The sequence below is a fragment of the Hyposmocoma kahamanoa genome, unplaced genomic scaffold (genome assembly GCF_003589595.1).
Source record: "Hyposmocoma kahamanoa isolate Upper Pololo Valley unplaced genomic scaffold, ASM358959v1 78, whole genome shotgun sequence".
NCBI classification, from domain to species: domain Eukaryota; kingdom Metazoa; phylum Arthropoda; class Insecta; order Lepidoptera; family Cosmopterigidae; genus Hyposmocoma; species Hyposmocoma kahamanoa.
Window position 1 is genome coordinate 17,905,606 of NW_020653945.1, and position 144,179 is coordinate 18,049,784.

The following is a 144,179-nucleotide window of genomic DNA, read 5'->3' on the forward strand; positions in this document are numbered from 1 at the left end:
GGCTGTCTAACACCTTAGCCATCACTGTAGCCAGCGATATCGGCCGGTACTTTGACGCGTCTGAAATGTCACCCGTATTGTCCTTTAGTATGGGCAAACAACTGTTGTCTTCATGAGTTCATCGAGAAGGTGAGTATGACTCATACACAGATTAAAAAATAATAAAAATTTATTGGGAGGATGAAACTATTCAGATCTAAATCGCGTATATTCGTTTATATATGTATATTTTTACAGCCACGAGTGACTGTTAGTCACACGTGACCATGGTACCTGTAAAGGGCCCGAAACGATGGTTTGTTTGAAAAAAAAAAACAAATATACGTGATTTAAATTTGGAAAATAGTTTCATTTCCTATGCGTAACAATCGCGAAAACCTAAGAACCCGAGAACTAATTAATTTGTTTGAAAAAAGTGTACAAAATAACAATAGTTTCGTTGTGCCCGATCAAACATTAGTCACACAAATATTGAAAGTATATCATACATTCACACACATGCACTTCGACAGACTAAACTAGGTGTAACGTGTTTCTTTTTAATAATATTGCATGGCTTGCACATATGCTAATGCGTTGGGCAAGGTAGCTGCTGCCCTTGGGTTTCCCAGACAGCCAATTAATTTTTTCGATATTTTTTTTAATAATTATCGAAAACATAAAAAAATCAAAATAAATATATAAATGTCAAAAATTATCATTTAAAAATTCTAACAATAAGTAGTACATTTTATTAGTCAATAACTTGTTTAATTTTTTTATTTTAAATAGTATAAAGTTTCTTAGACTTTAGTACTCTATGTATGTGAAATTTCATATTTATCCTATTCCAGCAGAAAAATGTGGCCTTATTACACCAATGGTGCGATTTATTATTTGTCTATGACCTTGGAAAATTAGTACAAGATGTCTTCGATCATGGAAATAGTTCTGGTTTATCTAAAGTTCATTGGGTTCAGTGTACCGAGTGTATCTAAAAATTAATGCCCATATAGGGTAACTGTGCCGGTTTACCGGCCACCACCAGTTTTCGGCCACTGCGCAGTTTAAGCCGAATAATAAGAAAACGTGATCCTACTCAATTAAAAAATTAACGTGTACCTAATGCTACGAGTGGTCTCAATCACTCTGTAAATTAGCAGCGTTATAAAGTCATCAGTGTATTCTCAGTCGGCCGGCGCATGTTTAGCAAGCATCACCTGTGTCAAACGGTACAAAAAAAATAGTGGGTGTCGCGTGATTTCAAGGTGAGTAACAAAGGATTTTATGGCAAAATATAACTTTTGTTTTCTATAATATAACAATAATGAGTTGATTTTGTGTTGTAATGATGCCAATTCGTGATAGACTTATTTTATAGCGTAAAATTCGATGGCCGGGTAACTAGGTAAGATTTAATTGGGTTTTCTAGTTCTCGGCCAGGGGGCCGAAAATTGGCATAAAACGTATTATAGATAATTGGCTGTATTTTTTTAATGTAATAATTCTAATCATCAGAATCAAATAAGATAAAATATATAATTATATCTTCATTAGTGCTACCAGATTCCGGCCGGGTGTTATTTAACAAATAAACGACAAAACAATTTTTTTATTTCTTTGGTTTTTGACGGCCGAGAACAGGCTTTGCTTAATCTAATTGTCGGCCATTAATAAAATTGTGTGGCCGAAAACAAGCTTTTCATTCTCTCTTTGTCGGCCATTAGTAAATCGCATGGCCGAAAACCGGCTTTGCCTTACCTACTTGTCGGCCATTAGTCAATTTGTGTGGCCGAAAACAGGCTTTGCCTAATCTACTTGTCGGCCATTAATAAAATTGTGTGACCGAAAAAAAAATAGCCATATATTTTTCGGTCACTTCCTTATGGTAAATTTGGTTTACGTTATTTTAGATGCCACCAAGAAAAGAAGCCGTGAAGAAAAAGCAAATTACAAATAACAAAATCACAAAAAAAAGAACGCATTTTAGATACACTGAAGAGGCGTTATCACAAGCATTGCAGGCAATAAGAATTCACAAAAAAGGTATAAGGGAGGCATCTCGTCAATTCGATGTTCCTCGCACAACAGTCCAAGATCGACTCCATGGCAGAATAACCGAAAAATCTCGAAAAGTTGGTCCAGACCCCATATTAGGAATTGAAGGTGAAAATAAAATTGTAGATTGGATAATAAAATTAGCCAAATGTGGAATACCAGTAAAAAAAGAGGACCTGCCAGAAACCGTAACTAAATTATTAAAAGACATCGGAAAAGAAAATAGGTTTCCGGGGGGGCGACCTGGACAAAAGTGGTACAAAAATTTTCTTAGAAGACATCCCGACATCAGTGTTCGTGAACCTGAAGCCATTAACAAAGCTAGGGAAGCGGTTAAAGAAAACTCAATAAGACAATGGTTCAAAGATCTGGAATTATTTTTGAACGAAAGAGGACTTTCAAATATTATGGAAGATCCAGAGCGGATATTGAACGCTGATGAGACTGGAGTCTCATTGTGCCCAAAAACTGGTAAAGTTTTGGCCCCTAAAGGTTATAAAAATGTTTACACAGTAAAAAGAGGTAATGAAAAAGACACAGTAACTGTATTGATAATGATGACTTCTTCGGGGAAAATATGTCCACCACTGGTTGTTTTTCCTTATATTAGACCACCAAAAGCTGTTGTTGAAAATATGCCAGAAGGTTGGGTTATTGGTAAAACAGAAACAGGTTGGATGCGTTCAAATGTTTTTTATGAATACATTGCAAATGACTTCAATAATTGGTTGACTGAAAACAATATTAAAAAACCAATTATTCTTTTTGTGGATGGGCATAAATCACACATGTCTATGCCTTTAAGTGAATTTTGCGATGAAAATGATATTATCTTATACGCTCTACCGGCAAATACTACACACATTATGCAACCAGCAGATGTAAGTGTGTTCGGGCCTCTGAAGCAAGAATGGAAAAACACCCTTAGAAAATGGCAAAGTCGCCCAGAAAACCTTAACAAAACCGTTACGAAGACCAATTTTTGTAAAGTATTTGAGGAATGTCTTAATAAAGAAATGACACAAATTATCAGAAACGGTTTCAGAAAGTGTGGGTTATTTCCTTTCAATGTCGAAGCAGTGGATTATACAAAATGCGTTAAAAATTTTCAAGAAGGCAGAAAAAAGAGATCAATGTTATCTGATGATGTAACTGATCGAGATTATTTGGATGCACAAAAAGTTGTTGCTTTAATTAAAAATAATTTAATTACTAAAGGGATCGACCCTGACATTCTTTCTAATGAAATAGAGTTAGCCAAACGTTTCTGGAAAAAAAATCGAAGGTCCACATCAAAAACCCCACGAACTTCAACATCGAAAACACCACGAACTTCAACAGAAGTACCTAAATCTCATTCCTCAAAATCTCCTAAACAATTAAAAGCCCATACGGAAATAAATACTGAAACTGATGGTAATAATATAGTAAGTTCTTTGTGTGATATTTCAATTCCCGATGTCGGGTCGTACGTTTCTCTAAGTGACATATCTGTTTTACCAATATCAGACCTACAATTCGACGTATCAAATTCTTCACAGATTATTACACTGGCAGAGGTTCATAATGAAGAGAACCAGCATGATATGGCACTACTACCTCTTCAAAAAAACGACATATTAAATATCTCAACAGGAGAAAAACTTCGTAATGCAAACAATGCCGATGAAATACATAACCAACCCTTACCCTCGCAAAATATAACAAACGTCAAGAACACTCAAAATCTAAATACTAACAAAGAAAACTCAATGTACATCTCATTAAATATAGATCCATTTGAAAAGCACTTAAAATTTCCAGTAGATACAAACTTAGTCGAAACCAAAAAGAGAAGCGTGAGTAAATTCCCTAGTGCCATATCTTCGAAATCATGGTGAGACTATTATGAATTGAAAGGAAAAGAAAAACAGAAAAAGAAAGAAGAAATGGATAGAAAGAAGTTTGAAAGAGAATTAAGGAAAGTTGAACAAGCTGCAAAGAAAAGGACAATTGTTTCAAAAAAGAAAAGTAATGTTAACATAAAGCTAAACCAAACCAATGAGAAAGAAAAGACTGACACAGGAGATGAAGCTAATAGTGGAATTATAAAAGACGTATATAGAGAAGAGAAAGAAGAAACTAAAGAGGCTAACAACACAAAGACTAGAGTAGTAACAAAAGGAAGTATTATAAGGGAAAATAGAAGACAAAATCCCCTGGCACAGGTACATTCATTACCTAGGCTTAGAATATTTAAGTAGCAAACTATTTTACGGAAACCATATTTAATTCATTTTTACCTTTTCAGATTAGGCGAGGCGGACAAAAGGAATGTGAAAAAGAGACAAGTAGTGCATCTACACGAGCAATGAAAAGTAAGATTGAAGTAGAAAACGGGACGGAGAATCAAGTAGAGGTGACACAGAAAAATGACATATCTGGAAAGAAGACAGATGAAATGATTGGAGAAGAAATCCGCGAAGATAATAGGGAAGATATTGAATGTGAAGAAGATAGGAAAGAGACCGAAATGAGTAAAGAAAACAAAATATATAGTGCGTTAATGGACGATGAAGACGATCTTTCCATATTTTAGATTTTATATACTTATTATTGAATATATATTTTAAACTCGTGTTTTTCATAATTGTGTTACAAAATTAAGTTCTTTATTACTTATTAGGATTTTAATTACACGAATTATATTAAAAATGTTGATTACGTTAATAAACTATATTTTATTTGAACTTATTGATTTTTTTAATTGTACAATTTGTGTTTCATCGATTATAGACTCTATTGGACACCTATTATAGGTCATATTTAATTATGTAGGTTGGTGGCCGAAAACTAGCTGCAATAACGGCCGATAACTGGGCGGCGTGGCCGAAAACTGGTAAAATCGCCATTTCAGACATTTTAATTTTTTTTTAATTTTACCGTGATATTAACGATTATAAAGCCTACATGTATCAAAACTACACGAACAGTCAAGTTTAAGTTTACTTGATTCAATAACAACAGATAAATAGTTCTTTCAAAAATTTATTCTGAAATTGAAACTGCGCTTAAATGGCCGAAAACCGGCGAAGTTACCCTACTATTCGCCCTTGACCAAACCTGAAGGTCCCGAAATTAGCTTTGTTTGTTTAGAGAGCATTGGTTGTGCGATTATGAGGCGATTCAAATTATGATTCATGCATTATAAGGAAATTTTTCGGAAGTTAATGCAAATGAGATAAATTCTTTATGATCGTCGAAGTTGTGATTTATTTGGCGCAGATTTGTCGATGGGTCAGTCTGTTTGAATGTAGGCGGGCAGTAACGGTGCGAACTTTTTGCTGTTTGACGATGCCTGATAAAAAATATGATTCACTCTCTTTGATTATTTAAGACGGTTCCGGTTTCGTCGAAATAGACACGTGAATATATATAATACTCGTGTGTGTGTCGTCTTATAATTATTTATTACATATTATAAAGTGGATAAAATCGAATTTTAAGTAAAGTTAGCAGTCTATTTTTTAACCGACTACAAAAAAGGTGGAGGTTTTCAATTCTGCTGTATTTTTTTGTATGTATATTACGCGATAATTTGTGAACCTAACAAACTAGCGGATGATTGACTTTTGATGTCAATTATGTTTTAAAGTAAATCAACTTGCTCCTGACCAGTACCTACTAATAGCCCTGGAACAAAGACAGGGTCTGCGATGGTACAAGCTCACCCAGAAGTCTATTCAGACGCACCTTAAAGATTCTCGGGTTGTATGTGCTCGGAAATACAGTGGCAGGCAAGGAAATTCCATTGCTAGGCTGTGTGATAAAAAATGTCGAAATAAAAATAAATAATTAAATATTGTGGTATGCTTCAAGGGAGGGATGATATCCTACCTTAGGTATGTCTGAATGTCCGATGGTAAATGGCGGGCGGAATGAGCTGATGGCGCTCATGGACGTATTCACCGAAGTGTATTTATTAATTTGTGCTGTTGAAGATCATCATCATCATTATCAACTCGTCATACATCCCACTACTAGACAGGGATCTTCTATAAGGCGATGGCTTAAAAAATACATTAGGAAATGAAACTATTTTTCCGGATTTAAATCGCGTATGTTTGTTTTTTCAAACAAACCAACGTTTCGGGCTCTTTACAGGTCCCATGGTCTGACCGTTGAAAAAACAAATATACGCGATTTAAATCCGGAAAATTAGTTTCATTTCGTATGTGTAACAATAGCGAAAACCTAATAACTCGATAAAAATACATTAATTTACATTAATTTAAAGTGCAATTAATGGGTAGAGGTCGAACATGAAATCCCATCAATATTTGCACATCTGCTTGCAGATTAAATATACCTAATTTTACTTAAGACCTTTATCATTACTATGTTCTGGCAAATAAACGTATTCTTCTTTTTTTTAGGACTTAGTCCGTCATGATGGCCCGGGTTGTGAATCTTCTTTGTTATACGGGTTTCATCACGTTTTCCTTTACCTTTACTTTAGCTAGGGGTATTTTTACTAAACATTACAGTAGCAGTAGAGCTTCTTGTAGCCTAGAGCTTTAAATTACAAAGACCTGAGGGGCACTGCCACTGCACCCGACACCCTGACGTAATATTGACAAGTCCCTTGTGCCTGTAATTTCATGTAGTAGTGCTCATACTTGCTTGATGGCAGAAATAGGTAAGGTGGCAGTACTTCCCTGGACGAACTCTTTCATAAGGAGCTCTACTGCTATTAAAATTAGTCATAGCCTACCGCCGCCTACACACATTTACGATATTCAGGAAGTATTCTAATACAGCAAATAGATAGTTGGCCGACATAACTTGCCCTTGATATAATGAAGCCACGTGTGATCACACGTCGAAAGTGTTTTGTTTCATGAAAGTTATAAAAATAATACGAGTTATATGAAACAAATTATATATGCGTAAAATTTATAACTCCTATTTAAGTATAAAAAACTTATAGACTAATTTCGTTTCTAGATTCTTCAAATCTCTTCTGACAAGTTGTCATTTTGCAGATGTGGCCTTATCTCCTCTTATCCCCCAGGGAGTGATAAGTGTCAAGGTTTCCGTTGACTCTGATTACATTGGCTCTCGCACTTCTATCCGAAAAACAGAAGTGTCTTATTGTGATAAAACTGAAGGTGGTGGTATCTACCCAAGCAGGTTCTACAAAGAACACTACCACCAGTAAAGGTGCTTACAAATTTGATCGAATTTTTGACGATCAACAAGAATAACGATGGGGATCGTCTGTTGCTTACAAATTTACTCGTTTTGTTTTACCACATGCGTCGATCGTCAAAACATCGAAAAAATTTTAGACACCTTTAAACAATTATGGTGTTTATGTGAATAATAGTGTCACCAAAATAGGTGAATCAAACGAATTCTGAATCACAAAACAATATTTGATATTTTATTTCTTTTTTATTGACTCACACATACACAGTGTATTGTCGAGTACCTTTAGTAGAACAGTCATTATTACGTGATTTCCTTTTGTTTTAATTCGTTCTTTATTCTATATTAATATTTATTTCCTTCAATTATTTAATAAAGAGTTTCCTGGTTTGTCACCTCGTTTATTCATTAATGTATTACTTAATAATATATTGTTATTGTTCCAAGCGTAAAACACATAGTATCACAGATTAGATTCATTTTTCATAGATTAGATTCATATTAGATCAGTCATCATCTTTTTTGACTAAAAGACAGACTTGGTTGTTTTTATAGGAAGCGACAAAAGGGATATTCTATGATTGCACTGGGGTCCCAAATAGCAACGTATTCGTCATATAACGACCTGTCTGTATCTGGATAATTGGGAGCAAGTCTTCTTGGAAGTGGTTATAGCGAGACATTACTGGCATGAGTCACACTCTCCTGGATGATGGATTGTTAAGAGATAGACGAAAAGTTTGTTAGTGTATTCTCTGCGTATTTTGAATTCGGGTCATATGCATTGTTTGTAAAGAATCCGAAGGAAAATAAGCGAAGAATCAATAAATAATTTACAACGTATCGCCTGTATAAAAGTTAAAAGGGGTTAATGAGTTATACTTAGGTAGTGAAATTTGTGTATAATGTTATTTATTTATTTGATTATAGACGATTATAGCCGAACAGCTTTTTTTGGTATGTTTACATTACACATTGTTGAAATTGGTAATGTTCATTTTAAGTTTAGTTCATATTTTTTAGCTCTGACTCACTCTTTTGTAGCCAGTTGTTGAGCTTGTTTTTGAGAGCACTAACAGAGATCGTAGAAACAATAGCTTCCGGTAGTTTCTTCCAGTTAATGAACCACATGTAATAGAACTAATTAATAATGATTATTTTTTTCAGACAGTTGTTATTTCCAATAAACCAAAAATTAAAAAGAAATACTTATGTGCCAAGTAACAATCGCAGAGAGCTATGAATTAACCTTTTTTTATGGAATTAACTAATATTAAAAGGTTCATCATTTAGTATAGATTTTAGACAATTTGTTTTATCAAATTATCTTGTTGGATATTTATCGACAAATTTCACTGCCAGCTATTAATCGTTTTTCAACGTGGAATTACATTAATTTAAGAATCCTGCCTCCATTATGTCTGTAGCTGTTTTTTTGGAGTTAATAATTTATTGAAACGCGCTTTTTTGAGGATGACGTAATTAAGTTTTAACGTCGATTAGTGCATTATTAAATTTTCTATAACGTATCATATGCAGTGATTTATAATCTGAGTAAATTCTAATTTTATTAAGCGATCCGAATACATTGCACGTAAGTGTACATACGTATACTGCTCTAACAACATTCAATGTTGGTCATTTAAATTAAAAGGAAAATAAGTATGTACGAAATATATAAATTAATGTACATAGGTGTAAATCAATTAATAAACATTTAAATAATTTATTAAACTTGTTTTTCGAGAAGGCATGTCCTGCAGTAAACTAGATATTACGTATAAACAAACACTATTTTTAGCATCGTTATGCTAAAAATAGTAAATACAATCTTAATAGAATTTACTATTTTTATTGCTCAACAGTTTATTGGTTTTATTTAAGACTAGTCAGAGAGGTGATCCCTAATGCATATTTAGTTGCCTAGTATGGTCTTCAGTCTCTCAATCATAAGGGACACAACTTTCTAATATTGTTAAGTTGTCTAAGATCTGTTTTCAATGTGTTAAAAAAATAAACCATATTTTGTTTTTATTTTTTAAATGGTTTCAGAGGTGTACTTATTTTCAGTACTTCAGTTTCGGTATTGCACCTTGCGATTAAACAGTATATACGCGAAATTAAATTGGATTTAATAATAATCACTGTTGGCAAATGTTTATTTGGTAAAATGTGGGTAAAATTTTGTAACAAATGAACAAATTGGTACAGAAATGATTTGATTATAATTTCGCTTAAAGTCGTGGAAGCCCAATGGTTTGACTTACTGTCTCTCAAACAGAGGGCCGTGGTTTCGAATCTGGGCTCGCACCTCTGACTTTTCGGAATTTACGTGCGAAATTTAATATGAAATTTACCAATAACTTTTCGGTGACGGAAAACATCGTGATGAGACGAGAGATCAGTGCCCAGCAGTGGGATGTATAAATGAATGAATGAATGAATTTCACGTGTATATAACTTTTTTTGATAATATCAAGTGATGAACCGAACAAGTTGTGCGCCTGATGGTAAGCTACACACCTGTCCATAACAGTTGCAGTGCCACTCAGAGCTTTAAATCGCAAAGATCCGAGGGACCACTGCGCCTATCATCCTGAAACATAGATTGAAGTCCCATGTGCCTGTAATTTGACTAGCACCCTTACCCTTCAAAACCGGAACACAGTAATGCTAAAATTACTGCTTGGCGACAGAAATAGGTAAGGTACTTCCCTCGACGAACTCTTTTACAATGAGCTCTACTATCACGTGTACCTATATATTTTCAATTCATAATGAGTCCACAAATTGAATTGAACCTCTAAACTTTTCATGTGTTTGACAATGATTCATTATTTATCAAAGATTTCAATTCTGCCTTGAATTTTGCAATTTTCTACTCTTCGTAATTAATATTAATGAAATAACAATTTTGTAATTAGGTTATTTGGGACAATGCGGTCGATGACTAACGTTTTATAGGAACAAAACGCACATACGGCGTTCGTCGAACTGTTTCCTGTTTATTTATAAGAAAAAGCAATTTTATTCTATTTAGTCATTGTAACGTGGATTATTTTTCTTCAGAAAGGAAATAAATACGATAAATAGTGATTTTAAGTGGATAACTTAACAGGCCCGTCTTACGTAATTTCGTCGTGTGTAATTCTGAAAGTAAATATTAATCATATTTTACTATTCCAGTTAATTACCGGGAAAAGTTGTTTGTTTATCAATGACGATTACATTACAATCATTGAAATCTTACTCATAAGGGTCAAAGGGATATTGACACGAAAATGATTTCCTTTACTGAATACTGTGATTCGTGAACGACGTGGTTTGAAAAAAGGATGTAGTGATAAAAACAGAAAAAGGTATCGTTTGGGCACATGCAGCAGATGAATGAATGTAGATTAACTACAAAAAATATTATAGAGCCAATATGGAAGGAACCACTGGAAGAGGATTTCCACGAAGAACATTCTTAAAAAGGCTGGAGTGCTTTGACTAATGTAAGCGAGGCAAGAGAGGTTAGTAAGGATCGTAAGGCGCTAAGCGGCGATCGATCGAGATCAAAACCTTATATTTGGACTTGACTAATAGATATTTCAGAATCTTTCGATCTACCGAGAATGACAATTTTTTGAACAATACAGATTTCAGAGACTGAGAAAACATCGCAGCGTACGAAAATCGGTCGATTTGAGTATTAGAAAATGGATTTCTTACATGAATATAGCCGGGACAATTCGCAACAATATTAAAATTATGTTTTACATAGAGTCAGTGACATCTACATATATCACTGAGATCGTGGTGATGTTAAATTATTACAAATACTCATAACCATAATACTTTCCACTAAACATATTTTATATTTTTTAGATTCGCGGTCACCATCACCAGTATTTAAATAATTTAACGGGATTTTTACCGCATACTTACATACCCGCTGCTCTCTACTCAACAAAACGGCACTGATTAACGACTTCTTAAATTATATTAACGGTTGTCTATAGATTTTCATATTGTGTCTAGTCATTCTAAAGTGGATTATTTTTCTTCACAAGGAAAAAAATACGATAAACAGTGAAGTCAAGTGGATAACTTAACAGGTTAAGTATTAAGTTCCGTCTTACGTAACTTCGTCGTGTGTAGTTGTGAAAGTAAATATAAAACATAATGTGTCATCACTGCTACTCAGAGTTGTCATTTCCGAGACCATACGTATAGCTGCAGGCCTCCGCCTTAGTGTCCCAGTTTGCTCCCCTCATCGGTGTCCTTGCGGCAAAGACGTAAGTGCCCTGGGTCAGCACGGTCTTTCCTGCCAGCGAAGCGCCGGCCGTATCTCTCGGCATGCAGCCCTCAAAATCATCACTCGATTTTATCGATCGTTATACTCAAGGCAAGCGGCATGTCGCGAACAGATGGCTCACTTTTTTTGCGAAAATACTTTTATGCGTGAAGGAGTTTTATTAGCTTTCAGATGTACTTAGTACGTCATAACGTTTTGGCTTTAGAGTTCGCGTGCACAAGTGTGGGTGCATTCGTAATTTAATTCCTAGTTTATTATTAACCGACTTAAAAAAAGAGGAGGTTCTCAATTCGACTGTATTTTTTTGTATGTATTTTAAGCGTTAACTCCGTCGTTTATGAACAGATTTGGATGATATTTTTTGTTTCCTGTTCTAAACTAGGGGATGATTCCGGTTTCGCACACTTTCCGGTAACTGATTTTAATAAAACTTGGCAAATAGATGTAATTCCACGAATTTTAGAGGTCGGTTTTTTTAGTACTCTGTACTAAGATTATTCAAATTATGTTTACATTTAGTAGATACAATTAAAATTATAATGTGACAACCCTAAGCTGCAATTGACGTGTAAACATTGACGCGCCAAATAGCGGAACTTGCATTACTTGTCTAAATTTATTATAGAGCCAATAATTACGATAGTAAGTTCTATAAAATCTACATAGAAGCATAACATATCAATATCGAATAAAAACCTCAAGAATTTTCCTTCATTAAGTAATTCAAAAGAAACCAATAATATTTCATAAGAAAAATTATGACTAAACACCACAGCTTTTCCAATATACGGAACAATTTCCATTGAATTTATAAAAATCCTTTAGCTGTGATTATGGTAACGTCACGCAACCGGTATATTTTTAAGAAAGCGATTTCACAGGCATAGGCGCATGATAACATCTGACAGGTTCACCTAAATCATGATTTTAATCCGTCCACAGACGACAAATAACTCATATCATTGTTGAAATAACAATACGTCTGCAAATGACAACTTTTCAGGAGAGAAGTTGGAAGATTCGACGAACGAAATGGGGAATAACTTCTTTATGCTAAAGTGAGGGTGTTATAAAATTTCACATATACGTAACATATACGAAACAAATTTCATGTAATTCGTATTATTTTTTATGATTTTAATGTAATAAAAGCATACGAACAGCTATTATAGGTGAAGCCTGAAAATCAGCAATGAGATTCAAACCATTGCTAATACTAAACAACGTACGAAAATTAGTAGTGGCGCGGCTGCAGCGTTACCATGGTGCCACTACAGAGCTTCTATACGAGTCTAATTTGAATGCGCCCTAAAAAGTGGGTTACGATAAAACAATGTTTAGAATCGATGCAATCGCCTATAAATCGCAAGTGTAGCTACGCAACGCGCGTTTGCATCGCTGCTATAAGTCGTCGTATGTAATCGCTCTTATAGTCAGTTACGAATTCAAAAAAATAAAATAAAAAAACATAAACAAAAGAAACGAATAAGCGTAATTCAATCTCAAATCACGTCGTTCAAAAAGAATGTCAGCTTTATTTAAACCAAGAGACATAACTCGGCACGAGGTTGTAGAAAGAGAATTTGCGGATCGTAAACGCGCAAGCTTTTGAATTCAAATCGGCGATCATCGTGAATACTTGACAACAAACATTACTGCAAATATTTAAAACGATGCCCATAAATTACACGTGCCATCGAAATAAATTGCAATATAAATGGAATAAGTGCGTACAGTTTGTTGATAAGTATTCTTTCACGTCAAGTGCATCGTGTGATGGTCAATATTAAATCTAACCAACTTCAAAATTAAATTTTATTCACTCTGATCCCTTTACAATGGCGGTAAAAACTTATAATACATATAGTTTTTTGTAATAGTAAGTGCAGAATGCACAGCGTCTATATCATGTTGTATGTAAAGATCGTTACCTGGAGCGTTTGATGGTGACAGCTTGAAGGTGAAAGGAAAACGGCAGGAATTCCAAACGACATTCAGATCAGATCTCAGAAGAACTGGTCAAAGTCAAAAAATAATTTATTCCACAGGTAAAATAAATTTACACTTGAAAACCGTAATTTTTTAAAGTACTGCTCATTCACTGTGCTGACTTCCCTGGAAAGAACGAACAAAAAACTCTAGGGATTGCTCTTTTCAAATAAACGTAAATGCTAATACACTTTGAATCAAATTTATGTGGAATATAGAGCCATGTCGTCTTTCCATACATCTTTATGTAATACGTAGTCTTCAATTTTGTAATATGAATTTTCAATTAAAATAATAATAATAATAATAATAATAAATAACACATATACCGTAAAATATAACACATATACCTGAACTAGGAGAATCCTGTATTTCAGGTAAAAAGTATTAATTATATAGGTGGATATATGATTAAATTATAAACAAAAAAAAACTAAACAACAAAATGCAAATCATATACCTATACACTTAAATTAGACAACATTTATTTATCTTACATGACTTATACAGAAGGCCAGTGGGGTAAAGGAAAGGGCGGAAGGTAGAAACCTTTAGAACTGCTCGTTGGGCTCTCTCAATGATTAGTTTAAGTTTAAGAAGATAAAGTTTTAGCAATACCACCCCGAGATGAAATGCAATATGTAATAATTGATTGACATATGGCATAATAAACTTGCCTGATTATTCTAAAATAAGCAAAAGCGCGTAGTTTTTCAAACACATACATTAGCTTACGGATTCGACCGCTTAGTACTTCGATATGGTGCTTAAAAGAGAGGTTATCATCTATTGTAACACCTAAATACTTTACCCTGTTAGGAAGAGCAATGTCTGGACACTTACACACAGGTTGTTAGTAGTCTCCTTACAATGGTGAGCATATAATCTTATGCTAGTTATAGCAGACTTTGGTTTTCGCATATAGAACTGCATGAAATTAGTTTTATCCGTGTTTAGTATTAGTAAATGTTGCTGGAGCCAGTTATTTACGACATTGAATCCTCGCTGAGTATACTCATAGACTACCTTATCAGAGTTAGCAGAAAAATGCAGAGCAGTATCATCAGCATAGGATATGATCTTCCCACCTTCTAATTGTAGATTACAAAGGTCATTAATGTAGATCAGAAACAGAGTGGGGCCTAAAATACTTCCTTGGGGAATTCCAAATACAGTACTCTTGAGATCAGAACTGAAAACGTCACCTAGTTTGACACATTGGAAGTGGTTCTCCAAATAATCTGCAAGTAATTTTAGCTGTACACCTCTTATACTTAGGGATTCAAGCTTCTGCAATAAGATGGGTATATAAACTGTATCAAAAGCTTACGCGAGGTCCAGAAATACTTTTGGTGTAAGTTTTAAACTTAGGAAATGATAATCTTAATATATATATGCTCCGGAATATTACATGTATGGGGTGTATCAAGGACTTCTTAAGTGCTGAGGGAAACATCTGTGCATAAATTGAAGATAAATGTAAGTGGTGGAACAAATATATTAATATTATCTTTTAGTATGTTAGAGGAGATATTATCCCAACCCAATGCACAATCCAGCTTCAAGGAGAGAATAAGTGACTCAATTTCCTCCATGTCTGTGGGGAGAAATACCATAGATGAATTAGTATGGTTTTTCTGCTGAAACTGCTGTGTATTATGACCGCTTGAAATTTTTTCTGCCAAAGACTTTCCGACATTTGCAAAATAAAAATTAATATCATTAACAGAATTATTTAGAGTGATCAATTCTCTAGCTGAAGTCTTGGGTTTAATCCTATTTGTAACCTTATTAACTTTCCATAATTTTCTTTTGTTTGACTCTGCGTTTTTAATTTTGGTTCTTTCGCAGTCTTCTTTAACTTTCCGTAAAATGAAATTGCTGAAATTTCGGTATCGAATAAAAGTAGTAGTACTTAGCATATCATTATTAGGCGACAATTTACATTTTTTATGTAGTTTGTCTCTATTTCTTATACACCGCAAAAGGCCCGGTGTTACCTAGAGGTTGATGATACGTTTACGTTTAGATGTACAAATAGTGTGTGTGTTTGACTCCACTGCCTATCGAATTAAACTAATGAAAATTGTCATAGCTACATTTGGATCTGTTTGTGTATCTTCGAATATTTTTATTAAGAATTTTTAGGCTTTTATTAGTATATATAAACAATGAAGAACAATCATCCATACAATACACAGCAGAGTCAGAGATAGACATAGAGTCTATATATTCCATTATGTCATCGAATTTGATATTTTATTTAATAGTTTATAAACAAGGAGGTGAGTAGCAACGAGTTTAACATGTATTGAATAGGACTATATGGTTGAATATTAATTGTAGTAAGTGTCAGTCAGTTATGTTTAAAGTGGGTAAATGTATAGTGTGTGTGTGATGTGTGTGTTTGTGTGTGAATTTGCATGTGTATATTTGAGTTTGATAGTAACTTATTATGTAAATTATTTACGTAACAATAATGAGATAATTTTGTGATAAACTCTAAAAGTAGACGAGTAACCTGTGAAGTAGAGAGAACTTTAGTTCCATAATTATGGCGTCTAGTCATGTTGAATGCCGCAAAGTTAGGAGATCATCTTTATTTTTAATACATGTTGGAGTGACACCTTCCTTCCTTCGTAGACAGACTTGTCCTTTGGTAATCCAGCAATACCCAAAACCTTGGCCCTTAGATAGTTGACGAGCAAGATGGTAAAGACGATTTGTTTTGTATGTATGGCGCCGGCGATGTATATAGGTCTAGGCGATCCTTCAATCTTCAATTGTGAAGTGTAAACACTTGTTTGTAGAATGTTTCTTATTGTACTCTCTAGCTGATCTTATCATTATATCCTTTGTAAGTGAAGTTGTAAATTCTACCACAATCGGAGGAGCTGGCGCTGGATTTTTAGTAATAAAAATGTTGCAAATAGCCGAGAAGTCCACCTTACAGTCAATCAATTCACTAATGTGTTTCACAATATTATATAATGTGTCATTATTTTCGTTAAGTAATTTAGGAACATTACGAATTTCGATGGAAGTAGGACACTCCTTTTTTTCGAGGAATTCAATTTTGTTTTCCAGAAGTTTAATGAGGGCCTGGGTTTTAACATAATCGTTTTGAAGTATGTCTACTTTCTGTATAACCTCATCATATATATTCGAAAGGAAATCTAAGTAAGTAAGAATCTGCACAGAGTTATTTGCAGATAAAGAAGGAGTTTTATAGGTTATAAAACTATTTCGCAATAAATTCCTTTATGTTATCGTTTCCAAGTATTGCCTAAGGTTAAACACTTAGTAGATAGGTACACTTATTGATTTCTTTGCTTAAATAACTCTAATCATGCACAAATTATGTTAATGATCAATTTATAACACATAACCTTAGAGGATAGAAAAAAATCAAATAGTCTAAGCACAAAACAGACAAAAATACGTGCTGTCACAATGACAGCCGCAGGGGAGAATGAAAATGAGTTCATTCTTAGAATAATACAATATGTTTAGGTATCACGTGTACGCGTGTAACACATTGTAATAATCATTATTTAAGACTAGTGCATGTCCGCTACTTCGTCTGCATAGAACAAATACTTCGAGTTGCCTACTATTTTACCTTAAGGGGTAATTGGTAAAAAACGCTGAAACATTGTTTATTTCTTTTTTTTATAATATCAAGTGACGGGACGAACAAGTCTTGCGCCTGGTGGTCAGCTAGACAGGCGTGTCCATAACAGTTGCAGTGCCAATCAAAGCTTTAAATCGCAAAGATTTGAAGGGCACCTCGACTGCGCCCTTCACCCTGTGACATAAGTTAGCAAGTCCCATGTGCCTGGAATTTCAGCAGCACCCTTACCTTTCAAAATCGGAACGCAGTAATGTAAGCATTACTGCTTAGCGGCAGAAATAGGTAAGGTAGCAATACTTCCCTGGACGAACTCTTTTACAAGCTTTTCTACTGCTATTCTACTGTATTATAGTACTTGTAGTATTTCTTAGAAACGCATATAGATATATTTATTTCCAGATCTGAGAAATTATTGGTTCTCCATCCCCATCATTGAAGCGATTCAACACAGTTTTATTCTAAATTTTGGCAGTCTAATTATAGAAGTTTATCGGCGAATTTACCGCACGTGGTATGAAGATGCGACCACGCGGCGCCCGAGTTGAAAAACCTCTATTCGTGCAGGCATTCGGTATTGCTTTGGTATTTTTTCTTCCGTCTGTCGACTCACAGAGCGGAATTTTTGATGCTAATGTCTTGAACACTGTTTATAGACAGTTTTAGAACAAAGACAATACGAGTGCATGTGAAGGTAGTGATGTATTTGTGTTAATCTTTGCGAAGGCCAATATGTATTTTACTTAAACGAAAATGTTTTCTAAATGAGTTCGTAAATCGAATTGTAAAAGAAAGCGTTAAAAATTATAACATTTTTGTCAATTCAAAAGTCTATGGAATTACATCCAATCTAATAAACCAGATTCATCCCCTATTTTTCCACCCTTAGAGGTGGAATATTTTCTTCAAATTTGAATGGGTTTTTAGTAGCAGTAGAGCTTCTTGTGAGAGAGTTCGTCCAGGAAAGTACTGGCACCTTACCTATTTCTGTCAACAAGCCGTAACGTGAGCGTTACTGCTTTCCGGTTTTGAAGGGTTAAAGGTGCTGGTGAAGTTACAGGCACTTGGGACTAGCCAACTTATGTCTCATGGTGACGCGCCCAGTAGCAGTATCCCTAAGATCTTTGTAATACAAAGCTCTGACCGGCACTGCGACTGTTAGGGACAGGCGTTTCTCTCTTACCACCAGGCCCACTTGTCCGTCCCAGCACTTAGTATCATAAAACATACCTTTTCCAAATCGAAATCGGTTCATAAGTATCAGAGTCATCGCGAAACATATACAAAAAATACAAACGAATTGAAAACTTCCTCCTTTTATAGAGTCAGTTAAAAAGAAGAAGTTAATTAGGTACTATATGTATAGTATAAAGTTGTGCTATGGTATATTTTAAAGTGATAGATATGTATAAGTATTAGATATTAATTATTTTGTTAGACGCCTGATAGCATGTGATGGCAGCGATACATAAATCTGTTAATGGTGTTTATTCGCAGTTTTGTGTTTCTTTTTGTAAACTTCTTAATTGTTAATAATACAAAAAAAAGACTAATAACAAGTACCCATTTCCGATTGCTTAATCGAGTCATGGAAAACAACGTCTAAGTGTTCTGTCTTGCAATTATAGATAATACTTATTTGCTGTATATTTTGCTTACACAATATTTACAGAAACGGTTAGAAAAGCAATTCGATAAGATAGTAACAAGTATTCTCGCCATGCCCTGTTCCGGAAAGGTCGTTGAGCATTGCAAACGTCGATTGTACACAGATTGGTGAATCGCATCAGTTCCGGTCGGAATGCTAAGTCGGCAATGGGTTTCAACACTCTTTGGACATCGTCAACCTGTTGCTGGACCTTAACCTATAGCAGTTCAACTTGCTACCGAAGTTGAAGGTTTTGGTTGGGTTTAGTGGACTGATTTTGGAGCCGTCTTTGATCTTTTAGCGTTTTATTTACCGATTTCAAAAAAAGAGGGGGTTCTCGATTCGACTGTATTTTTTTGTGTGTATGTAACAGCTTTTGCGCACTACGTCCGCTTCGTAACAGTTCCGAATCCGAGAAATGACGGTCCGAAATGTCACATGTGTCCGAAATGTTTTTCTGCACAAAAGCGATATTCGTATTTCCTCGGATTCGAAGCGGACTTAGTGCATAAGCGACATCCGAAGTGCAATGGGATCGAGTTTTCTAGATTTACGTAGTCTAGGATTCTGAACGAATACGGATCGGATGTAGTGCGCAAGTGCACCATTTGTCTACGGATTTCGAAAATTCTTTTTTTATTGGAAAGGAGGTACCTCATCAGTGCTTCCATATAAATTTGAAGAAAATGTTCTACCTCTAAGAGTTGCAAATTAGGGGATGAATCCGATTTATCGAATTTCACACACTTTCCGTTAACCGATTTCAATAAAACTTGGCACGTAGATATGATTCCAATGAAAAATAAAATGTTATGGTGACCTAGATTTATCTGATGATGGAAATGGTAAACAGATGAGTGAAACTCCTCAACTATGTACAGCTCATGTGATTCATTTTGACGAGGGCTTTTACATGCGTTTCAGTTACAGTTTAGGAGACCGTGATTACGAACTCAGCGAAAGCGAATAAGCAGACTTTTCAAACGGTAGCCACAGTGTCTTCAGAGTCTATAGAACCCCAAATGGCTTTGGTTGATTCCGCATAACAGCGAAAGTGTTTAATCAATCACTTTGAAAAAAACATTTACTAAAATTGGAGATATATTAATTACTATACGGTGTGAAACACGATAGAAAAAAAACACAAGCTTAATTATGTTCGGGCGACCGAAAAAAACCTTTTTAAAAATAAAATTTATTTAATGGAGAGAATACAAGTTTGTACCAATGCCACGACGAGTCTGATCTTCGAATTATAAAATAAATATTGCATTAATTCGCTAATTGCATCGGTTGCATTTTCGGCAGCGCTGAGTCGGGGGTTTTCCGGGAATATGATGACTTAACTCCTCCCTCATCTAGTCGGAACTGCATCCTGCAGCTTCCGGGAACGTCCTCGTTCCGTGGTTCCATCTTTGTAATGTCCTTCGCTCTCTTAACTTTTAGTTTGTAGAGTTTGTAAATTATGTATATTATCAAAATGGTGTAGAGTATTATCGTGCTCCAACTAGGAGTGATCATCAGCTGGGGCCAGTCGACGTCTCTGAAGACGTCGACTGGCCCCAGCTGATGAACCTGAGTTCTAGGATAGCTTCGGCTCTGTTTACGAGTTCATGGATGTCGTCTAATTGTACATCTTCTAATTCTATGTTGAGATGCACGGATACCGGAGTTTCATACACTTCTTTTGGTAGTGGAATAACTTCATTTATTTCAATCTTCTTGAGGTGTGTCTGCAGCGTTGTATTCATGAGATAAATCTGACAATCATCTGTAGTGGTGATGACGTAAGTACCTATTATTTTTCTGTATTCTGTCCTAACTCCACATCTTGTTTTCAGGATCTCTTCTTGAGTAGTTATTATGCGCGTGTGCAGTTAGGTTGCTGGTGCTGGATGAGCTGGATTAGGTAAGCTTCATTGTTTCTTATACTTCTTGTGTCTAGTTGTTTGCAGATTTGCAGATCGTCTGTGATCCGGCAGTGCTCCTCCACGTAGGCATACTCATCGATTCCCAGTGCAAGGTATTTGGATTTAGGTATTATAGTTAGGTTTTGTTTATCGGGAATGGAATAGGAACGTAATAAATCGTATATTTCAATGTAGACCGAAGGAATAACTAAAATAAAGGTAAGTGTTTGTTCTGTGCTATACGCTCTTACCTCTATAGTTCTTTCAATCTCGTGAATTTTATTTGGGTTTATTTCTACTGCGGAGTGAAATGAGAACTGATCATGCAAGGTACGTATTTCGTCTAGTAAAATATGTGGATTAATAATACCAGGGTGCATTATACCTAACTGAGAAAATGTAAGTGCATCTTCGAAAATCATAAGTTTCTCTAAAATTAATTGCAGACTGAAATGAATCTGAATGTAAATATCTAAAAATAAAATATTAGTATTAAGTACGCTGGTTGTTGTGGTAACATTCTGTAACATCGATAAAAGTTTATTTTGGTTATAGTGGATACTCTTAGTTGTGCGGTAAAATGATTAATTGTTTGTTCTGCCAAAACAATAGAATTTTTCTGAGAGTTAACTTAAACAATGGGTTACAAATCGATTATGAAATTCTCTAAACGGCGATATAAAGCGTATAGGGAGAACTCACACGTTTTAAATATGTAAAATTTATAAACAGACGGGAAATAGAGCAGGAACACTAGGGAAACGATAGTAGCTTACCAAAGGGTCCACTGCATCTCCAGCCTCTTGCGACTTGCCATGTACCAGACTCGACAGCTCCAAAGTCCAGCAGGTCTGCTCGGTCGTCTCGCCAGCACGCTCCCAGCTAGGTTATTGGAAACGCGCCTAGGTCCTTCTTGGATCGCGACTATAGATTAAAATCGTTATCTCGGTAGAACACTGATTCGAAGGATTCAAACCGAGATCTCGCGATCCTACCGACTGCGCCAATTATGTCCGACCAAAGAAAGCCTTTTTAAAAATAAAATTTATTTAATGGAGAGAATACAAGTTGGTACCAATGCCACGACAAGTCATCAAGATCTTCGAATTATAAAATAAATATTGCATTAATTCGCTAATTGCATCGGTTGCATTTTCGGCAGCGCTGAGTCGGGGGTTTTCCGGGAACATAATGACTTAACTGTTTCCCTCGAAATTTTGTGAGAAAACCGCTGTATTTAATAGTAGTAAGGTATTTCACATATACCAACTGAACTAAATAGAACACGTATATTATACGACATACATTTTTCAAATGGCATTAATTTCGTTTATGAAAAAATTAATTCTGAAATAAAGCTAGTGTCCCTTCTGCTCGACTGAAGCAAAATGAACCGTATTAGTACGAGAAAAATTTCAATTTCGAGCTACTATAGACTCTTAAAATGGACTTGTTTCCTAAACAAGTAAAATTTTGTGAAATTTAAATATATGACTTTTCTTATGACATTAGCGAATTTTAAGGTGGATTTATATTATCACTTACCTATGTACATATGTTATGATTATGTATCAACAGTTGTTATTTTCTTTGTTTGTTTTATTTTTATGTAAGCTTTGCTCGACTATAGTTATACGGTTTACTTACTATTAGTTAAGTAATAAATTACATGTTGAGTTTTCAGTTTTCCGCGGTTGTACATATATGTATACAGGAATTGAAATTTTTTTCGGATTTTAATCTCTTATTCATATTTGTTTTTCAAACAAAGCAACGTCTCAGGCCCTTTACAGGTCCCATCGTTATGGCTGTTTGAAAAAACAAATATAGGTACGCGTATCATTTCCAATTTGCAGTTGCAAAAACACTGTTTGCCGTTCATTACAAAAAAAAAAACAAAACAGTCAATTGCTCATGTCTACTTCTCAAAGGCAGATCTCCATTTGTTACGTACATTATATTATCTTCAAGTCTTCCAGTTGAATAATGAGTACGGTATATTATTTTTACCCCTTCCACCGTGCGTAGTATTTTAGTAGCAGTGGAGCTCCTTGTGCTTTCACAATTTCACATGGATGTTCTCTTTAGTTCGTCCATGGAAGTACCTACTGCCAACTTACCTATTTCCGCCGTTTAGCAGTAATGTCAGCATTACTGCGTTCCGGTTTCGAGTTTTCCGGCGCTGGTGAAATTACAGGCACTTGGGATTTATCATATTATGTCTTAGGGTAACTAAGCTAATAAACTAACTAGTGGCATTACCTTTTAGATCTTTGCGACTTAAAGCTCTGAGTGGTAGTTACTACAACAGTTTTGGACAGGCGTGTAGTTTACTATCAGACGCACGACTTGTTCGTCCCGTCACTTTTCTAGATTTGTATAGTCTCGGATTTGGAACGAATTTGAATTAAATAGTTAATTATATCGTAAAGTTTGCTGACTCTATCTGTTTCTCAGTTTTTAGAGCGATCGCTCTGGTGTGGCACAGTCGCAGTTTCGTGTCCTGTTAGATCGAAGGATTTTACTTTGTGTTCGATCTTTGTGTTAATAATTATAAGAAAGTAGTGGTTTGGTAGTTTTTTTATAATATCAAGTGACGTGAGTAATAACAAGTCGTATGCCTAGTGGTAACCTGTATGCTTATCCATAACAGTTGCTTGCCTACATCGCTTTAAGTGCTTCCACTTTCGAAACATGGGTGGTATTCTACAAGGTACATGACCTTACACAATAAAACTTTTCCTTCTCATTTCATTACCAATTCACGTCTTGTTCTCATACAAACACCTACCTAAGAAGTACTGAGCGACTTCCGTCATAAATCTTGGAAATGAGGTTTCATGTTTGTCCCTAGCTGCTAAATTTACTCGGTTGCAAATGTTTACCTCATTATACGTGTTCTGTGATTTCCTTTTCGAGCAACTATTTACTTCACACACATATTTAATTTTATGAACAGATGCAAAGCCCTTATTCTCAGGGACGAAGTGTCAATTACCCTTTTGAATACCTAGCTTCGAAATTGAAGCCGTGGTAGCCTAAGGCTCAATTTATATTGCGGCGGAAAGGAATGGAAGCGAATTTTTGTAACGATTGTACATAGCATAATGAACTTTATCGTCAATTGTGTAACGTACAAACTAGATACGAGCCAAAACCTTCCACAGAATTCTCGCCCATTCCGTTTCGCCGCAATATAAATTGAGCGTAATGGTTTGACCTAACGCCTCTCAAGCAGAGATTGTGGATTCAAATTTGGGTTTGCACTTTTGAGTTTCTCTGAATTTATGTGCGAAAGAAGTATGGCGAAAGCTGCCCCAATAACGTCGAAGAGCCGTTCATGGACTTTGTTAGTATAATTTTGCGTTTTAGTTTATGCCTAGTTATCAATATATTTTTTATATTTTTAGAAGTCGGGAAAATAAAAAAAGTAAAACATTATATTTTAGCATAGATGCAAGAACACAACGCAATTGATTCACTTCGACAATAGATTAGGTAACGTTCCTGCACGTACGTTTCATTTTAAGCATGATTGAATGTTTACCTACCTGAAGTATTGGTTACTTTATAATACACACATAAAACATTAAAGCTATAAACACCTAATTAAATAATCAATTAAACAGTAATGACATAAAACAAAAAAATAAAACACAATGTGACAAAAATATTTAGACAATATATCAATGAGAGATAATAAAGTTCTTTGAACGTTTTGACAAGAGACCTCTTACCAATGTCAATGTCACATTGATATTGAGAACAGTGTGACCATTTGTGGCAGATTTCTACCATTTGGGCAGATTTAATTTTTATCATTTTCATTTCTGCAGAACATGCTAAGTTATATTAAATGTAGCTGAGTTTGGCAGATTTGGGAATATTCCGGAAGTTCTTTATTATTTTTGGGAATTAAAGAAATACTTGTTGTTTTCTGCTACTGAAGCGAAATGCAGGACAATGTTATAAACATATCCTATATCAACTTTATAACTCCAGCTTCTACAGGCTATATTCAATATTAGCTTAGATAATGAATCACAAGTATTCATAGGGCTCTTAATGCACGTCGTCAAAAACACTGGTCACAAAATACCAGATCTTTAATTATTTTTTTAAATTTTGAAATTTTTTTTTTCATGTTCACAAAAAATTTTATCAGATAAATAGTTAGTAATAGACTGAAACCCTTGAGGGGTTTATAATACGTCGAGTCTGACAAGTGAAAATTAAGTAATCACAGTTTTCACGAAGTACAACTTAAGTTAACTTAAACGATCTTATATAAATAGATATTTTAAGCATACACTTTTAAATAATTAGGTACATATATATTAAAAAACTGAGGGTAGGCTGTAACTAAATACGGACCAGAGCGAGAGAGGAGGTAATTTATCAGTGAAGTAATAATAACGCGATGAAACCTACACGTCGATAAATGTTCATAACTCTTAGAATATGTGTGAAGTTCCAAACCCGCATCGGGCAAGCGTGCCCAACAGTGGGACGTATAAATGGGTTGATATTACTACTATAATACCTTCGAACTTACCCGGAGATTATTGTTACTAGAAGCTTGTAATTGATGTTGTTTGTGGACATCGGTGGCTTAACGGTTTACACTGTGGATGCTGGATGCGGAGGTCCCGGGGACCAACCATATTTTATACATGTGAAGTTTTATAACTCGTATTTAAGTACAAATAATTAGGTATAACTTTTTATAAAAAAAACGGCCTAAAAAGTCTGTGGCATATTCTATTTGCTAAGTTTTATTGAAATTGGTTAACGGAAAATGAGTGAAATCATATAAACCGGGTTCAACCCCTAAATTGTCAACCTTGAAGGTGAAATATTTTCTTCAAATTTGAATGAGACCACTAAGAAATAGAAAAAAATCGTATTTATTTGACATGCAAAATACATGATAAACTACAAACAATACGGTCAGAAATACAAAAAAACAATAAAAAAAAATAAAAAAATAACAATAATAATAGAAAAAAAAGTTAAAACAAATAAGAAAAAATAGCATGTCAAAAAGGTCCACGGCTCAGCATTTGAGGACTGTGCTAAGTACATCTATTATAGCCATGATATTCTGCCGTGCCCTATGGTACCACTACTGAGGTAACCCTTTGTCAACAAAAAGAATCTTCGAAATTGTTTCACAAATGTCTCAGTACCTAATCGTGTAACATACACAAAAATGAAAAATGCAGTCAAATCGAGAACTCCTTCTTTTTTGAAGGCGGTAAGAAAAATATCGACTAATTTCGTTCGTAGAATCTTTAAACATCTCTCCTGAAAAGTTTTTATTTTATAAATGTGGCCTTATTACACTGAGATGTGAAAGAACATATAACATGGTTTTGTAGACATTAATGAATTATCTTTGGCATGTAACTTCCTTATAACGACGGGTTTAATTAAAAGTCTAATTAATGGTGGTATGATAAGATGATTATTTATTAACTTATAATTATGCCTGCTTACATGCCAGCTAGGATAATAAAATGTAGTCAGCAGATAATCCTAATACATAATTATCATGGTGCTATTGTTTTAATCAATGTATAATCGATAGGCTGTTGCAATAGAATAGGAGCGGTTACACACGATGATTTTTAGTAGCGATACAAACGCGCGTTTGTGAAAAGCGCGATCGCATCTTATGTTGAATAAATAATTAACAACGTATATCGTGATTTTATCGCTGCTTAAGAGTCTATACAACCTCAAATGGCATAACAGTGAAAGTGTTGAATATATAGTAAACTTGAGGATATACACTGATATGGTGTGAAAACACGATTCCCAAAACTTTTTACAATAGAAAAAAAAAAACGCAAACGTACTTAGAAATTTTACAAAAAAACAGCTGTATTCAGTAAGTACTTTACATATACCAATTATTTTCTTAACATCATCTAAACTAAACAAAAGACGTATACTATACGGTATGCATTTTTCAAATGGCTTTGATTTGGTTTGTAAAAAATAAATTCTGAAATAAAGCCAGTTTCCCCGCCACTCAACTCAAACAAAACGAACTGAATCGCTGCAGACGCGCTGCTAAAAGGTACCGTGTGTAACCGCTCTAAAATTTGTATCTTGAAGAGGTGCTATCTACAAGTATGATCAGTCGAAGATCGATTTAAAGATGTTACACGCCAGTTGTGGCAATGTCGGATCTGTAATTAGCGCCCTTTTGTTGATTAGAAGGCGACTTCAGACTTATTGTGCCTCTGGAGTGACATTCAATCAACTGGTTGATTGATTATTTCAAGACATTGTTTACTGTGGGTAACTTAATTTCGGAATAAAAAAGAATCCACATTTTGTTAGTAAGACCTATCCACTATATTAGTACATAAGATGATCTATATAACCCTTTTAATCAAGAGCCACAACAAAGGGCTATCGGTCAGTTGGTAGCCCCATTAGCATCCTGAACGCGTTGTTACTTCTACACTCTACGTAAGCTCTATGTGCAAGCTCGTGTGGTGTACTGATACGATAGACTGCTCGAGTAAATGATGTACAATAATGAATTAGTCTACGTCCGATGTTAGGAGCGTTAGATCGAAAAGTGTTTTACACTAAAGAGATCTTAATTATAGGAATTTAGTCTACATCTGATGGTAGGAACCTCGGGCCGAAAAGTGTTTTATACTAAAGAGATCTTAACTAAAGGAATTTAGTCTACGTATGATGTTAGGAACCTTGGGTCGGTTTATAGCGTTATTTTTACACTTTCCGAATTTCACGCAAACTCCTCTGTGAACATGTGACTTAGGTACTTAAGCCTGTCAACCACTCACAATGCAGTAGGGTTGTACTTATTAGAATTAAAAATGAGCACTTCACTCTTTTATAGCTATACGGTTTACACAACAAAGACAGATCGTTAGATCAATATAGCTGTCGTTTACAGTTGGTATCAATTAATAAATAAGTACGTTTTAATTAATTTTTAAGTTAACTGACTTATGTAAGTCAATAAGTTTATTATGTATGTATAATAAGTATGTTTATTGTATGTTATTTATTTATACCATACAAATTATCGATTAGTTTTCTAGTATTTCTATTTCTTCTTGTTTAAGTGTAGCACCAACCTATTGTGTTTTTTTTTCTGTTTGGCCCAATGGTTGGCTGGTAGAGAATGCCTTATGGCATTAAGTCCGCCATTTGTACTACAGTGTATTGTACAATAAAGTTTAAATAAATAAATAAATAAAATAAACGAAATCGTACACCAATAGCTTAATGTTGCAGAAATTAAGTAAAAAAAATAAGTTTTTACCTTTACCAGTAATTCGTAATAGTTAATTAGGTTAGTCATAAGTAGTTATTCCTATTTTGAAGTCTTTAAACACGGATTCCTATGATTGAAACAACTTTCTTTTTTCTATTTACGATTTACAAAACTTGATTGACTTTCAAACTGACCTCAAAAACTCAGCTGTCCCGTTTGTTCCCTTAAAATAATAAAGAAAAAAACGTGAAGTTCTATAACTTATGAAGTTCTTAGTTATACGCGATTGCTTCATATTGGAAATGGAACTTTTCAGATCTAACATTGTGTACGAGTATATTTGTTTTTCTAATGGACTTATCAGCCGTGATTACGAGACTCTTGTAAAAGCCCCAAAACGTTTTTTTGTTTGAAATTCAGACGATTTTATTGCTGAAAAAATAGTTTCATTTCCGATTTCCATAATTTCTTTATGTTATGACGAGATTGCCCGTTAGACGTTTCCAGTTTACATAAAATATTTGTGTACTTATAGTTAGAAGGCTTTTAAATAAGAAAGTTTCTGTAATAAATCGGTAAAAAATAAGAACTACGGAAAGATATTCAGCTTAATAAAATTGAAATCAAAATAAAAAAACCGACTTCAAACATTTGTGGAAATACATCTATTTGTCAAGCCAGTTTTATAGAAATATGTTAACGGAAAGTGGGTGAACTCCAATAAGCTGGATTCATCTCCTAAATTACTAGCATTAGAATTGAAATATTTTCTTCAAATTTGAATGGGACCTGAGTTACCCCTTTTCCAACAAAAAAGAATCATCGAAATCGATTCGAATTTCGAACGAAATTCGAATGCCGAAGTAATCGCGTAGCATACACACAAAAAATACAATAGAATTACGAACCTTCCTTTTTTTGTGAAGAACCATGCATAATTCATTGTTCGTTTATCATCAAACGCATTTTCTTTCAAAACAGGACAATGACTTGAGTTAATCATAATAATGATTCAACATAACTCCCTAAAATTTTGATTTAAGAGGTAAAGATCAAGTTAATGAGTAAACAAAGGCTTGACAATGTTTGTTTGTAGTAACAAAGGTATTACTAAGCAGCGACGGCGTACCAGGGTTATGTGAATCACCGACCTTCACCCGATATCGGGGTTCGATCGCAGGGTGCATGTTTGCCACACACTTCGAGGAACCATCAATTCAATCCATTGTTAGTTTTCGGATACACATATCGTTGGCTAAATTCGAAAACCTCGAAACCTCCATTAATGAGAACTTTTGAGTAGGCACAAAAAACAGAATTACTCGAAACAATGATATGACGATCTGTATTATAACTTTAATTTATAACTAAAAAAGGGCTTATTTTTAAGCTTTAATTGCCCGAAATTGCGGTTAAAGAGTAAAAGGTTCCCGTTTAAAAACTGAGTTACGAGGTTTTCAAATCTAGTCGACGACATGAGGCTATCGGCGCACAATGGTGTAACCCACAATTAACTTCCTAATGTCTACACGAAATTAAAAAAAAATCAAAATTCAAAATCCTCTTGTTTTCGTAGGTAAGGAAATTACACTTGAATCGTTATTCGTAAGGCAGATAACTCTAAGAAGAATGAGACAGAAAGTCTATGTGTTGCTCTTTGTAAGTATGCATTTGAATACATTTATCATTTACGATATCTATTTCAAACATCTTAGATTGGGAATACCTGCAGGAGCTAAACGGGTCATTACCACGGATTACTATTATCGAAGTACGCAGAAACTGTATTATTACCTTTAGTGTAAGGTTTTAGTTTCACTATAGTTTTCCGTTCTTATTATAGAAGCGCATATATTGTGTCTTAAATGAATTAGTGACTTTGTGAAGACGACCGTCAAGAACGGCTGTTTATTTTTATTCCTCGTATTAATGTTATGTCATGAAAAATATTTGCATAAAAAAATGATCACCTTTATTCTTCTCATAAATTACATTTTCATAAATGTACTGCGACACTAGTGTAAGAATGTTAATCTCTTTACACTGAGGCTTTAAAATGTACATAATATGTTAAGTGACTCAGATCTCATGTAACATTCTTCCTATGATTACGTAAATGCCTAGCGTACATTATGATGGAAATATCGCATTCAAATTTATATAGTTTCTATAGAAAAATACGTTTTTCTGAGGCATTTTTGTTTGGGCGTTTAAAGCTTTTCTGTAGTTTGTTGTATAGGTCTTGTATGATTTCTATATAAACTCGTAAAATCAATTTGGTTAAAAAACACGCCATGGTGGCCCAATACGGGTTGGGAACTTCACACGTTTTCCGAGGGTTGTGAACCTACTTCGAAGTGCAGCTTTCATCACGATGTTTTCCTTCATGGTATTTTAAATTAAATTTCGCACATAAATACCGAGAAACCCAGAACCCTGTTTGAGACGCGGCAGGTCAAACGATTACAGCCCATGCACACGGCGTATTTTATAAGGACCAACGACGTGCGTTTATCCAAATGCGTATTTTGATAAGAGATAGTTTTAATTTTAGTTTTGTATGTTAATTTTAGTTAGTTTTTGAAATGAAGCAACTACATGAAGTTCGAAGCGTAAATTTCAGTGGAGTATATAAACTTCTTGCTTTCAAGGCGATGTTTGCACGCGAATCAATTAGCTACAGTGCGTCTGCGACTGGTGTGTAATGAAAAATATAACAACAAATAATCTATTTTCACTTTGTATAACAACATTTGATATAATTTCTAAGGATATAATCTCACTGTATATAATCAATAGAAGGTATAACAACAAAAGGCATAATTTCAATGTATATAATGAACCTTCAATTTAACACACATTAGGTATAATGATTAGATGACATAATTAACAAATGGTATAAGTACTACCAGTATAATGTACAAAATAATACTCGTATATCACAATATTTCGTTTTACGAATAGTATATTATATTGATAAGAATTTTTTTATTTCATTAAATGCAATCGCAAAATATAATCGTTTTTGTATAGCTTTAAATGCTTTTTGAGTTATATATAAAATATGTTTATTAAAACTTTAAACAGAATATTTAATTGCATATACTAAACCTAACCTAAACCCACAGGAGAAGGTCGAACCAACTACGAAATGCAAACAAATTCGGTTCATTCACCATTGTACCTAAACACCTCTGGAATTATATTAATAATACATTATACTCAATGAATGTTATATCTGAAGTGTTTATATAAAATGAACATTATGCCATCGGTATATTAGATTGAAAGTTGTTATATCAACTGTCTGTTATATCCAGTGATTTTTATATCATGCAAGAATATGTTAAATGTCTATATACCATAATTTAATTATATCTATTGAGCGTAATATCGACTAAAAATATGTCATTTGTTGTTATATATTACGAACTGCACCCATCTGCGACGCGTATACGCGCAGGTGACGCGCATTTACGGGGCCGTAAACGCGGGTCGTTGGTTCGTGTAAAATACACCGTGTGCATTGGGTATCTTCGGCTACCACGGCTTTACTAAATCCCGCATTATATTCTATATGCATTTCAAGGGGTTACACCACTTTTGCGTTGATAGCTTCACATAAAGTTTCAAGTACCAATAAAAGTATGTTACTAATCAATTTCACGGAAAGCCTTTTCGATTGGCTAGGATACGAAACAATTGACGTCGCTTTGTGGTCTGTAGGTGATTCTTATCGAGACAATGGTTTAGATATACATAATGTTTTGTATGTGGGTATATTTACTAACACTTCTGGTATGTTAATTGAGCCCTTATAGTAAAAGGTGCTTTTTGTTACATTTTTCTTTGTTAAATTTAACAGTTATATTAATTATAACGGGGATCAAAATTTATAAGAGACTTCCAATTGAAATAGAATGTTTAAATTGTGGTAAATTTAAAGGTTATTAAAAAAAGGTTAATTGACAAAGTGTTTTACAATCATAACAAATTTTATATAAAGAAATTAAATATTTGTCAATTGTGTAATAATAAACTTAATTATAATTTTAATTTGTTGGCATTTAAATTGTAACAAATTCTAATTGAATTGTCATTTTAAGACTTTGTACGCTTGACTTGGGTAAGAATTGTGAATCTAATATAGTAAAGTGCTTATAACACCCTTACTTTACTAATTTTTGCAATAAATGTTTCTGATTTCTATGTCAGCTGTAATATCAGTCGAGGAAAACGTATGTTAGAAGGGCCTGCGACAAGATGGACGGACGACCTGCAGGTCAATTCTGAACTTACGATAACTCTGTTGCCTACCGATTCGATTAGATATCGCACGATTTCTTTTCATTTTTACTCACAATAATCGAATCGAACGTCATACTGTCGTATTTGAAACCAAACCGAAATAACATCACACCCGTATGATTACTTGAACTTCTCGACCGTCAAAGGCACACATTTATCGAATGAAAGTTACCGAACGTCCTATTGTTTACAAAGCAAGAATGTAATATGGAAATCTTTTATTATTTTAAATTAAATTTGGATTTTGTTCAATTTTATTAATTTATTTTAATGCGAGACTAATGCATTCCCATATTTTAGGCCTATAAAGTCTTAAAAATGTATATAAAAGGGTCAATGATAAAAGGATTTAATTTTTCGCTAATCTAAATTCGCCGACTAACTCAGTAAACGTTGTTGCTGCATCATGCATCTTTGAATTTGATCGAGTATTACTTATTTCACAGTAATTGTTTCAGACTGGACGGATGTCGTACGGCGAAAGGGAGTTGGTTCCCAGGACCGGGAGAGATGGCGTGCTCAAGGGAAGGCTTATGTCCAGCAGTGGATGTGAATGATGATGTAATATCAGTAAACTTTTTTATTTATACTTTCATGTTTTTTTTATTACAAATCCGTATTCTTTGGAATTTACATACCACCATATATTGAAGGGCCGTTTGACTGTCTGTAGATTCGTACTTCAAAAGATCAAAATATTTTTAAGACCTAGTTGGTCCAACGGTTTGTATTGTGGTCTTTGGATGGAAATAAACTCCAAATTGTAGTATTGATTTTATTGAATATCATGATGTTTACTACGATATTAATTTATTTTCTGTGATTATACTTTTTTTATAAAATGTCAGTGCGTTTTCAAATCCATCTCACCTAATGCAAAGTGACGATGAGGTTGACGATGGAACATGCACACCTAAATAATGCCTATTCACTCTTGCCTCGAAAAGGCCCAAGTTATATAACGTTCAGGGAACAAGTCTGCAGGCAGCGAATTCCACTCCATAGTTATTCGCCACATAAATGTGGAAGCGTAACGCTTCTTGCGAATCTTTGGAATATCCACAACATAGGGGTGGAACCCAAGCCTACGCCTAGTCCCCCGGTGATGGAAAGGGGAAGGCGGATTTAAATCGTGTAATTCCGTCGCACACGCTCCGGGATATATCCTGTAAAGTACCGACAAGCAGGCAACTTTACGGCGGCGTTCAAGGCTCTGCAGCTTCGCCTCCACTAATTCTGAGTCACCCATACGCTTCTTGACACGGTTGTCAATTGAATCTAGGTGGCCAGTTGGTATGTAGCAGAGCCACACCATCCCAAAGGTGGCAGCAGTACTCCATGCACAACCAGGCTTGTGGTTGATACAGCTGAAGCAACTGTTCCGGTTTAAAGTTCACCCTGGAAAGGATGCCAAGTTTCCTTGCTGCATTTTAGCCATTCCAAGTAGTAGAAGACAGTCGGCTGTCGGTATGGATATACCACGAAAAGTCGCAGTCAGCTCAAAGGGACACCGTTTTGTGGAGAATAGACACACCTGCATTTTGGTAGCATTAAATTTGACAAGAGTTCACTAGTTTATTATAATTATGTATAACATAGATGGAACACAAAGAAAAATTCCTTCCATCTGACAGGACTGTAACCTGCATCTGCATACCAGACTAGTTAGGTATGAGAAATTTTATAGATCTCTCACGGGTGTCGCTGACGCCCATAAAAGCCGAAAAAACCCAATATAAAAGATCCGAAATTCTAAAGGTCTGCTAAGTCGATCTTCTGTACTTTGTCATACAAACGATTCGACACCCGTGAGATCGAATGATTTTTTTTAGTGTTCGCTTTTTGTTATTTATACAATTAATTATATAGTAATGTAATAAGTTATATAATAATTTATGTTGTTCCTTTTAATTGCGAAACATTTTAAGGGGCTTTTTGTCGTGATATAAAAAGAAACAAAAACATGCCGAAAAATATATCGATTTGGATCGCAATCAATTCGCAAAAGGTATTCTCAGAATGTCACGATAGACATTACCGATTGTTTTATCAATAATTAGTCTCTAAATCTTTTCTGATCTGGGTGCTCTCCGTAGTGTCTTAAAGGGAATGCCGTCGCTATACTATGCAAAGTACAGGAAGTTTCTGGTAATAGGTGTAATTGTCCGACACATTATTATTAACATTATCATGAAATAAATACAAATAAATATGATACAACATTTACATACGTTGTTCTGATCCCAAAGTGAGTGTTCTGAACTAAAGCACTTGTGTTATGGAAGTCGGAAATAACGACGGTACCACAAATACCCAGGCCTGAGACAATGTAGACCCGGCCTACACTGACCCGGCCGGGGAACGTACCCAGGACCTCAGAGACGGCAACACCATGAAAACCAGTGTGCAATCCACTCGACCACGGATGTCATCAATTATAATAAAGGAATAAATCACAAATACATTCTTTTGTTCAAAACAGATTTGGTCGCTTTTTCATAAGTTAGAGCCTTTGCGCACGGCTTATTTTATACGCACTGTAGTGAATCGATTCAAACGCGCGTTAACATTGCGTTGTAAACGAGAAGCTTGTGTACAATTTCGTGTAGTTGCTACATTTCAAACATGAACTGAAATTAACAAACAAAATTAAAATAAAAACTATCTCATATCAAAATTACGGTGCGTATACGCGCAGATAACGCGCGTCGTCGACGCACATAGAATCCGCCGTCTGCAAAGGCTCTACTAACGTTTATAGCAAAAGTACAACAACGTTTCCTTACAAACAAACAAATGATCAATTAATTAAACAAACAGCATTTTTCATTCACGATGGACTACGTAAGTAATTCGTGACCAAAGTTCATTAAGATACAAAAACAATTGACTGTTATAATACGTCACATTAAGAACACGGAAAAATAAGCAAATGACTCAAGTGTACATGTAAAATAGACATATATGGATGAATCAAATACATAAACAATGCATTTAAAAATTAACTAAGCGGACACCATGGAAAAATCCAACAACACTTTCGTGGTTTTTCACTAAATGATTACAAGTATGTAAAAATTCTTGAAATGCTGTTGTTGCTGTCATAGTGGTATTTACATAGCTACATAGTTGTACTTATTTCTAGGTTATTTGTCATCAATCTGTAGAATTTTGGTTGAAATATACTATTGATTTGAAATATAATGTTCCTTTAGGGTGCGTACAGATCAGGCGAATACAGCTCGCGAGCTGCACACGTGCATTACGTAGTGCGAGCGCCGCTCTCGCGCCACATATATTGTTAGCATGTATTTAAGTGCACGTATGCAGCGCGCGTACAGCACGCGCGCAGCGTACATGCAGAGCGTTCGCGGCGCACACACTCAAGAGAATCCCGATTTGTATGTTCCCTTAACGGTACACACAAGTTTTCGTTGCCCTGACCGCAAAAGCACAGTGTATGCAAATAAATATTTTTTTTCCATTTTTTCATGTTAGAAACAATTCGAAAATGATATTGGTAACTCTGAAACAAAAATCGTGTTTAGTGGTGTTATCACTAATTACAGGTTTCTTACCGCGGTGTGAGTTATTTTTATTTTCTCGATATTTTGGAATGATTACGGTCCATGGTCATGGGTTAACAGCTCAGCGGTAGATGACTGTAAGAACAGATATATCTGTCCACCTTCGATGCTGTTGACGACTATCTTATCTCGATTACTTGCGGCGTTACCATGGCGTTACCATTGTCACTCAATTTTCGATAAACCACAGTCACTGTAAACACACGCGAAACTGATGTCGAAGCATTTTTGTTTTTATTATTATTGTTGTAAGCACTAAGCATCAGATTCCATGCACTGGATGATTTAGACATAGACATTATGTATTGGTAAAATTAACATTTATTATTATAATTATAAATTATATTCGTATAATTTTCTTATATTACTATTCTAGTTACATTCAAGATTATAATGAATTATCTTATAGTACTATTCTTTAACCAATGTAATAAGTTATGTATTAATTGCTTGACAAGCCAGTGCTTTTTAAATCCACCTTCACGGTTCGACGCTCGGCATTTTGTGATCTCAATGGCTTCTCGTACCAAACGTGGTAGGTTTAAGTCGTGGTCGTAGTTAGGGACGTTCCGTCGATAGTTTGTGGGGGCTATGCAGCTTGATCCAGTGGTTATTGTCATTTTTTTAATATAATATTTATAATATTCGCGCCAAACACTTCGTGCTTCTTGTAGTAAGCGACACGTCTGTTCATGGCAGTGCCGCTCAGAGCATTAAATCGCAAAGATCTGAGGGGTACTGCCACTGCGCGCGTTATCCTGAGACATTAGTTGACAAATCTCATGTGCCTGTAATATCACTAGCACCCTTGCCCTTCAAAACTAGAACGCAGTAATGCTCACATTACTTCTTGGCGGCAGAAATAGATAAGTTGGCAGTACTTCAATGGACGAATTTTTTCACAAAGGAGCTCTACTGCTACTTACATTTTGCTGACTTCCGTGCATCATTGTTTTTCTCCTGCTCGGATGTATCCCTATCTTCCGACCCGAGAGATAGGGTTTTCCGGAGAGACTGCGGGCTCGACGGCAAAACCAGGGTACGGCGGGCGTCCGGCCAAGCCCTCCGCCAGTTATACGTCTTTACAGGCGTCTCTGATGGACCCGGACTTGAGTATGGACTCGCTAGGGTTTGTGGTTAGCTGAAGCGACGAACACGTTCATCTGCCCCGGTAGGGTGTGACCGGGGCGTTCGTCCCTTTTAGTCGGTGGCTATGTCCGGACACTGTTGCAGGACACTGCCACTTGGCATCTCCGGCACTAGCCCGGAGAGCTAGCAGAGGATGAGCTAGACATCTTTCGGTCCCTCCAACCGCGTCGGAATCTGGAAACTGGAGAGACGCCGTTCATCCGGCGTCGGGAAGTGAGCGTGTAGTCGGCTTAGAGTCGGCGGCCCAGCGGTGGCAACCATGTGGCAACCGTTAATCGTGCGGAGAGCGACGGGAAGTGAGCGTGCCTAAAGCTCCGGTACCTATCTGGAAAATAGGGAGGGCGCTGTACGTGTACAAGCGGCGACTCACCTAAGGCACTACATACCTTACAGAGAACCGGATGAAGTACGCGCAAACGTGCTGATCCGGGGTTAGGACCTGACTTACATGGTCCCTGTGCTCGCTCGCTCGCACAAGTTATAGTGCCCTTTCCACATAACCAAGAGGTTGATAGAGAGGGGCACTGGAAGCAAAACTTATGTAGAAAGATATAGGACTGCTCGGATGTGTCCCTTCATTCAACACATCTGATCCAAATGGTGTCACGCTGGTACCTCACTCTGCGCACTATAAAATACAGTTAGTAAATATAAACAATGCAAATGCATGTCATGAATCAATAGCCTTCGTAAAGGGCAGGTCAAAGCACGGAACAGCCTTGACCGTTAGGGTGACCACATTGGCAACCATTTCTAATGTTTTATTGAGTCATTGCAAACGTCGTGATGTCGGTGTTCTAGAAAATTATAGTTATTTAAGATTTTAATAAAAAACGGGGAAATAGCAAAATGCCCTGAAAATAATAAAATTGCCGTATATCTGCCGATAGGTTCTGTTGTAAGCAACTAGAAAGGATAAATTAAATGAAATTGTTGAGTATTGAGTCGATATTTTTTTTATTTACTTACTCTCATCGACTAATGGATTATTCGATGTAGGTATAACACCATTATGTTGATGGTTTGTAACCATCAACATATTTTGGTAAATTTGGGTATCTCTCACTCCATTTTTAGTAAAATTCTTTATTTTTTTTATACAAAGTAGGTACAGTATAAACAGAGACCTTTTCTTTTTTTTTAACTAACACCAATCGCCTTACTTAATAGGTACTAGAGCAATGGAATTCACTATGGAACACTATCTAATACACTCATACAAGAAAGTATTTTGGAAAAATTTATTTTCCAAATTAGTCCTACTGGGTATCGAAACTAACACGTCTTTGCATAGTGTTAACCGCTGGGCTACGTATTTCGTGAAAGTAATACTAATAAATATATAAATAATAATAAATATAGAAAATATATCGTCCAAAAATCTCAGCACCTTCCTGGGTTTTTCGAAGACTTCGGAGAGCGACCTCGGCACTCCAAGGTATATTGCTCTGCAGCTGGCCACGCCGCCGGAGCATTGCAGTTCCCCTCCATGCATGCTCTGCATAGAGGGCTGTTAGTGATACCTATATTGAAAAGATGTTTATTATATGGACGATGAACTATTTGAGTGGCAGTAGAAAGCGCAGTTCTTTCATTTTGAGTTTAAGAAATTTACGAGATAGACTCCGTTAAGCATGGAGATTGCTTCCCTAGCCTGTCTACAAACCGTATGGGTTGTCCAGGTGTCATTATGAATTTTTTTGTACCTTTGTGTATAGTTACCCTTGATCATTAAAATTATAATAATACATATAATAATAATATAGAATAATTGAAATTAATTTAGTCGCGATGGGTATACAAATATATTCAAACGCGGAAAACTTAAGAAAACACTTTATAAAGACTGACTACGATCTAATTAAGGCCAATCAAAGTCCTATATCAAGAAGTTACTAAATTGATCAGCTCAAGGATACCTTAAAAGAACATCTGGGTTTTTCTTACTAGATAATATATTAGAACAAACATAACTAATAAAGCCGCATTGGTAATTACCAACGCGGGACGCCTGACAACATTTAAAACGATTTTACTGTGAATTGATATCGCTATTTAGTTTTATTGTCGTAGAGATCAAGCATGTAGCTTCGTACATCGTGTAGCTGCATATATGTATACAGTCGTGGTAGTCTAATGGTTTGAGCTACAGCTTCTCAAGCAGAGGCCGTGGGTTCGAGTCCTGCTTCGCACCTCTGAGTTTCTCTGAATTTATGTGCGTAATTTAATTTGAAATTTACATTGAGCTTTTCGGTGCAGGTAAATATCCTGATGAAATCTGCACGTCTTGTGAAGTCCCCAAGCCATCAAGCCAGCAAGCGTGGCGGACAATGGCCTAAATTCTGGCCTGAGAGAATACCCCTGCCGCATCTCATGCATGACGACGATCATATAGCTGATACTTCTTTCCACTAATGAATATTTATAGATAATTTCACTTGTATGTGCTAGTGAACAGACAGCGTGAAGGGTGTATCGTAAAAGCAGTGCCCTTGGCTTTTTGGATGATTGTACCAGTGGACCGTCAACATGGGTTTACTTATGAAATAATTTTATATCGTCGTAAACGACTACACATGCGAGGTAAAGACGAGTTTATGGCGACGCACTTGATGAAATTTACTATCTTTAACTCTTCTACTGGGCATACTAAAAAGATTGCATCTTTCATTTAATGCTAAGGTTGAAAATGTGTAGGAAAGGTCTAGTTACGAAGAAATTGAGTTTTAAATAGAAAGGTAGGTTTGCGGTTAATGCGTGACATCGTAATCATCATCATGCTGCCGAGACCACGACTTCACACATTAACTCCAAACATGCAGTCAATATGTTAGCAGCTTTAGAAACAGACTATTCAAGCCTACATAAATATTTTAAGTTCTTAGTTTTTGCGATTATTACACTATTTTTTTCGAATCTGAATCGCGTACGTTTGTTTTTCAAACAGACCAACTTTTTGGATCTTTAACAGGTCAATAGAAAAGTTGAAAACAGTAAATTTCATCAAGGGGCTTCACCTATATCTCGCATAGGTAGCCACCTTTTTAATCTTACACATAGAATCAATAGCACATCAAACGTGACATTTAAAAAATGTAAATTACTAACGGTTGAAAGTTCTAAATGTTAAGCTCAATGAGGTCTTAACTGTACAAAGGACTCTAGGTAACCTTTTTTTTAATAATACCAAGTGACGGGACGAACAAGTCCTGCTCCTGGTGTTAAGCGACACGGCTATCTGTACTACAACAGTGCAGTGCAACTCAGAGCTTTATGAATCGTTAAGATCTTAGGGTTAGGGGCACTGCCACTGCGCCTACCATTGACCCTGAGACATAAGTTGACAAGTTCCATGTTCCTGTAATTTCGCCAGCACCCTTCCTTACCCTTCCAAACCGAAACGCAGTAATGTTCACATTACTATTTGGTCGCAGAAATAGTTACGGTGGCAATACTTCACTGGACGAACTCTTTTACAAGGAGCTCTACTGCTACTAAAATATAATGAATCAATCAATGAACCTGTCAACATATAACAGTAATACGCATTTAAAATCATATTTAAAATGATAACGCAGTGGAGTACTATAGTGGAACACCATACAACAAACCTTGACCCTGTCATGATGACCTCACCATTTCTACAACTGGTAGCCGACCTGTAACAACGCTTAACCGAAATGTTAAATCAATAACTATAAGCCTACTTCATACGGGATTGACATTTTCACTATTATAATTCATGATCGCTATCTCGTTAAATCCATAGTTGTTAGTGAAAGAGTTAGTAGTATTTTGATTTGCAATATTTTTATTCGGTACAACCTTTTTTTATGATTCCAAGTGACTAGACTAACAGTTACAATGCCACTCAGAACTTTAAAGCACAAAGATCTGACTGCCACTGCGTTGACAAGTCCCATGTGCCAGTAATTTCACTAGCATCCTTACTCTTCAAACCCGGAACGCAGTAATGCTGATATTACTGCTTGACGGCAGAAATAGGCTTTTTTATGAGACCAAGTGACAGACGATGAAGTCGCCCACCTGTGGGGCTAATATGAACTCTTATTTCGACGCAGTTTACGCCGTAACCTTAACCTGCTTAATCTGCCTTGTAATTTTGTATTATTAACTGGTAATACCAGCCAGTCAGCGGTCACGTGACACTAGGCTGTCTTCTGCCCGAAGTTTGGCAGGCAATATCGTATTACAACCGTTATTTTGACATTTTGTTCACGGTTGATCTGTCAAAAAGTAACAGCATTATGGTCTATCCACACATATTATACCATTCAGTGTACAGTGTCTTGGTGTAGCTTTTATTGAATAATTTTGTGCATAACTGTATAATAATTATACCGGCTCAGCAATTCATGGTGTTCAGTCTTTGCGATGAGCTTAAACCGCACAAATCGAGGCAGTCGAGGTATATTGATTTTATTATAATATAGTGTCTTGATTATGATTATTATATAGTGTCTTTATTTATTTTCGTACATGAATAATACGTATATATTATTTTTCTCTTAAACTAAGTGACAAATATAACACCGTAACTTACCGGTAAATATTCATCCATGGTTTTGAACGTTACACTAAAAAGCACGAGCTACTCAAGACAAAGATACCCAGTCATAGACAAAATAACCAGCGAGAAGTCTGCAAAAAATATGTATGTCGTAATACGAATTTTATCCAGTCAGTTTTTGGGCGTAAAAAGAATTGCCTGGAACTTGCATGGTTTTTTAAACCTGCTGGTGGTAAGTGCCACACCTGTCTATAACAGTTGCAGTGCCACTCCGTACTTTAAATCACAAATATCTGAGGGGCACAGTCATTAAAAGACATAAGTTGACGAGTCCCATGTCCCTGTAATTTCACCGGCACCCTTACTCTTCATAACTGGAAAGCAATAATGCTCACATTACTGCTTGGCGGCAGAAATACGTAAGGTGGCAGTACTTTCCTGGACGAACTCATTCATAAGGAGGAGCACTTGAGCTCCTTATTTTATCCCGGAAAACGATTAGTGAGGCGTCTATATGGTAGAAATGACACAATTCGCACCCTTACTATAATAAGGCCTTATCGGCAAAATAATAACTTTTCAGGATAGAGGTATATAGAGTCTAGGACCGAAATTATTTGATAACTTTTTAAAACTTAAATAGGAGAGTTATAAAATTTCACATCTACGTGAAACAACATGTAGTTTGTAATATTTTTATAGCTTTCATGTGATAAAAGTCATTTTTGACGTATGTGGCTTTATTATACCAACAAGGGTACGAAAAAATAACCCAATGTCAGCAAAGTACCTGGGTCTATAAGCAGTGCCTCGACCATGAGTTTACTGTGACAGTTGTCGCTAGCGACCGCGTAAATTACTTCACAATTTTGTATGGCAAATTTATGCAGCGCCCAGATGAAGTGACATTTTGTATACAAATATTTTACGTTGTCGCTAGCGAGAAATGTCACAGTATACTCATGGTAGAAACACAGCTGAAGAACAGTGAAAACTGATAATAATATTACTTTTAATGAAGTAATATTTATATGAAATCTCCATTTTGTTTTACACTTAACTAATAATAATAATAATTGTCGGGAACTCCTACCTGGTCTTTTTTATTATTTTTTGCTATGTTTTCGTTTTCATTTTCGTTTTGTATTACTTTAGATGTATTGATTGTGAGTGAATGTGTGTCGTGAATTACTTACATTTTTGCTATTGCGTTTCTCCTATATTTATGCCCATTTCTGTTGCATTGTTCACTTCATTCTCATACAATTTATCTACTACAATAATAATATAGTGCCGGACAACCACACCATTTACTTTGTTTAAAAGTAGGAAATGTCCTGCACTATGAACACCAGAAAAATTAAATGAACACCTAGATCAACAAAAAATTCGTTTTCGAAACTGATCCTAGATTCGTGTCCGGCACCTCCGCATCTAGCGCCTATAGGGCTAACCGCTGGGTCTTAAGCGCTTAGTTATTCGAAAATACAGTCTTTCCAATCCTTATTTAAAAGTAAGTTTAAAAAATTTACACAATTTCATTAAGAAAGAGGATATTCATAATATTAAAATGAAGCATAAAATTGAAAACTACGTGTTGAATAAAGATGTATGGAAAGACGACATAAGTCTAGATTCCACAAAAATATGATTCAAATTATATTCCATAGCATTTAAGTTTATTTGAAAAGAGCAATCCCTAGAATTTCATTTAGACATTTTCAAGTGTATGATTTTACCTACGGAATAAATGATTATTTGACATTGACTTTTAATTGCAGTACCACAAATTTCAAATTTCATAGAACCCATAAGTTATCCTAACATATTATGTATGTAGGGGTGAATTCACCCGCGGCCTTAACCTGGTGAGGTCACCCTTAGTCACAACGGAACGCTGACAATGGCCCGCCAGCGCCAAGTCGGAAGGCGGCTGGAAGGTTAACACTGTCATCGAATGCTTTGTCAGACAACACAGGCAGTCGATTATGTGAAGTATTTTGTTTATCTAAATGTATGTATATCGTAATCGACGTCTGGTATTCGATTCCGAATATTACCATGTATTTTACAGTGAATGTCGAAAGAAGCAAGCATTCATGATAACGCTCATCAGCGATTCCTAACCTACCTTTCAAAAAGTCATAATGTCACAAATTCATTTAAGGGGCAATGTGTTTGCTTCTATAACAAGATACTGGTTGATATTGAAAATTTGGCATTTACGGGTAAAGGTTAATATACAGTTTCTGTATATTTGGATGACAAAAATCCGTAGCGGTGACTTGGTTAGCTTTTGCAGGTATTCTCGATCTAAAATGTTTGAAATAATGTATATTTACACAGAGCAACCCCTAGAGTTTCTTGTTAATTCTTCTCAGATTAATCTGCCTTACGAATGAGCAGTAGAATTAATCAATATGAAGATTTCAAGTGCAATTTGCTTAACTATGAAATAAAGATGATTGGAATCTTTTTAGTTTTTTTTTCAAACATGGCGATCACGCCACAGTCAGGAGCAAAATGATCGATGCGTTCAAAGTGTTGAAAAACATCAAAGAACCTATGATGCAACGCTGCTTTGATTAAAACTTAAATTCGTCAAAAACAATAGAAAGTGTAGATTGGCAATGAGTCGAACGAAAGTGTAGAAAAATATAATCATTATCAAAAGGCACACATACAAATGCGTCAAGGAAATCGTGAGAAATAGAAATATTTATAGGAAATGGAACTATTTTTCCGGATTTAAATCGCATATATTTGTTTTTTCAAACAAACCAAACAAAACAAAAAAGTTTGTTTTGATAAACAAATATACGCGATTTAAATCCGGAAAAATAGTTTCATTTCCTATGTGTGACAATCGCGAAAACCTAAGAGTTCGATAGAAAGATATATGTTATGTAGAAAATCTAGCCAAAGGCCATAATAGATAATGTGCACCTGTTCAACATTTGATAAAGGTCGATGTTTATCAAATGTTGAACAGGTGCGCACTGTTCGTTTTGAGGTTGACAGTACATCTTTCTTTTTTTAATTACTCATTTTTTACACAAACATTTTCACACACAAACTTATAACCATAAATAAAATCACGATGTTGTTGGTATGAAAATAAAAGATAAGAGGCCAAATGTTTTTGCACATGGCATTTAAGTAAGTATTAATTTGTTTTAAATCTCGTAGGTATGGAATATAGTTATTACAAAAGAATATTTTGCTTCATAGAACGTATTAGGAAAATAATATGCAGAGGCAATTCTAAGAAAAACGTCACATGTTATAGTAAATTGGATTCTTCGACGTGCTTTAGTTGTGATCTATCAGGTATCTTTCGGCTGATTTCGTTATGAGGGCTTTTTAATAATATTTGGTTTTAACTTTAGAAAATTTTTACTGTTACAGAACGTGGTTTCAAATTTGTTTGTGAAAATTCGAGCCTACCGTTGTTTTTAATTTTTTTTTTACATTTTGCTCTTTCATACTAGCGACAATTTGATTCTATAAAAACTTTACAACTTAAATTCGTATTCAAATTTGTTTTCCTGTGTATGTGAAGGAATTTTGTGTATTGTAGGCAAAGGATGCATAATGTATTTCACAATTTACAAGGAAACTATATGAGTGTACATATAATCTTCCGCAGCAATTTGTGCAAACTTTGAGAAATCATTAGCTACAGAGCACCCTATGATTTATGGTACAATTACACTGTTATACGTTTGAGACAATTGATATGAATGCGCTTATGTTATAAGTGTCTGCAGTGTATAAGCCAAGTTCTGTTATAATCAAGTATAGAATTTTTTTGTAGTATTTCGTTAAAATTTCTCTCAAAAGAGTATTGCAATCACTTTAAAGGGACTTTTCAGTGTTATGATATAATACAAGTTGTGGATTTTTTAAAATTTCTTCAGTGTTATTGGATATTATATTATACAGAACTTGGCTTTACTATGAAAATACTGGATTGGTGGTGCTTCTTGAAAAATTGCTCTAGGACTTAAGTGGTGCCATTTAATAATAGGGCAGAATAGTGTAAAACGGAAACATTACTGGTTGTTTTCTTAGGAATAAGAATTTTCTAAGGTAAAGTGGTTCTAAGTAATCCACAATGTTGAACACGGGTCAATCCAGAAATTTTTAATACTTATGAATAAATATTGCACAAATTGTAGAAATTTTAAGTATGTATGCGAATCTGTAATCAAATTATAAAAATGTTTATAATTTTCTCACTTTGGGGTTCATTCATTCACATTTATGTTATGTTTTTTAATTTTAATATTTATTTTGTATTTTTGTCAAATTCCCTAAATTATGGAAGTTTTAGTGTATGTGCGAATCTGTAATTAAATATAAAGTTTTATCATTTTTTGACTTAGGAGTGTATTCATTCATATTTGTTATTTAATTTTAATATATTTTTTAAATTATGTCAAATTCTCTGAATTGTGGAAATTTTACTATGTTTGCGAATTTGTAATCAAATTAGAAAAAGTTTTACAATTTTTTACTCATTCACATTTCTGTTATGTTATTAAATTAAACAATGTTTTCCTTTTGTATTTCTATCAAATCCCCTCGACAGTAGCCAACTTTTTGTAAAAGGTCTTGTTTATTTTTATCTAGGTCAGAGCTGTGAGTAAAATTACGAAATAAATTGTTACTTTGCACCAAAACATTCCGACTATACAATGCCAGCAGCATTCAAATATATTCTGAGAATATTTTGAACAATGCGCGAGTAAAGTTTCAGGATTCGGCGAAAGAGAGCTTAACTGAACAAAGTTGCGGTGTTAGGCTTTACGGGTGTTAGAGACGGCAGCGGCGTGCGGAGGTAAACGGCGCAGGACGTGTGGATATAAGTGAGGGCCGGCGGCGCGGCGCACACTCACCCAAAGTCGCGGGCTGCGGTAGGTAGTGCCACTCGGGGGCACCACGATCGCAGATACTCGTTCCCGGCACGCGATACATTTTCTTTGAAATTTCGTGCAACTGCAAAGAAAAAAGTGAATACGCCGGACCTTTGGTGACCTCAACGTGTGCGTTGTGAGTGCTTTTCTACGGACTCTATTTTTTATCGATATTCCGGTATTAGAATAGAGGTACGGACGTGGTCGCGCTAGTGAAACGGGAAGATTTCGACATTTCAAATTGTGAGGATTGCCTGCACCACTTTTGGGACCACAATTGAAGTGAGTATTTAAAACATTCATAATTTCCATTAAGTAACTTGCGTATTTTAAAATAACGAATTGAATTTTTCGCTACCAGCTGATATGTGCTAAATACTTGAGATAGCGAGCGATAAGCCGAATTACGGTATCGTCACCTGTCCACGTGTAATTATTTGCCTACAGGCAATACAAGAAATTATATTGAATTCCAAATAATAAGCAGTGTGATAAAAAAGTTTACTATTTTATTTATTACTCTGAATAAATACTTTATTTACACTGCAATGTCCTAAACTAAATTAGAAAGTTTTCAAACTTTATAGAAGGTAATGTTGAAATTATAATTCTCCACTTAAAATGCTTACTTGACAGAAACAAAAATTTTCCGAGCCAATAGACAGTTAAAAGTAACGCAATTTTTGGTCGCAGCGTCTCTATTTACTAAGCCCAGTGTTGATGTGCTAATCTCTGAGTAATAAAGAAGATTTTAAACAAATACCAACTACGTGACTAGATCCTATAGTAAACTCATATACCTGAAATACGTGTATAAGAATAATCAACATCAAAATTCGTTGAACTATAATAGGCTTTCAACCATAACAGGAAACGGAAAACACCGTAAAAATATTAAAAATATTTGTCATGATAAAAAGTTATGGAAGTTTCTGGTGACTTCTAGATGTCGCTTAAAACAAATCAATAAACGACATTTGAATTTCCAAAATTGAAAACATAACTTCAAATCAGACTTTAAAAACAAATGAAAGTCTACATTTCGTATTACACTTATGAAAACGCAAAGTACATTTACAGGTAGTATAGACAAAGCGCATTAATAAGTTAATCCACTAAGATTTTCCTGTCCATTGTGCAGATGAGTAAAGATTATCTATTCTTTGTAAATTGGTTCCTATAAAAAAATATAGACAATCAATCAGGTGCAATTTGCGGTACCTCGCATAATAGCAAATACATGAAGTTACGTGTTCCATAGCAACTGGTTTTTATAGTTATATTGATAGGTAGTGTCATGCTTTATATTACTCACAATATACATAAAATAAAACAGAAATATTTAATTCCTTTTCCGTATATAACTGAATAGAGTTTCCTATTCAACATAAACCTCATCAATCCGTCTGATGTATTGTATAGAAAATAATAATGTAACAGTTAGTCACACCAATTGCATGTTCTCAAACTAGGGAATTCCCTGTGCTATTTTTTTTTATAATAAACTTGAGATGTGCGTTATTATTATTAATACATAAACAATAAATATTAGACAACATCACATACCTTGCTCTGATCCCAAAGTAAGTAACTAAACCACTTGTGCTATGGAAATCGAAAACAACGACGGTACCATCGAATCGAACCCCGGATCTCCCCATCCAGCATTCACAATATAAACTATTGGGCAACCTAGGTCGATCGGCAATAGATATTAGGGCTGGGATCCACAGACAAAGTTTACTGATGTTGGTTAAACAAACAGAAAAGCATTGTTGTTTAGATTTAAACTGTTGTGTAGAAAACTAAAATAATATAGACGAACGTAACTGCTTTTAGGTCCAAAGAAAACTGTAAAATCTCTTTACTGAAAATGAACTTTGAATCACTCAAAGAACACAGTGTCAGTCGTAGTTCGAATACTAACTAGTGTGTCATATTTGTATTACAGAGTCATCAGGACCTTCAGGATATTCTCGCATAATTTACTGTCTTATCTGTGGTGGGCGTGCTCAGCTGTTGTCTGTGTAGTATTGTAAATAACTATACTAAATGCCTGTTTTTTTTTGTAATTTTTCATAACAGCAGTGTTAGTCTTTTGTCAAATAACGTACGCATCACAAACGTGTTAGTCTTTTTTTATAATATCAAGTGACGGGGCGAACAAGTCGTGCGCCTGATGTTAAACTACATGCCTTATCATTACATCATTATCATCACGCCATAACAGTTACAGAGCCACTCAGAGTTTTAAATTGCAAAGATCTGAGGGGCACTACCACTGCGCCCGTCACCCTGAGATATAAGTTGACAAGTCCCATATGCCTGTAATTCACCAACACCCTTCAAAACCGGAACACAGTTATGTTGACATTACTGCTTGGCGACAGAAGTATGTAAGGTGGCAGTACTTCCCTGGACGAACTGTTTCACAAGGAAATGTACTGCTGCTAAAAATGCCTGATGGTTTGACATACCGGAGTTATCTTATATATACATTTGGAGTAATCGGTGGGTCAAGTTTGAGAAATGAACTTTAATAAATAGATTTTTGTTGAGGATGTCAAAATTGAACCCGGTTCTCTCTGTTGCATAACTCACATTCAATGTTATATTAGTTTGAAGGATACAGTCAAACATAAAAATGGAACTATAATTTTGAAAATCAATGGCCAAAAAGAATGTAAGGAGCAGAATGTTACGATGCAGGTCGAAAACAGATTCTAGCGTGGGTTTTCTGGGTAGTGCTCCAGAAGTAATTTCGTTGCTCATGTACTCATAGTACAGGGAGTGCCGTGGTTTTGGGACCGGGTACGCTGGTCTGCCACGCAGAGGTCCCGGGTTCGAATCTCCGGCGGGAGAAATATTTGTGTGGTCTACATTTATTGTTCTCGTGAGTTTGGTTGTAATTTGTGGTTGTCTATGTGTGTGTCCATGGTACCCACGGTACAGAGTTTCCCTACGAGGCTACTTTATTAAATACGGGGATACTTTATTACCATTTTTTAAAATCGAAAACTACCATGAGGCTCAGAGATATTGACTAAACTAACGGATATCTGACGTAGTTATGTAAAATTTTAGCACGGCAAGTTTCGAATCAGTCCGTAATCCTTAATCATGAGATACGGCGGCGGGGACTCGATGGAACTATGTCAATCAAAAATTCGACTTAATCCGTCACGCGTCCTGGATATTTTGGAAAAAAATGGTGGATGAAAATATAGTTGCGCATTAAAAGACCCCGTGTGGTTAGCTTTTGCAGTATCAAAATAGTTAGAGACAATTGACGTGTTAAACACGTTAGTTATCCATTACTTTAGTTAAACACATTATTAATATATTGAAACACACGCAAATGTCGCAATTTTCAAATAGAATTTAAAACAAAAACGTAATAAAATAAAAAAGAATCCATGCCATTGTTTCTAACAAAACAGCGAGGTGTAGCAAACCTTACGTGAAGTTCTTATCAGATAAAAATGAGGATATCATTATCTGTTGATAACGAATGATCTCACGGTTGGTCCGTTTTGAAAACTCCTCATTTTGATAGAAGAAAAGCGCATCACATGACAACTAATACAGTATTATCTCAAAAACTGCGTTACATTATATTTTATCTCAAAAATTGCGTATAAATCGTATACGTCGAATGACAAACGTATATAATGCAATTTTTGAGATATACTATGTTACTTGTCATGTGCGATTTGTTTATTATATAAACCTTTGTATTTTATAGCAAAATATTGCCAAAATTCAGCATTTATCGTTCTTCTTTTATAACAAAAAAAATTAGCACAATAATATATCTTAGTTTTTTATTTTATTAAGAATTCCAGCACAAAGGCAGGAAGCGGTTCAGCTCGATACGGTACGTATTGTTAGCGGTTCTTGAGATTGATTCCCTGACCCCGGTCGACTTTGCCATTGCCGGGGAATACCGCCTCACTCAATTCAATACTGATCTTTTAGACCGTAATAATAATAAACCAGGCAACAGGCTGAAGAAAAAACCAGGAAATAATAACAATAATATGTAAGATGACCACCAGTCATCTGGTCTCAAACTAGAGAATTCCATGTACTATTAGTACCAGAGTAACCGAATTCACTCCGCAGTCTTTATCCAGAACACATAAATAATCATAAAACCAATTTAGAAAAGTTAATTTCGCTACTTGATCCTATTAGTAATCGAACCCAGAATACAACTAGTGCCCACAGTGCAAACCGTTGGGTCATCCCATCCAGGTTGTCAATAAATAAATAAATATTAGACAACATCACATCTCTGATCCCAAAGTAAGTAGCTAAATAATATGTATTATGGAAATCGAAAACAACGACAATGCCACAAACGCCCAGACCCGGGACAATATAGATAACTAGTTTTCTACACTGATCCGTGCGGTGTGCGAGCCACTCTATCACGGAGACCGTTAATATACATACATAATATATAAGTCAACAAAATAACTAATTCCATTTAAACCCCTTTTAGGATGTAATAGATGTTCAGCAAATCAGTAACAAAGAGACTAACGCTTTAGTATGCATACGTGAACAATAATGGGTTCTCAATACACAATAAATGATACATATTATCCTTCTAAGACGACAATGGGCGTTAAAAGCCCAAAGTGTATTAAAATATATTTATTTCACGTCCAAGCAAGTTCGTCCTCAGATTTGTATGAAAACCGCAACCGGAATTTTTTAAAGAGTTTTCTTTAGGCCCTATAGTCATGTAGATAAGCGCCAAATTCGAACACAATATTTTAATTATAAAGTACACAGGGCGTTTACTTGATAATAGGATATTATCTAGGAGTGAATCATTTCACATATTTTGTACGTTTTGATGTACACGGCGTCTTAGAGGTTATGCATGTAGATGAGTACGTAGTTTTAGAACAATATGTATACGTAAGTACGTTCATAATATATGGATTGTAACTAGCAGTTCTTTAATTGTTTCAAATACATATTATAATAATGTGGGTCGCTGGTGGTGGTACTCAACTATATCAGTCAATGTTAACATAAAAAAAAAGTGGAGTTAAATTAAATGTTGTATGTGAAGGTACCTTTACATATAACAGATGCTAAACAAACAATATACCAATACTTAATAAAGAAAACAATTTTATAGCACGGAACATCATGCCAAAGACAATGTTTCTGCTTTAAAAAAAAAAAGAAGAAGCTGCCATGCCAGGTGAACTGAATGCTCTTTTTAATATCGTACACTTCGTACAATAAAGTCACATGTGATCATACCTCAAAAGTGTTTTTATCACATGAACGTCATAAAAATAAGAATGGACTACATAAAACAAATTCTGTACATGTGACAATTCGTGACTCTCCGATTAAAGGTCTATCCACACATATCCGGGCCGTGCTCCGTCAGGGGCTCAAAAAAATATCGTTGTGTCCACATGTCCGTGTCAGGGCCGGGGCCGGGACGGGCCCGCAGTTCATACAAACTAGCACGCCCCACTCACGTCCCGGGCACGGCCCGGATATGTGTGGATAGTCCTTTAAGCATCGAGTATATAACCAGAAATAGAGTCGAAATAAGGACCTTACATTCCTGGTAACTCATCAGTGATACATCACTTATAAACATCAACTCTCGTTTGCACTGAAATATAGAAGCGCCAACAAATGATCTGTGTGTACGTCTCCGTATATTCCAAAAATATTCTGTACTTATTATAAGAAAGATAATTTTCATTTGGTGGTGTGGAGGAAAACAGCAAAACATCTAATTACAAAACAAACGAAATCAAATTTCATCGGTAATTAAATATTAAATATGTAATTTTGCAATTTTCGTCCATTATAGCAAAGCTCAAGTTAAATGGTCGATTTGAAGTGAAACAATTGACGACACCCGTCAAATCTTTCGAATTCGGACTGGCCAATCGGAGCGCAGTTGTCACAGTAATGATATGCCAGAATAGTTTTCAAACTAATTAAATGACATTTCGTCTCTATTTTATTGTTTTACTCTAGGTTATATACTCGATGTATTTAAGTACACAAAAGTTATTGACCTTCGTAGAATCTTTAAGCCTCACATCTGAAAAATGGTTATTTTAACATATGTGGCCTTATTACACCAAATGTGTGAATAGAAATTGTAGAGGCATGTAAATAAACTTCACTGGTTTCATTCAAAGAAATTAACATCTGGCGCGTGTTATAATTAAATACTTTTCGTGCTTCTTCTGCTCTGGGTTGAAGCTAAGCTTGTACAGGTGTACAAAGTCGTAAGGGTACTGCTGAAATTACACGCATATTGGACTTGTCAACTTACGTCTCAGGGTGACAGACGCAGTGGCAGTGCCACTCAGATCTTTGCAATGCAAAAAATACTCTTAAAACATTATGTTAAGAGTGTACTATCAACTGAAGCATTGGTTTAAGATGTATTTAAGTTTAGTACAAGTGGACGTGAGCGGCAACTGTTATGGACAGGCATGTCGCTTACCACCAAGCACACGACTTCATTCATTTTCTTTCACACTTCGTAATTTTCATGCCTCAACTTAGACAAAGTCCGTTTTGTAAATACGAAATACTTGCTTAGCCGGCCATTTTCGTTTAGTCGAAATGTAAGTTCGTTTTATAAATATACGCATTAGTTTTTCCCAAGTATCCCAATCACCAAGTACGTTGTAAGTAAAAATTCAGTAGGTACTTAATTCAGATATCCTACTGATTCATTCTTAAAAGATAAACCTAATTACATTATTTCTAAGCGAATTATTTACACACGCTCCTACTTACATGTGTTACGTACGAGCAATATCTTATGACCAACTAAGTTCATAGTCCTAGTTGTGAGTCATCAAAATCACATATAAAAAGAATCGACGTGTTTATTTACACAACCACTTAAGATACGTATACATGGAGATGCCAACTGTATTGATAATAGAAATAAAGGATAAATAAAGGAAGATATTCCTAAGGCTCTATTTAAACAACATCTTTGTAATTAAACAAAGAATTAAAAAAACAAATAAGTACTAAACAGTTTTAATTTAAAAATTGTTCTAGAAATGTGGAAGAAATTTTCGAAAACTAAGTTCTGGAAATTGTATGTTAGTTGAATGCCCATGTAACTATAACGTGTTTAAAGTATAGTACAATTTTTATTTCTTCATTTATTTGGGTGGAGAAATAAAATATAATAAACAAAATCTAAAATTTTCTTGTTTATTCACTAAATTATTACCATGATACGGTAACCCAGTAACTAACGATTATATAGTTACAACGTTGATATTAAAAATAATATATAACTTCTATCGTTTTTATTTCTACGTATTGACTGATTTGACATATTTCTATAATCATACTTATCTATTTATCTATATTTCACATACCATTTGAGATTACAACAAATACAATATTTACGTAAATAAAAAAGTTGTGTAACCAGCCATTGCTCATCCACAATGGACGTTATTTATGTTAGGACACAGATTGTACGTGGGTTAATTGCGCCATGACATTGATCTGATTGTTAATCGCTACAATTGCATAAACATATGTGTTTTAGCGAATGTTAGCATCGAATTTTCCATCGAAACAGAACAGTTTAGGAATTAGTAAAAGATATTTAGATAGATACCTAAGTCTTTTTTTATGACACCTAGTAACGAGACGAAGAAGTCGTGTGTGGTGTTAAGCGACACGCCTGTCCATAACTGTTGCAGTGCAATCCGAACTTTTAATCACAAAATTCTGAGGGGCACTGCCACTGTGCCCGTCACCCTAAGGCTCCATTTACATTGCGGTGGAACGGATTGGAATGGAAGCGTCAATTTCGCTTCGCTGCGCAGTCGTTGAAATGCTCGTGTATTCCAGCGACCGCGCCTTGAGGCTCTAGTATTTCGTCGCCGTTTGACGTCACACTGCACTCACTTTCGCGCCACGTCCTGCGGATTCGCCAGGCCAGGCCGACGACAGCTGCGGAATTCTCGTGAATGCGCGAGCATACTCAAGCATACGCGAGAATACCGTGGAAGACGCACGACGACATTTTTGGCTCGTATCTAGTTTGCACGGAGATTGTTTGGTCAGCAGTTCTGCATAAAATAATACGTACTATCTATGTGTTAATTACAACACACTTCTGCTTCTCTCTCTCGATTCAAGGACTTCTTTTTATATTATAATAGGGTGCGAAACCCTTGTCTAATAAAGTAACATCTGCGAAATGACAATTTTTCGGATAACTTTTTTATGCTTAAATAGGAGAGTTATCAAATTTCACATAATATATTATAATTTGGTTGATGTAGTTCGTGTTATTTTGTGACTTTCATATTTGAGCAAAGCATTTAACGCATGCACTTTTTTATAATATCAAGTGACGGGACGAACACGTCGTGCGCCTGATGGTAAGCTACACGCTTGTTTATAACAGTTGCAGTGTCACTCAGAGCTTTAAATCGCAAAGATATGAGGGGCACTGCCACTGCGCCTGTCACCCACAGACATAAGTTGACAAGTCCTATGTGCCTGTAATTTCACCAGCACCCTTACAAACCCTTCAAAACCGGAACACAGTAATCGTAAATGGTAACTTGTTGCTTTTTTTATAACGAGGGTACGAATTAACTTTATACTCGTACAAACAAAGTAAAAAGTAAAGTCAAATTGGTTTACCTTTTTCCTAGTAAATTTGTAACACTCCCGGTTTAAAAAAAATAATACGACATTTCAACAACAAAATTATTATGATTTCATCCATACATCAGTCGTATTTTATATAATAACGTCACACCCATTGTAGTGGTCACATAAGGACAGTTATTAGTATTGCCGACAAGTATCCGGAAGAAGGAAGCCTGCAGGGTCGGGTAAATCTGCACTATTCAGTAAGACCCTATAGAATTCTTATTAAGATTCATCTTACTCATAGCGGTACCGATCCCACATATTAAATACATGTGCATTTATAAAATAAGGAATGTTCTTGTCATCTCGCTGTATGCAATTATTTTTTGCTCGGATGTACATTAGATATGTATTAATAGGGTTTTATATATTGGACGTATGTCTACATACATATATGTAAATGTACATATATGAAAGTTAACTTTATTCAGTTTTAAATAAAACAATGGAATATTAACTATACGATGTCCATTTTATATTATTTCATGAGTATGAAATGGTATAAAATGGTATTAAAAAGTGGAATCTTTAGAAAATTGAGATAGTACCGGTTGTCACTACACAGTCGATATTCATTTGTCAAATGGCTTCAGTTTCGTTTGCAACAAAAAAATTCTGAAATAAAGCTAGGTCCCTGCCGCTCTTCCCAAGCAAAATGAACCGTCTTGGAACAGAAAAAAATTGATTTGGAGCTGAGGTAGTATCGATTCTTAAGCATAAAAAGTTGTCGACAAATTTTGTTCGTACAATCTTTTAAACCTCTCACCTAAAAAGTTGTCATTTTACAGTAGTGGCTTTATTACAATGAGAACAAATATGGGATGTATATGAAATAGTACATTACGTACCGTACATTACCGTAGTGTATGCAATTATTACCGTTAGTGCAGGTGACCTCACTGTGTTGTAGGAAAATTATTGATTCAAAGATCGGATTACCATGTACACCCATAAACCATGACTGTGGCTTTAGACCGTAATCTTCAACTCATCGTTAGTGTAGCTAAATTACTAGGTAGGTTTTTCCTAATTGAATGGATTCTCGAATGTCACGAACGGCGATGAAAAAAAACTTAACGACTCGAAAAAAACCTTCGCGACGGAAACTCAACGGGACAACACCTCGAAGTTATAGTAATTCGAAGAACTTTGTTAGATTTACTACTATAAATACTATCATAATTAAGTTATTTTTAATAATAAAAAAGATGCTAAAACTAGGTGTAAAGTATTTCGTGGATCGTCCGCAAAAACCATCCATTGGCCAATATTCTAGAAAAATCTCGTGATTTAGGACATTGATTAAAATTTAATCAGAGACATAATTAGTGATAAATTGGTGCTAACATTTAGATTGCACTTTTGAGTTAAGTGAGTAATAGATGCAAAAAGTTTGGGCAAATAAAGTTTGGTAATGGCCAATGTCGCGGGTGAAACTGATTTTGGCAGCCTCCGCCGACATGCTCCAACGAGCGGAACATTGCTACAGCCACAACTTCGGTTCAATCTGCGACAGGGGGAGGGGATTATGGATATACAGCAGTACTGAGCCTTCAATTTTATCAACGATGTGGATGGCTTAACTATAAAACCCATTCAAATACAGTTGAGTGTAGACGAACGAATCCAATGTAACCTCTTGCCAGAAATAAATCTCATCTATCAATTTCGAGCTCTTAATTGTAATACACCCATCTCTTAGAATAGATACTAACGGAAGAGCATATATATAAGCAATTACAGAAGGCCTTAAAACATTGTGTAGTCATAGTCGCAGTGCAGACTCAGAGCTTAAGATTGCAAAGAACCTGAGGGGCACTGTCACTGTGCCCGTCACCCTGAAACATTAGTTGACAAGTCCTGCCTTACTATTACTTACTGCTTGGCAGCGGAAATAAGTAAGGTGGTAGTACTTCCCTGGACGAACTCTTTCACAAGGAGCTCTGCTGCTAATCCTTAACAATATGCCATATATAGGAAATGAAACTATTATTCCGCATTTAAATCGCGAATATTTGTTTTTTCAAACAATGGTCAACGTGTGGAAACATTGGTTTGTTCGAAAAAACAAATATACGCGATTTAAATCCGAAAAAATAGTTTAATTTCCTATGTGTAACAATCGCGAAAACCTAAAACCTCAATATACCATGCAAGTTAACAAAAGTAGAACAAAAAAAATTACTTCCGATTGAGTACATCCTGTCTAGACCAAGTGCAAAGGGTAGCTGATAGAAATCCGACGACGATATTAAAAAAAAAATCAGTTGTATTCTAATTGGTGTTAGCAACATACGTTAGGTTATGAAACTAAAAACTGCACTAACTAAACATAACATGTCAAAATTAAACATTTTTTATGATTACACTATTATCTCGTCGCATTGTAGTAATGGTGGTTACATTGTGTCTATTTTTGGCAACATAGCAAACACGTATGTATGACGTTTTGTACGAAAAAGTATATATGGTATATTGGTTTGTAAATACACTATCAAATGTTATTTTAACACAATCTTCTTTTTGAATTTTCTAACGTTAACTTGGCATCTTTTAATATTATAAATAAACGGAAATAAATTCAATGAAGAAGTAAAATAGATCACGAAATTAGTGAATTGTTACTTTTTAACAAAACATGTATCTATTACAAGTATATGTATATACGTGTATCTTTGACGTTTTCGTAAAACAAATCAAATTTTAATTTGATATATATAATATTAAAAAAATTTAATTTGATATATTTAAAATTAGTGCCCAAAATGACTAATGGCTCTAGGTCAGGGAGGGTCAAAAGCACGTCAAACTTGATACGTAAGAGTCTATAATTTTTCTAATACCAATACCATTTTGCTTGGGTTGAGCGGCAGTTTCACCGGCTCCATTTCAGTTTTTTTTTTTCAAACGAAATTAAAGCCATTTGAAAAATATTATCGTATAGTATACGTGTTCGACTTAGTTCCGTGGGTGTAATAAAAATCATTGGTATTCGTAAAGCACCTATTGAACACAGCGGTTTTCTTGTAAAGTTTCTAGGTCAGTTTCTGTTTTTTTTTCTGTCATGAAAATTTTTAGGAACCGTGTTTCCACACCGTAGTATTAGTAGTAGTAGTCAGCGAATAGTATATCCTCAATTTTATTATATATTTTTAATGTTAAAAAAAGAAGAGGTTCTCAATTGGTCTGTATGTTTTTTTTTGTATATATAGTAATGTTTGTGAACAGATTTGTATGATTCCTTTTTTCGGGAAAGATTTAAATTTGAAAAAAATATTCCAAGTCTAAGGGTGGCAAACTAGGAGATGCATCCGTAATGCAACCGATTTTAAAAAAACATGGCAAATAGACGCAATTCCATAAACTTTTTTTCTAAGTGATTCATTCAACATTTTCACTTTTATGAGGAATCGACCAACGCCATTTGAGGTAGTATAGACTCTTAAAACTTAAATCCAACTCTATGCCATTTACGATAAGAACGGTCCAAAGTACTGTCAAGCTTGATTGGCTCTCGATGTACTAGGTTGTGATATTATTTTTTTTCACATTTTTTTGGAATACGTACAGTCTAATTACAAGTATGAATATACAAAAAATGTATTATAAATAAACATACGTACGACGATTGACGAAAAAAATATGTATTTTTAATTTACATTGAACAGCAGATAAAAAGATACAAATATGCTATTTTTCTGTCGTTTACACGTACGTGTAAATACATAAAGATGTCGTGAATGAGTCACACGGATATGACGTGTTGCGCCTCCAAGATTACTCTGACCTCCAGATTTTCATCAACATAATATTTGTCACTTCGTAATCGTTTATATTAGAATATAAACAGGTTAAAATTTACGATTAGTGTAATAAAAGTACGAAAAATAATCAACTTAATAGTCATTGGTACGTAAAACCGCAAAATGTACTTAAACACAATTGTGAATTTGAAATCGATCTACTTTGAAAATTAATAATAAAGTATAACACCGCTGCGATAGGTATTTTGGAAACAATACGGGAAGGTCGTGATACCGACTACCTTATTCTAATTCACTCATATCTAATGCGCCAATCTTTTTCGCAGCTAATAATTTCTGATGACCTCAGTGGTCAAGTGGTTTACACACCGGTTTTCATGGTGTCGCCATCTCTGAGGTTCGGGTTCAATCCCCGGCCGGGTCAATGTGGTAAACTAACTTTTCTATATTGTCTCAGATATGAGTGCTTGTGGTACCATCGTTGTTTCCGATTTCCGTAACACAAGTGCTTAAGTTATCACTTTGAGATAGGGGAAACTTTTGTGATGTTATCTAATATATATGTATATTTATTTATATATGGAAAGTTTTAAACTTTGAAAATGAAACCAAACACTGTTGTAACTCAATGGTGGATTTGAGAAAACACGGTTTGAAAGTTCACTAAGAAAAATTACTGAATAGAACCGATAAATTGACATTCTCGATAAATGGATAACTAAATATTACGTATAAATAAAAATTTCAATAATTTTTTTAAACTTTCAAATGATAATGAAACTATTTTTTCGGATCTAACATACGGGTCTTTCAAATGGCGTTTAATAAAATGAGATTCAGACGATTTACACTTTGTTACAACCTCCCCGTCAAGGGGTTCTTTATAAACACGTTTTTTTTTTAGCCAGTAATGTAAAAATTTTGTTAAAAGAACGTAACACCACAAAGAAAATATAGAACGCATAATATGTAATTCCATGTTGCGTATCTGTAATATACCCGTATGATCAAAGTTTCTATGATCGTGTAACAATGTTGTGACTAGTAGAAATAGATAGAGGTAGTCTGTTCCTTGAAATCAGGTCGTTCTATCAGTGAGTGTTAAAACCAATATATGTTATTAATCATCATTTTTTTCTTTGTTTCAGAACCAACGCCCATGTCACAACAAACCGACAGAAGCAATAATAGATGATATTTTGTACAACCAATTGTTAGATCTATTATTAAGATAATTGGAGGAATGAGAATCCGTCTTTTTTAAAAGATATTTTTTTATAGAAATATTGCTTTTATATAAATGAGCTTAGGTAGTGTAGCAAAAATGGAGTTCAGCGTGAGATGTCGTTTGAGGATATTGTGGACAGCTGTGGCGACCTTGGTCTTCCTGTCTAAGAGTAGTGCGGCGCCGTCTTTCGGGGGTGGCACTGATAGTGCAATGGTAAGTTGTATTTATTTATTTCTAACATGTGTTAAACATTTCTGCCCTCGTTGTCACAACTAACGCTATTGCATTCAATTGCATTTCGGTAACTTTGAGATATTGTCACCTATAAAAAATCAATTACGCCTGATTTTGCTTAACAATAAAAGTGACTAAATAAGATATATTATACACTGTTAATACAATAGTGTATTAACTCAAAAAATGCATTTTCTCAGAATCGATGAAAAACGAATACGAATTTCCCGAGAAAATTTATGTATAGGTCAAAGTTTATTGCAGACATCTAAACAATTTTCTACTGGCCATATATATTTAAAATAACGGGAGAAAAAATTTCATATTTTTGAGTAATGACTGTATGTTTAAACCAGAACTAGATTACATAAAGTTGGTCTCATTTTGAGTTAAGTAGATTTCTTTTAACAGTTTCTTACAAATATGCAAACGACAGTTTTATTGACGTGTAGAGAATGAAATTTTACTTTCTGCAATGATATAATCTTGATTTTCACATATTTTGAGTTACAACACTATTGTAATAGCAGTGCGAATGTCAATAACTGAATTTTGCTCAAAACGTCGATTACGTTAATTATGATAAGCAGGGAAGATTTGCCATTGGAAGTTTTTTTTTATCTTATTCGGATTTTATCAACTAATGACCTAAAAGAAAGAGAGGCCTGACAGGGCTAAAATGTTGACTAAAATCAAGACACTCATAATAACTAGGGCCACAGTTTGGCATACACTGTTGCTCTGGTACTCATAGTATAGGGAATGGCCTGGTTTCAAACTGGGGAAGTTTGAGAAGTTTGAGATGAGAAGAATGCTCACATTATCGCGTTTTGGTTTTAAAGCGTGCTGGTGAAATTACTGGCACATGGGACTTGTTAACTTATGTCTCAGGGTGATGGACGCAGTGGCAGTGCCCCTCAGATCTTTATGATTTAAAGTACTGCGTGTGGCACTGCAGCTGTTATGACCGTCACTTAACTATCTGTCATCATAAAAAAAGACCAGGCTATTGACGTGGTTGTCTGGCATATTAATTTTCATCATTATTAATTCAGCTTTGGAAAAGTTGCTATCATTTTATCGTAATCGTAAATTATAGTACGTTGTGGAACAATGACTCAAATTCGTAGAATCTCTCACGCTCATCTAAATCAATTAAACTATGTATAGTAGTAATGCTTCATTCATAACCCTCCGCCAATCCGGTCAAGATGAGAAGTGCTACATCCGCCAATATTTAAGAGCAACTTGTTAACCTTCTCGATTTGTTTGCGAAGTGTCTGAGTCATACTATAGTGAACATATGTTGAACACTATTTGGTCATTATATGTAGAGGTAGTATTTCATTGAATGCGTCATTTCTGTAGTATTTCTTCGTTGTGAATCAATGGTAATAAATTGTGAACAGTATCATCTTTAATATATATAATACGTATATATATATATAAATAACCAAATTTGTTCCATCGCATTTGATCGCTCTTAGCAGTGATAATTCTGTGCGGTTATAAAAGAAAGCGCTAGAGTAAATACCAGCCCGATGCGAAACGCAGTAGCGGGGGTGGGGGTCGACGGGGAGGACGCTTGCACTTTTCAACTTACTACATTACTACAGATCTTAAAGTGTGACATAAATTACCTTACCTATTTCTGTGGTATTAAAACAGGAACACAGTAAATGTGAGCATTACTGCGTTCCCGTTTTGAAGGGTACTAGTGAAATTACAGGCATACGAGACTTGTCAACTTATGTCTCAATGTACCTTTCTATTTAAAACACGAAAAATTTTATGACTAATTTTAACAGTAGAATCTTTAAGTCTCTTTTCTGAAATATTGCCATTTCGCAGATGTGACTTTATTACACCAATTGTGCCATTTTTTAGGTGCAATTTCGTATTTATACTCGTATATCGAATATATGTAATCACAGCCTACCGGTTTTATCATTACTTTATATCTTATAATATAAATCTACGCATAATACTGAAATACATACCTATTTAAAATAAATTATAAATGTTTATTTACTTGGAAACCGTAAAAAGTTGATAAACAAAATACCCAGATAGCTGACGTAGTTCTATCAAAAATTATCTGTGCAATAATATCATTGACACAAACAAGCATCGACCATCAAACACGTTACGTTTTTGATGATGATGTTAATGAATTAGGGCTATCATTATCATTCATCAAATATCATAATTATGAGACAATTGAGTATAAAACAAACATTCTCGTATTAAACAGTGCAAGAAACTTGATTTAGTCTGTTTGGAAAAGACGAAAACAATTTGTTCAATTGGAGTCTTTTGAACGCCAATACAGTAAATGTAGTCCATCTTGCTCATCTCTGAGTTACGAAGACAAAAATTATGAGTCTATCAGGCTCAGCGTTAGTACAAACAGACAGACTCGCTGTATGACTATAGCGCTACAGTAGCAAAAGAGAGCACGATGCTCAGTTTCGCAGTTGTGACGTCATTTTTTTAGAGTAATTGTCACCTTGCAGATATATTTATTGTCTGCGTGCTCATGCTTTAGAAATACTTCATTCACTTCCATCTTCGGTCGTATACCCATAAAGTTACATAACAAGTGACCAAGCGTCAATTCTCTGAGTCACAGTACAACAGAGGTCCACAACTTGGGCGAGAGGGCGCGGCTATAAAATCTGGTCAACGTTTCTCGGAAGCCAGCTGACTCACTAGCAAGTTCTAGGTCGCGGCCTACCACGACATGTTAAGGCGCAGTTACAAACTTTATAATAATAGTAAGAGTTCTTAGGTTTTCGTGACATTTACATATAGTAAATGATACTGTAGTTTTTTTTTCAAACAAACCAACCTTTACTGGCCCTTTACTGGTCTCATGGTCACGGTTGACCATGACAACAAAAATACGCGATTTAAATCCGGAAAAATAACTTCATTTCCTATTTGTAATAGTAATTGTTTATTTCAATCTATAGACTATGACCGCAAAATACAATTTTGTTTTAATGATATCAAGTGACGGGACGAACAGGTCGTGCGCCTGGTGGTAAGCGACACGCCTGTCCCTAACAATCGCAGTGCCACTCAAGGACTTTAAATCGCAAAGATCTGAGGGGCACTGACTCTGCGCCCGTCACCCTGAGACATAAGTTGACAAGTCCCATGTGTCTATAATTTCACCAGCAACCTTACCCTTCAAAAACGGAACGCAGCAATTCTCTCATTACTGCTCGGCGGCAGAAAAAGTTAAGATGACAGTACTTTCCTTGACAAACGAGCTGACTGCTACTAACATTTTAAAACGTCATACACAACAAAATTAAACAATGTTATCTTTATTTAAAAACACTTTGTATGTGCATGTTGTATTTCCGTAATTTGTGTTTGTGGAAATAAATAAATTACGGCTACTCTTAAATTAGTGCAGAAAAACTTGTGTTTAAGAAAACATTATGAAAATTTTGATGATTGGGCCTTAACAATAGCGCAGGCAAATTGTGAAACTGATTTACATAACTATGTTAGTAACTGTAACAGGTAGTTCAAAAAAAGGACAACTACAAAGGATACAAACTGGAATCACAAGTAAAACTTAACGAGAACAAAATAGCCAGTAAATTTTTTTTAGTATAACAATTCCTTGGACATATGTAAGTCTCTTCATTTAAAGTTTATTTTTTGCACCATCTGATATTGTTACACATCGAAGTTTTTACTTTTGTATAAAACTGTAGATTTACGAGCACGTCACTTAAGACTTAAATTCAACTCTATATCGTTTACGATAAGAACGGCCTGAAGTCAATTTTGTTGTGCTCTTGAATGTAGAATGAAGGATGAGGGAAAGTTAGAAATATTAAATATTTGTACGAAATAACTTAAACCTTTCAATGTTTATTTAAACATAGTCATCACCATGTCTTTCAATACGTGCCACTGCTGGGCACGTGTTTAGGCCAGATTCGGCTTCTTCTGACTTAATGCACATTACAGGTACATTTTGTACATGCAGTTTCATCACGATGTGTTCCTCCACCATTAGAGAAAGGTTTTGCTAAACAGTCATAAATGTACATAACTTAGAAATTAAAGTAATTGGTACGTGCTGGGCAAGGTTTTATTTCCGCCGCCAAGCAGTAATGCTCACATTACAGCTTTCCGGCTTTGAAGGTTAAGAGTGCTGATGAAATTACAGGCACATGGGACTTGTTAACTTATGTCTCAGGGTGACAGGCACAGTGGCAGTGGTAAAGCTGCCAGCGTACCTTTTTAATAAATAATAGACACACGCTTGGCCACGATCTATGATGATAAGCGACGATATGACCGACGATGGTACGCGTTTGCCAAAAAAATGCCTATTTACTCTAGCCTTCAATAACCCCGAATTATACTTTTCGGGAAATACAGATACGGCCGGTAGCCGGTAGAGTATTCCATTCCTTTGCTGTACGCATCAGAAAGGAGGAAGCAGAGCGCTTGGTATGAATGGGTGGTGTATCAACGATATATGGACGGAGTGTTTCGGAGCTTCTAGTCGACCGAAGGAGGAACAGTGACAGTGGAACTAAATTTAAAACTTCCTGGAACTGTCGTCGACAGGCGGGACATTTATCAAAGGGCGCACGACCTCGTCTCGCGACCTGGTAGTACAAGAAAAAAAGGTTTCAACCTGTCTGTTGACAAGCACCAATCTTCCCATTAAACCACTATCGCTGTAATCTAAATATAACAGCTTTATTTGAATATATATTCGTAAATTTACCAAAACAAAACTGTTAATTAATTAAAAGTAACAATTTACAAAGGAGCAAGGTCGTGTCAAGGCAAGTAAGTGTTCCACTTACCTCTTTGGGCTTTCACACTGCCGAGTTTCAATAATCGATATTAATCGGAACTTCCAACAATAACCACCATGAAAAGGTCTTTGACAGAGTCTCTTATCATTCAGTGGGTAGAACACGCATGGGCAGCAGCGTTTATATATGTAATTAGTTTTTTTTATGATACCAAATGACGGGACGAACAAGTCGTGGGCCTGGTGGTAAGCGACACACCTGTCCATGACAGTTGCAGTGCCACTCAGTTTTAAAATTTAAATCGCAAAGGTCTGAGGATGGCGAGACACTTGGAGATCAACCGAATATACTAAGCAATCCCCACGCGAAGCAGGCAAAAAGACTGTTACTATTTGTTGAATCGGTTCTCCAGGAGCGCCGCCCAGGTAAGTATGTGCTAGTTTCATCGTATCCCGAATTATAGTTTAGGATACGACGGAACTGGCACATACATTGTACAAAAGTTCCTAAATAAAAAAAGAAGATCTGACGAGCACTGCCATGACAAGTCTCTTTTGTCTGTAATTTCAATACTGCTTGGCGGCAGAAGTGGGCAAGATGCCAGTACTTCCCTGGACGAACTCTTTCTCAAGCAGCTCTACTGCTACTACATTACATTGCAGTTTTTATTGCATTCTCTAACCTGTTAAGTTTGGAGTAAACGGCAAATCTATCTTTTCTTGAGACGCCTTAACTCAGATGGTATGTAGAGGTGGCAGTTTAGTTTATATTTGTCTTAATGAAACAGCTATTCAGATCTTGGCAACAAAAACTTGAATATGTATATGAAGAGGTGATTTGTGTAAAAGTTTGTTTGTCAAAAGAGAAGTTTTAATTGGAGAAGTATAAAAATTGTTTACTCCAATGGAACTTGTATATTCGAATCAATTTAGTTCAAGATATAGCAAACTAATTTTCTGTCAGGCTTGTTTTTGACCGTATTCAAACGTATAAGGAATGTTGACATGTTACTTTACTTTGTATTTTCAGATCAATTTTATTGACCAATTAGAAGATTAGTAATTTTGAACCTACTTATATAGCATAAGAACTAGTTTATATTTAATCTTAACCACTGTACTTTAATACATCGACTTAATGCAGGTATCACAATGGCTCGATACGTATAATAAACCTTGCAATTACTGTAATGTGTAAAAAATATGTCGTTTGATCTTATCACATCCATCAAACCAGTCTTTGACTTGTGGTTAGTAAAGCTGTAACTAGATTTCTTAATTGATGTGTGACACGGGAAAACCTTTGCAATTAATTGTAAACAGGTAACTGAGTTATTGAACGTATTAACAAAAGGTTTGTTTGAAGCTTTCGCGATTGGTACACATAGGAAATGAAACTATTTTTGTGGATGTGAATCGCTTATATTTGTTTTTTCAAACAAACCAAGAGGAGGAGTCAATCCGTAGATTTGTGTTTAATAATAATATGTTAACACCGTTTTGTAATGAGCCGATTATGTTTCACTGGTTGGCAAAAGCCTCTCGCTCAGACTTCCAACTCTCCCTATCAATCAAGAACGCGTGTAGATAATCTCGCCATCTACGCCTCAGCCTGCCGCATTGCCGACGGCAATCTATTGGCACCCATTGAGAGGTCATACACGCACATAATGGTTAGATTAGGAAAACTTCAGCACGTCTTACGTAAAACCAGACTACTGTCAGTGTACGGTGTGTCTGTACAAAATGCAAAACGTCGAGGAGGAGTCGTCTTCTTTTGTCAGAGTCAGGATTGCCCTCATCATCTTTTGTTCAAAAGAAAGTCGATCTAATTTTGAATTCCTGTCAGTTGTGAGTGTGCCTTTGTGGTCAGTCAGTCCGCTAGTCATTCATGAAGACTGAATGTAACGATTAGTCGAACTTACATTGATTGATTACATTTCGCGAACACCACGGAATCAAACAAGCACAATCTAATACGATATATCGCAATTGGTGAGCATTTCAAATAATAACTTTGTCTCTATATACAACATTGTAATGAAGGGATTATTTCAAATGCATACTCCCGTTATCGTACCTTGGAACGTACCTGTACAATGAGCCTGTTACAATGTTGAATCGATCTGGGATTGCCTGATAAAAGAAGTATTGAAATGCACAAATTGTTACTAGGATACGGTTCGTTGCAGACAACGCGACGAACTACGTGCGTACCAAATAGAGTGTAGTCACGAAACGTAGATACAAACGTCGGGATAATATTACACCCAAATAATCCTTTTTAACACACCACTGGTATCAAATATAGGAAAATCACAATTTGACTGTCGATCCTCGTAAAAATGTTATCCAAGCAATTATTGTAGGCATTTCTTAACATAATCTCAGCTATATAGACTCTATTGACATTGTTGAAAAGCTCTCAAATTTGGAAATCTGTTGTAAGTTTTTCAAAATACATAATATAACATAATATGACAGTAGCAGTTCTTAGTAGCAGTAGAGGCACATGGGACTTGTCAACTTATGTTTCAGGGTATCGGGTGCAGTGGCAAATCGTTATGATTAAAGCTCTGAGTGGCACTGCAATAATTAGGGACAGGCGTGTCGCTTACCATCAGGCACACGACTTGTTCGTCCCGTCACTTTATAAATTTTATCAGTTTATGGCATACTCTGAGTTAGATCATTAAGGGTATTGTGGACTACCAGATATCCCTTAATCTTTTTTGGGACGTCATGCGAAGATGGTTTACCAATAATATTCCGCTTAAAATTAATGGATCATTGTACCTCCAGTCACGTGATTTAAAACATTATCATGGAATGGCATTTCCTCTTTATTGTGCTGATATGATGATCAACACACCCTTATAAAGCAGGTCATTATCCCGAGAACACAAAAACGCAGAACAATGACCTAGCCAGGAAGAGCCAAGAACCTGCTTCTCTTTGTTTTAACTTAAGACGATTGCGTTATAAAAATTCGATGAGTGTCCCCACAGCGGACATCTCGTAAAATTATCCTATAAAAGTGTTCAGAACAATGAACTCCTGGTACCTTCACTGAAATAAATGACCCTTATAGGAACAATTGAAATGTTTGCGACAAACGTGTTAATGTCAAACATTATCAACTTTATATTATCTTTAGGTATCCGCAATATAATAGGTAGATAACATTAAAATTAATCATGTGTTTATTGTTCTTTCATATGACTTTGTTTTATTGAACATTCAGTGAGTAAACAAACCAGTGTCGGTCGGGAACCTCGTTGGTATGCGTATGGGGAACGTCGTATCTGAGTGCGTATCTCAAGATAGCGGTAGAGAAAAACGTGACAACATAAAAAAATATTTTTAGCTCACTGTCAACTGGAGTCTTTAACCCTGGCCACGACTCATGATCCTGGGAAACTTTTTTAAAATATTTCGCGGAATCATGATAAATGCACGTCGAGGAAACTTTTGGACTCAAAGATGGAATCTTATCCGTCAATTCTGAGATTTCATGAGAAAAACAACCACATTCTTCAGCGGGCGTTGGTCTAAGAGGCCGATTTTGTTCTATATGGGAGTGGGCCAAACAGAGCCATGATGACGTGGTCGTACTACAATAGCTCAGCCTCAAACAAGACAACAGGTCTGTGGCCCGGTCACCTCGCTACCGTAATGTCAACGGATTTCTTTTTGCTAAACGTAACGGATTTTCTTTAACAATTTATTACCTACTCATTATAATGAAAGGAAAGAAAGGCACTGATCACTGTTTTATTATTTTCATGTTCCAAAAATTATTATTTAGAATTATTACTACCTACGATCGTTATTTATAATAAAGATAAAGAAAAAATTGAATATAACTTTTTCTAATACAATACAAGTAAAAGAAATGTAATTAAAGCTATTATAGTATTAAAATAAGCATTAAGAACAGAACCTAAATTGTACAATCTTCATAGTAAAGTTATACATTTTAATATTTGAACTTAATGTGTAATTGCGATGCTTGAACTAAGTAAATGTGTAGCTGCATTTTTAGGCAGCTTAAAAACAGATTTTCTATATTTAACAAGAAAATAATTAGTAGTTATAAATTAATGGCTATATACAAATAATTATGAAACAACTTCCAGCTAACCCTCTGTTTCATTGTAACTCTTAAGCCAGAATTTGAAGGTCGTTTTACATTCTTATTTCATTCATGGCGAAGTAATGCAAAGTAGAATTTAATTTAAAGTAAAGGAATCTACCAAGGAAGCAAAAGAATCTATCTATGCGAGTATGCTGTGCGGAGTTGTGTACGACGGAAAAGGGTAACCTATCACAAACTCGAAAATTGTTTTGTCCAAAATAACGTTTGTTCAAATTTTCATTACACCGAAAACCGAATTATACCTAAACAGTTGTTCGTTCAGGATATGTTGAATGTTTATCGCAAAGACACGATTAGGTTCGGTTAGGTTAGGTTAAGTTAGATGTAAAAGAAAAAAACATTTTCCTCTCAAAATTACTTTCGAGGTTATGAAAATTCGACCAAACGTTATTTCTGGAAAATATCATTTCGGAATACTGATGTGTAACCCATGAAAAGGTATCGAATCGTCTGCAGTTGGTTAAAGTAACAGAATCAAATGGAGTGATTGAGTGCTTTTTGAAAATTATTTGTTGTATAAACACTGCCTAACAGAGAGGGCATCGATTGAACGTCGAGTCGTAAGGACTTTGGACAGAGTTCGCTGGAAATTTTATCATTTATGGCTGCATTGAATTTTCCGTTATGTCACGAACATATAAAATGCATTTAACGGAGATGATCGGTGATAGGTGGTGCTATGGTACGGATGAAGAGCGACTCGGCGCATGCGCGTCACGCACGCAGGAAGCGCGCGCGACCTTCAACACGCGCGCCACGGCCGTCGTCCTCTGTCGCGCTGTGCCACCGCTGCTGTTCTCGCGCACCAGATCGCTCATTGTTCACATTATCCGCTTTGATGACTTAGGTGTGATTAGAGGTGTTTTATATGGCACTATCTAAATTAAACCTAGCCCGGGTATGATCTCCATAGATCAAGTGTAATACTTTTAGATCAAAGATTGTAATCAAGTCATCTATGACTATTTCGATGTTGATATGCAAATAAAATTAAAACTATAAACTATATAGTGCCACTCAGTACGTGCCCTATATAACCGGCTATCATCTGATCGTTCCAATGACTTCGCTCTATTGAATTGATGTGCGATTATATGACCAACTATGTCCGTTGCTTTGGTTACGACATGACAACCTCATTTTGTCTGTATTAGGGACTTGTCGAAATCAAGGTTTTTCTCGATTGTTACACATGGGAAATAAAACTATTTTTTGGATCTAAATCGAGTCAGTCGTGACCATGGGACCTATTAAGGCTCCCGCTGGTTTATTTGGAAAAACAAATATACACGAGTTAAGCGACAATAATGAGGTTGTAGTGTAGTAAAGTGTAGATGTTGCCATGCATTTAATTCTACTCCGATGAAATGGACCTTTGGAATATGCTGATGAGTGACAGTCCAGGCGAAAGGATGACAGTCAAGCTTACATATCCTTGAAGGCGCCGTCGTACACGTGTTGAGCAGCAAGATGATTGGCAGGCAATCAGGAGATCAGAGTCTATTAAAGCTGGAAAGTGAGACAATGCACACGGCAACGTGACCAACGTGAGCAAGCTGACAAAGGGCAGGCGCGGGCGCGACACTGTATGTAAAAAAATAGATTTTCTACATTCTATAGCGGAAAAGTGGTGTTTCACACGCGATAGATTCTATTTTAATCTTTTGACAATCACGTAGTAATTGAAAGGAATTGCTGGGACAATTATCTTGTCGCAATGCACGTGCGGATGAATAAGTACGGGCAGAGAGATTGTTTATTTTTGCGAATGCCATTAGAAATATACTTTAAACGTGATACTTACTCTTATAATAATGCTATGAAAACTTTACAAATTTTAAATAATCCATAAAAGAGTCCATTTTATTGGTTTCTGGCTCCGCACTACAATGATAAGTTGATCTATGATGATCAATTGAAGTCTATAGATCAAATAATCGTTAAACAGTTTTTCTGCTGCCAAGCAGTAATGTGAGCATTGCTGCGTTCCGGTTTTGAAGGGTAAGGGTGCTGGTAAAATTACAGGCACATGGGACTTGTCAACAGCGTGACGGGCGCGGTGGTAGTGCCCTTCAAAACTTTGCGATTTAAAGCTATGAGCGGCACTGCAACTGTTATAGACAGGCGTGTCACTTACCACCAGGCACGGGACTTGTTCATCCCATCATAAAAAAATACAGAAAATGTATATCTAGTTTCTAACCACCATCTTACAAGACAACTTTAATAGACCCATTCCCACGTCAATTTACTTTGTTTCCTTATAGCCGTGTTTGTCACAATGTAGCAGATCTTCATTTGTTTATCGCCGTGGGCACACAGCAAGTAAACTATGATTAAGAATGCCATTTCAATATTCAATGGTCACTTAAGCGCCATCAATTATCATCAAACGATTTTATGTAAGAGGTTTTGTTTAATTTATAATCAACATTCTTGAAATGTATCATAAGGTATCATCAATAAATTACTCAGATTCTACAACAAGACAAAGCTGCCGACCTATTTATACTCTAGAACTCATGAATACCGCACAAACAAGAGCGTTAGAAAAAAAACCCTCTCAAGAGGTATCTGTCACGTCCATTGTAGGGTTCCGTAGCTGCTACGGCATATTTTGTTTCAACTTCATAAAATTAAAGCTTATTTAACTTTGTGACATTTGTAAAAATGCTAGAACATTTTCAAGTGATTTATCTATGTATAACCTTTTCCTGTTTGTATTTAACTATGTAGAACTTTATATCACATTTCGTAAAAATAAGTGCATCATCGAGCGAGTAAAAGCACAGTGACATATTTGATTTGATATACATATGAGGAAACTATAAGCATTCCTATTTTGACTACTTAACCCTGAAAAACATATTTAATTACATTATGTATTGCTACGTGTTGTGGTTTATAAGATGGAATAAAACCATATCATTCTTTTTTTGCTCCCACCTTTTCATTTATGAAAACATTTTTGTTAATTGGTCTTAAAAATATTAGAATAAAAGGTTTTCTATTGATTATTTCGTAACAAACAGTCGTTTATTTTCAGCAATACAGGTGGAAAATAAACACATAAATATGAGCAATGAAGGTGAACGTTGGATAAATTGCTATTCTATAAAGAAGTGAATATAGAATAGGTTAAGCATGAACCCGTGGACGTGAACATGGCGATCCCAAACTTAGTACAAGCGACAACGAACACAGTAGATGGTGACCCCGAAGTCAGTACAGGGCAACTCGAAAAAGTGTGTGATATGTTTAAGGGGTGATTCTATTTTATGTAGTATATATTACCGGTGGTAGCTTAGTGGACAGCTTCTCAATCGAGTGGTTGACGATTCGAGTCCCTGTTACGTACATTTGTAAATTTTAACTTGCAATACTTTTCACTAACGCTGTAGGAAATACAGTAATGAAACCTGCCTTTGAAGAAGGTTGACAAGCCTTGGAAAACCTGTGATGTCTTTAACCTATATCGGGCCAGTGTGTAGTATACTAACCTCTCTTAGAGGGAATCTTGCCGAGTAGTGGGATATATAGTAAGTTAATGACAATAATGATTAATACAATCATTATATAACTAAAAAAAATATTATTATACATTGTCTACGGAAATGAGAAAAATCCATGGGAGTAATCAGTTTAGCTCTATCAGGTTGTTTCTACCGATTATGTTTTTTTATAATTATTTATAATTTATAAATGTGTTCAAAAATCGGCTCCTGAGGAACTCGAGAGTATCTTATTCGGTTCGTAGTCGTAAATTTTGAATGTTTAAAAATATAACCTATCGTAAAGTGCGATATAACTTATTACCTTTATTGATTACATGTCATTGTCTACTTATTTAATAATAATAATAAATGAATAACTGAAAACAGAACTTTACAAAGTTTAAAACGTACACATAAAAAAGTACAGCACAAAGTCAAAACATGACAGCCTGTACCTAAAAAAAAATAAAACTTGTGCTTTAAGTACCAGAAACTTCCAATATCTAAGAGGTGCAATCCATATTAGTTTATATAGACGACAAGAGAATGTTTAAAAGTCTTTTGTAGAAAAAGTAAAAACGTTAATATGAATCTTCTATTTTCTTCCCTATTGCAACAACAAAACTTTTCGGCGACTACGCCTTTCATTGTATCAAGCATGCAAAATATGCATATAGCGGACCGCGACCTGCTGTTATATATATATATGTTATTAATGTATTTATTTATAACCTTATTAGTGTCACCTTTTTCCCACACGTTCCAAATTTAAACGAACTTGTTTTTGGCGCCGTTATTAACGACTTTTATTTCTTTTTGTTTTTCTACGGTCACCTTCATACGTTTGTATATTAATGTTTGTAAGTATACTTGGTCTGAAATTGCTCATTCGTTATTACATAGCGATCTAAAAACATTCATTTCACTGTGGGTACCATTAAATAGATATTTATTCACCCTTGTTGTCACACTTAGAGCGAAGTAGCTCTTCTTTTTCTTATTTAAAAGCTAGGTTTTTGTCAGTAGAATAATCGCCATCCATCTCTGTTCAACGCTCTAAGTTTGAGTTCCTGATACGACACGAAAATAACTTCTAGAGCTCCTTGTGAAGAGTGCGTCTAGGGAAGTAGTGCCACCTTACCTATTTCTGCCGCCAAGCTGTAATGTGAGTTTTACGGTATTCCAGTTTCGAAGGGTAAGGATGCTGGTGAAATTATAGGCACATGAGTCTTGTCAACCTATGTCTGAGGGTAACGGGTGCTGTGGCAGTGTCTCTGAGATCTTTGCGATTTAAAGCTGTTTGGCATTGCAACTGTTATTATGGTCGGGCGTGTCGCTTCACACCAGATCCGCGACTTGTTCGTCCCGGCACTTAGTATCATAAAAACCTCTCTCATTTCATCAAATAACTTCGTCTAGATATTTTCCAACCTCTCTTTCTGTAAATATTTCCTTCTATAAAGCCTGCGGTTATCTTTTGTCTTTAATAATCTTCCCTTTTCAGGCACTATTCTTAACACCTCCTCATTGATTTTTCTTTTTGTCCTGATTCCCTCCATTTTTTCTAGTGCTACATCTCCAATACTGGAAGTGGCTTATAACGTTTACGTAAACAAAACATTACACAAGTGCCATGCGCAGTAGGACAATGTACAATCATTAAGCGAAGTTATAAACACAATAAATAAAGTTCTAGCTCTAATTATGCCAGAAGCAATACGCAAAAATAATCAAGTCCACGAGTTACGGTAACGAGAACTAGAGACTCCACGTGCAATGTCGAAACGCACTATCATCACCTACGCATTACTACAGTTCTATGCAACTGCGTTTTTATCTTTGTGGACAAACAAAGACTTAGGGAAATTTATAGAATATTAATGATTTATTGAAAATCAATTAGTAGTTACTGCTTTTGACGGCTTATATTATTTATTTTATTTATGAAAAAATTTCAACAAAAAACAACTTATTAATTTCAACATGGCGGCGCAACAAAAACATATGTAAGTTTATCCCTGCACCGCAATTCATTGATGAAAGCTCGTAACAAAGCTGACAAACCCTTTTCTTGACTTATAACCTACTCACTTTTATTAATCACCCGTATATATTGCGACCGAACGAAGATGCAAGTAAACAAATAACAAAGTTAAAAAGAGATTATTATATAAAATTGAAGATTACCTTTACTAATTTTGTTTAGGATACATGCCTGTGAAATATGACTGGATTCTTTAAAAACTAGAATGAATGCAATTGCATAGAATCTAAATGCCATTGTTTTGAAATCATCTTCTAATGGCATTTAACTGCCAAACAAGGTAAAGCGAGCATTACTGCGTTCCGGTTTTGAAAAGTGACGGACGCAGTGCAGTGCCCCTCAGACCTTTCTGAATTAAAGCTCTGTGCGGCACTGCAAATGCTATGGACAGGCGTATCGCTTGTCACCAGGCGTACGATTCGCCCCAAAATCAAAAGTGACTACATACATATGTTTCGGTACAATGGAAGAATCCTGCTTTTTCAATCATTATCACCATCAGTGGTAATGGTTTCTTTAATTTCAGTGTGTTTATCTCTCATTTAAAATACAGATGCATCATCGAGACAATGCAAGATAAATTCAAAGTGTTACTACCGCAGCGGACGTTTTACAGATGCGTGTAGGCGAGAGGATGGGTCATTAACATCTTAATAAATCGCAATCGTGATGAAACAAAAATATGACATACCTACATAATATAGGTATAACAAAGAAAGTTTAGTATGAAATACAATATAACAGAATTACATTTATAAGTTACCAAAATATCTCCACATAGCTTTTTGCAACAAAACGTGTGAAAACACCTCGTTATGCTGGTTTTCAGTCGTATATCGCCTGGTAGCTACACGCCTGTCCATAACAGTTTGCGGTGCCACTCAGAGCTTTAAATCGCATAGATCTGAAAGGTACTGCCAATGTGCCCGTCACTCTGAAACATAAGTTGACAAGTCCCATAAGTCTGTAATACTTATGGGACTTAGTAGCAATAGAGCCAAGTAATGCTAACATTACTTGGCTCTATTGCTACTAAGCTTCGATAAAGGAAACTAACTTTAATATTTGTTTTACTTACTAAACAAACTAGACTTCAAAACACTAAACGATTAGCACTATAGTTGCTAGTTCTTACCACCGTATAACTTTTTATTCTTTCTTTCTCATTTTTTGCGGCTTCACGCCCCGTGATCACGGGTTGACAAAAAAAGTAGGCCTCAAGAATTCTGACGAAATCGGTTGTTAGAGTACGAAAAAAATCATTTTTAAAGAATTTAAATGTATTTGAAAATTTGATATGACTTGCTGTAGCATGGAAAAACGAAATACCTTTTTTCCGACTCTTATTGATACAGTTTTTTTTGCTAGCAAAATGTATATAGTTTTAGATACAGATCTATTAATTACCTGCACTGCATGAGATATTTTTTGGTTGTACCCCCTTTGCGTCTCCTAATTTTCTATACTAAAGCAGGCAACTTTAGGAAATTGTTATTTAGCAATACGGTTGGATGTTGTGCATTAGATTATGCTGTTATCATGATTCATGAATCATACCGTACGTGAGCTATACCGTATTGTCACTCTAATTTACAGTTGCAGTAAAGCTCCATGTGAAAGAGTTCACATGGAGCGTCCAGGGAAGTACTGCCACCTTGCCTATTTTTGCCGCCAAGCAGTAATGTCAACATTACTTTGTTCCGATCAGAAGAGTAAGGGTGCTGGTGAAATTACAGGCACTTGGGGCTTGTCAACTTATGTCCCAGGATGACGGGCGCAGTGGCAATGCCCTTCAGATCTTTGTTATTTAAAGCTCTTAGTGGCACAGCAACTGTTATAGACAGGCGTATAGCTTACCAACAGGCGCACGAATTGTTCGTCCTGTCACTTAATATTATAAAAAAAAATTATAAAAGAACGTTTTTCATCTCATTCATTCATTATTTTCAAGTAAAGCTCTAGAAAAAAAACGTTATATAACTAATTAATGCAGTCAGTTGTCTTCTATACAACTATCTGTTTGTAACTCGATGAAATTAAACAAGGAAGTGTTTAAAATACTTGCACGTGTATGGTTTCCAGGTAAGCATATCGCTTTAAGGATGAACTAGCTTCCTAGAAGTATTATTATGTGATTAGATCAAGTCGTGTTTGGCAGCAGTGTACAGGCACGTCTAGGTGATTAGTACCGGTGATTTGATGCCATTTGAAAAAGGTACCAATGATACCAGTTTAGACCTTAATGTATCCCTTTTGATATGATAATGTTGTTTTTAGATATCACCGCTCAAAATGCTAGTGTAAGTATTGTACCTATAAAAAGTCTAAGGATACTGACACATTAGAATTCCGTAACGTATTTTGTGCAGCTATGTCATGTGACGGGTCATTGCAGTTTGTATTGCAAAAATCTGAGGGGCACGGCCATTACGCCCGTCACCCTGAGAAGTAAAGTTGATAAGTCCCATGTGCATGTAATTTCACTGGCACCCTTACCCTTCAAAACTAAAACGCAGTCATGTGAGCAGTACTATCCGGTGCCAGAATTCACGACCTTCTTCTTCAGATCAGACCGGCTACGCCTGATATATGAAAAAAATTAACCTTTCTCCTTAAACGTATTCAAGTGCTCCTTGTGAAAGAGTTCGTACAGGGAAGTACTGCCACCATACCTATTTCTGCCGCCAAGCAGTAATGTGGCCGTTACTGCGTTCCTGTTTGGAAGGGTAAGTGTGCTGGTGAAATTACAGGCGCATGGGACTTGTTAACTTATGTCTCAGGGTGACAGGCGCAGTGGCAGTGCCCTTCAGATCTTTGCGATTTAAAGTTCGGAGAGACACTGCAACCATTATGACGGACGTTACCACCAGGCACACGACTTGTTCGTCCCGTCACTGGATGTCATAAAAAAAATCCAAAAGCACGTTAGACGCTTTATCTTTCCAGTGTTGAAATAGTCTAACTGTAATTTGTTATAATTTTTAAGCTTAAATACGAGAGTTGTAAAATTTCACATATACATAATTTGTTTCATATACTTCGTATTATTTTGATAGGACAAACGCATTTTTGACAATCATACGAGGCTTTATTATACGAAGGGCACAATATCTAATTGTGGACTACTTAATATATGGACTTACATAACATGTGTTATTAGGTAGGTACTTATCAAAGTTAATAGTGGTCGCTGTTATTCTATGGTAATGATAATTTGCAATCGTCTGAAGGGTCATTAAATGCCCGCATGGTTTACATTATCAATAATAATCTTTTTACATGCTAATCACCACGTAATCGCACGCCCGTGGCGTATTTTACCACCACCAATATGGTATATGTCTCGTAATAGTTACACGAGTTACGAGTAATATTTACGCAGATATTTTCGCTAAAATGTGTTCACTTATTTATTTCTTGCATCAGATACATGTTAAGTCAATCGTTATAGTAGAATAATCAATATTCTAGTAATATAAAAGCAGTATTAGTAATCTAATGTACAATATTAATCTAATGCTTTAAAAAGTCTAAGTGTATTCATCGATTTTTTCCACCAAAAATATTGTATAGCACGTATTTTCTAATCGCTTTGTGTTTTTTTTTAAAAACGAATTCGAATGCTCGTCTTTTGTTTTTGATTCATATTTGCGTGTGACGCATTGACTTACAATTATAGTGTGACATGATTAAATTTGTTTTGGAAAAATAACAACAGTTTGTTAATTCCATTTTAATAAAGAATATTTTAAAATCAAACAACAAAGTGAAGATAATGATGAGTATTACAAAATTCTCCAGTCTAAGTAAATGTTAAATATTTATTTATAAAATGACTAACCACAGTAACTAACAACTTAAGCTCTTTTACTTAATTGTATGGTCAATAATCAATTATTGATTTTAAAACCGTTGCACATGACAAAATCAATTTATGCGGTTTAATGTCACATAACCATAATGTCACTATCAAGCCGAAGGTTCTTCGTAGTTTACAAAGATAACCACTGATATCGTTTCAAAGTTTAACTAACTTTGAAATTAACTGGCACACAAAGCGCGTTGTTTAATTTTGAACTGTTGTCTCATCGACTTACAATTACTTCCTATATTTGAAGATTATGGTCACACTAGTAGATTCTCCGACCTGTCTAGTTGGTTTTACGAAATTATTAATAAGAACTTACTTTAGTTTGTTAACCTTCTAGAGGTTTTATCACAATTTCCTCTTTTACCGTGAAAAGGGTAATTACGTAAACCGCATTTTTGTATGATACCAAGAGACGGGACGAACAAGTCATGCACCTGATGGTAAACGACTCGCCTGTCCATAACAATTGCAGTACCACTCAGAGCTTTAAATCGCAAAGGTCTGATGGCCACAGCCACTGAACCCGTCACCTTGATTCAAAAGTTGACAAGTCCCAAGTACCTGTAATATCACCAACACCCTTATACCCTTCAAAACCGGAACGCAGTAATGCTCACATTACTACTTGGCAGCAGAAGTTCGAAGCAAATGGACAAACTCTTTCACACAAGGAGTTCTACCGCTTCTATATGATTCAAAAAGATTCTTAGGTATGAGCTAGAAATCAAACCCAGGCTTCTTACATGGGTGGCAAGCGATCTTTTAACGTGGCGAACATATTTGAAAATATTATTTGTTTTTCAACTTCTATTCTTGCGTACGCCTTTCACTCTATTCCGTCAGTCGCTTTTATTTTCTTTCACGACTTCCTAAATAAGCGCGACTGCTTCTATGTGATTCGAAAAGATTCTTAGGTGTGGGCTAGAAATTAAACCCAGGCGTCCTACATAGGTGGGAAGCGATCTCTTATCGTGGCGAACATATTTGATAATGTTGGTTGATTTTGAACTTCTAATCTTGTATATGCCTTTCTCTCTAGTCCGTCCGTCTCATTTATTTTCTTTCACAACTTCGTACATAAGTGTGACAATTAGTTATTTTAATCGAATGAGGTCAAGTTGACGTGTTACTGTTATCAAAATCGATAGAGACACTGATTCAGCGCTTACGCATCGCATGCAAACACAGGTGGGTATGCCAGGATATGAGTTTACAATGTTAACTACACTTGTCGATTGATATACGTAGAAAACGGGATTTTTATTTTTTTTTATTTTACTTATTTGCTGTCTCTACAAATTACTATTTTTTCTTATTATACTATTGTATTGGTGTATATAATTTTTGCATAACGTTTATAAAATAATGATAATTGTATATTTTACCAAACCATTGGAAGGTTTCCTGGTACTTATAGCACAGGTTTTCTTTTTTTAAGTACCAGCGCTCATATGTACTGATTCTTTGTTACATACTTACTGTACACTATGAATATTTTATTATTATTACAGCAAATAATTTTTTTTTTTTATTATTATTTATACTTTTAATACTAACTGAACTTAAGTTAACTTAAACTTAATAATCGCACTAATATTATAAATTATAATGTATTGTTACTCAATTACGCTTAAATAGCTGAAGAGATTTGAATGAAATTAGATAATAGAGATGAGATAGTTCATAATTTGTAGATATATGGTAGATTATAACGCGAAGTCAAGGGCTGAGACTAGTATTAACAAAGTAATATAAAAATAAAAATATTTTCATGTTTCCTTAATTATTTACAATAACATACAAAAAATAAGATTGTTTATCATAATTATTAAGTTAAACAAGTGACTTATGATAATGTGCCTATTAGGGCGCGTGTCCATTATGACGTGACGACGAGTTTAAAGTGTCGTGGATTGTATATTTAAAAGACGTTGTTCGCGATTTGAACGCGATCAACTGTCGTTCACGTCGTGTTTTGACGTTACGACGACAGTCTGTCGTGACAATGGGAAGAGCTAGAGGCTGGAGAGAGCGTCTGACGATAAATAAAACATCACGATAAAAATGTGACGACAGATTATCGCCGCAATCAAACGATTCTGTCGTGCAAACGACAAGGCGGCTGCCGTGAACCGATAAATTGTCACGATCTAGTGGGAACAGGTAGACACGACAGTAGTTTAAAGATAAAATAAACGTCCACGATCAGTCACGACAGATCGTCGTGATATGGGAACAGGCTAGACGCGACAATCGTCCAACGATAAATAAAACGTTACGACATAATGGAAACACACCCTAAAATGGGAACGCGTTCTTAGACTTTAGGCAAACACAATGTTTATATTTTCTTTATCGTTCTTTAGTATTTATTTATTGATCAACCTAGTTGTTTCAAACAGGAAATTTCTCGGTCTATTTACTAATTAACGTGACTCAGTCATTCAATAAGTAATATAAACCTTTAACGTATTTATTGTTTTGCATGATTTAATTTACCTGAAACTATTTACATTGCAAAACATGTTTAGTTTTTAATTGAAAAGAAAAATATTACTTAAATATACAAAGCTTTTAATTTTCTTTCTTGCTTTTTTTTGAAAATCTTTATCTAATAAAATAATCAAGTACACGTATATTTTTATTATTCGTATGACCGGTGCTCTAAGACAGGTTAATCGTAGTATGGACACCAGATTTTCACGAATGAAACTGTCTTCAGTAGGACTACAGTAATAATAATATGCCCTGCAAACATGGCATATTTCTTGAGCCTGGATTTCTGTGGCGTGTCGCTTTCAGCATAAATTCAGAAGGCGGTCCTGCTCGATACGGCACGTATTGTTCGCCGATTCTTGACCCTGAGTCCCTGACCCCGGTCGACTGTGCCATTGCCGGGGAATACCGCCACTACCAGAGAGAGGCGAGAGTTTAAAATAGATATGATAATAATATTAATATTAATAATAATAATGCACACACTCAACATAGCCCCGCACTAAGGAAATCCTGTGTCGCGGGTACCAAGGATACACACATAGACAACCACAAATTACACCCAAACTCACGAGAAAAATAAATGTAGGCCATACAAATATTTCTCCCGACCCGGGAATCGAATCTGGGTCCTCTGCGTGGCAGTCACGGCAAGGTAACCGTTCGGCTACGGAGGCAGACAAAACCATTTTCATTTTACGCTCACAAGCTCGAATAAGGTCGATTTTAAGTCGTACAAGTTTCTGTTAGGCAATAAAGATATTTTTATTTTACGCTTATAAGCTTGAATAACGTCGATCATAAGTCATACAAGTTTTGATGAATATAGTTATGTTTTCCAATAAGCGTCACATATTTTTTCGTCACATTGTTAGTTAGCGATGATGCGTGATAATCTGTTCCGTTGGACGAGCCTCCGGGGCTTGAATTTGCATGCTCGAAGTAGGTATATGGGCAAGTCTTCGGCGCGGCCGCAGCCTCCGACCGTTATTTTTACGGACACACTGACCCCGATACAAGGTGTACGAATTTTAATTAACAGCTAACTTGTCCTTAAAATTAAGCCAATGTCTTCAAAAGATATTAAATTGATAGTAAATTACTAGACACATAGCATACACATCTTACTGAGTGCGCTGTGGCAAAAAAGTCGTTAAAAACAAAGAACAAAGGTTCGTGACAAGCACATAGAAAATATCGTAAGGTGTGCTAGTTAGTTCGTGCAGAGCGTCAGGCTCGGTATGCTGAAGGCGGTGGTTCGATCCAGCCGGATTGAATAATTTTTTCTTAGTTTTCGACCTTTGTATTAAAAATTATAACAAAATAGTATAGTAAGTAAAAAAAAAAAAATTATGTTAGTAAAACATGATGATATTCAAAAAACTTATTTGACTGTTTTTAAATTTTATAAAGGAATAAAACACGTCGGTATAGAACCTTTTAGAAGTGGTCATTTTTTATTTTATTTTCAAGGGCAAGTAACTCTACTTAAATTTATTATAATTAATATGGTGAAATTGTCTTCATTATATTCTATAAAACAACAAAGTATCTGTCGCTTTTTGTAACACGTTGGCGACACTTTTGACAAGTTTCAAAAAGGATCTTGTGCATTCGTATGAATAATTGAAAACACTCACGTATGTTCGAAGCGCTATTGGTATAAGTTGAAGCACAATAACTTCGAGCAGGGAGGCTTTAAACAATGCCGATGTCAATGACCTAGCGCGCCCAAACCATGTTGATTCTTCTGCGGTTACTCACTGACATACCACTGATGTGAACGTATTAAAATTACATGTCTTTCTCTAATTCAACGATCGTGACAAGTAAAGCCCATAGCTTTATAATTACGATGTTAATCATTTTAATGTTATGGTTTCTTTAATTTTTATTGGTTTAAAACCAAGTGAATCATACACTTCGACTAAAGAATTAGTACGTAAAAAATCTATAAAAGCTATGCCATCAAAGCAGCTGCTAATGGAACGGAATTTCCAAAAGAGTAATTGTATCTCCGTCTGAGACGACTGACGTTAAACAAATTGTCTTAACATGTCATCGGCCGTCGGCATCGCTCTAATTCGTCGCTTGTTGACGAGCCATAAAATCAAATATCAACATTAGCATTTATTATATTTACTGGACAAATGTTTTCTTTGAAGTTTATTTATAAATAAACTTCAAAGATCAACTCTATAGAGTTGCACAAACAATAGTTAGCTTTTAGGGATATTGACAGAAGATTTGCAGTCACGTTTATGCGTTTGTAATCTTTGGTGTACCAGGAGACAAAGGTGTGGGGAAATGTATGCTTAAAGGCATTAGGATGCATGCCACGCTTTGGCGCTGCGTCTGTGGTTGCCACTCTTCAGGGTCATTTATGTATACTGTACTCTTTTTCAATCGAACAAAGACTTATGTAACGCCATCTAAAGGTTTGTTTAAATACGTTTATTTAATACTGAGTGAGATAATATGTTGTTCTTCACTTCTTGGAGTGTCGACTCTGACGTTTATATTTGTGAGAACCAGTATTTAGCGTCGGACGCAGCATTATCAGTGGCGTTAGTACTTGTAGGAACACGCAGGACAAAATATGTACCATTGTCTGAGGAGAGACACCACACAGATAGCAGCAAGGTAAGCACCCGTGCATGCTTACCTTGCTTCGGCCGACTTAGGTTCGCAACCTATTGTTAGAGACTTCTAAGTTTGCCAAAGTAGATCATACCCAACAGGGGGGTACTCCGACAGCGGAATGAGTGATGCCGTGAGGTATCTCTCCTTCCAGAGATTCGCGCTTGGTTAGGTTCCCCGCCCAGAAGGTTTACTTGTTTAATGAAGCTATGGCGACTCTTTAGCCTCAGGATTACCGGCAAATGGTCTTGTAAGGGGTATCGCGGGTCAGTCACTTTTTTTAAGCTTTCATGTTTATTGAGATATTTTGACACTTAGTCACACGGAATCGCCGTGAGTTTATCTATAAAGATATTAATGTTTAAATATACTACAGTGTTATTAAATAAACAAAATGGTAGATAGATAGATAAAACGTTGATGGTCTTGCATCACACACACAACAATATAACACAGTAAATTGATAAAAAGAGACACACAGATATCAAAATTAAAGAAAACAATATAAAAACAAAGAGCAATACAATAAAAAAAAAAACATAAAACATAAATGAAGCCTCGTAGCGGCTTACTCAAAGTCTGGGCAGCGTTCCCGCTCTGTATGGCTATATAAATATATGCTGAGCACCCTTGTGTTCACCTCATTATTGTAGTACTGAACATAGAATTCCCGCCCTATGCGCCATTTCACACGATCCTCACTTTGTCGCATCCATTTCCTGCTAGCAGCCTTTTTTCTTTTATTGTCTTCATCCGTAGGGCTAGCACGATAAGGCACGACTTGCGCAAGAGCCACATAGAGCGCGAGACCCTTTGCGAGAATAACAATATCTCGCGCTTGTCGCGTCCCATCGTGCTAGCCCTGCTGGTTCTCGAAGTCGATTCATGTATTTTAAATCCAATTTTAAACAAAACAAAATGCACTGTGACACCAGAGACCCAGGGCTTAACTTCCAAGGGTACGAATAATGAGTCTGAGCCGAAAACCTCATACTTTAGGCTTTTTCATCTTTCCTCATTAAGTAGTTATGTATAGCAACATAAGTAATTATCCAAGTAGCAACATTTCTCGTTATCCTTATCAAAGGCGTTGACAATAAACAATAGTCTTTCGACCTTGCCGCGATGCGCGATACGTATCATTAGTATACTATGGCGCAAGGGAGATAGATAACTCCATCTTCACAATCGGGTTAAAATTGAGCTTAACTAAGAATCGTAAAAGTAGTATAATTATCTTTGTTTTAATGGTTTATTGTCTGTTTTCTCTCATATCTGTTAAACTTAATATAAATATAAATGATAAAAACTACGACTAATTTCGATTCTAGAACCTTTAAACTTGTCTCCTGAAAAGTTGTCATTTCGCAGATATAGCCTTATTACACCGAACCACCACCAAAGGGTGCAATTTATTGTGTGAAATTTCGTATTAAAATATATTTTTTCATATAATATCAAGTAACGGGACGAACGAGTCGGGCGCCTGATGGAAAACTACACGCCTGATCTTCACAGTTGCAGTGCCACTCAGAGCTTAAATTGCAAAGACCTGCGGGGTACTGCCACTGCGCCCATCACCTTGAGACATAAGTTGACAAGTCCCATGTGCCTGTAATTTCACCAGCACCCTTACCCATCAAAACCGGAAAGCAGTAATGCTAACATGACTGGTTAGCGGCAGAAATAGGTAAGGTGGCAGTACTTCCCTGGACAAAAACTTTCGCCACGAACTCTACTGCTGCTTAAATCTGTTATAATAGACAATAGTAGATATGATTATTACAAGTTGCAGGCGTCTTACCACGGTATGAGTTCTTACTACTTACCTCAAATCCGGAACGGTTACACGATCCACGGTCATGGGTTGTCTTACTGACCGTTTCGAAATATCGTAGAAGAAGTCATACTGAGTTAAGCAACCTGCAACTAGTTATTTTACCCATTACACAAATCAATAATAACTATTGACAAATTATAATAATAAAAAATAAAAAATAAAATAATAATAATAACAAATAAAAACAATGCAAACTTAGCACAAAAAAACTTTATCAAATTCTCGTAACAGTCTATAACAACCTCGAATGGCGGTGGTTGATTCCGCATAACAGTGTAAGTGTTGAATCAATCACTTTGGATAAAATATGTAGTAAAATTGAGGATATAGGTACATTGATTACTTATAGGGTGTTAAAACACGATTCCCAAAAAAAATTCACGTAGGAAACACAAACTTAGATCGAAATTTCATTTCATCATACCGATGATGAAAAAATCATTAGTACTTATATGTAAAGTACCGGCTTTACATATAAGTATCAATGGTTTTTTTTATATCAACTGAACTAAATAGAACACGTATAGTATACGATACATTTTTCAAATGGATTTAATTTCGTTAGTAAAAAAAGAAATTCTGAAATAAAGCCAGTGTCCCTGCCACTCGACCCAAACAAAATGAATCGTAATAGTACGGGAAAAACTTGAATTCGAGCTGAGGTAGCATTGACTCTTAATTGTCTAAGCTTAATTTATAGTGGCCACAGTATTCAAATGTTATCAATTTGCAGATGTACCTGGCTCAATATGGGTACCTGAGCCCGACGGTGCGGAATCCCTCCAGTGGTCACATCATGGACGAGAGCTCGTGGCGCCGCGCCATCCAGGAATTCCAGAGCTTCGCCGGACTTAATGCGACAGGTAAGCTTAGGTATATGATTGTGAATATGAGTGTTCAAAACAATACGACCTCTGTGGTCGAGAGGCTTGCACACTGATTTTCATAGGATGACCAGATGATGTGTGAGGCTGGGTCAGAGTAGAGAAACTAACTTTTCTATTATTGTCTCAGGTCCGGGTGTTTGTGGTACCGTCGTTGTTTCCGATTTCCATACACAAGTGCTTAGTTACTTAGAAACCTAGAACTCACGTTGTGAAGTAGGTCGACCAGATACGTGTAGCTGTTTTAAAAAAATAGAGGTCTACACCATAATTGTAATTTTTTTGTCTTAGTAATAAGAAAACACAATAAAAAGTACAGTGCCAAAAAAAAAAGGGCAGTGTACTTTTTATTGTTTCAAGTAATCACATGAGATCATGAGCCCGTAAACGAATCGTCTGCTTTGCGTTTTGGATATTCTGCAGTTGTTTTTATACCATCTTCCTGATGATGTAGGTAATATTGTGATAGGATAGGTTTCTAGAAAAAATCGATATGCAAAACTTTAATCACAAACCAATATTATTAAAACGCTTTAAGGGACTACGTATACTATAAAATAAAATCTGTCCCATAATATGATTCTGAGTCTAACTATAGTTACCTATACACTTCTGTATCCTTATATACTATATATTGTATATTGTATAAGCAATCGATAAATGAAAATTGAACTTAATAAAAACTCTTTCAATAAAATAATTTGTAGCGTAAATTGAAATGTTTTATTTGTAAAATTAAAAATGAGGTATTTAATTAATAACTATTGTAACTATAGTGAAAAAGCGGGGTAGTTTGCATTAATATTGGACATAACTGGTTGAAAACTGTACCACCTCAGTCAACCGTGACCATGTTGAATGTATGTATGTTGAAAATAGTTTTATTTCCTATGTGTAACAATCGCGATAACCTAAGAACTCGATATATACATATTATAATTACAGACCTAAGCAATGCCGTCATAGTGTCCTACAACAATATTATAGCATTAGATAAAGCCGTGTTACCGGTGGATGACACGGCTGGGTGACAGTGCATATCTTACATTGCACGGGTTGACGTAATTAATGGCGATGCTACCCCACATCCGTATCACCTTGACCTTGTCACAGACGAACTGCCTCAGGTCAAAAGGTTAATTTTGGAATCGCTACAACTGTATGTATACTATGTATAATTGTAGTTAAGCTGCAATGCAAGTCGCGTTGAATATATTTTTGTCGATCCTTCCATGCCCGTCTCATCAGTTTACTCAAAAGATGCTAATAATAATGTGCTAGATAACTACACCAATTAACTGGACTTAAACAAAGGAATTCCTAGCACTTTGAGTACCATTTTACCCGCTGAACCCAAGTCATAGGTCTCACAGTAATAGAAATATGATTTTTTTACTTATATTTTTTTAGTTACACGAAAAGTATACTGCCATTTCATGCTATATTTGCACATACAAATAATTACTAATTTCTGATATTGTAAAAAAAAATGATTATAAGATACATCGTAAAATTGTTTTTAAACTTTAATATTATAACCGTCTCGCAGCATCATTATCGATCAACCTGTATTTTTATGTTTATGTTTTTTTGGGCGAGGACCAATAAATTTTATTATTATTATATCTATTTTAGACTCGCTTCTCCCAAGACCTAAAAGATTAATTTTGAATTTATACATGGGAGAGGCAGTATTCCCCTGCAATGGCACAGTTAACCCATTTGCGGACAAAAAATATTATTGTTATTATTATTCCACAGAAATCATAATTTCAAATAAATATTCTCGAAAAAATTACGTGGGGACGTGCAAAGGAGCTAATACTTAAAAGAAAATCTAATAGAAAGAATTAGCGCCGCTTTTGATTCTATGAAAAAAAATGTACCTATAGAGTAAAGTCATTCAAAAATCTCATTCACAGGTCAGTCCGAAGGTTCTATAACAGTCTGCAATTCCATAACCCTGGTACATCATTACCTTTATCAAGATCTACACATTGACAATGCAATTTACGGCCCAATGCGACGGCTACCTATTTAAATACCATACTATTATGTGGGCGGTTGAATCTCCGACGTGCCTTGACACGAGAAGTAGTTTATTGGTCTTGACTCTGAACATCGTTTATTAGCTTATTATGTAAGCAAATAACGTAGTCCAGAACCTCGCAAATACATAATTCATTGTTGGTCATTGCACGACTGGTAGGTACACATATTATGTTATATTACGAGATGTTATAGGGTTTTGTTGTCAAGTTTTTATACTGTGCAATATTTCAGTTGGACTTTGCAAGAACATAGCTTAAGTTTGGTGTTTCCTTTGTATTGTGCAGTCGATGTCCTAGTGTGAAGAAAGGTGTTAAACAAACAAACCTGTGAGCCGTTAAATTAATTTTTATATGACTTCCTTATTGCATCGCTAGTGATTAACGTTTTAAAAAACTTTTTAAGCCAATTGGATCTTTAATTACATTATATATATATACAAATTTCAACCAAAAAGCTGGAATTCCATTACACATTTCTGTACAATGCATAAGAGGGCTCTCGTACCAAAATGTCGGCTAAAGGGTCAAGTATCTTAAGATATCGATTGTACATGATATAATAGGGACGTGGAAAACAAAATTATTGTAGTAACTCATCGTTACTTATATTAGAAACAAAACTGTACGTCAAGGTATTTTAAAATCTTAGCCGTCCATGCAAAATTACGCATGCTGATGACGTACCTTCGTAAAGGTAGTATTTTTCTCTTAATCTTTAATACTTCCGTATTCAACTTCCTGTACTTACTCATACTTTTTTGTAGATAAAGTTGATTATATCTAAATATATTTTTTATTTTTGTGCGTCTATCTAATCTAATCTTTGGAGCACAAGTGTGTTTGTCATTTCATCAAATTGAGACATTTTTCATGCGTAAAAAAACAATTCTTGAATGAAATAAATAATCTGAAGTCAGAATCTTTTTTCAAAAAGTTAATTAAGCGCAAACATTGTTTATAATTAAAACATGATTCGAACCACGAGATTCCGTTCAGTTTCCGTCGAGTCACCTCCTCGGATTTAAGATTACGGATTGATTCGATACATTACGATAACAAGACCACCGTTTAGCGATTAATACCTAAGACAAAATTGACACATTATATGTAAAGCAGCGGTTTTTATGAGTCATATAGTAAGAAGCGCGTCGCTACAGGCGTTGTGCCTGTTTATATAAAGTTTTCCGCCTGCGGTCAAGCCCGATGTGATTTTGTAATTACTTCCTTGTCATCTGACAATAAAAACTCTTTAAAAACATACGTATTGGCGAAATGATACTTAGTGACTGGCGACTAACCAGTTTTTTTTTCAAATAGGAACGTTAATATATATATGACGTGGTAGTTTAATGGTTTCATCTAACCGCCTCTTAAGCAGAGACCGCGGGTTCGAATCCGGGCTCGTACCTCTGGGTTTTCGGAATTTATATACGAAATTTAATTTGAATTTTATTATGAGCTTTTCGGTGAAAGAAAACATCGTAATGAAACCTGTACGTCGAAGAAGATTCACAACCCTCGGAAATCGTGTGAAGCCACAACCGGCATGGCTTAAACCCTCGCCTAAGAAGACCCGTGTTTAGCAGTGCGACGCATATACGTATAAATGGGTTAATGATAATGATGACTAATTTGGTTTGGTATTTATTCAGAAACCTGACATACTTGCTTCAGGTTTTTTTGTTTCTGTTCATTTCTGTATGCAAACCCCAAAGCAGAAAGCAATTAGATTACTTACAGAAATTTTGTTATATTACATTATTTGAACTGCACCTTTTTTCTTCGCAGGTGAACTCGATGAGGAGACTGTGAAAGTAATGGCACTGCCAAGATGTGGTGTTCGAGACAAAGTAGGCTTCGGAGAGAGCAGAGCCAAAAGATACGCGCTACAAGGTAATAAATCAAAACTTTGAAAGTCTCATTTTAAGTACTTTGATGCCTTTACATTATTTGGGCATATTTTCTCTAAACGGTTGTAATAGCAATTCATCAATTCGCAACAATGGCTTTCATAACAGACCCTAACTTTTGTTCACATTAATTCAATGCAGTCCCTTCATATTTCAACTGGTGATATCGTGCTTTTTGACTGTTGATTGATATCCTGTCTAATTAGAATTTTCTGTTTTAAAATTTATTTTCCATTTCATAAATTTTATTGCACTCTATACTCTAGCCAAATTCTATGTAGAATAAATGTCTACAAACAAAAACATTTATGATTTTTAGGGTTCTAACCTTGGACTGTTTTACAGTTACCACAATTTCAATATCCTTACCCGAAATTTAAATAATTAATCACCACTGGTAATTTTTGTGTTACTTTAATATCATTTATTTACTAGTGATTTCAAACGTGATTTCTATTGAACAAAATTTATCATAGTCATGAACTTCAAGATTAATAATATCAATCTAATCAAATTTCGGGAAAGAATATTGAATATTTAAGACTCCAATTAAGCGAGGACGCTGTGGCAGAGCTAGTCTAAAGAATAAGCATTGACAGAAATGTTCTTTTCACCTGCTATCATTAGTTGCCTAGCATTGTTTTCTTACTGAACATTGTATATCGAATTTGCTTAGAGTATAGAGTATTGCGAGTAATTGCTTATACACGAAGAGCCCATTACTAACTTTTGGTACTCGTAATTTTATTATAACCATCGCTTAAGTTTTCTTTTTATCCATTCCGGCAAGTTCGTGTCAATGCCACCTACTATTTAAAACAAACTGGATAAGATTACTACGCTTTCTCTATCTTAGGCAATCGCGTCAAGGCGAATTACAATAGCGATTGATCTAAATAATAAACAACAAAATTTAACTCTTAATCTAGCGCAAATAAGGCATCTTTTCTTAAATTATTGATCTAGGTCCCATAGGTTTCTCTAATAAAAAATTATCCTTGACATAGACTTGTAATTTTTATTTCTAGCTCAATTTTTAGTTCTTAACTTTTACTAAAACTCAATGTACAGAAATAGTGTATTTACTCTTCAAGACTACAATGTTTAATTTTTTCGTAATTTGGATTATCTGTATTCATCGTATATCTGAATATGTCTCAATATACATTTTTTGTATTAAATCGGTTTACTCTTAGTCTGGCATTATATGTGTAGGTATGTTAATTAATAAAGGAAAGACAATTAAACATATTTTTTTGAAAACATATCGCGTGTATATACAGTGCTTTATTTTTTCTCAGGTTCAAGATGGCGTGTGAAAAATCTTACGTACAAAATCGCCAAGTATCCATCAAGACTAAATCGCGCCGAGGTAGACGCTGAGCTCGCTAAAGCCTTTTCCGTATGGTCAGATTATACGGATCTTACATTTACGCAGAAACGTTCCGGACAAGTCCATATTGAAATTAGGTAAGTATTACTAACGAATTTCGAAAAAGGGGAAGGCTCTCAACACGTCTGTATCTTTCGTTTGTGTGTACGTTACGCCGATATTTGTGAACCGATTTCGAAAATTCTTTTTTTTTTGGAAAAGGTAGTAGCAGTAGTAGTGGTGATGGTCCTATTAAAATTTTAAGAAAATAATCCACCTGTTAGTGTGGAAAATTAGGTGATGAGCCCGGCTTATTGAATTTCACTCACTTTCTTAGCAAATATGTAGATATAATTCCACAAATTTCTGACATCGGTTTTTTTTTAAAGTTACATATACTTTTTGATAATTAATAGTTTAATAATAATAACTTTTAATATTATTTAAAAGCCTTGTAGTAGTGAAAAGGTGAATGCAGTCGACTTAAAAAAAAAGTTTTCATTTTGACTGTATTTAACGTGAAAATTTTTGCGACTATATCTTTTTTAATTATTTAAACACTTATTTACTACCCATATATAACTTTGATTTAGATCAATTATAAAATTCTTAGATAGATAATTTATATAGATTAGTGATAAATAAATATATTTGAAGTCGGATTTTTGCCTCTATGCGATTTAAAATAAGTTTAGTTAGCTAACCACGAACAATATTCAAGGTTATCTAAGTTTTCGAGTATTTCGTAGGTACTGTATAATAATAGGGAGTATCGAATTGTGATAGTTGTTTTTTATTTCTATAGAAAGGTCGATGTGCGTACACAAAAGCTCTTTTCACGCCAAACGAAAACACAATGTTTAGTGTCCGTAATGAAATCGTGTTGTAAAACAGTTTGTAAAATGGAAAAAAATACGAAATAAGAAAAAAAATACATTTGCTTTTAACAATCAAATAGCAATTGGAAATTTTAAGTAAAGCGATTTCAACACTTATGGAAAACGTACTTTTATTTAACCCTTTTCAGTTTGAACTTTGTATACAAATTTAATTTGCAACTATACAAAATTCAATAAACGTGCGGAACGATCGACAAAAATGTTACATTTGACCTGCACGAAATTATACGCAATCTCTGCATTTATTAAATACATTGCGCCTTTATTTAATTCAGTAATGCGTTTTTCGTTACAATAACCAGTAATGTGTGTTGCGTGACATTTACAACCGTTTGTCATTAACGAGATTACCACGATATAACTCCTACAGTACTACATGCTACACGTACTGCACATTATGCAATTTACTACGGCATTATCCCATATTATGGGTTAGTGTGGGCTATATGATAACGTTACGCTGTTCAGGGGCAAAACTCTTGAGCTACCTATTTACTACGAAACTCTTTAATACGAGAATTGGTCACTCGATTTGTATTTTTGGTAGTTTAAAAAATTTTAAGGTACTCTTTGCACACTAAAAAAATCATTTTACTAAAAATCTGGAAGGAACAGTATGGGCAGACCACCCACAGGGTGGTACAACGACCTGGCCAGGGTTGCGGGAATCACCTGGATTGCAGCAAGAGCGGTCGTTGGTAGTCATATGTGCAGCAATGAACGTGTTCCACTCTTGATTCATTTATATAAATCAAAGAACATGACATTTTGAATCGAATTATGTAAATTATTTCTTTCCGTTAAAATTGTATCAAATACCGTTTATGCTGAAGGGTATAAAGTTTAGGTATTTTAATATCGTAGCATATTAATAAGAGCAAACACATTAATATCGTATAATAGGTATTGTATCTACATTATTTATGTTATCTATTTCTTCTAGGTTTGAAAAAGGAGAGCACGGGGACGGCGATCCTTTCGACGGCCCTGGCGGCACTCTTGCGCATGCTTACTTCCCTGTAAGTATTAATTCACACAACACGAAAAACTCTATTACAATGGTAGAGAACTCGTCGTATGTACCAGGAAACACGTCCGTGACAAATACATCCTTTAACCATTGATTCAAAATTGTATAAATTGTTACGTATTGCAGAAAAACTGGCGGATGTCACACATTATAATCTCAAATAGTGAAAGCAGTGTGACAATTGTTGTGTTATGACACAGATCGTGGTATAAAACAAAAATGTAATGTTTAGGTGTACGGCGGTGACGCTCACTTCGACGATGCTGAAACATGGACAATCAACTCTAAAAGAGGGACCAATCTGTTCCAGGTAAGTCATAGTGTAACATTCATCATCATTCTGCAGAATTAACTTAATTCGAAAATTGAAAATTACGGAAATAAAGCAGCTTGTAAGTTGTATTCTATAGGTGATTGGTGCCTGCGACTTTGTCTGCGTAGAATAAGAGTACCCTACTATACTACTTACTTGAGAAATGATTGATTCTCCTTACAAACTTTCATCCCATATTTCAGCCCCTTTAAGATTTGTTTTTGAGACAATAGGGCCTAAGTAGACACAGTATGTCCACCTCCTGGGTCCCATCTATCTCTATCATATCTCTATACCAAAATTCATCAATTGGTTCAGCGGTTTAGGCACGCAAATGTAACACACAGAGTTACTTTCGCATTTGTAATATTACTTTGGATAAATTAACTATCAAATTTTGGCTAAAGGTATTTTGTCATTGTTATTTTAAATGCAGCCAACCAACCTATTTTTTTCTGGTTAACTGGTAAAGAATGCGATATAGCATTAAGTCCTCCGTTTCCACTTTATTGTATGATGTGAAAACGTTTAAATAAACAAATAAATAAACTTACTTGACATACGTAACTCTACGATAACTTAACATCTTCATTCCATACTGTCTAGTTGGTCGGCTCCGGCTTTAACTACTCCTTAAGATCCGTGCCTAGCAGTGGGACACAATTATCTCAATATAGAGTCATGTGATAAAGTGTTCAAGTATCAATTTAACTCATATTACGCAAATTTGCAGGTAGCTGCTCACGAATTTGGTCATTCGCTAGGTTTGTCACACAGTGACATTCGCTCAGCTCTCATGGCCCCCTTCTACAGAGGTTATGACCCTAGCTTCCAGCTCGATCAGGATGATATCCAGGCTATACAGGTATGTATAGCAAAAATCTAAGAATAAGAACATACATAAGGACAATAACGACTCAGAAATGAGGATATCCCTAAAAGGACCAGAATAGCAGAAATAGCCCAAAGAATAACAAATTTAAATGGCAGTGAACGGAGCACATTGCCCGCAGAATAGATAACCGATGGAGCCAAAGGGCTCTCGTATGGCGATCGTGTACCGGTAGACGCAGCGTAGGCAGATCACAAAGTGGACCGATGACCTGGTTAGGGCGCGACAATCCGTTGGATGCAAGCGGCGCAAGATTGGTCGTTGCGGCGAGCTTTGGAGGAGGCCCAAGTGGACGTCTTTCGCTTGTATAGACGATTATGATTAAATTAATGAATGTTTACAAATTATCTCAAACTGGAGAAACTCATACCCTATATGTGTCAGAGCAACGCATTTCCATGCGTACTGGTTGCAACATCTAGACCAAAACTTATTCCAGATATGATATGACTAAAATGAGGCATTGTACTTCTCTTTATCAGCTTATAAAGAGCGTACGAGTACTACTGTCCGATATAGTCGGTTGTAGTACTATCAAATTACCACGATTTGTGACAGCGTGGTTCCGCTATTACCATGTGAACTAAAAGTCCTTCAACAACGGTCAGGTTCCTGAATTTTGGAAGTACCGATTGACCTAGACTTTATCACCACAACAACTATGTTAACATTGACTTAAATTTTGTAAATTTACGATTCCTATGGGAGTATAAAATCAACAAGTAATAGTATAGCCAGCGGTGTATTCGTATGCTGAAAGTATATAAATGCACACTAAATATTCTACCTTGGAAAAGATGTACGACGTCGCACCAATCCAAAACCAATTCGCGGTTGAAACAGCGGGGCCCTGGGGTTCGGATGCTCAGGACTTATCTAAAAAGTTGAGTCGCGGACTCTGATATAGGGGCTGCAATTACCACTCTGGGTTGTGATTGCTCAGTAGCCATTCAAAATAGGTAATGCTGCCAGTATAATGGGAACGGAATGAAGCCAAGCACGATACAGGGCGGGATGTTATGTTACAAATTTTTGATGAAATTTCTGGTATTAGTATCTATTTACGAAGTCTATTCCAGCTAAAAAAACATAGATTTACTATCTAAAAATAGTAAATTTATGATGTCTTATTAATATCTGTTTTTATTGAAGAAAGATTAATGATGGATTGTTATAAACCCCTGATTGCCCACTTTCAGGCGCTGTACGGGCACAAATCGCAAAATGACATTGGAGGTAATGTACCAACAGTACCAAGGGCCACAACTCAACAGCCTTCAGTTGAAGACCCTGCTCTCTGCGCTGATCCTAAATTCGACACCATCTTCAGCACTGCCACTGGCGAAACCTGTATATTCAAGGGTAAGTACGGACTTGACTGCCATCTTTTGCATGTGAGGATAGCGTGAAATGCTGTGTTACCTTGTTTATAAATAATGCTGACTTTTGTGAAAGGTGTCATTTTTCCAAGGACCATTTGAACAACCTCCTGCATTGTAATAAATAGGTATCTAACTTTTAAAGAGCCAAATGATTGATTTTTTATATAATTTTGATATTCGTTTTTGTCTTACTCTTAGTGGAGATGAATTAAAAAACAAGCTTCCTTTTATATAATTTATTTAATAATTATCATCCCTAAAGAGTAAAGGAGAATTTTTGCTGTTTTACCTTGCGAATGTGATTTAAAATTGCAATATTTTTAATGTAATATTAATTTCATTGAATATCACGAAGTTTTACTACCGTGATATTCAATTATTTCCGTGATTTTTTTTAGTTTAAAATAATCATTAATACAAAAATCGAACACTAAACAGTCGTTACAAACCAAAAAACAAAGATCTGCATCAAGCACATAGAGAAATTCGTGAAGTCTGCTGGTTCGTTCCTTAGCTCGGAGAGAGAGCCCGCCACAAATGTATAGCGAAATCGCCGGTTCTAGTCAAGCAGGGTCAAAGGAATTTTTCTTTGTGTTCAATCTTTGCATTAACATTTTTATTTTCATTGAGTATCGTCATGGTTTTACTACGATGATATTCATCTATTTTTTTGGAAAAATACTCCACTAGTTTCTCATTATTATTGACACGTGGTTATGTTGAAACAGTCGTTGGTTCGAGTACAATAGCGTTGAAGGAACTTTTCTTTGTGTTTGAGTCAATAAGGGTTTTGGATACCTATTTCAGGTGAACATTACTGGAAATTAACCGAGGATGGTGTAGCGGCTGGCTACCCTCGTCTCATATCACGAGCTTGGCCTGGTCTGCCTGGCAACATTGATGCAGCTTTTACTTATAAGAACGGCAAGACGTACTTCTTCAAGGGCTCGAAGTACTGGCGGTATAACGGACAGAAGATGGACGGGGATTATCCTAAGGAAATTAGCGAAGGTACGTAATCCGTAGTACATAGTAAAATAATGAAACTTTGAAAATATATGAATATTGTATAAACTTTTTCAGTAAGTTGACGTAATGCAAAACTAAAATTAATACATGTCGAAACTTATAAATACATAAAATAAATAATAAATAACGCACACACTCAACATAGCCCCGCACTAGGGAAACCCTGTGTCGTGGGTGCCATGGACACACACATAGACAACTACAAATTGCACCCAAACTCACAACACAAATAAATGTAGGCCATACAAATATTTCTCCCGGCCCGGGAATCGAACCTGGGACCTCGCGTGGTAATCCGGCATGGTAACCGTTGGGTCACGGAGGCAGTTACATTTTTAAACTTTTAAACAAGTTTACTTATCTTTGTATTGTACAAAAGCCGTAATATCAATAAATGTACATTATAAGCTTCTAAAGGCATTCAAGTAGCTATAGAAGGAATAACATCATCATAATATTCTAAGCGAAAACTAAAAGAAAAACGTCGACTTTGTTTGTGATGGTCATAGTTATTATAGGGTCAATGTCGGCACACGTACTGCGTGATTAATAATTCTGACCCAGTTTCTTACACAATAAGCCTTTACTTTCTTTGTCAAGAAGAATTTTTATTCCCCAAATCCCTTTTACACTAATCGTGTTTTGGCATTAAAATTAACATCTATGGACAAAAAACTCGCTTTAGCCACCGCATTTTAGTATAAACAATTATGGCTTCATAATTTCTGCGCTTTAATATGAATGAAAACGGTCCAAAAACCTACCCTTGAAGAGCTCCTCATTTTAGTATAACCTACTCGGGCAATTTCAGTTTATTACGAGAGAGTCATGATTATAGACTCCCTCCCTAAAGAACAATCGTCTCCAGCAGCTTCATGACTTTATACAGTGCAGTGTATTTATCTTGTTAAACAATGTTGTGTTTTCTTGCAGGTTTCACTGGTATTCCAGATAACATAGACGCGGCGTTGGTCTGGTCTGGTAATGGCAAGATTTACTTCTACAAAGGCTCCAAATTCTGGAGGTTTGACCCTGCTCAAAGGCCTCCGGTTAAGGCGACGTATCCCAAAGCATTATCTGACTGGGCGGGCATTCCGGACAATGTCGATGCTGCTTTGCAATATACCAACGGATACACATACTTCTTCAAAGGAGGCTCTTATTGGCGGTTTAATGATAGAACCTTCAGTGTAAGTACTCAATTTAGTGCTTTCATCTATAAATTGAACCTTGAATTTTGCTATCGTGAATGGTGTTCGAAATTCAAGGTTGCGTATTGTGTCCTTGGTTGGCTAGAAATAAATTTCCATTATTCAGAAAATAGTACATGAATTGGTATCCTTGATTCCAATTCTTGCTCTAAGTGGATAAGAATAGGTATCAATTGACTACATAATGCCATGTCTAAGGAGTACAGAAGCACTTTTAGTAATACGTAATTAAAACTTGCTTCTATATAATTGTTATTTAATATATAATCTTAAAGGTGGACGTTGACAACCCTGCGTTCCCTCGCTCAACGGCATACTGGTGGTTAGGCTGTACGAGCGCACCTCGAGGCACTGTTGGAGGTAACGCCAAACTTACCGCAACTTCATCGCCAGCTGATGATGACGTCGGCGACATCCTATTCGACGCAGGTATGCGCCCAGAAGGCACTGTCAGAAGGCTCTGGGGACTAGTTGAACCAAGTATTTAGGACATAGAAAGTAAAGACAAAACTTTTCTAAGATTGAACATTTTGGAAACTTGCCTAATGAAATTTTCAATGGAGCAAAAATAATAAGGAGCTTGAAAAGCTTTTAAATATTGGAACTATGTGATTCTGTTAGTAAAGTTAGTGGTTAATATTATAGTGGCGCAATGTCATAGAGCTAAATGATTTCGGAATATCGATGATGCAAAAAATAAGTATTAAATATGCGCCTTATTTTCATCCAATATGATTCAGAGAGAACTGAAACATGGCCTCATAGCTACCTACTCAATATTTTATAAAAATATTTGGTTCACATGTCCTGAAAAGAAAAACAAACAGTTACAGTGAAATGAATAGAGCCGTTTGTGACCTACTCTGTCAAGTCGTCGACCACTGCCGGCTCCACAATTACCAAATACATCTTCGCTATTGTGTTCTGTCTTTTATGTTTATCTCGTTATATCCTAGTTCTATTCTCTCTTTTGTGTTATGTTCTCATTCTGTCACATTTTATACTATTTGATTTCTTGTTTTGTTTTGTCTTCATATTTTCTTTGTTTTATACATCTTTTATTTTGTTTGTATGTGTTATTGTCTGTTTTTATTTAATATTTATCTTTTTGTTTTCATTTCATTTTTATCATAACTTTTTCAGAAACTAATAAATTGGGTGTCGTGCCTTCACATTTTTTATTAACATTAATTAATTTGATTGCTAACAACTAACTTTTATAAGTGTTCTTCCACTAACCAGCCGTTTACAGAATTACTTTACTAACTTTAATCAATTCCTATTGAATTAACAGGGATAATGATGTTAACGAAACGCTTTATGATACTAAGAAAGCATGTGATGGCTTCTGTTACCGACGAGGAAGCAGTGATGGACGGTGGACGGTCACCACTAGACGACAATGGCTTTTGGGCGCCTCTACCTGCTATGTTTTGAGAATAACTTGTACCTTGAAACATACCATTTTAAAAGAAAACAAATAACATTAAAAGCTTTAAATAGTTTATTTCTAAGATCGCTAAGTAACATGGTACAAGTTGTTACCACAACGCAATATAGCATTATTTTTTAAATATTCACCAAAAATTTTATTAATATATGAAATTTTTCACATAAGTCTGCTTACGTAATGATCACAGTACTTATAAAGCAATACAAGTGTGAATAGTCACTGATAAAAACACTATGGGGTACTTCCTATACTTAAGAAGCTGAAAGAATATGTTGTACCCCAGACAATGTATGTGTAGTGCACTAGATAAGTACAAGTAAATGTTATTGACACATATAATTACAGCACCTAGTTTTAAACAATTTGTTTTATCCACCTCCAACATGAACAAATACAAACTTCAGGTGCTTGGGACATGTTCACGTTTCGATGTGTGTGTTGTGTTTTATTTTCTAGGTGTAAAATCATCCGCTCCCAGATCATTCTTCTGGTTCAGGAAATAAACTTGGAGGAGTTCCTGAACATTGTACATAGAAAAATATTAAAGAACAAAGACTCAATTAGTAACATAGGAGAATATATGCGAATACCAGTGAGATTATAGACATAAGCGGTGATTTTAGTACCGGCGAGCTTGTCACGCGTTGTCTGTACGTTTTAATTCGTTCCACATATGCATGTACTTACTTGGTGTGGGTTAGCTTTGAGCTTCATATTTGGACTAACGCTAGCGGGCAGAATTGGTTTGCAATCTCTTGGATTTTGCATGAAGGTAAGCGCTTTTTGGGGATGACCTTGGATTGGAAGAAAACCACATTTGGAAAAGTTTTGCAATTTTGTTATCATATTTTTTGTTAAGTAATGAAACGTAAACTACCAGATTTTTTTCATTTCCGATTGTGATTTTCTTTTATTGTGGTATTATTAGGTAATAAACATTTTTTTACACTATATCATCAATCACAATTTATTTATCAAACATGACACATTCTTAAAGCACATTTTATGATTAAAGATCTTATAGGACCTCTAATTTCACAATTTTCTTTTATATCGATTCATTCCTATCGATGTTCACGGAAACTAAACAAACAATTAAATGGGGTTTATAACTGAGAATGAAATTTCTAGATAAGGTGAAACATAAGATACGGGTAATCGTGTTGGATATATAGAGCAATTCAACAATTATCGGAAGACGCGGGATTCGTACTACGTAAGAAATGCTGTGCTCTAACGAATTGCACTTTACACGTTTTAAAACGAAATTTAGCACTCAATTTATGAATCTAATTCCAAATACACAGAAGCCACGTTTTATAAGAGCACGTTTCTTTCAATAAACATTACATCTTACCTTTTGTACATAAGTGTCTGCTGGTACAGACAGCCTTCTCTGAAATTAATTGAACCGTTACTTGAATATAATAAAACACGATATCAACGCCTTTCACGTAGATATACGTTTGTATTACATGGGGATTAGATATATACATATATTCCATAGATTAGCTATGATGTTAGTGATATAGTCCTGGGAGGTTGTTAGTATATTACAAATAACTCTGTTTAAACTATTGCATAGTAGAATAAAAGGTAGTTAACTAACTTAACGTAATACACATAATATTTTTAAATAACACAGATAGATTTTACTGCGCCTGTGGAATGCGTAATTAATAATAATGAAATTTTGAGTTGTTATTGAATATTTCGAGTTATTTTGTAACTAACAGAAATAGGATTAGAGAGCATGAATTCACAAAAATACCTAATTTAAAAAAAAATAATGATTTTTATTGAAAATTAAAGAGCTGTTTATTTATATTAAAAGTTTGGCTGTACATATAAAAATAATTATTTCTTATGTTGTGGTATGTTAAGGGACAATAAAGAAGCATGGTGTTTTGAAAAGTTTGTATAGAAATAGAAATTTAGATTATCTGGAAGCACGTTTGAACAAAACGCCAGCAGTAATTCATGAATATGATCATGACGGTTCACGTATAAACACATAAATTTCGGCGGCTAAATTTGAAAACCGTGTCACGCCGTTTTTGGATGAAATCCATTTTTTACTCTTCAAGGGCAATATCGGGCAATCATAGCTTAAAATATATATTGTAGACCCTTTTTTAGTTACAAAGTAAAGGTATAATCATAGATTGTCATATAATGATTTCTTGTAATTCTGTTTTTTGTGCCTACTTAATAGTTCACATCAATGACGGTTACGAGGTTTACGAATTTAGCCGACGACGTATGTCCGTAGAGTATATTTTTTTCAGGGTTCGAAGTGAGAATTATCATTGATAATGTATTCATGAATTTCATTGATATAATATCACGAATATTTCATTAATATTCATGATAATTACCACTATAATTGTTTTGATAAATATACTTTGATATTTACCTTCATATATATAAAGTAATATGGAATAATAAAACGGTATTGTTAGCAATGCCGTGCCATGTATTTGTTAAGAGACGTATGCAAACAAGTCACAAACTCGTTTTCCCAAAGATTTACTTCGTATTTACTAGTTTTCTCACTGTTTTAATTGTACGTTAAATTTTTTGTCAAAAATTAAAGTCAGAACTATGGAATCAACATAGATAATTATCATGATAATTATCAAAGAAAATAAATTTCTTTATCATTTCGAACCCTGATATTTTTCGAAAAATAGTTATTTTACTCACGTATGAAATGTCACCCGCTAACGAATTGAATTGCTGCTGAAAAAAAAAATATTGTAGAGTAGTTGCACTGTGGTTTTCGGTTACGATGTATAGTTTCGGTAGCTAAAGGCGAGTTATGTTTCAGTGGTCAACATACAGTCGGGCGGTGCCAGACTGTAACTATTCCGTGGCTCCGAGCCGCTTCATTTGTTAGGAGGCGTACGTCCTCCGCCGCGACACCTTTCACCCGCATTTGTACGTTTCTTTTGCTCCCATTTTTGTTTCGCATTATAAAGGTATATTTAATTTAAATAGGACTTTTAAAATATTCTATCATTGGTATTTCTATAGACTACAATTAGGTCAAAACCATAGAGATACAGGGCTGAAAAATAAATAACCTGACATTATTTTTGTGTTTTATAAACAGTTTGAGTTCATATCTAGCTTCTTTTTGCATGTAAACTTATAGAAGTATCAATATTAGTGTATCAACAAGCTTAAGTGCCATTTCATTTTGTCTCTCGTTTTGCTATTTATCACAAATTCGCAATGTGACGCTGTTTACTCGTTAAATGTTTCAACCTTGTGTATTATCCAAATTTCACAACTGTAGGTAACACAAATACACTACGCACATTGCACTTTGATTTTAATTAGAATTTGTTGTAAATTAATGATCTTACTTGACAGATGTGGTTCAAGAAACAGGCGGCTCGGGGAAAAGAAACAGCGCAATGAGAACGCGGTCGCCGCTAGTACGTGCTCTGATAACGTTGGCCGTGTTGCTGTGCTGGAGAGTTTAGCGCCCCCGTGGCCACCGTCTTCGTAGCTAGTATCTAGAGGTGGCGGCCATAAATAGCCCCCACTGGTTCGGGAGTACCAGCCATGTCGAGCCCCGCGTCACCGACTGTGATCGTGTGTTGAGTGCCTGTCGCGTTCGGTATATTGTGTATAGCGAACGCCTTGCTGTGATGATGAATGTGTCCTATTATACTATTGCGCGAACGATAATTTAATGCGAAGTCATAGTTTTTATACCTATTATAAATAGATGATGTAAGTACGAGTGTGATATTGAAGTAAGCAATGATTTTTGTATTAAAATATTTAAACTACTCTTGCTAATTTTATTTAAAGTAGACACTTTACTGACACACACTCTTGTTAACCTTTTAAATTAGCATGAGATTGGGAGAAATAATAGTCAGTTTTAATTTTTAATTTGTTTATTTAACGTTTTTCTGGTTCTCCAATAATTCCTCTTAAGTTAGTAATTACAATGTTATATGACAATATTTCGTTTTTATTTCATTTTCATAAACGTATTTTTTAATAAACATCTCCACAATTCATCATAACACGGTCGTGCGACCTACTGTCTCAATCGTTCTAACTCTTAGGAAAATGCAAATAATATTAAATTTCAAAATCTGTCTACGATTATCCGAACGTGATTAATCTTACTTCGAGTGGAACAATGTGGCTACATGCGACGCGGATCCGAGCACGGCAGGCGGCGGTTCGCAATAATCATCAACAATCGGCAACGGTGCATTATACTTGCCATCTGCCGTGCCGCGCGCCGCACTCTTACCTGGGTAATAATCACTTAGAAGGCGTAACATAGGACTTATTAAGTTATTACACGACCACTACTCGAGAAACACCTACGACACATCCTAGATCATATCAATATATCGGAGCCCGCGTGCTGTGGCAGTGTGCGCCCGGCGAATGCGCTCGACGACTTTTGCTTACGGTTGTAATTAAGTATAACTTTAATGATTTAAGATTTTACACTACACTACCTCTCTCACTAGATTTAGGCAATTTTAATGATATAATCGTAGAGTTTAAAATTATCTCCAAGCAGTCCTGTGGACAGATCGACGATGTTTATAGTAAAGTACAATTTTCTTCAACGTGCAATTTAAGTAAGTTTATAAAATTATTTAACTTTCAATTTTGCTCAGATAGAGTGCTGTATAAATTGTTGTGGAGATACATAATATATTTATATGATCTAGAACAAACTGGAAATAAATGAAGGCAACGCGATTTTCGGGCGTAGTTCGCTCGGGACTCTGATATATAAAGTGGAGGGGTACACCAACCACGCGTGAGTCGGAAGTGGTGATACGTACAAAAATGTGGACCGCGTCACGGAAAAACTAAATCAACGGCTACGAGTCTCCTAATTCCAACATAACACTGTCAAATCAACACAAAACATTTATATTTAATGGAAATACTCTAATTACATACATTATATTTATACTAATTTATGAACAGACACTTCAATAAACGAATTACGTCTCAGCGATTTAGAAAAATCTGGCAGTAATCGTAATAACTATTTGTAAAGGCGTACCTACATACAATTATAACTATTTTTAGAGATTTGTTGTACCTTTGTTATAATGAATCTGCTGTAGTAAAACACTCACTATCACAATTTTCAGAGGTCTGTTCTATGAGGTTTCGACCTCCATACAACAGTTGGTAAGGCAAACAAATAAATTACATCTAATCCGGCTTAACGATATCAATAATACCAATCACGTTATTAAAGTAATTTATATCTCGACACCACATCAAAACGTTACAGAAAAATGTCAAATAGAAAATAGATTTTCCTAAACGGCTGTGACAGACACGCAATAATTTTGCAATTCATTATTTTATTGGATCACATACAAAGTAACGTAATTACCATCTAATCAACACTAATAACGTATAAAGAGAAACTTTCGGGGTTGAAAAAAGTAGCCAATACAACGTATCAATTTATTATACTTATTAGTTATGCTCAGATTCTTCATAAGACTTTTTAACATATATCAATTGTATCTTATGTTACTAATCACCTTGCCCCTAAATATTGAAGGCCATATTTTACTATTGTGTATTTTCATATACCTCACCACGTAAAACGGAATAAAACCAAGAATTCAAAAACTCAAATAACAAATTTCTCTCAATACAGGCAGCAACACGAGTAATGTTACAGCTAATTCATAAAACACTATTGTTATTATTGCTTCAAGTGTAGACATGCAAATGATGCTGCTGACTGTATCTATACATACATCACATACTAAAAATAAGATAACTGACTCAACGTTACAATCGAAATAAAGCAATATGTTAAAAGGAATTATGTGAAATAGAGATTTTCCCCTTTCGTTGTCTTTCAAAGTTCGGGATGGTACTAAAAAGGGAGCATATTTTAGTAGTATTATTGCATTGTCACTGCCACCCCTTCAAGTACCACCCCTGAACCCTGGCTTACATTATACGTAACGTATCATCAAGTTTATGGCAGTCAGATAAACAAGTGCCGTATTAAATAAAGTATATAACATGAACATGGTCGTGTACATGTTTGGCTATAGACATTAACTATTAGATAATTAATACTTTGTATGCAGAAGGCTACGACTTGGTGTTTTCCTTACATTTATTACGCTATGTTAACGGAATAATGACATTTATATCTACATTGGAGTACCATTATACTGATAGTTGGACTACCCCGAAAGCGACCTCTCAAGATGTTTGTGCGTGCGTGTGACAGTCGATCGAATCGCTGTTCAACCCTTGTGACAGACGTAGGGGTGGGTCGGACAGCTACTATATTGGCTAATGGATTCTTGGCCATATTCCTTATTCTACTTAACGAAATTTATTAGAATAAGCCACGTGCTGTCCCATAAATAAAACAACCGTGTATTAGAAAAACAAATTAAAAAGAACAAAAAGTGAAGTTGGGTTTAGAATAAAATTATATGAGTAACTAGAATCTGGCAGCAGACGGATTGCTGAAATTCCTACGTCCATACTCCTAAAAGTACTTTCCCAGTTACAGTTTTACAGCTAAATACATAAATTTTACTGCTTTACATAATCAGCTTTCTCTTTATTTGTGCGTTAAACATTTACACGTTATTTATGTACATCAAAACATACGTATATTATTCAAAAACATAATACACACTATCACCAAACGTCCAACGAAACATTTAAATACACCCGTAATTCTAACCTACAGAGAAGGGCCATGTTTCGCAGGGGTGAGGTCATCACGTTTGCCACCTCAGAATTGATAATTTTCCTATTTTAATTTCATTCTTTGTTATACTAACTATTTAAAAGGACTTGAAGTCGAAGCAAGGACTGATGCTTACATTTTTTTTTCAGCTTTACTCAAAAGAAACCGTCCATATGAACGGATCGGTGTCATTCTCGTATAGACCATAATTGCAGGAAAAAATCTAGATTTAATTGCACGTTTTCTAGAGTTTTTGGTAAAGTTTTATCACATTAGAAGGTTACTTTCAAAGTTTTAAATGTCACTGAAGTAGCAAGGCGTGGTGAAGAAGAGAGACGGTATCCACCCCTAACGCAAGAGTGCATCTACCGGCTGACTCAAACGACTCATGGATAACTTGTGAAAACTACACGATTATCAGTTATTCACTACGTATTATTGCTAACTTTGTGTCCCTACGAAATTAACGCTCGTAAACAAACTGTATATTAGTGATCACGATGATTTAAATATGTAAAGCATATTTGCAGCTTTGAAAATTTAGAATTACTCTTGTCTATACGAAGTGACAAAATACGCAATGAAAGGGTTGTCGTATTTAAAAAAATAGCGTATTGTATGTAACATTCGAACCGAACTCCTCTCCTTTGGTCTTTTAATATCTACTCTAGAATAGAATAGTGAACAAGTGAAGATACAAGTATCAAGAGTGAGAGCAGAAACGTCCAAAAAGAAGGAACGTACGGTCAATGTGTAAGTTTTAACGAGTGCTCGAAATTGTTCCAATAAATTTTATGCTCTAGTAATTCATTCTCTATTACTAAGTTTTAGACACCTTGATATTAATTTCATACATACATTAAGATGTTTTGAGAATACAAAAACGTTCCGGAGCTGCTTATTGTGTATACTATTTATTGAAATCCTTGATAACAAATGAACGTTAAACATAGAACGTTTGTTAGGATCTTTATTATACATAATGATTATCCATGAGTTTACTTTTATTACCGCAAGTTCGAATTCATTGGTACGATAGGTAAACAATCGACTTTGAATATTATCGTAAAGAAGTCGCACCCTAATATACTACTTTAAATTCTCTTGAAGAGACTACTCATCAACATTTTTTACCCATTGAGATACACCCTAATTTTCTTTTCATGGTTAATTCAATAACATGAGAGTATCTAAAAAATTAGGCTGAGTTTATATAGAAGAAATTTGAGACTGGGCAATGGCTTGGGTACCGAAAATAATAATAATAATAACGAACACATTCATAGGCCCGTGATAGGGAAACCCTGTATCGCGGATGCACTTAAAACTCATGAGAGAAATAAATGTAGGCCATACAAATATTTCTCCCGGCCCGGGAATCGAATTCGGGACCTCTGCGGGACAGAACAGCATGCTAACCGTTCGTCTACGGGGGCAGTAAAAAAATTAAAAAGTAGTTAAGCAACCACTTGTTAACCCGTTCAATGACAGTAACGGCGTTTCCCGTAAAATTAAATATCAGAACAATAGTACGGGGTATCAGAACAAAACTACGGTCAATGCAGTACGATTTCAAAGTGCTTTCTGTGTAGTTGCTGCCTACTACTTCTCCATAGAGAAGTATCAACAACGTACTGACAAAATTAAATGATATACATTGTACACTTATTGAATTACTATAACCACTATGGCAATAAAAGTGGTGACATTTTTGTGTGTGGTACTATGGAATTACTGTCCATGATTAGTCATCCCGCTTTTCATGATCTTTTGGGAGATTTTTACTGATAAAATGCTCAAATAAGTTTTATACCAGTTTTGTTTGCGCGTTTCTATTTGTTACGTTTCTACAGTATAAATTATCTTAAAACGTATAATGACGTCTCTGTATTTGGTAAGTAAATAAGCCTTTCTCATTCATGCTCACTCAAAGTTTCTTCTATACTATGTCGCCTTACATAAAAGTTCATTGCTTACTCGGATGGAACGATTCTAATAAAGCAATACCCTTGTAGTGTCATGCTTTCACTTTAGGAAAGTGAAGGCACTAAGGATCACGAGTATTTTCGGTTGAAACAATAAAGACACACGGATTTGTCATGTTATAAATAACATATAAAATTATTCTATGTTACTGAATCCGTAAGAGAAATGTTTCCTTGAATTTTTCTTATAATAGGTGTCTAAATGTATGTATTTGAATGATTTTTTTAAATGATATGGCGCTTGGATCTCGGTACTGGGGTAACTGAGCTGTATGTAATTTATGTTTGTACAGCATTACAGGCACTGTACGGACCGGGGCGAAATAACTAATAATGTCCTAAGAAGCTTTAATAGACCTTTAGCACCTTCGGTGACTTTAAGAATGGTAGTGAAAACAACAAACGTTTGATATTATGTACACGATAAAAACGTAAAAAATAACTTACTTAATATTATTATCATTTATCATTGATTACAACAACTACATCCCCGCGTGAGGACAATATTCTCAACAAATGTCCATTCAATAGTCTTAATAACCATTAATTATAATTTTTTTTTGTTTTGATCACATAATGTTCAACGACACCTATAATATTTTTCAAAAATAAAAACGAACTAACAAATATTGTTACCTATACTTGAGAACGATTATACCACGTTGAAGGTTGCTTTACCATTATCATATATTCGACACGATATACATATACAATAATATATATATTAAAAATCAATTCATATAAAAATCATTTTCAACCATGTTCTGTAATATATTGATGATACTTCATAAGACGGATATATTACATATAATTTTCATTATATGCAGTCACTTTTAATTCTTACAAAACAACAACTACGTTTAATTAATCCTATATTACTTTAGTCAATATCATAGACCAGCTATTTAGGCTTCCGCGGGCAGGGGTGAGGTGCGCGACAGGGCGAAGGGGGCTGTAGCAGCCCTTCGACTCGCGATCGCCCACGTGAATAAGGTACACTTGTACGGAGATAGTACAGCTCTATCTACGAAAATTAAGTAGACAAATGTAATAACTAGTTTGTTATATAAACAAATATGAGATAATTATCATGATAATTATAGAAATTATCATGATGTTACATCTTGATAATTTCAAACCCTGTTTATAAAAAAATGTAAAGAATTATGAAAAAATAAAATGACTGCCGAATTATTCTTCCGTTTTTGTAGGACGATGTCAACTTCGTTTTTTACTTATTTCAGAGGTGATATTGCTTATTAAATATCGACCACTGATAATAACAAATTGTCCCCGCCCCGCACACTCGACTCTATAGCCCAATATGTAATGCAACGTTATAAAAATAATTCTCTAAGATCGCTTGCAATTCATAAATCTTACATTTCGTTGTGAGAAAAAGGGGTAACTCCATTATTTTAATTTTCCAAACATTTTAAATTACATCAGAAATAGCGTTCACATTTGAAGGGTTTAGAAAAAGAAGTAACTGTCAGTTCTTTTATTTTTAATATAATTGAGGTTATTTTCAATATTTTACTTCATTTTAACATGAATATCATAAATCTATATATATACGTACATTGAAAGTAAACTATAATATAAGAAGTTCTTTAGAAGTTTTCAAGGCTTTTAGATTTATGTCAGTGTTAAAAAAGTACTGTAGGTAATATATGTATATAATCGTCTGTCACGTTGCTTTGTTTACTGTGACTTAAAATACATATTTAATGATCGATTACAATAAATCGCATAGTAACAAGTTATTTAATTCTGAAATTATATATATGTAACAGAGCTAATTAATTCCGTACCTGAGAAGTGACTTGGAAGTGCAATTTTTGTAATTTTACAGATGATGCGATTTTGTGTCGAAATGCAGCATGTACAATACCCTAATTGGCGTATAAACTGCTTTTCTGCGTATAAATTTTAAAAATCGCTTCCCCGTAAAATAAAAGAAAAACGGCGCTTACAGTGTAATGCTTCTCAGGTACGGAATTAAGTTAATATTTTGACATCATTTATGATGCAATTATGTGAATTTCCTCTTTTTCTCCAAAAACGATCAAACATTGCACTATTTGAACTGTGTCGGTGATACAAATGATATACGTACACACAGATATTATTGCGTCATGAGTTACGGTCAGTGCGTACAAAAGGAATATCAACAGTATCGTCATTCAATCCCTAACACAAAGTACTCGTCGCGAAATTTGCTTATTTACATTGACTCCACGTGAACATTCTTCATAACGAATTTTCGCCAACGTTTCGTGTAAAATATTGCTTCTATAGATCTATAGCAAAAATAAGTCAAAGTTGTGTGCCTATGAACGATTTAACCTGTACGTAAAACACTATGTAAAATATAGGACATCAAATATCTTCACAAACTTAATTTTTCCACATAGTGCCAAAAATATTAAACATACTGGCCGGAACGTCGGCTAACAGCTTACGAGGTAAAATGTGATATTTTTTCGGGAACATTGGTGTTTCTATTTTCGGGTGTATCGAACAATCGGACACAAATATAACTTACACACTATGCCTCCGCTGGCCTCGCGGCGCCGACGCGGCCGCTGCGCCGTCGCCGCGAGCCACGGGATCATCGAACTCGAAATCGCGCATAATTTATTATCATAAGTACAGCACTAATAGAAGTTCCGATCGTAGTCCGGCGATCGCATGGCGAGTGAGTGCGACGCACGTTAACGTAAAACTATAACCTCGAGTTGCGCACATTCACTAGAGGCGTGGGCACTGTCCAGTGGGTCCGTGGCGCGCGGGCGCCGGAGAGCGCGAGCACGAGCAGCGCGGAGGCCGCTATGAGGTGGGGGCTGGCGGGGGGTGAGCGGTGCACGCGGGAGGGCGCCTGGTACGGTACGGCGCAGGTAGGCACGCGCTCCTCCACGGGCTTGCACTGCTCGTTGGAAGGCAGCTGTGGCTCGCTCAGTCGCGTCTCGCACTGGTAGCACAGCCGGTTCTCGCAGTACCAGTAGCAACATTCGTCCTGCCCGTAGTTGGACTTGTTGGCTTGTTCACCTGTCTCTGGTATTCGTGCGTCTGAAAAACGATGTACATTGCAATTAACTATTTCTACACAAATTTAAGCTATTAAAGAATTGATGTAGGAAATATATAGGAAAACGATTTCCTTTTATTTTCCGAAATGATCAAATGTCGTGAATACGTGCCAGCTTTATGTGGCGGCGGCGAGACAAACTGTTAAGGCGTAGATTAAAAGGCTAGGAGCAACAATTGGTCTAAGAGAAAAAGTAAGTGGCTACATAAAAAGAAACAAAGCTGTGTAGCGCAGCGCAATTTGTTGTACGCCTCCGGATTTGAAACGTGGCCAAGACGTGATGAAAAGCTAATCGCGTTTGATTTGTCCGCGTTCTCCAATGTGCATAAAACAGCTGCATAGCTGCACCTTATAAACTCTAGATAGAGTCAGCTATATGAAGTAAAATATTCATTTATAAGCTGTTGAGTTGTGAGGTAATCTCAAAGGAAACGAACATCCTATTGAAAATATTATTGTACTGTGTTATCCGCAACAACAAACATCGAATAATACGTAATAGATAATTATTTATTTTCTTGTAGATAACAAAAGTGTATACATGCAAATACCAAACGAAAACTCACCAAGGCATAAGAAAGTGGGCTCGCCAGCGTATTGCGTAGGATAGGCGGGTGCACGGTCCGCCGGCAGGAAGTAGGGGCAGTGTTGCTCGACGAGCTGGCACACGGAAAGGCAGGGTTTGAGGCGAGCCAAGGGCCGGCCGGGCCCAGCGGCTGCGGCGCGAACCCAGCGGCCCACCACGCCGCCGCCGCGCCGCCGATCCAGGTGGCCCACGCGTTCCAGGTGTCGCGCGCGCCAATGTGCCGTATGCTCAGCAGGCGCGCGTCGAGACCGCGCCTCCCGCCCCTCGTCCTCTTCCGCCCCCTCCTCCACCCATAATGGCACCATCGTGCTGCACGCCCACCGACGATACGTTTCCTGAAAAGTTGAAATGTAAACATGCATTTCATTGGTCGTCACATAAAAACATGGATAAACATCTCTTGTGGTTGGTTGAACTTTTTGCTCTTGATTAATTGATAAATTGCGTACATTGAAACCTCTCGGATAATTACTTCTACTTAAATGCTATTTAGCTCTGATAAATCGGGGAAATGGTTAGTTATCTAATGGACGATATATTCATCTACGCAAGAGTAAGTAAGAAAACACCAAAAGATTTGCGTGAGAACTCCCATCACGAAGGGAATAACGTTGAACACGGGAGGTCTCACAATGCGTGTGATGGCGACCCTTCTCACTTTTATCGTGCCTCAGCATTTTTCACTCCCGCAGGAAATCACGCGCCACGGGCTGTGATTAATTAGTTATAACGCTGGAGCCTGGCAGTGGTTCGTGTGCCTCGAAAACACCAACAATAAGCTTGCGGATAAAACGACATGTATTTATTACTTGTATAATTTTATTGGGATTATTTTTGATTGCTGCAATTTGCGAATTAATGTTTTAATTGTCACTCTCTGACCGTTGTTAGAGAGCATCGAGAATATAACAAGAAATGGATACGAAATAAGAGCCATCCATCCCTGGCAACACATCAGTCAAATGGTACTGATATCATTTTTAAATATTAACTTTCGTTTGCGCTAAAGTCACAAATTAGAAAACTGATATAGTGCAGCGCCTGACTGACCTGTATATACGTCTCCGTATATTCCAAAAATATTCTGTATTTATTGTAATAAAGATAATATCTCTAACCATGGCGGGGCTATTCCATTCGGTGGTGTGGGAAAATAGCAAAACATCTAATTACAAAACAAACCGAATCACATTATAATTAAAGATTAAATTATGCAATTTTTCAATTTTCTTTCATTATAGTAAAGCTCACGTTAAACTGGTCGATTTGAAGTGAAATAATTGACGACCCCCATCAATTGTTTTGAATTTGGGCTAGTCCATCGGAGCGCAGTTGTCACCGTAATGATTAAGCAGAATAGTTTTCAAACAAATTAAATAACATTTCGTCTCTATTTCTGGGTAGATACTCGATGTGACAATGAAAACATTATTTTTCTAATTCCAAAACATTATCGATGAAATCAGCCTTTCACGTAACAAATAATAAACAATAATTTGAATAAAATTTTGTTTCAAATACACCTTTGCAATATATGCTCATTATCAGTCCGTTAAATCGCATATGAAACCAAATACCGTCATAACTCAAAATTAAGGAATTTAGAAGACGCAATTAAGTTCAAAATATTGTTGAATGAAACTAATAAATAAATATAATCTCGTTTATAAATGGATAACTAAATATTATGACTATAAATAAAAGTAATCACAGTATTAACAATAACACCCATTCAGTATTTTTATTTTCTCAATTTTGAGTTACAATAGTATTTGTTTCATGTGCGAAATATAGAGAAAAATCAGTTTATTATTATTTTTTCCTATCTAAATCTCGTATATTTGCTTTTCAAACAAACTAACATTCCGTGTCCTTAACAGATCCGATGGTCACAGCTGACTGAGATGGTAAAGTCATCAACCAGTTATGACTAATATTAATGCAATTAAACCACCCCATTTTTCACTATTGTTACAAAAGTTATTAATTAAATACGTTATTTTTGAATATTTCAAAGATACATAACAATTTACGCTACATCCTTGTTTTACAAATTAATTTTATTTTAACAATGTATATTTTTATTAAATTTTATTTTATTATTACTTAATAATGGTAATTGGAATCAATTAAAAACATATAATTAGTACTGCAGTCTTATGTTTGCTTCGAATTTTTCATCAGAAGAAATACTGGATCCTAGACTGGTGTTACGGAGAAACCGTCTGCCCTGTTGAAATTAGGATTTTTTTTTTAATTTCAATGGCCTCTTCCTGGGTAGATAACGGATTTCTTTTGCAAGACTTCTTTTGATTTTGTTTGAAAAAACAAATATAGGCGATTGAGATCCGAAAAAATACTTTCATTTTCTATGTGTGATTATTGCGAAAACCGAAGAACTCGATAAGTTAAATTAAAATTAATTATTAAAAAATTAATTACAGTAAAATTATTTAGGTGCGCAAAAAGAGCCTCCCCACACGACGTACCTTTTGTCTACGTCTGGTGCAACCTGGACAACAATCGGACGCAATACCCACATCGCTTGACAAGCACGATGACAAGCATTACAAGTGTATGCTATCGATACGATAGGAAGAAAAAGAAGTTTATACTAGAGATGCCGCGAATAGTGATTTGGCCGAATATCGAATACCTAATATTCGGCCACGCTCTCAGCCAAAGCGCCGAATATTCGGCTGCCGAATGTTCTGTACGTTTCACGCGCGACTTGTTACGACCTGTCTCAATGCGCTGCGTGCGATGGTAACGCGAGTACGGTGTTTTTGTTGAAAAATTGTAAAACGATAGAATCAATACATGACAGTTTCTGGACCTGTTTTGAAGAAGTCGCTACAGATAATATGTAAAATGATGACGATGTGGAGAAAAGTTCTATTGCACATGAGATTGATCTTTGTTTGAAAACTGTTTGCCTAGATCGGACGGCAGATCCTTACAAATGATGGTCAGCAAACGCAAAGCAGTATCCAAAGCTGCCAAAATTTGATAAGATTTATCTATCGTCTCCTGGCAGTAGTGTTTATAGTGAGAGGCTATTTTCAGAAGCAGAAATTGTTTATGATGAAAAGCGCAATAGTTTGTTACCAACCAGTGTTGAAAAATTGTTTTCATTCATCACAACCGGCCACTGATTGATTTTAAGTATTAAAGCAATACTTTGTGATTAAAATACATGATATATTTTTAATAATATTTGCTTTTTTTATTATTAGACATTCGGTATTCGGTCGAATAGTCGTAGTATTCGGCCGGATACCGATTATTAAAAAAAGTGGCCGAATAGTAGCCGAATATTGGATAAGATTCTCTACTGTAATGCATAAAAAATAGTGTAAGACGCAGAATGCTGGAGAGCTATACTGAGGACATTTGCCTATAGACCGGACAGTGCTTTGCAAAGGCTTTATCGGCTCTGATAAATCCTTAAGCTGAAGGTGTGTGTATTATTAATTAATTTTTCTGTTTTTTTATGATACTAAGTGAAGGGACGTACAAGTCGTGCGCCTGATGGTAATCTACACGCCTGTTCATAACAGTTGCAGTGCCACTCAGGGCTTTAAATCGCAAAGATCTGAGGTGCATTGCCTCTGCGCCCATCACCCTGATACATAAGTTGAAAAGTCCAATGTGCCTTATCTTATCTTAATTTCACCAGCACCTTACACAACCGGAACGCAGTTAATGCTTACATTACTGCTTGGTGGCAGAAATAGGTAAGGTGTCTATACTTCCCTGGATGAACTCTTTCACAAGGAGCTCTACTGCTACTATATATATGTTTAACGGCTACTATATATAATATGTTTATTATTGGTAATGTCTTATAACGTGTGTTTTATATTGTTACTATCGTAGATGTGGGATTTTTTCTCGTTTTATTGCTTGTTTATTTTAAGTGCTAACACCGTGGACTGATCTAATTTTCAGTTTTATTTTACATTTTAATTTTTATTTCGAAACTTATGTGTATATATAACAATTAACTTTTTGTCTTTTCATTACATTTCATTTGTGGTGACAAATGAAATGTAATGAAAAGACAAACACGTGTGGGGTGCCCGCACGACGATATGCACATCATATTTACTCCTAGAATTAATTTTCAGAATTAATAATTAAATGCAGACCTTAATCATCAACGGTTGTGATTGGGCCACCATGGTCATTCTCGGACTAGTGTCCACTACCTAATTTCCGTGGCAATTTTTATTATTTCAGTATTAGATTTTTTTATACTACAATAATGTTTAATATTCGACTATTGTATCGTGAAATGTTATTTAATAATCACACGATTTAATACTTGAGTATTTAAATAATAAAAATTGCCACGGAAATTAGGTAGTGAATACTAGTCCGGGAATGACCGACCATCCCTTATGCCAAGTTTTCACCAATTTGTCTAAATGTTTTCGGAAAAAATCGGTTATGCGACAGACGAGCAGAGCAATGATCCCATTAGTGTTTCATTTCTTAAATTTTGGTACAGAGTACTAACGGACTCGATTACGGTCGGTACGGTCTGTAAAGTAAGCTTCAGCGTGAAGTATTGCGAGACAAGGGTCGTGCACTCCGGAAGGGAAGACGGGCGAGCTCCGAGGTGACGAATATCTCGACGACGGCTCGTAATTAATGCCTTCCACAACTTGACTTATTAAGTTTGTGGATTGGCTACTTTAATTTTTTTAGTCATACACGGTTTAGACGTACGAGGATATTTTGTGTCCGCATTAAAACTACAAATAATAATTATTCAGTACTTTCTGGATTAATAAAACTACATTAACCCACTCATGGCCAGTAACGCGTTTACCGTAAAATTAAAAAGCAAGAATATGCTAGTACGGGGTACCACGTTTTAATATGAATCTTAAGAAACCAAGTACGTGCTTTTCAGTGCTATTTCTACATGCTTTCTGCGTAGTTGCACGCTTACTGCTTCTCCCTAGAGAAATATCAACAACTTACTGACAAACTTCGATGACTTACGTTGAATATTTTATATTTTATTAATAGTACCGCAAATATTTTTGTGTGCGGTACCATATAAGTAATACATAAACAGGTTAATTACCTTACGTTATTAAACATTACTGGTATGATATGTTAGTATAGTTTGATTAAGATATTTATTTTGGTTTTTACGAAAATCAGTTTTGTACATTTTATTTTCATTCAAATAAACGTTTAGGTCAGTGTGTCACCGAATAATTGATAAGTACCTAAATATGTGCATGAAGTACGGTTGCTTTTGAGCAGATTACTTGCTCTAATCTTGTTCTGAAACAAGTGTAAAGTTCCACTCTTTAACATTTGCAAAAGAAACAAAAAAGGAGACGGGATGAAAAAGCGCTCGCGAATCTTCGGGTTAGCAATGTGCCGTATCTACGTAATATTAATTTGATCAAAGCGATTCCGGCAACTCTGTGACGGGGTGCTTGTTAATATCGGCCCTCGACACTTTTAAAAGTCTCCGTTGATTAAAAAGTACCTTCGGTAATAGCAGGGCTATTACTTACACTACCCAAACGCAAAGACAGCGTTTATTATATCTTGTTTTGTAATATCAAAAAGTTTAACATGATGGGATTAGAAATGATCTCTCTATCAAATCAGATAGCACTCATTGTATGTACTGCCCTCGTCTTAATAATAAACGTAATCAACATTTTTAGCGATATCGAGTTGTTAATATGTATCTGTGAAACGAGATCTACAACTCCTTCTAATCGGTTTTTGTATATCTTATTTAGCTTCACTTTTGTTGTAAAGCAAAATCTACGTAATTGATATCTTTTATTAGAAAACAAAATTTGGATGTCAATATCTCGAAAGTTAGCAAAATGCAAATGCTTTAGTTATGATAAAAAGGGCAGTATATCCAGATATTTACCACACAAACACCACGCCACCGACATCCGTCCGAAAAATTACTGCCAAATAAGCAATACTTGACCAAATGAAAAGACGCGTGATGCGAATGAAGCTTCATACTGGATACTTGTCTTTTAATTTTGTCGAATATTACTTATTTGACAGTAATTATTTCGGACGGATGTCGGACGGAGATCGAGAGTAGACCCCCTGTTCCGAATCCTAGAAATGACGGTCCGAAACCTCACTGATGTCCGAAGTGTTATTTTATCTCTAGCTGTAACGATAGTCGTAATTTTCTCGAATTGTAATCGGACTTAGTGCACAGGTGACATCCGAAGTGGGTCCGAGTTTTCTAGATTTGTATAATCTCGGATTCGGACGAATACGAATCGGATGTAGTGCGCTAACGCGCTTAGCGTAGACAATTCTCCATCTCCAATACACGTTATTGAATAAAGCTATCACAAAGAGCAATTAAATTTTCCAATTTTGTACAGACAAACACATGCAAGTGTACAAATTTTACTCCAGCTTTCTAGTTGCAACCGAACTCGAGAGATACACTAGGTAATTTTCAGGTTTTCTCTACGTAATTTCGGGGGCAATTTTTATTATTTAAATATTCTGGAAATAACTGTGAAGTGTTACATAATATTTGAGTGTTGTATATTATTGAATATTTCATGATAATATACTCGAATACTTAAATAAGAAAAATTGCCGTCAAAATTAGACACAGAAAACTAACCTTCAAATGAAGCAATTAAGGTGACGATTATATCTTTTCCCTTAGAGCGGGACGCCTGTATATTTATTATTGTTATAAAAACGAAACACATGTTTATGATAGTTACGTAAGGATTAAAAAGTAATAATAATAACTAAAATGTTTAATTATCAAAAATTATCTTGTGAAGTCTGGTGGGCTAGCTTTATAAATGTTTCGCTTTCCCGTCATTTTTTGTCACGTGTGTCCTGTTTTGTCAAATTTTGGACAGCCGGACCCGAAAGTTAAAAGCGGGACGTTACCCAAGATGCAACTTAAGTTTAATTTATTAATAACAAGTAACCAGACGAGATACCACTACTTGCATCTATATCCGTCGCATTTTTAAGGTGAAGTGAGACCAAAATAATCGTTTTGACGTATTTAGCGTGCGGGTTGTATACTAGCTACCAGACGTCCCGTTTCGCCTCATTATTCGTACAACAACAAATAAAGTTCTGTTTATTCTTTACTACGCGCATTTTACTTCGCCGTCGGAACTAGCCCTTTGCCACGACCCCTGAATTCCGTTACAATTTTTTAAAATTTCCTAAGCCTTAGCCTTGCCTAGGTACTGTCTCCAGCCAAGCAAAATAATAGGTAAGTAAGTAGTACTCTGCTATATTTACAAATGTAGCAAAACAATGTAGCAGGTCCTAATTGAAAGGTACTAGCAAACAATAAGGAAAATGTTTCCAGTGTTTACAAACACGCTGAAACGATTTAACTTCTGAATAACGCCTAATTACAAATACTTTTTGAATGTTTATCAACTTGGTGGTGGCTGGTTTATTGCTCGAATTAAAGAGGGTAAACAAAACGAGGTAAATGACTCTTGTCATATAATTTTATGACGTTTTTATTATTATTAGATTCGTGGATTGTCTGTTTACTATTTTTTAGTGATACATCGTTTGGGTATAGGAGGATTGATCGTGTTAGCTATTATACAGGGCGTAATCGTTAAATGTGCCCAGGCGGTTACTCCGTAAATATGTATAAGAGATATCATAAACCTCTAAACAGATATCGAAAGTACAATCAAGGACATCAACAATTTTTAAGAAAACCTAAAAATCACTAAAATTGAAACGAGATTTCAAGTTTTATTCTCGAAAGTTATTAGTGACGTTTTGCTCATTAGATTTACTACTTTCGGTATTAGTTTAAAGATTTGTGATATCTCTGATATTTACGGAATAATCGCCTGGACACACTTAACGATTACGCCATGTATATTAGTTAGTATTTTATATATACTAATGTAATGTAATTGCCGTATACTAAATGAATATGTTAAATAACTTATACTATAACGTATAGGAAACAAGACAACATATTTAATTAATTTTGAGTAGTTAAAAAATAAATGACTAGTAATTGTGTCTGTTTCAAAGAATGAATTCTTTAAAGATTTAATCCAACTTTTTAAAATATATCTACACAAAATATAACTTTTTTTTAATATACAATGCCAAGTGATTAGACAAACAGGTCGTGCGCCTGGTGGTAAGCAACACGCCTATCCATAACAATTGCAGTGCCACTCAGAGCTTTAAATCGCAAATACCTGCTCCCATCACCCTGACACTAAAGTTAGAAAGAAAGAAAGAAAAATTCATTAAATTGAGTCACTATACGCACTTAAATATGATTGTAATTTCACCAGCAGCCGTACCCTTCAAAGGAACACAGTAATGACATTACTACTCGACGGCAGAAATGGGCAAGCTAGCAGTATTTCCCTGGACGAACTCTTTCACAAGCAACTCTACTGCTGCATTTAGATAGGTCGATGGTTCAAATCTCTGTAGCGGCATGTAAAATAATATTTTTTTAAATGATACTAATTGACAGGATGCACAAGTCGTGTGCCTTGTGGTAAACTACACGCCCATCCATGACAATTACTGTGCCACTTAGAATTTTAAATCGCAAAGATCGAAGGAAACTGCCACTGTGCCTGTCACCTTGAGACGTAACGAATTCTATGTACGTGTAATTTTACCAGCACTCCTTACCCTTCACAACCGGAACGCAGTAATACTGACATTACTGCTTGGCGGTAGAAATAGATAAGGCGGCAGTATTTCGTTGGATGAACTATTTCACAAGGATCTGTTTTTTGCTAATCGTACTAATCTCTGTAGCGGCATGTACATTGTATGAAAAACGAATTACTCTTTTTTTATTATTAAAATCATTAAAATTTATGTATATGTTTTTATTATAGACACTTAAACAATTTCCCAAATATATTTAAAAATGAAATGGAAATATTAATTTCATATTTTTGAATAAGGATTATTTTGGCCAGAACTAGCTCACATAAAGTGTGTCTCATTTTGAGTTAAGTAGAAGTAGATGTCTTTTGATTGTTTCTCACAATATTCTACCGACGGTTTTTTTTTATGTGTAGAAAATCAAATTTTACGTTCAGTAATGATGTAATATTAAATTTCACATATTTTGAGTTACAACACTATTGTAATAGCAGTGCCATATGACTTTAATAATAATAATAGTACCAGGTAACCACTTCAATTACCTAATCTCAAACAAACTACTTAGAAACGTCCCTACACTATGAGTATTCACTCGTAGACACTACTCAAAATACCCAGAATAAGACGAATTTAGAAAATTTCATATCCCCAAATTGTTTCTACCGGTAATCCAACACGGTACCCCTTCATCCAACGCCCACAGTGTAAACCGAGGTTGTCTGATAATTCATATTGTATTTACATACATGTACAAATATACAGATATACAGGGCTATTTTTAATACTAACAACTTCCCAGGACCATGTTACTAACATCATAAACAACAACTTTTGTTCCATGACTTTAAATAATTAATGAGATTTTACTTTCATGCAAAAATAAATAGAATTAAAAAGATCGCTCTAAACGGATAACTGTGCAGCACGAGTCAAGAGTCGTCGCGAATGACGCTTGCACCTTGCTTTTTGTACTAAATTTAGATGTAAAAATTCTCAGATAGTACATCAAAACCTTAAAAGTTTATTTTTGGTAAATTTATCATGTTTTGTAAAAACTCATGGAACAAAAGATATTGTTTACGATGTTAGTAATATAATATAATGTTTTACAAATAACCCTGTATATGTCTAATGTGTAAAACCCCGTCAACATCGAACCAGGAAAGTCCTCGTCTAACGCCCACAGCGTTAACCGCTGGGTTACAGAGGTCGACAGAATTGTGAAACTTTAGTCCTCTTGTGTGATATTACGATGGTTTGATTATGTCATTTATTTATATTATGTATGTTGTTACAAATAATTTGTTCTAAATGAGAATGTTTCACCACCATTTATTCAATTATTTTTTGTGAAATTACTCCACTAGTTTGTTATAATTAATTAACAAAGATCGAATATTAAAAAAAAATAACTTCGATCCGATTGGATTCGAACCAACATCTTCCAGCAAACCGTTCCAGACGCTATGTCAACCAAGCCACGGAAAGAACTAGCGAACCTTACGAATTTTTCTATGTGCTTGTTGCAGACCTTTGTCTATGGTTTTAAGTACTTTTTTATCATACCGCCGTCTGTGAGAAACATATGAAAATATACCCGAATAAATATCTGAAAAAAAAATAGTTTCGTTTCTTATGTATAACAATCGCGAAAACTAGGAACTCGATATAGGTTACAAGATTTTTGTAAACAACATGCATGTTTTGAATTGAATTAGGCAATCAGTTAAGATTACTTTGCTAGCTAATTAAGGGATGGGACATCTGAATATCTAGCCAATAAAGTAATGATAGTTCAACGTTTAGAGGAAACGGCAGGTCAGTGGCGATGTCCCAATTAACGCTATTTGTTCCATAAATGGCTCATAGGACGCCCTTTATGAGCATTCGTTCCTTTATAAGGACGAATATTATGTGGTCTCTGACAAATGACCTGCCATGGAGAATTCGACCATAACAACACTCATTCTGTTTGAACTACTCTCAGATAAAATAAACGATGCTGTTTCCACCTCTTTAACCGACCTCAAAAAAGGAGGAGGTTGTCAATTCGACTGAATTTTGATACGTGTGTTACGCGATTATTCCGCCATTGTAAATCGATTTCGATGATTATTTTTTGATGGTATTGGGATAACTCAGTAGTACTCTCATTCAAATTTGAAAATATTATACCACTTAAGGTGGTAAAGTAGGGTATGAATCCGGTTTATTGAATTTCACCCACTTTCTATTAACCGATTTCAATAAAACTAGGCATGTTATTAGGCATGCATCGATGTTAAGGAGTCTATACAACCCCTAAAGAAGTGAAGGTGTTGAATCAATCACTTTGCAAAAAATATGTAGTAAAATTGAGGATAATATATATCGTATAGTAAGCATACTATACAGTGTGAAAACAGGATAACTAAAAATTTTCACGATAAAAAAAAACACAAACCTATCTCGAAATTTTACTTTTTACTTTAATAGCACACGTATCGTATACGATATATGGTCTTCAAAATGTTTTAATTTCGTTTGTAAAAAAGTAAATTCTGAAATGAAGCCAGTGTCCCTACCGTACACAAGCGAAACGAACCGTATTATTACGGGAAAATTTTTATTTCGAGCAGAGGTAGTATCGACTCTAATTCCAAAATAAAATGTTATGGTGATCTGACGGTGGAAATTACTTATTTTTATAACATCAAGATGTCAGACAGACGGGACCAAGTCCTCAACAGTAACAAAGGCTACCTTGTGCTTGGGCTTATATGATTTATTTGGCAGTGGACTTCCATCTGTTTCAATTATCGTTGGGAGGCCGCGACAACGAAATCAGCGAATTAAAAGGGTTAAGTTTTGAGATCGGTTTTTTTTTATATAAAAAAGTATTATTATCAATGATAAGATAATTTGTATATTATATTATGAAGTGACGGGACGAACAAGTCGTGCGCCTGAAGGTAAGCTACACGCCTGTCCATAACAGTTGCAGTGGCACTCAGAGCTTTAAATCGCAAAGATCTGAAGGGTACTGCCGCTGCGCCTTTAATTTTACCAGCGCTCTTACCCTTCAAACCGAAATGCAATTTATATTATAAAGTTACTGTTCTGTTGTCATTTTAATTATTAATATGTAATTGAAAATGCGTCATTAATTGCTCTTTTCATTTATAGTTTTGAATTTTTGTCTGGTAATTGTAATATTTGCAATTTCAATGCAAAATATTGACATGTCAGAGGTCACCTAATAGTGGGTGCTGTATAATCACCCATAGACACGTGCAATGCAATTTGGGAGTCTAATGTGATTGTATAGTTATGAAATTAATGACCATTAATGTTAACAACTTGCTCGTTAGGGAATGTTTCTATTCAGATTTTATGAATGTAGTGTGATCGCCATACAGGCACTTACTTTAACTGCAAACTGCCATAATTGCGAATTTGGCATAAAACAATGGCAAATTTGAACTACACAAAATAATACAGCTGTCAAAGTATGCAAGGAGAGAGAGGATGTATGTATGTGTGGAACTGTCAAAAATTTAAATAAAAAAAAATTACTAAGTTTATCGCGGTCTTGTGTAAAAAGGCCACATCTACATAATTACAATTTTCAGGAGAGAGGGTTAAAAGTTTCTACAACCTCAAATGACTTTGGTTGTTTCCGCATAACAGCGAAAGTGTTGAATTTACTTTGGAACACTTTGGAAAAAAAAATTGAGGATATATACTGTTTACTTTACGGTGTGAAATTGCGATTCCTAAAAATTTTCACGATTGAAAAGAAAACAAACTTGCATCGACATTTTCCAAGAAAACCGCTGTATTTAATAGGTACTTTACATAAACCAATTATTTTTTAATATCCACTGATCTAAATAGAACACGTATACTATATGATATACATTTTTCAAATGGCATTAATTTCGTTTGTAAAAAATTAAATTCTGAAATAAAGCGAGTGCCCCCGCCACTCGACCCAAGAAAATAAACTGTATTAGTACGGAAAAAAATTGAATTCGCGCTTTTAAAGATTCCACGAAGAAAATTCATCGATATTTTTTTTAAAGTTTAAATAGGAGAGTTGTAAAAGTATGCATATATATCATTGCGCGTTTTACTTATAAACCAACTAATATGCACTACTAGTTGTGTTATAACTTATACTTATAGTAGGTACATGAGCAATCCCCAATCCCGCCTAGGCTTGTATAGTGCTTTTCTCAAACAATGTTAGGAAATAATAAAAAAACTAAACACATGAAGACGTATCTATAATGGAAAAAATAAATAAATATTACTTAAAATTAAAAATAATACTTGACATGTTAGGTTAGACAAATGCTAAAAGAAAATTTTATTGTTTTTCCAGGCACAGTAGTAGCTGGCTGAACGTATGATGCGGTTGAATGTATAATCCATCACTGTATTTTCATTATCGCTCTTCTCATTAGAACTCATTTTCGAAAAAAATGCAAAAAGACGAATTTTTTACTTTGCGGGCCTTGGCTGGGAAGAAGTAGCTCGGTTCATAAATAATAAATTTTCCATGTTCGTTTTTTGAAAGTGATGCGAACATTTCTGAGCATGTTTGAGAAAATAATAATTTTGTGCAGGTCTAATTCTTTTAAATTGCAAAAAGACAGTCAGCTGTCCCAGACAAAATGTTCGTACCTACTCAAACACTTTGTATTGCTGTATGCAGCCGTACCAACGATAACTTGCTTTAAGCGCTGCAGCCGTTATTACACAAGTTATAAAACTTCAACAATGTATTTTCTCTGACAAGTTTTGTCATATGTATACAGGCACAGAACACGCATTGCCATAGGTATACGAAGGAAACCTTTATAAATAATTCGGCTATTTTTGCAGTCGCGTGTACCAAAAATATTTACGTACTAACGTATCACAAAAAGACTTAGCAACAGGCTTTCTAATCACGTAAATGCGATGTTCTCCACTGCGCCCCGGGAGTGTAACAAATCAGAACAAATGAACATCGTGTCGAACAACGTTGTCTCAGCAGGCAACTGCGGGGGTAGCACAAGGCAGAGGGGGTGAGGAGGCTACAATTCTCCAACCCTACACTCAATCAATCATATAGTGGGTGATGTGTCGCTCGATAACCGCATCCCACTGTGCCTTCTGTTTACACTATTTATTACCTTTAAAGTGCGATTACGTAATCGTACTTACGTAATCACCGACGATTTCAACTATTTTATATAGGAGAAAATATCGATTTTTATTTATTTTTTAATGTTAGAAATTGAATAGAGCAAAGTTTTCTATAGAAACATTTGCAGGTGCGAAACGAACGTTGACATTCAGTGGCGTTGAAAGGGAAAGAGAAAAGTTTGTACCTACGTATGAGACGACGATGTCTCTCCTCACTAACTGTCATTTTTGTCATTCTGAGTATGACGTACGATCTCACTTAGCTTTCAAAAGCGAACATTTCGCACTATACCTACGTTTATTTCTTTTATTTGTGACTGTCCCTAACTATTGATACAAAGAGTTTAACACGGGTGTACTCTTGGTATAATAATGCCACACTTCAGAGCCTTTCAAGGACCAATGACCAAAGTGCGAAAATGACCAAAGTAACAAAAAGAACAGTTGCAAAATGACTAATGACCTAATGACCGATTATACACATAGTCCAAGATATATCAGAGTTCTATGTCCAAAATTACCACAAAATTACTAACACCTAAAAGTATGGTACAGTATTGGAAATCTATTTAGTATACTTGTTAACCGACTTAAAAAAGAGGTTATCAATTCGACTGTATTTTTTTGTTGTTAAGCTATAACTCCTTTGTAAACCGATTTTTATGATTCTTTTTTAGTGGAAACCTCACTAGTGGTTCCATTTAAATTTGAAGAAAATATTCCTCTTCTAAGGTTGGCATACTAAGGGATGAATCCGATTTCACGCAGTTTCCGGTAACCGATGTCAATAAAACTTGGCAAATAGATGTAATTCCACGAACTTTTGAGGTCGGTTTTATTTTTATAAAAAAGTTACAATTATTATTTTATTATATTGTAGTAAAGTAAATGCTAAAAAAATAAAAATAAAGTTGATTTAGACAAATTAAAAAATAACAATACTGTTATTCCTTTTTCTCATGAAAATCATATAATAATACGAACTATATAAAACAAATTATGTATATGTGAAACTGTATAAGTCTCTGCATTCCATTTAAAGGACCCAGAATAGTTTTCAGGTATTTGTACCATACGAAAAATAGGTTTTTCGACGTTAAAAATGCGAATTCAACATGCTTTTTTAATTGATATTGAAAACGGAAGATACTGATAGTGAACTATGAGACTCGAAACTAGATTGGCTAAACTTGACTCGATAAAAAAACACAAAAGTTTCATAAAATTGTAATTTTTTGCTAAATTCATCTGTGGAAAAATCAGTTGGATCTTATATATATATTATCTTTGTTTCCCGTGTTCCGTAATAAATACTTAATGGACTATGACAGGACATTTTACAATAACAGTGTATACTTCACTTCTTTTTTTCCTAAAAGGCATATTTAAATTATATTTATTTAAATATCGAACAATGAACCTGTCTTGTCCACCTCACACGCTTCAAACCTGGTAACCTAATATGACCACGATATCATTTCGTCTTAAGAATCTATACTACCTCAGCTCGAATTACACATTTTTCCGGTACTGAATCGGTTCTATAGCGCAGGGCAAGCGGCAGGGACCCTGTTCAGAATTTATTTTTTTACAAACGGAATTAAGGCCGTTTGAAAAATCATCAAAAACATCGTATACTATAGGTGTACTGTTTCGCTCAGTTGATACAAAAAAAAGTTGGTATATGTGAAGTACCTATTGAATACAGAGGTTTTCTTGTAAAAGTTCGAGATAACTTTTTTTTTTTACATAGTAAAAATTTTTACGAATCGTGTTTTCATACCGTATACTAATCAGTGTGTAACATCAATTTCCTTATATATTTTTATCCAAAGTGATCGATTCAACACTTTCACTATTATGCGAAAACAACCAAAGCCATTTGAGGTTCTGTAGACTCTGAAATATAAAAAAGTGATCGACTAATTTCTGCAGGTGAGAGGTAAAGGACGTTGGAATTTAATTTCTTTAACAAACATTGGTTTTTTTACTCCTGTCGTCCGTTTTTCTATTTAACATGTTCTATTTGACTTTGATTTTCATGCGTAATTAAGAACATTATTCTCGTCAGAACGGTCTGTAATACGGTTAGTTAGTTAGTACGTACCTCTGACTTATAAATTTCGTTCTTAGATTCTATAAACTTCTTTCCTGAAAAATTGTCAATTCGCAGATATGTCGAAATTTCAATTGAAACAATTTGTATTTTTTTTATTGTTTACAAAATCGTTAGGAGTACCGTGTGTCGCTAGGATGCGTGACGGGTAAAGATCTTAATTAGCGCGTCCCAAAACGTACAACCGAACAACTTATGACTTGCTAATGATGTATCCTATGAGTAATGGTTGCACTGTGCCCAGTAATGGGAGGTATACGGACTGATGATAAACAGCTTTAAATGGCAAAGATCTGAGGGGCACTACCACTGCGCCCGTCACCCTGATACATAATATCACTTTCTTATACGTATTATGGCGAAAAACCATCTACTCTATTCACGGCAAACATACCAGACGCACTACACACCAGGGAAGTCGCGGCATATCACGAAACACATTGTATAGAACGTTTTCTTACTACGTACGATTCGTATTTCGAATCCGAGAAATGACGGTCCGAAATGCCTCAGGGATCATTTTATCTTTAATAATAATAATAATATTATTATTATTATTATTACTGCATACCAGGGAAGTCGCGGTATAGCACAAAACACATTTCAACTTTTTTTAAAGTTGTACCTAGTTGAACTTATTGGAATATTTGTGTCCGATTAGTTCCAACTGACTGCACTTATAGTTGAACTTAGTGGAATAGACCATTGTATATTAATTACAGTAAGGTTATTAATAGGACTGGCATGTACTCTCTCGTACAAAAGCCCTGAAATTGAATTAATTAATGAAGTAACTTGCCTAAGTAGAATTTATGACACAAAATCTTTCGAAATTAATAATTCTTTTCTTTGTCTCCAAAGAAATGGAGACTATAAATTGACTTTTTCGAAGCGCGTATTCAAGTTACATAAAAAAATGCGACCTTAACGCACATCTTTTTACGTTCCTTCACTGCCAGCTATCCACCTACTAAAGGTTATAAAAATAATAGATATACCTCCCACACACTCTGTTGAAAAGACTGAATAAACAATGGTTGTGGCATTTAAAACGTAACATTACATGCGTTAAATATTTCGCTTTTTTTTAATTATCAGCGATTTATATTTGAAGAGACCAGGGAAAGAATGATCAGAGTCACTTAAAACACGTTTTGAATTAATACCGCCATCCGGTTCGGTAAACGCAGAGCGTAATTTACCTAAATCAGAAAAAGGCTAATGAGGTTCAATGTACTTAAAGATTAGCTTTTACTTTTGGTCATAAAAATGCTTGCGACTAAATGGTAGAAAAATAAATAAATACAGCAAAAATGAAACTGTTTTTCCGGATTTAAATCGCGTATATTTGTTTTTTCAAACAAGCCGACGTTTTGGGCCCTTTACAGGTCCCATGGTCACGGTTGACTGAGGTGGCACAGTCTTCAACCAGTTATATTTTTTATGTTATCTAATATTGATGCAAACCACCCTACTTTACACTATAGTTACAATAGTTATTAAAATTAAATACCTTATTTTTAATTTTACAAAGAAAACATTCCAATTTACGCTACATTAAGTTTTACAAATTATTTTATTAAATGAATTTTTATTAAGTTCAATTTATTATTAATTAATAATAGAAATTAGAATAAATTAAAACATATTAATTAGTACTGCAGTCTTATGTTATATTATTATGTATTATATTATTATGTTATATTACTAATTAATATGTTTTAATTTTTATTAAATATTTTATTTTATTTTATTTATTATTTTATTTATTAATAGGTTTTTCCTATGTGTAACAATCGCGAAAACCTAAGAACTCAGTAAAAAAATATTTATTAATTTTAAATTTTTATTGAATTGATATACAATTACTTTTGTGAAATTACTCCGCTAGTTTGTTATAATTATTAATACAAAGATCAAACACTCAGAAAAAAATTCTTCGATCCGGCCGGATTCGAACCGACGTATTCTAGCATACCGTGCCAGACGCTATACCAACTAAGCCACGAAACCAACCAGCGGACCTCACGAATGTTTCTATGTGCTTGTTGTCGTGTCTTTGTATTTAGTTTTTCAATGACTTTTTTAGTCGTAGCGCCATCTATGAGAAATCTATGAAAGTTTTATCACTCAGGTAGATACCTTTACAGCTATTTCAGGTAGTATTTGTGCGTGTCTTTTTCACCAATATTTAAAAATTCTTCAAATTAAAAATTCTTTTTTCCTAAAATTGTGCTTAAGTCACTTGAACCATTCTTTCCCTGGACTCTTCATTTCCTGTTAACAGTTCCTGTTAATAATTACGATACGGGTTTTTGATGTAAAAATCACTCCCAACCAGTCGCACCATTTATGTGGAAAGTCAGTTGAATTAGGTTTTAAACCTTTCGTAGTTTTTCACAGAATGATTAACACTAATTACAGGTTTCTAACCGCGGTATGAGTTCTTTTTATTTTCCCTATATTTCGGGACGGTTAGTCAAGCCATGACCATGGAGCGTGGTCCATGGTCATGGCTTGACTGTCGGTCAAAACAAACAAAACAAAAGGCAAACAGTTGCCAAACAGTCAACGCGTGACCATGGAGCTTGTAGCCGTTCTGAAATATGAAAATACAAAGAAGTCATACCGTGGAAACAAAACCTGTAATTAGTGATAATCAATTGAATTACGATTTCAAAAAATTTCTTAGCAAAACTTTTTTTCATCTTTGGGTACAATCACCCTTTGGAGTAACGTTAAATATTAACTTTGTTAAAATAAATAAAAGATAATAAAACAAAGAACGAAATGTAACTTTTTATTTACCTTGAAGTTTATTAACCTCATTTCGGAACAAAACAGTGAAACTCGGAAAAAGTAATTAAAATGCAATTCAAAGATTTCAATCCCGAAATAACATCACCTCGGAGACTTTTTGCAATGGATTTCGATGCCCTTTTGTAGTGTTTAATTAAAAACTTACGAAGTAGGCTATTGAGCGGTGGAAATGATAGCTTATAATAATAAAATTGTATTGTCTTAATACGTGTATACGTATATATTTTACGTAGTAATTATCGACTTTTAGAGCAGTTACGCGCGACTTTAAGCTGCGATGCAAACGCGCGACTTTATCGATACAAACGCGCGATTGCATCGCTACGCTTGTATTTATAAGCGATTGCATCGATGCAATCGCGCATTTGTATCGTTGCAATCGCGCGTTTGTATCGCTGCAGTCGTGCGTTTGCATCGATGCAATCGCCTATAAATCGCAAGTGTGGCGATGCAACCGCGCGTTTCACGAACCACTCTTGTGACAATTCTAACACCGTAAATTTATGTTCTAAGTAAAATATATGGACGACTGAAATGAGGTTTTATGCATAAGGTCTATGGCTCGCTGGATATAAAGATGAACCGATTATGTTTGGTATAAATCTAATTTTAAAATTTCCGATCGGTAATTGAAACCAGTCTTCTTAATTTTTTTTTTATAATCTCGTTCTATATCTCTATCTCTTTTCCCATTGTTCTCGGTCTTGGGCAGCATCTGTTTTCGAAACTCTTTTAACATGGAAATAATACAAGAACAAAAAAGTTTATAAAAATACCACTTCTTAACTGTCCATAAAAATCTAAATAAAATCACGTTTAAGTGTTTAGGAATAACCTAATATTTTTTCTCCTAAATAAAAAGACCTTATAATTGTTTTATCATTTGACCTGCTGAGGACTCTGTTACACTAAATTTTGTTGCGGAAGCGTCAATAAGAATGTTAAAAACATCCGGATTCGATTTTAAAATCCGGATTTCAAAATCTAGTAAAGTCCCAGGAAATCCGGACTTTTTGAATTACGGATTATCCGGATTACATTCTCTATACGGATGTATGTCCACAGGCGCACATCTTGTTTGTCCCGTCACTTGGTATCATAAAAAAGTAGAAATTTCATTTTTTAGCAAAAACAATTCTTTGACTAAACAGACCGATAAACCCAGAAAATTTTATCCACGTACATCGAAGGTACATTTTGATAAAATTGGCTTTTGCGCCCTTTATCTCCGAAGTATCGTTATACACGTATTGCATTACAAATAACAAGCATTTGCAGGCTCTTCCTCTATTCGACAGAATTTGGCATCGGCTGCATTCGCTCCGGACCCGTTATCGGCCGGACGGCTTCGCGCCAATTAATGCTACGTACACAGTTACATATCCACAACACACTCTGCAAATATTTACATACGTAAAAATATAAATTCATTTTATAAAGAAAACTGAAACAATTTACTTTCGATTTCAAAGGCAAAAATTATGCTCTCAAACATGGTCGGAAATGTTTGCATTGAACGGTATCTATTGTTTGCATTACTTTCAAAAGAAGAACCCACAAAGTATGGAGCGTGCAATCTTTTGCCGGCCGGTAAAATTAAATACAAAATCCGTTTCTGTCATCTGCTCTAAACGTTTAATATGTATATCTACTAACAAGGAGCTATATAAACGGACTAAAGAAATGCTGTCAAACAGCCAACTGCTTAGTAGCATCCGTCCGTAATAGCGAGAATTAAAAAAAGTCTTAGAATAATAACGCATAGAAACCTAGCCCGCACACGCTAAGTGAGGCAAATTGAAGCGCTCCCAAAGGGCCTACACGACCGGGCGGGCCTTCAGTGCTCAAGGTCCACTTGGACCGCGAACAGATCAAGAATTTTAGCTATAAAATGACGAAATGTGCGGTAAATGAGTGTAAAAATACGTCAGACAAACATAAAATAGATACTACCATCACATTCCACAAGGAAGTAACGCGTTTCAACTTGTATTTTTACATAAATATTCACTAAAACCGAAAATTAACCTACTACTAAAACTAGCCTACATGAATTTGATTTTTGCCTCACTTGTGACAGTTCGTTTGATATGAAACTATCATTCTGTGCGGTATTATTCTAAGTTTATGGTATTATTATTTAGCGTATGGTGTACGAATACACATGCAACAACACATACTTATATAAAAATCGCGTCAAATTAAAGGAAAGTACTTTAAAGTTCCCATCGCTTTTTTAATTTTCTTGTATTTCTTACATTTTTTTCGCGACAGTGAATTCTAGTGAGAAGAGCGAAAATACAATAGTCAATAGTAGTGTACCCCACCTAACATAAAACAAGGAGCAAGATTTATTATAGTAAATTTTACTTGTTCTCTTGTACTTTCTCCTTAATTTTTTAGTCATTTATTAATTCCTCGCATTGTTTACACTAATATATGTATACCTCGGCGGGTACGGGATTGCCTGACCTTCAAAACATCCGTATCCGCAAAACACCACATCAATTGAATCCGATGGCGGATGCAGATATTGAAAAATACGTAAATGATCCAAAGTTACATCTGCAGACGTCTACGTATAGTATTGAGTACCAGAGTAATTATCTACACTATTAAGCACACAAAAGTTCGGATTATAACGTAAAGAAACCTCTATTGCATAACTAGAACCTGTATCTATAGGCTGATGAAACACAAGTGCCACAGTCCTAATCACTGCTCACTGGCCAAAGCTGTAATTTGTACTAATGTCCTAGAACAAAAAATAGAGACAGCAGGTTTTTGCGCAATGCGCGTTAATGCGACCCATCGTCACAAATTATAAAAGGTTTCAAACTAAGCATAAACATGAGTTCATAATAAGATTACGCCAAATTATAAATATTTATATTTATATTTATATTTATATATTACAAATCCAATGTAAGAGTGATTACGTCCGGCTACTTTTAGCAGCGATACAAACGCGATGCAGTGCTAATCGTCTACCTTTACATACGCGCACGATTTTAAGCATCGATACAAACGCGCGATTGCATCGCGACACTTGGAATTTAAAGGCGATAGCATCGATGCAAATAGCGCGTTTGTGTCGATGCAGTCGAACCACTCTAAAAAGAAAATATTATGACAATAATAATAACGTGACTGACAACTACGCCGGAAACCTGCTCTCAAACGAGGGAGTTTCCGGAAAGCCGAATTCCCTATTTTATAGCAATGAATTTCTTTCCGGGGCGCTACTCGAATAATCAGACCAGAACCTATGTCACGTATATACACATTGGTTTATTAAAAAAATACCATAGGGTATCTAGAAAAATACCTTTCTCATACAAAATTGACAGTGTACTTGTTTGGGCTTGAAGCATGTAATTATATTTAATATATTTTAACATATATAGGGCGTTCGGCGCTTTTCTCATTGCAGTTGCTGGGACTTAGGAGGCTTTACTGAATAGTTCGTTTCCTAAATTGGTCCTACCGAGACTCAAACACTCAATCACGAGACTCACAGTAGGTACTAACTAGTCTTTGGGCCACCGATCTTATCAATTATCTCAGGATCACGTACATGGTGATTCACTTTTACTACGACTCTGGGAGGCAAGCGTTATTGTTAGCGTATATTAAAATATGTAAAATGTGTCAAAGCCTGATAAGATTTATATTAATTATATTTACATAGGTTCCGTATACATGACTTCTCATTATTTTTAACTCGATTTCATCACTACAATTTTTTCCATACAAAAATTAAGACAAATTAATAAAACAGAACTTAAATATCAATGTTTGTGAGAGACGGAAGCCTTGTATTTTAGGAGTATTCGTCGCCTCCTTTTCTTTACTTGAGATTATTTTTCACAATTTAGGGAGTAATTAAAAGTTAGTATTTTTATTGTGTTGTGTGTATGTGAGTGTGTGAGGGGATGCGTGCATGTAAAATGTTTTTCGTTAAATGAGTTTCGATGCTTATACAGGTTGTTAGATGAATGATGTGCCTGTCTCTTTTTCAAACACTATTTTTCAATTATTTTTTATTAAACCAAGCACTGAAAGTGGCAAGCAGCAATAGATAGTATTTTTCCCAAGCTACTTAGCTAGCCTGCAATAGGCAGGCAGCGGAACCGGCCCGATCGTCTGGCGGCAGCAGTAACGGATAAGGCGATAAGCGGATTATTCCCTCCTGCCATCCGCGCCATGCCATCTGTTTATTGTGCTAATTTCCCCTCATAATTTCTAAACAACTGTTAATGCTGCAGTGAGCAAAATTTTCTGCCGGGTCATTTTGTTAAAAATTCCTTTCAAAATTCATACTATATTAACAAGTAGGTTATAATAGTTATTTGCTATGCAAGGCTGCAAAGTTGTTGTTTGACGCGAGTGCTTGTTTTGAAACCAGAGCAAACGAAGGAAGGTAAGATTGAACCACGAGCGAAGCGAGTAAATAGGTAATGTACGACAAATTGCGTAGTTTAAGTTCGAAATTCAAAAACCTTTTCCACGTTAGCGTACAAAAAACGCTTGTCCGCGCAGATTTCCAACGAGAAACAAAGCCTTAACAGGCTAGGAAGTAAAAATAAGTGCTTTGTCGCTTATTTGCCGCATGTATTGGGTTATTTGTAAAACTAACAACTAAGGACTATCTTACAACATCATACAGTTGAACTACCATCCTTGTAAACTTTTGTAATATGTTTCACTGTGTTCTCATGTAAGTGAGTTACTCATAATCTTAGTGAGAATAAATGTCTTAAGCGTCATAAACAACTTTTGTTCCATGATTTCTATTAATTCATTAGATTTTACTTTCGTACAAAAATAAAAATATTTAAACAGATTGCTCTAAATTGTGATAACTCTGTGTGATAGTAAAATAAAGCACTCACCACCAAAATTAATTTTATGAATGACAGCATGCGGGTGCTAAAATATACAAAAATGTAAAAACTGTTTGGTTCATTTTTTAAAAGTTTATTTACAATTTTTTAAGCGAATAAATTTTTAAAGTATAAACATTTTATCCAACTACATCAATGATTCATTGTTGAAAAAAAAATAGGCTTGTACGATTTTTCTTCGGATAAACGGATCATCGCTAAAAAAAACAACCTTTACTTTCTTTAAAAATATTGCTTGCGCATTTGTTATGAACATTGTCAGCATTTTTCCCCGCAGACACAATACCGACGATGAAGAAATAATAATTAACTTATCTATATATCTAAAACACGTGTCTTGGGTTTTGAAAACTAACGAATGAAGATTTTTATACAATTCTTTTAATTGTTGGGGCATATATACGAATATTTCTACCACATTTTGCAATCATCAAATTTACATTTAAAATGGTATTAAAAACCTTAAAACACCCAATTTTTTCATTAGGAGGTCTAGACACTTCAACTTTGATAAATAGAAAATTACATCGACACATAGCCAAGATATATGAGAGTGTGTGATGGGTTATGCATTAGCGGTTGTATGATTTGATCACCGTGACTGGCTGGGCCGACGCCCATCCATCAGTCGACACCGCTGTACTACCGCTCGCTAAATTCTTTCACAAATTGTATTTACTCGCTAATATAATCATATACTCGGTTTCGTTTAGTATTCGAGTCGTTTGTTGTTGATATTAATTTAGACTTAAGGAAGTAGACACAATCGACTTTTTGTGAGGAATGTATTAAATCAACAGAAGTGTCCTAAAGCCACATCAAACAAGTTGTAGGTCTACACGAAACAAATCGTAGAACTACATCAAACAATCTTTGATATACATTAAACTAGTCGTGAAACTACATTTAATACGTCGTAGAGCTACGTCAAACGCGCCTAAGATATGTGTATGAAACACGTCGTAGATCTACACGAAACAAATCGTAGATCTCCATGTAACTAGTTGTAGAGCTACGTGGTACAAGTCGTAGAACTATATCAAACAATCTTTGATATGTATGAAACAAGTCGTAGGGCTATATAAAGCAAGTCGTCGCGCAATATGTAACAAGTTGCCGAGCTACATCATAAAAATCGTAGAGCTACGACGACAGGAGGTATTTACGATTACGGTTACCTTATTTCGCACGGAGCTTTTTTCAAATATTATTTTTACAAGTTTTTGAAGTTGTCCAGTATATGGAAACTTTCGTATATAAAAATATAGTTGTACTCTTTTGTAACATAGTTATGAAAAAAATATGATTAGTCCACCACATGTCTATTAAGAGCGAAGCGTCGAGCGTCGAACGATTGTAGTTTTGTCGGTGGGTCCATCGGTTTATTAGGAAAGTTACGCCATTAGAGTTTCCTCTCGAAGGACATACTCGGGGGTATTATTGAGTGAGTAGCGGGAATTACTACCCGATTTGATCTCTTCAAACGCTCGTGTCTTAATGCTAATGGCATTTGTCGCTTACTAATTACTTGTACGTGTCTATATAGATGTAGATATTGGCACAGAATATCTAATAGTACAGGAGACGCTCAAAAGCGTTCAGAAATATTGTTGAATACTATTTTTAACTTCAACAAACATTAATAAACTCGTATATTCACTTTGAATTGAAGCATTTCATATTATTTCCAGAATCTATAAGAACAATTTTTCGAAAAACAACTTTTTTCGTTTAGTGATGATATTGGTTCCAAAGTCGACATCGACAGTTACTTGAAATAGTAGCCTATCTCAATAAACACCTAATTCTCAGGAAGATGATTTAAAAAAACTATGCTGTATTTGGCACCCGCAGCCAACGAATCGTACACCGGCCCAAAGTAGTCACATGATTGTTTTAGTTAATGAAAAGTTTTGTAGACCAAAATACTTGACACAATAATTACAATAACGGGTTTACGTGCAAAAAAAAACAAAATTAAATTGTGTAATAAAATAATTAATAAAAATAATAGCAATAATATTAAATTACTATAGACTAAGATAAAAACATATTTCATATTATAATATCTATGAAATGGTATATGAAAGCCACATTTAGTCAATACGTGCTTTTAACGCATAAAGTTAATAAAAATAATACGCACTATATAAAACAAATTACGTATTTTTTTGTTATAATACCAAGTGATGGGACGAACAAGTCGTGCACCTGGTTGTAAGCGACATGCCTGCCCATAACAGTTGCAGTGCCACTCAGAGCTTTAAATCGCATAGATTTGAGGGGTACTACTGCCACTGCGCCCGTTATCCTGAGACATAAGTTGACATGTCCCATGTGCTTGTAATTTCACCAGCATTTCACGTAAATGTATTATTTAAAGTTTTGACGTATATTAACCACTTGTTTACAATAAATCTGTATAGCCTTGGGTAATAATACCATGTCTACAAAATGATAACTTTTCAGGACAGGGGCTTAAATATTCTAGCTGACAATGTTTTCATGCTTAAATAGGAGATTTATCAAACTTACGTTTCAGGGTGACGGGCGCAGTGGCAGTGCTCCTCACATCTGTGCGATTTAAAGCTCTAAGTGGCACTATAACTGTTATGGACAGTCGTCCCGTCACTAGATATTATAAAAGAAATAATTTGTTTCATGTAGTCGGTATTATTTTTGTAATTTTCATGTGACAAACTAACTTTTGACATCTTCCTTTGACTTTTATATATATATATATATGTGACTACATTATAAAAAAAAATACAAGGGTGACAATTTATAATAGCTTAAGTGCGAATTGCATGCGAAAGAAAACGTAAATATCTTTTTGAAATTCAGTATTATTAATAGGTTCGTTGATCTAATATCTTGAATAATAGCAGGAAGTTTTTCCTCGCCTCTCCTCAAAAAATTAATGATCGCGATCACGTCAAATACACGGTGAAAACTTAATTAAACCCTTTTCAGTGACGATATTGCGCAGCGTTTAGATTTTTGATGATTTCACAAAGATTTTTACCGTAGTTTTTGAGATTTCAAATGGAATCGTGATTAATTTTATGAAGTTACAAATTCGTAAATGATGACTTCAATTTTTTTTTAATCAATTTTGTAATGTAGTTGATGTGTGAATATATCCAATCGTTTTGAATATACATCTAATCACTATCAACCCAATATACATCCCGTTATTGAGCAGGGAACACCTCTAACAAGGGCATTTAGACCATAGTCCGCCACTGGTCGAATTCGGGTTCGAAACTTCTTACGTTTTCTAAGTTTGTGAACCTTGTGCAACTTGAAGGTTTCATCACTGAATGATGTTTTCCTTCATCATTAGCAAGAGGTACCGCAACTAAATATTTACAAACTTTAGTAATTTTTAAGTTTATTGTATGTCACCATGTTTGATCTGATCACCATAACATTCAATTATTTTTCGTGAAATTACTCCACTAGTTTGTTATAATTATTAGTACAAAGATCGAACACTTAGAAAAAATTCCTTCAATCCGGCAGGATTCGAACCAACGCCCTCCAGCAAACTGTACCAAACCTATGCAAGTAAGCCACGGAACGAACCAGCGGAAAAATTCGTAAGGTCCGTTATACTTGTCTTAATATACTATGATTAAAGTCACTTGTACATGCCTCTATAGGGATCTGAACTGTCGACCTCATAATTTATAAGTAACTTTTCTTCCACTGGGCTACTACCGCTCTTTTATTTCGTGTAATCTAGTAGTATGAATATGCTAGTCCGTACTTTTTATGGAACATGTCGGGATGGTCCTTAGTCGAAATGAGCTGGAAAGAGAAGCAGCACTGTTTCTTCATCTTTTTGACGAACAGCTGTACATGTGCAAGTTTTAACAACAAAGTTTTGACAAAAAAGTTCGTTTTACAATTATTTTGCAAATGGGAAGTCTACTACGAAACCCGAAATACGAAACAAAGATATTCGTAACATTTTTCTTATAATATCTAGTGACGGAACGAACAATTCGTGCGCCTGATGGTAAGCTACACGCCTGTCCAGTTCATAACGGTTGCAGTGCCACTCAGAGCTTTAAATCGCAAAGATCTGCACAGCACTGCAACTGCCATGGACATGCGTGTCGCGTATGGGTTCGACTTGTTCGTCCCGTCACTTGACATCATAAAAAAATAACAATAGTAGTAACAATATGTGTGTTAAATAATACACACAACATCACTGACTTTGTGATATATTGCCTCGGACCATTTATTGTATAATTATTTGAGTGGTAGGGTGTACTAAAAAAACGCACACGTATTGTACGACGGCGTGGGACCGAAAATCCAACGCCGGCGACGAGTTTCGGAGAATCAATTCGATTTAGAATAATGTTATGTAATAAAACCATATCCGTTAGGACCCTTCTATCATCAAGTGTCAATAAATTAAATCAAATCTCCGACGACTATCTATATTACATAGTGAAATAATACACATTGTACCTCCGGTGAAACAGTGACTTAAACCTACATTTGTAAAAGGGTACGAATAGTCGATGTATGTAAGACTCGAGAGTTGTGTCAGGATAGAGTAAAGTAGCGTTCCGTGGTCTCTGTCTACCCCTCCTGTGGGACTAGGCGTGAGCTTATGTATGTATGTAAAATTTACAGAAAATTATGTATGTATGTAAACACTGCACTGTACAACCAAAACAAATTAACATTTTTTTAACAATGATATAGAACGTTATTGTACTAAAGCGAGCTAATCCCATAAAGGGATTTCTTTCAGCTAACCTTTGAATAATTGAAAGAAAAGTTGGCAATAAAATCTAATAAAGCATGAAATTTAATGCTACATACTCAATAATCAAAGAATAAATTTATTATATTAAATGTACACACGAATACATAACATTAAGTAAATGATGATACACTATTATATATAAAATGTATAATAAAATGAATGTATAAAATAAGACTACAAATAAATATGTGAAATGTAAATAAACATTTTGTAAGATCTAACATAGGAGTCCGAAAATCCCAAGATAGAAATAAAATTTCAAAATTAATTAAAAGCTTTGTGTTTCGGGCTACTGAGCACATCTGAAGAGCTCTTAAATGGTATACTATTTCAATACGCATTACGCCCGAAAAATGAAGGAATGCACAATGCATCACTCTTTTTAACCGACTTCAAACAAAACGGAGGAGGTTCTCAATTCGATTGGTTTTTTACTACATGTAGGTATGTTACGCGATAACTCTTAACTAAAAATTTATGAACCGATGTTGATGATTCTCTTTTTGTTGAAAATATCAACTACAAGAGGTAGCTGCTGTACATTGTTAACAACTTCCTCTAATCTGCCTGTCATTTCCATAATTATGTCTAGGTCACCATAACATTTTATTTTCATTGGAATTACATCTGTGTGGCAAGTTTTATTGAAATCGGTTAACGAAATGTTGGTGATACTCAAAAAATCGGATTCATCTCCTAATTTCCAACCCTTAGAACTGGAATATCTTTTCTAAATTTAAATGGGATCACTACTGAGGTACATTTCCAACAAAAAATTAATAATCGAAATCGGTTCACAAGTATCGGAATAATCGCGTAACAAAAACAATACTATCGAACTGATAACCTTTTTACTTTTTTGAAGCCCGTTAAAAATATACGCTTTGGTATATTATAGAACCTAGATTAGTCACCTATGAGTATGAATTTGAAATTTTACCGAATGTTACCTTTGCCATATTTTTATACATCGGCATATTTTTATACATTTCAACCTAAACGTCAATAACATTAACAGCCATTTGTCGAAACGTTCTTTCAATTTAATGTCTTTTAAACCGAAGCAAAACTTAAGATATCGTGTTACAAATAAAGCTTTAAAGTTAATGGACGCCTGTGCAATTATACGATAAGCCAGTTTAACGATGCAGCTTACCTACGTCCAGACGTTAACATCGTCATTCTCGGCAAAAATCAATCATTCAAAAGCTCAAACGCACAAACGTTGGTTAACAACATACTCCTGCCTATTTCGGCCATAAATCATACGTCCCAACCACGTCTAGACATGAAGTAAGACAAATACCTGCATTAATCCGGTTCAAAGCCACACAAAGCGGTACAATCCGGTAATAAACTGGTCATTACTGTTGTGAATTGGTTTTTAATTTGTACTGCGTATACAGTTAATAGATACTAATATTTTTAGATTACCATTAGCAAAACTAATTTAAGTTTAGTGAAACATTGTGTAGAATAAAAGCGTTTTTTCCTACACTGTAAATTTGATAATTTGTTTAATATGTATAAATATACAAATGAATGAATATAAGTGGGACGCTTCCCGAAGGAGGTTGAATTATAACTCAATATCAAAAATATCGTTCACCTCATTTACACATATTTATATTCATCCCACGTATCGTTGTCGTTTTAAATGAAAAATAAAGACTATTTTCTTTACACCGTACATATATGATGTATATGGAAAGTCGAGATTAAATTTTGTGGCACTGAACGACATACAAATGTTCGTAGCATTTGTGTGCTACGATGTCTACGACGCTACGGGCTACGACATTCCAGGAAGCTCGTAGCAGTCTGTCGGCCGCCTGAATGGAACATTGTGGCGCCTGCCTGTCGCCATTTGTAACAATTTGTTCAGAATCGAACGCGTTTGCTGTCTTCCTTGTATTTAAATACCTTTTAAAACGATGAAGTAACCATAGTAACAAAAGCCCAAACTCCAGGAGACAGCTTTGATTTTTTTACAGTTACGTAAATACATCCTGTTTTCATTACAGTAATTTTAAATCACTAACACAATCGTCAATTTTACTAATGCCAAGAAATAAGCGAGATCACAAAATCAAGTCTGATTATTCAAAATTACATAGCTTTGTACAGGGCCAATGACACGTGAGTCTTGAGAATGATCCAAAGTGGAAATATGCTCTTGTGCACTTGATTATACGTTTTTTTCACAATACCGAGTGACGAGAACAAGTCGTGCACCTAGTAGTAAGCGACACACTTGTCCATAACAATTGCAACACCACTCAGAGGTTTATTTTTGTCATACTTTTTTCATGTATCATTTGTGGCATTATAAATATTTGTGTAAATTAAATCCAGTGGAAGACTTTGCGTCTGTCATACAGTTTTATTTAAAACTATTACGGGCGCTAATGTTCAACCTCATTAAAATGTTCTTCGCATAATAATGTCCCGTAATTATGAAATACTATGCAATTGTATTGACTCAATAAAGATTATTGCTATTATTTAAATCACAAATATCTGAATGGCACTGCCACTGCGCCCGTCACCTTGAGACATAAGTTTACATGTCCTTTGTGCCTCTGTAATTTCACCAGCACTCTTCCTTCAAAGTCGGAACGCAGTAACACTCACATTACTTGCCTGGACGAATTCTTTCATAAGAAGCTCGACGGCTACTAAACATATGTTGTTAAAGCTGAAACAGTGAATGGTATTGTAGATGTGGACAATGCAAGGCAGAATATTGACTCAAGACGGCTGCCCTACCCGTCGTTTATAATAATTTGTTTGGGGAACCGAACATATTCACTGCTCGTTCCAATACCAATAAATGTTTCAACTGAGGCAGGGAACAACGAGTTGAGATATACTGAATTATTATTTAAAACGGGCGAGAAAAAGTGTTATAAGATTCAAAAATGATTTTAATAAATAACAAACATTATATCGATCATTTTGTCAGCTGCTGGTAGCTGTAAAGGTGAAGAAAAAACTTTCATAGAATTCTAACAAAGAATTCTAGAATTCTAGCGCTACGGCAAAAAAAAGTCGTTAAAACCTTTAAAAACAAAGATCTGCAAAACAATCGCATAGAAAATTTTTTAAGGTCTTCTGGTTCGTTCCGTAGCA

The 144,179-nt window shown here is 35.2% G+C and overlaps 2 protein-coding genes across 7 annotated transcripts; one reads left to right on the forward strand and one right to left on the reverse strand.

The window, feature by feature from the left end:
• The first annotated feature begins 46,446 nt into the window (after positions 1-46,446).
• LOC113233455 (matrix metalloproteinase-14) lies at positions 46,447-104,044 on the forward strand. Of its 6 annotated transcripts, none has more exons than XR_003310695.1 (15): positions 46,447-46,745; positions 60,082-60,374; positions 86,471-86,600; positions 90,461-90,565; positions 91,884-92,052; positions 93,797-93,872; positions 94,116-94,193; positions 94,930-95,061; positions 96,288-96,450; positions 97,278-97,481; positions 98,433-98,689; positions 98,986-99,139; positions 100,620-100,813; positions 102,994-103,103; positions 103,542-103,559. XR_003310695.1 is itself a non-coding variant. In XM_026468602.1 (13 exons), exons 2-13 carry the CDS (start codon positions 60,234-60,236, stop codon positions 103,652-103,654), a joined length of 1,722 nt encoding a protein of 573 aa, XP_026324387.1. In that variant the 5' UTR covers positions 46,447-46,745; positions 60,082-60,233; the 3' UTR covers positions 103,655-104,041. The 6 variants fall into 6 exon arrangements, 2 of the variants coding, with proteins under 2 accessions (XP_026324387.1, XP_026324388.1); XR_003310697.1 differs by having other exon boundaries at positions 98,986-99,070; XR_003310696.1 differs by lacking the exon at positions 100,620-100,813 and having other exon boundaries at positions 103,542-104,044.
• Positions 104,045-110,999: 6,955 nt separating this feature from the next.
• Positions 111,000-112,869, reverse strand: LOC113233181. The gene is made up of 2 exons (XM_026468203.1): positions 112,545-112,869; positions 111,000-111,959 (listed from the first exon to the last, which is right to left on the reverse strand). Exons 1-2 carry the CDS (start codon positions 112,867-112,869, stop codon positions 111,616-111,618), a joined length of 669 nt encoding a protein of 222 aa, XP_026323988.1. The 3' UTR covers positions 111,000-111,615.
• Between the last annotated feature and the right edge of the window lie 31,310 nt (positions 112,870-144,179).

What these genes read in the sequence shown, in the direction of transcription:
- LOC113233455 (XM_026468602.1), top strand. Translation starts at nt 60,234, where the DNA reads ATGAGCTTAGGTAGTGTAGCAAAAATGGAGTTCAGCGTGAGATGTCGT. An exon ending in ATGATATCCAGGCTATACAG is followed by an intron (nt 95,062 to 96,287) that starts GTATGTATAGCA and finishes GCCCACTTTCAG; the next exon opens with GCGCTGTACGGGCACAAATC. An exon ending in TTAATGATAGAACCTTCAGT is followed by an intron (nt 98,690 to 98,985) that starts GTAAGTACTCAA and finishes ATAATCTTAAAG; the next exon opens with GTGGACGTTGACAACCCTGC.
- LOC113233181 (XM_026468203.1), bottom strand. Translation starts at nt 112,869, where the DNA reads ATGGTGCCATTATGGGTGGAGGAGGGGGCGGAAGAGGACGAGGGGCGG. An exon ending in GCCCACTTTCTTATGCCTTG is followed by an intron (nt 111,960 to 112,544) that starts GTGAGTTTTCGT and finishes ATCGTTTTTCAG; the next exon opens with ACGCACGAATACCAGAGACA.